At 35.7% G+C, this 144179-nt stretch overlaps 6 protein-coding genes across 22 annotated transcripts in view; 3 read left to right on the top strand and 3 right to left on the bottom strand.

Annotated features, from left to right (window-relative positions):
* Nucleotides 1-5947, bottom strand: part of LOC127852824 (staphylococcal nuclease domain-containing protein 1-like) — a 23360-nt gene extending 17413 nt beyond the window's left edge. Inside the window, exons 1-7 of the mRNA XM_052386811.1 lie at nt 5626-5947; nt 4344-4493; nt 3829-3952; nt 3301-3391; nt 2026-2195; nt 1499-1590; nt 710-868 (exon numbers count right to left, since the gene is read on the bottom strand). Of these exons, the coding sequence (XP_052242771.1) occupies nt 710-868; nt 1499-1590; nt 2026-2195; nt 3301-3391; nt 3829-3952; nt 4344-4493; nt 5626-5667 (828 nt within the window). The 5' untranslated portion in view covers nt 5668-5947. The remainder of the gene's footprint in view (nt 1-709; nt 869-1498; nt 1591-2025; nt 2196-3300; nt 3392-3828; nt 3953-4343; nt 4494-5625) is intronic.
* Nucleotides 5948-11176: 5229 nt separating this feature from the next.
* LOC127853299 (uncharacterized) lies at nt 11177-29355 on the top strand. Of its 2 annotated transcripts, XM_052387706.1 has the most exons (7): nt 11177-11338; nt 11960-12206; nt 12635-12762; nt 13172-14063; nt 14338-14411; nt 14745-16424; nt 28678-29355. In XM_052387706.1, exons 1-6 carry the CDS (start codon nt 11284-11286, stop codon nt 15014-15016), a joined length of 1668 nt encoding a protein of 555 aa, XP_052243666.1. In that variant the 5' UTR covers nt 11177-11283; the 3' UTR covers nt 15017-16424; nt 28678-29355. The 2 variants fall into 2 exon arrangements, 1 of the variants encoding a protein (XP_052243666.1); XR_008036553.1 differs by lacking the exons at nt 11960-12206; nt 12635-12762; nt 13172-14063; nt 14338-14411; nt 14745-16424 and adding exons at nt 25325-25550; nt 26590-26725 and having other exon boundaries at nt 11203-11338; nt 27007-29355.
* A 2365-nt stretch (nt 29356-31720) lies between these two features.
* LOC127853297 (allograft inflammatory factor 1-like) lies at nt 31721-55881 on the top strand. 12 transcript variants are annotated; one of them, XM_052387694.1, is made up of 8 exons: nt 41731-41764; nt 42965-43096; nt 46002-46069; nt 48692-48758; nt 49320-49361; nt 51570-51732; nt 53246-53284; nt 54389-55881. In XM_052387694.1, exons 1-8 carry the CDS (start codon nt 41746-41748, stop codon nt 54471-54473), a joined length of 615 nt encoding a protein of 204 aa, XP_052243654.1. In that variant the 5' UTR covers nt 41731-41745; the 3' UTR covers nt 54474-55881. The 12 variants fall into 12 exon arrangements, with proteins under 12 accessions (XP_052243664.1, XP_052243665.1, XP_052243654.1 ...); XM_052387696.1 differs by lacking the exon at nt 41731-41764 and adding an exon at nt 42094-42235 and having other exon boundaries at nt 42886-43096; XM_052387700.1 differs by lacking the exon at nt 41731-41764 and adding an exon at nt 42097-42235 and having other exon boundaries at nt 42914-43096.
* Nucleotides 55882-80767: 24886 nt separating this feature from the next.
* On the top strand, nt 80768-118758 carry LOC127853272 (uncharacterized). Of its 5 annotated transcripts, none has more exons than XM_052387636.1 (11): nt 80768-80904; nt 84437-84538; nt 89879-89972; nt 107556-107623; nt 109158-109276; nt 111341-111416; nt 111751-112244; nt 114638-114747; nt 115471-115614; nt 116651-116808; nt 117418-118758. In XM_052387636.1, exons 1-11 carry the CDS (start codon nt 80866-80868, stop codon nt 117427-117429), a joined length of 1416 nt encoding a protein of 471 aa, XP_052243596.1. In that variant the 5' UTR covers nt 80768-80865; the 3' UTR covers nt 117430-118758. The 5 variants fall into 5 exon arrangements, 4 of the variants coding, with proteins under 4 accessions (XP_052243596.1, XP_052243595.1, XP_052243597.1 ...); XM_052387635.1 differs by having other exon boundaries at nt 116651-116872; XM_052387637.1 differs by lacking the exon at nt 115471-115614 and having other exon boundaries at nt 116651-116872.
* A 1305-nt stretch (nt 118759-120063) lies between these two features.
* Nucleotides 120064-127405, bottom strand: LOC127852421 (uncharacterized). The gene is made up of 8 exons (XM_052386376.1): nt 127334-127405; nt 126060-126163; nt 124560-124779; nt 123760-123993; nt 122109-122332; nt 121513-121713; nt 120852-121085; nt 120064-120474 (listed from the first exon to the last, which is right to left on the bottom strand). Exons 1-8 carry the CDS (start codon nt 127403-127405, stop codon nt 120363-120365), a joined length of 1401 nt encoding a protein of 466 aa, XP_052242336.1. The 3' UTR covers nt 120064-120362.
* A 1032-nt stretch (nt 127406-128437) lies between these two features.
* LOC127852420 (uncharacterized) lies at nt 128438-143156 on the bottom strand. Its single transcript, XM_052386375.1, has 12 exons — nt 143030-143156; nt 142095-142313; nt 137812-137929; nt 136939-137069; nt 136339-136465; nt 135910-136091; nt 135356-135484; nt 134193-134372; nt 133322-133461; nt 132581-132767; nt 132189-132356; nt 128438-128607 (listed from the first exon to the last, which is right to left on the bottom strand). Exons 1-12 carry the CDS (start codon nt 143154-143156, stop codon nt 128438-128440), a joined length of 1878 nt encoding a protein of 625 aa, XP_052242335.1.
* Nucleotides 143157-144179: the final 1023 nt, after the last annotated feature.

The raw sequence follows: 144179 nt of genomic DNA, 5'->3' as shown, positions 1-144179 counted from the left end.
ACGCAAAGAAATACAATATCATGCGTATTGAAAACGCAACCAATTTGACTTTTACGCAAATTCGTCAAATTTAATGCGTACAATGCAATAGCTTTGAACAAAATGCTTTGCTCATTTTCGGTATTTTCTCTTTATGATGCGAAATAAAAATGTCTAAGAGAGGTTGAAAGACGTCCGCGATAGTCGCGCCAAAATATCAGTCGATATGTTTGACCGTTACAAAGATGTCAGTTAACATCAGTTTTTTTTTAAAGTTTAAAGTTTATATATATATATGGACAGTTTCAAGGATTAAAGATGCTATGAAACATCAGTTTATTTAAGTTAATTATATTAGTTTACAGTTTTATTGAATCAATACAAGGGTGCAGCTTCAACTGAAGTAAAGCAGCATTGATTTTAAGGTTTGCATTTTTATAACTCTTTTCACCCTATTTTGAGAATGAAATCACCCTATTTTTCAAAATCAATGGCTGAAAACCCTATTTTCCAAATAATTATCTGGGGCTACGAGTATGGCAGTTATATGCAAACTGCTAAGTATTTTATTGGGTCAAAGACTATTCTTGATTCTTAGGTCTATGAATTCGTTGGTGATACTAGCCCTTCTTAACGAGCAGACGACATACAAATGGCATGTTAAAAAATATTACACTTAGCATTTTTTACTTAGGTTTGGGCTAAAAATACTTCATGGCAGAATGCGTACTGGATGCAGGACAGATCCAAGGATATTCTGATTGGACACCCCCTCCATGACAATCTTCACTTCCCGTTGCAGCAGACGACACTCTGTAAAGAACTTGGCTTCCTCTGCAAATGGTTCTGCTTCCTGCTTACCAGCGTCGTTGGTTTTGAACATCGGGCACTGGAGTGAGAGAATATTAAAAAAACATCCAGTCGTAGAAAGGTGAAACCCTGTTTTTCTCCAAAATTATCATTCCAATTTCACTAGCAAATCTTGATGCTTAGTTTCAATTCACACATTTGCCTGTGTGGAATAACCGTAAACTTCCTGTGAACTAAACAAGAGATGTGTTTGTCAGAAACACAATGCCCCCTATTGCGCCGCTTTGAAATAACATTTAAATATATCAATTGGCAGGTTTAGAAATTATCTCCCTTTTAAAGCTTATTACTTCCCTTGGATTGTATTTTTAACTTTTGACCTTGAAGGATGACCTTGACCTTTCACCACTCAAAATGTGCAGCTTCACGAGATGCACATGCATGCCAAATATCAAGTTGCTATCTTCAATATTGCAAAAGTTATGGCCACCCCACCTGGGGCATAAAAAGGTCATAGTGGATATGGCGTCCTCATAGTGCTCTGAAGGTCACAGGTTCAATCACTACTGTGGGATGGTTTTAGATTTCCCCATAAGACACCAATGACTTGTTCTCTCCATGAAACAGACTCGAGAGAAGCCTTTAGCTTTCAATGTGATCAAGCTAAACTAAATAGTTTCAAACTAACTGTTCTATTCCATGTGCGTACCTTAATTCCAGACAACATGATGGTCACATAGTGGAAGTCAGGCAGCAGGAAAGCCCTCACCGTGCAGCCATCTCTCACATGTTCAATTACAGCTGAAAAACATACAAATGCCTACAATTTGTGGAGAAGACTAATAACATTTTTCTCTATAAAAATGTGTGGTTTTAGGATCCAAATGTCACTGATATTGGAATAATGGAACAGATTAGTGGAGGAAATACTCTTAAATATGAAAAAAATATTAAATCAAGCAAATGTGTGTATAATAAGAATTCAAAGTAAATAATTTAGGAAAGAAATAGCATGATTTAGACAATATTGTTTTTTTTTTTAAATTCTCTTTACTAAATGTTGTACTTCATGTTCAAGCCTCCAGTCAAGTATGAAACAACAAAATGCAAATATTTATTTCCCTCATAATATCTTTAAATAACATAACATATCAGTTCTATTATTTTCATCTGTCTCTGCTAGTTAAAAAATAAGTCGCTATCACATTATATAAATCTTTCGAAAACCAATCATACCATCAATTGGTTTCTGGTGGAAGGAATCAACAAACTGTCGAGGGTTTTCAATGGTCCATTTGATGTCGCGGATGATGTTCTCAGGGTTGGTGATTACCTCTGGGTTCCACTTGCCCTTCCCAGCAGCCTTGGCTGCCTCCTCCAACTGAATGAGTCGCTGGGCATTTTCACTGTAATCAGAATAATTGAGTCTCGTTCTGAGAAAACGGGGCTTAACGGGGCTGTGCAGTCCGCACAGGCTAATCAGGGACGACACTTTACGCCTTAACTGGCTTTTCGTGTAGAAGACAAACAAGAGCACCGCATAACGGGTGCCACGCTTGGCTGCGGGTGCAGTTTTGAATAAATGAAGGCTTGACAGAATTTTTTTTAGAGGTCACAGTGACCTTGACCTTTTACCTAGTGACCCAAAATTGGGTTTGGCATGTAGAACTCATCCAAGTGCAGCTACATATGAAGTTTCAAAGTTGTAGGGTGAAGAACTTTGATTTTAGAGCCAATGTTCAAAACCTTGACAAAATGTTAAGGTTTAAGCACGACGCGGACAGCGGACACGACGGCGGACATGACACGACACGCTGGCTATGACAATACCTCGGGTTTCTCCGCAATAGCCGAGCTAAAAATACCATTAAAGTGGAAAGTGTCGTACCTGATTAGCCTGTGAGGACTGCACAGGCTTATCTGGGACGACACTTGACGCACATGCATTTTGCCCAATTTTCACAGAACAAGACACAATTATGTTTCTAGAATATAGCTGTGTCTCAGGCTATCACTTGACTCGACAGCATTTTAGGAATCAGTAGTGGGATTTAAGAAGTTCCTCATGGGAGGAAAATGCCCTACCCCCCTTACAGGGTTCGCCTAAACTCTTTGTTTGTATGTAGATTAAGCTAAGTTAATAACATTTGTAAAATTAGTTTCACATAGAGAGGGAAAGAATCAGCTGAAAGGAGGCTAATCACACTTCTGGTTTTATACTATTTTTTCAAGCATATATAAATTGTGTATGTATTTGACGTTTTTTAATACTGCTGTCCATTTGTAAACAAAACCAGAAGTAATGCACTATATTTAACTTCATTTATGTATTTTTCACATTGACATTCCTTCTTGATGGTTGGAGTTTCACCATCATGGTACATATATATTCAACATAATGTCACATGTATATTCATCATCATAATACATGTATATTCACCATCATGGTACAAGTATATGCATTATCATGGTACAAGTATATGCATCATCATGGTACATGTGTATGCTTACTCTTCAGTTCGGAGACCCATCCTCCTAAGTTCCACGAGGCCTTCTGCAACCAACAGCTCTGTCATGTTCTCTTTGGTCTCTCCTGTGGGATCTGACACAGAGGAACTTTCAATTCACAACTCTCCTCTTTCCACATATTACACATTGTTATCAAAGTTATTGCACAGGAAATGATTGAGATAAACAAATGTTCAAGCTTCTGCTAAAATGAGACATGGTTGAAGGTCATCAGGCATCAAGTTTTTAGTTCAGTAGTTCTGTGTTGACCAATCCATATAGGCACATGGGGTTGGGGGAGTAGGGGGGGGGCAAAAAAAGGGATATGGTGCAACACCCTTAAAAATCCCATTTTCCCCAATTCCAAGATTATTTTTTTAGAATATAATTATATTAAAAACATGGTATTATCATAAATTGAAAATTGATGTTGGAAGTTTTATCACCAATGTATTTACCTCTGATGGAAATTCATTTCTAGTCTATAACTATACATGTACACAAGTACAAGCAGCAAACTTTAGCCCCTACCTTTTGGCAAGAAGACACAGCCATATTCTCTCGAGGCTGCGGGAGTTTTGTATTCCACTGTAAACAGCACTTCCTTTCCAATGAGTAGCTTTCGGAGGAACTCTCTTGCTTGCCAGGCACAAGCCTACACAAAGAGGCATTCAGGTTAATTCATGATCAACATGTCTTTGAAATCTGTTCTATTATTTTAGTATCGATTGCCATAAGTTTAATACAAATTTCTTGAGAAACCTTTTGTGTTCAGAGAGCTCAATAAAGCTCTGAGTAGGTATTGATTGCCGAGACATCTTAGAAGTTAGATACGAGGCAGATGACATATTAATATATAATTTATCCAACAATTTTGGATCTTTAAATAATTAACATATCATCAATCTTTGAATATGTTTTGTCGAAAATGCAACAAAGAATAATTATTAAGTAGTACTTTAAAAAAGAACCAATCCAATCTTCAGTGTTCCGAGGAACATGATATACTGGTTTGATTTTAGACAAACATGTGGAGTTCCCTTTACCTCATCTTTTGTTTCGACAGAGTTATCCACATTTGGGTTTGCCCGTCTGGCCAGTCTTGGGGCAGTCACATTTGAGAAACAAAGGGTTCTCTCTGGTGGAGGTCCACCCTTGGGCTGGCCCCTGATGACAACAGCATCACCAGAGAGGACCTATTGAGCATAGGTAAACACTGTTGTTAACCCCAGAAGCAAAGTGAAAATGGCTATGTGCAAACGTCATAAAACCAGAACAGCCTGAAAGTAACTCCCAGTCTGTTCAGGTTTTATGCTGTTTGATGTTCATCAGTATCTAAGGGCTGGAAATGAAGCCTTAAAACTACAAATGCGTGCAAATACGTATCTACGTGGTAAAGGGTTTAAATTACTGTATATGGAACTTGAAAGGATTATTACAGCATGTGCTATATTCATTTATAAATATGTTTCTTCTTGTTTAACACTATCACACTTTTATCTTCACCTCACTTTCATGCTTTGAAGTCTTCCTTTCAATGCTTTTAAACAATTTATTCTTGCACTGACACGCGCACCTGCCAATAGTACCCGCAAGGGGGTTCCGGCAGTATTAAAAGATAGATAGATAGATAAATGAGCTGCATGCAGTTTTTTTTACATGTTTTAATGTTCATGAAAATAGAACAGTGCGAGTCTGTGGCTAATTTTTTAATTAATAAAGTGGAATTATTGCATGACTGACAGATGCAAATAATGCATTCTTACTGTATTAAACCCATATTTAACTTAACAGTGTCTGATGGATCTAGAATTAGAAATCAACAATTTGTTGTATTGCATAATCAGCATTTTAACAAACTGTTCAAAAAGTGGTGTACCTTTAAATTCATAATAATAAGAACATACTACCTTTAGCTATAATGCTGACCTCAATAGCATTAGGAACTCCAACAAACAGGTTTTCAAGTTTTAAAGTACTGACCTTAAAGACTATTGATTATGTTGAACAATGCCAGAAAATATAAAAAGCAACATTTTCCAGTTATTAACTTATGGTCTGAGCTTAACTGAAAACCGAAGATCTTTGCTGAATGTTGGAATTTTACGAAATTTCGCAAAGCAATACTTGTTATACCGATTAATCATTATAAATTCTGTTATATACGCCTCCTTAGGAGATTTAACATACGGTGGTCAGAAAATGTCAACAAATGACTGAAATGTGATATTTTAGAACATGTTTTTTTCACAAATTCTACAAATGTTTCAGACAACTTGACTATAAAACACGACATTTAGCACCGATTCTGCAAAAGCACAAACTTACCGATTTTACAGTTCCTTTGTGAAAAACAGGCGTCGCACTCATTCTGTTCGTGTACACTGTTCATGTGGCAGGTTAAAAAGGAAGTTGTAGTACAATAGGTCACGTGACCTGTCAACGTGGACACGAAACGAAAGTAGAACCGGTCAGTTCTGGTAGAACAATTACACACGTCAATTAACTGTCAAACTCGATAGTATCAATGATTTAACGATCAGATAGCATGTAAAATTTTAACACGTTGCGTTAAAACTTCAAGCCTTGAGATTTATTTATAACGCGCTGATTTTTGGGAGTTGTTGCATGTATGCCTTCCGAAACCGGATACACTAGAGACTTTGTCTATTTCTCGGGTTATTCTTAATACACGGGTATTTGTGGCGCAGCGTTGGTTTGTAATTTTTGTGTTTTGTGTTGCTCTTATCCCGTCTGGGTTTCATTTAGAAATGCGCATGCCCTTCTATTATGTGTCGATTTTTAAATAAATTGCCCAAAACTGTTGTTTTAATTAAAATGCTTTATAGCAGGCAATATTTGCTCTCTTGAATTTCTTTATTCCTATCAGAGACGTAGATTACAGTTATCTACGTCTCTGTTCCTATATAATAAGTAGACGGGTAACCGCCTTGCGCAAGATATGTGTACCATGCTGTCGGGTAATAGTTATGTCCCTTTTATTATCTTAAACGATTTTATACTGAACATCTATATAATTGATATTGTATGATGTTTTCATGATATTTATGTTTACCGTCTCTCTTATTTTCACTTATATGTGTCTTGTTCTGAGAAAACTGGGAATAATTCATGTGCGTAAAGTGTCGTCCCAGATTAGCCTGTGCAATCCGCACAGGCTAATCAGGGAAGACACTTTCCGCCTTAATGGTATTTTTAGTTTGAAGGAAGTCCCTTCTTACCGAAAATCAAGTTTAAGCGGAAAGTGTCGTCCCTGATTAGCCTGTGCGGACTGCACAGGCTAATCTGGGACGGCACTTTACGCACATGCATTATGCCCAGTTTTGTCAGAACAAGACACATATAATTGCTAGTTAGTATAAATTTAAGTGTCAGCCAATCATTGACTTCCTTTTTAATTGTAGTCAATATTGTTTGTTTTATGAAAAACCTACTATAAATAAAATTTTATATCCTGTACCTTGTCAGCTTAAGAAAAAAAATGACACAGCAAAGATATTACAAAGTGTAAAATAATTATTAAAAAAACACCTTCATAAATCAGACGGCTCGTCGCACACAACACAATTGTCCCTAAATCAACTGTCTTAGGTCTAATATCGGCTTAATAAGACTGTCCTTAATCGTAAGCCAAACAAGTCAAAAAGTCATTAAAGTGAGAACGTTTTAAAAGAAAAAGACTGGTTAAATAATTAATATCAACTTTTTGCCCGATAACGTGACATATTGTAACAGGCTTACCTGTTAACCCAGGTTAAAGTACACTAGTAGTGTAATAAAACATAAAACAAATGCCATTATACTCAGTTTATTTGGAAGTACAATACTAAACACTAGAATACACACCAACAGACTAAATGTTTTAACTGACTGATTGGATAATAGAACTGAATAGATATTAAAATACACTAATATACCAGGATGGTTTAAACAGACTCTTTAGAATAATAAAAACTAAATAAATATTAGAATTTAAGCCACTAAAATAAAATAGGTCTTACTGACTTTTCTCGTTAACGTAGGCAGGAGCTGCCTTCAGTGTTGGTGAGAAAAGCAAAATAACATAACAATCACAGGCTTATATACCATTGCCCATTAGAGGCCCTGTCTCAACTTGACACATAGAGTTACAATAAATAATTGTTTTACACACTAGATTAAACATAAACAGAAGTAATTGTATTGGCCTCCCATTTATATAACTAAAAACACCATGAAATCCATGAGAAATAAATGGTCAGGAAATTAAGTAGACAAGCACAGACTGGTTACATGATGACATTACACAAGAATAAGTAAAATTTAACTGGAGACTTTATTGCAAAAATAGACTTAGTAATGTAAAATAGTCATTCCTGCTACATTATGCCAACGGCCAATATGCTGATGAATTTATTTGCGCCATTCGATCAATAACTCTCAAACTAACGTAACAAGTGTCCAAATATCAAAATGTGTCATCACATTCAGACATTAATTGATAATTCATTATATGGATGTTGTAAACAAGATAGTATAACATATCCTGACAACTTAAGAGATATGTTGTTGTTCTCGCTATATGTATCCTTCTGCGTTGCCACTAAATATAATTTGTATACGGAATGCTAACCGTTTGAGTGGCTGCTACGTAAATTTTGTCCCGTTTCCTCAATGCGTAATTATCATGTATACTTTTCCAGAACCTAAAGTGCACCTTATGAATTTGTCGTATCACAGAGTATTGTCGTAAAAGTTTAAGCCTGATTCTTTAACAGGTTGAACGTACAGTTATTATGTCCATGTACTGTTTAAAACAAACTATGTCGGTCTGTACTAGAGTTGTCGGTCTGTACAAAGTATTTTCTTTCTGTACAAAGAGTTGTCGGTCTGTATACCTATGTGTCTGTATATACACATAGTTGTTCGGTTGGTACACAAAATTGTCGGTCGGTACACAGAATTGTCGGTCTGTACACATAGTTGTTGGTCTAAATACAGAAATGTCAAAAATATACACATAGTTGTTCGATTGGTACACACAGTTGTCGGTCTGTACATAGAGTTGTAGGTGTTTACACATAGTTGTTGGTCTGTACACAGAATTGTAGGTCTTTACACAGAGTTGTTGGTCTGTACACAGAGTTGTCCGTCTGTACACAAAGTTGTTGGTCTGTACACATAGTTATCGGTCTTTACACAGAGTTGTTGGTCTTTCCACGTAGTTGTTCGTCTGTACACAGAGTTATCGGTCTGTGCACATAGTTGTTGGTTTGCACACATAGTTGTTGGTCTGTACACATAGTTGTCCGTCTGTACATATAGTTGTCGGTCTGTCATAAATATACACATAGTGGTACACAGAGTTGTCGGTCTGTACACATAGTTATCGGTCTTTACACAGAGTTGTTGGTCTTTCCACGTAGTTGTTCGTCTGTACACAGAGTTATCGGTCTGTGCACATAGTTGTTGGTTTGCACACATAGTTGTTGGTCTGTACACATAGTTGTTGGTCTGTACATATAGTTGTCGGTCTGTACACAGAGTTGTCAGAAATATACACATAGTTGTTCGGGTGGTACACAGACTTGTTGGTCTGTACACAGAGTTGTTGATCAGTACACATAGTTGTCGGTCTGTACACAATGCTGTTGGTCTGTACACAGAGTTGTCAGAAATATACACATAGTTGTTCGGGTGGTACACAGACTTGTTGGTCTGTACACAGAGTTGTTGGTCTGTACAGATAGTTGTCGGTCTGTGCACATAGTTATCGATTTGTGCACATAGTTGTTGGTGTGTACACATAGTTGTTGGTTTGAAAACGGAGTTGTTGGTCAGTACACATAGTTGGCGTTATGTTAACAGAATTGTCGGTCTGTTTACAGAGTTGTTGGTCTGTACAAATAGTTGTCCGTCTGTACATATAGATGTCGGTCTGTACACAGAGTTGTTGGTTTGCACACATAGTTGTCGGTCGGTAAACAGAGTTGTCGGTCTGTACATAGAGTTGGTCTGTACACATAGTTGTCGGTCTGTACATAGAGTTGGTCTGTAAACATAGTTGTCGGTCTGTACACGGAGTTGTCGGTCTGTACACAGAGTTGTTGGTCTGTACACAGAGTTGTCGGTCTGTACACAGAGTTGTCGGCCTGTACACATAGTTGTCGGTCTGTGCATACAGAGGTCGGACTGTAAACACTGATGTCGATCTGTTCATATATTTGTCGGTAAGTGCACATATTCGTCGATATGTACACAGAAATTTCGGTCTATACAGATATTCCGGTCAGTGCTAAGACTATACACTGAGATGTGGGTCTTTATGCATAGAAGCAGGTCTGTACACAAAATAACATTTCTGACTAAAATGTTTACACATTTGTTCGTGTGTTGATAATCATCCATCGAAATCGGGAAAATCGTTTGGCACGTGTTTCATCGAATATTTAGCAAAATCGTGTATCACCGACATATTGTTTAACTTCCAAATATAAAAGCCCTATTGGTCTAGTTAGATCGATTTTTTTTATCGTTTTTGTTATTCGAAACTAGTCCAAATTGTACAGTTTTGTTAGTAAATTAATTTAAATTCATATTTCAAGCATACGAAAATGAGTAAACATGTCCCTTTAAATGAACAAAAGAGGAAGTGATAAATGGTGTACTAGGACAAAGTCCATCGGGTATGTTCTGACTTCAACCCATATGTCAACTTATATCTAGCCTAAGGTATGTAGCGGGCTTACGAAATGAAGTCACTAACAGATTGTGACGAATGTTTATAAAAGTGGCTTTTTTTGTCACACTTATCTTTTTTAACAGCGAGGTAAATACAGCAATCGACCTTCGCACGCTTGACATAATATAGCTTTTAAAAGTTGAGAGGTTCGGTTATTATTATCTAGCATTTTTACCGTCAAAATCCCGTTTAATCCTGTAAAATTGATAAACTATTCGTATATTTGAGATAACTGAAGTCATGTGCACCGTGATATAGAACTTCCTATATCATCGCAAACAAAGACCACGTTTCAAACATAGCTGTTGTCGGGCATTACTGGCAAGGCTACATACATATTCCTTTGCCTTTGGCACATAATTATAATTTTGCTCAAGTAATATCATAAGTAGAAAGAAAACTTTATTCTAAGTTGTTTGATTTCGGTACTTAAGTTCTTATGATAATGCTATTTAAATGCAAAGATGAATAATCAATTAGTACTTCCGTAATTTCGTAATTTGCGACAAGTGATAATATCTGACCATGTTCAAGTTTTAATATCTGATCTGATTATGATGATTAATTCTTGAAAGCTGATAAAGCCACAAAAATCATGCGAAACCACAATTTTCAAAAGAAGCCATATAATATACCAAACGTAGTTTTAATAAGACCTCTAATTGAGATGAATTCTTTACCCACACTGTTGTACTTTTTAAACAAATATTAACACTAAAGTTCTAGCTAAACACGAGATATATTGAAAAAATGCTTTTAAAATGGAAACTGATGCATTGAATGCAAACGTGGAGGCCTTAGTGCATTTTTACACCTTTTTATATACCATTTTGGTCACTTTCGCATCACTATGCATGTGGTTACTGCTTCTATATTGTCAGTTTCGTATATATAACGATGCACAGGACTTGTTCTAGTTATATGAATTTAACTTTGTGTTCTGTTCTATTTATCCCTTCGCATTTTTAATTAATGTATATATCAATACCGGATGTCGTAGAGTGGTGTCCCAAACTTGTAGCAATTGCAGCAAAAAGTCCCTATCAGAGTGATTGCTATATGTATTTTAAACAGGGCATCGACCCAACTTTTATCAAAACGTCAACATGCACTGCCCACTTAAAGGTGATAATGTTCCAGCTATTGTTTGGGGGAACTTGAATCTTTTATTGAACATTTATATATATATATAGCGGCGATTAGATATGATGATCTAGTGTTGAAAATTACATGAACGCTTGAAAATGTATTCCGTGGATTTAAACTTTTGGAGTTTTGTATTGTGTATGGGTCTGTTTTGTAAGTGTCAACAAAAATCGTATACAATATAAACAATTTTTTTAAATGTTTCGCAAAATAAGTTTTTTGTATATTCTTTATTGGCGTTTACATTGTCCTTAAATTAAGGTCCGCAAGCAGAAATTTCATAATTGCTGTATTTATTAATTGCGTACAAAAATGGCTTCTCTTAATCGGTGAAATAAGGTTTACAATCTGTCAAGTCTACAAAGTATGATGCGTACAATTGGTTCAGTTGTTACCACCGGATCTTAAATTAATCAACATTTTTTTCAGAAATTTCATTATGTATATGAAATGTTCAATTATATCCATGAATTGTTTACACATAATGAAATAATCAATTAATTGGGTTTAAAATACCGTGTTAATTTTTTATCAACCTTATTTGTGCAGTCTATTTGTCATACGTATGAGTTTTTTTAAATACTGGTAATATATGTATTATGATTTTGAAGTAGTCTCAACTACATTATGAAAACGAACAAGCCATTTTATTTGTTTAGGGTAATTAATTATAGTAATAATTTATATTTAATAATTTATTTTCAATATAACCTTTGACATATTAATAACTTATTAATTGCAATTAATTGGTCGTGTATTATCATTTAATTACAGTCACTTCCATAAGATCCATTGAAGATGCGTATTTTGAAATGCAAGTGGCCGTTGACGGAGACTGCAGCGAGAAAGCTCTGAATAGTGCTACAACGGTGATTGGATTTTTCATTAATAAAACCGACTCAGAAATATGGAGATGTAGTAATACATGCTCTCAGATTTCTCAGATTACAAATTGCAAGAGTACCGTTACAAAAGCGGCATGCCTTTTCACTGTAGCTGACGCAAAAACAATCGCTAACAGGTAACAATTTGTAAAACATTCGTTTACAATACCTTCAGACAGGAAATGATGATTCTTTAAAAAAAGTACAACTAGCTGAATACAGAGGGAAAGAGGCTATCAGTCAAATAATTATATCTTAATTATATATTTAAATTAATATAGACTGATGGCATATTTGCCTTAGCGCACCATCTCAATAAACTTTAAGAATATGTTACTTTAAGTTTTAACTAAGGTCGAAATCAACATCAATTTTTGAAAACTGTGGGTTGTGATCAATGTTACGAAATTATGAAAACGTAATACGGTTAGCGCTTTGATTCTGTTAATAACACTTTAACTGTAGTATGTAGATCAATAATGTCGTACATATTCTTCATTAAAATAAAGCACCAACATGAACACTTTTCAATATTGTTTTTATAAATCGTCATTATTTTTTTCAGGGATGAAATTACACATATTCTAGCTGAAATTTATGCAAACGCTGCAGTGAACACAAAGTTTCACTTCAATAGCACGTACGCCATTTGCAGTACGTTTGAATACATAAACCGAACAACAAATCTAACAGGTAAACTTCATTTCACAAATAGATGTTTTAATTTGACGATGTTAAGATGATCATTATAAAAAGTATTCAATATGATCAACTAAAACAAAAATATCTTTAATGAAACCTCTCTATCCAAAATGATTGTATTGTTCAAATTTAACAGATTATTTTACACAACTATACGTGTATATTCGCATATAATGCATCATGTATCATACAAGCAAAAATAAAAACATCCAAGCCTTTTTTCCCATAAATCCTTCTTTGTTGATAAAAAACTGTTCTGTTTAGTTTTTTCACTCGATACTGTACGCGTAGCTTTGTTGTTTAAAACCACCCCTGATACACTTTCTCTCCCTGATTGTGTAGTTCCCAAAGTGTATATCCGATATGCGATACCATATATGATAACAATTGTTTATTACAGTGTATCAGAGATTAAAACACATGAAAGATAACAACAGGAGCAGCCACGGTACAACTAATCCAATCGGACTTACGAGTCCACCAACAATTTGGGGCGGGGGCAGCCACAGTACAACTAATCCCATCGGACTTACGAGTCCACCAACAATTTGGGGCGGGGGCAGCCACGGTACAGTTAATCCAATCGGACTTACGAGTCCACCAACAATTTGGGGCGGGGGCAGCCACGGTACAACAAATCCAATCGCACTTACGAGTCCACCAACAATTTTGGGCGGGGACAGCCACGGTACAACTAATCCAATCGGACTTACGAGTCCACCAACAATTTGGGGCGGGGGCAGCCACGGTACAACTAATCCAATCGCACTTACGAGTCCACCAACAATTTTGGGCGGGGGCAGCCACATTACAACTAATCCAATCGGACTTACGAGTCCACCAACAATTTGGAGAGGGGGCAGCCACGGTACAACTAATCCAATCGGACTTACGAGTCCACCAACAATTTTGGGCGGGGGCAGCCACGGTACAACTAATCCAATCGGACTAACGAGTCCACCAACAATTTGGGGCAGCCACGGTACAACTAATCCAATCGGACTTACGAGTCCACCAACAATTTGGGGCAGCCACGATACAACTAATCCAATCGGACTTACGAGTCCACCAACAATTTGGGGCGCGTATTTCGAAGTACACCTTTCGATTGACAATCCTTGCGACGAGGATGCTATATTGAAGGCCACGAATATTCTGAGGTCTGTTCTTCACCTGAAAGACAAGAAGATATGGCGCTGTCAGGACAATTGTACGCTAGATACAAATTGTTCGGATGGCCATCTGACTTTCTGCTTATTTTTCGAAGCGGATGAATACACCAGGACCAACAGGTATATAATTTGAATAATTGCATGCTTTATGTGGACATTTTTAAGGATATACATGTAGTTTATATGAAGAAGGATTATATGGTTTACCCTTTTTCGTCAAGTATCATCTTCTCATTTAACTTTTATTTTTGAAAAAAAAAACTACCTTGTTTTCTTTTAATTGGACAAAATAATTTAGATTCCCGCATTTGCATGCATGCTTTTCATAATTAAACACTTTTCTTGCATAAACACACGTTATCATTTAAGCGTATATTTTCATAATCAACGTTAGCGCTGAACTGAACAGCAGTCTCAGCAAAGACGTCACGTGCGGTAATGGAACACTTGTTTTAGAACCATCGCCAGGTAAGGTGGTGCCTAAAGTTTATTTTTATATGTTTTTTATGCAAAATTACGCGTTATAATGCCACGGACTGTATGCTTCCGTTGGAGGCATGGCATACTGTTGTCGTTTGTAATGCCAGGACACCACTTTCTAATATCAAATCAATATTTAATTTAATTTGCAAAGTGACACATACGCTTAAGTATAAATGTATGCATAAAGAAAACCATATATTATCTTTACTGAAACAAAAGCAAATACATGTTGTACTTCTGAACACGATGCCAATATCCTATTGATTTTAAAATGAGATTGCGGAAAACAATAATATCGATTGTTAATATATTTAACAGAATTCGAGAGATTGCATCAAATATCGACCAGTGGGACGGGCAGTAACGAACCTCAGACCGGAGAAGGTCCGGGGACTGGTGCGATCGTCGGCGGTACGGTCGGAGGTTTGGCTGGCCTTGCCGGCGCCGTAATGGCCGGTTGGAGAATCATCCGGAAGTTGAAGAAAAATCAAGTTAGCGATACAGCTTCTACCGGCGACACAACCCCCATTTCGCCGGGCGGAATTGATTTTGAGGAGGCGCCGAATTCGGTCCCGCCGGCCGGCGTTTAAGTGATAGGGAACTGATTTGAGTAACGGACTATGCGCCCATCATTTTGTCAAAGAGTGTGTAACAAGTAAATGTGTGAACGTAGTTTTGGAAAGAAAACTCTTTTATCAATGATTGTTCAAGCTCATTCCATAGCATTGTCAGGAAGAAAATGTATTAAGCTTTATAGTTCTTGAAGTATTCTGCTACACGAAAATAAAGTAGGGCAACTGCCGACGATGTAGTAAACATATGGTTATGTATAATACGTAATTCCGTTCAAAATATAAAAAAAGTGTTTCAAATAATTATGTATATGTTTGTATATACAAACTATACATTGCATTTTAGAAAAATATTAAACACTCTTGTGTTGTAAAATTTTATGATAAGATTGATTACAGACCACTGGCCAGTTTTTCTAACGGCAACAATAATCACATTTATTCAACGTATTTTCAAATAAAATAAGTAAAGTTCTTTTCTTGTAGTTCGGATATAACAGATACTGGTTTGTGTGCTTGAACACTATATATCATTTGGAACATGTGCTTAATAATAAAAAAGTAATATTTATGCCCATGCAGTTATATTACAGATTAGTGTAAAAATGCACTTTTGTAAGAAAATCAAAATAGAGACAATCAGTAACATAATTATTTTCTTTAAGTCCGCGACTAAGATTCTTTGAAACACATAGCACTAAATTGAATAATACAGATCCAACAGTCGACTTATAATTTAAAAAAAGACATGGACCCTACGAAAAATCAAACTTTAAAGAAGCACATCCATTATTGATATGGAAGATTACAGATATCTATATTTCACTTGGAATGCAAACCTTTATTCTAAGGACACATGCAAGTGTTTCGTTGTCCTTTTTTTTCTCCATACTTAATGTTTAGGAAAACAACAACAACAACGAAGCCTACCGGTACCATTGATAAAAACAGCAAGAAATGTCGAACGTATTACTTCCGACCGTTATTGTTGTTGTAATGGCATCATAGTTCGCATCATCTTTGGTATTTGTTTCTTCAGTCATTGTTACCAGGTAAACACCCAGAATGACTTCGCTTTCCACACATTTTATCAACACTTAAAAAACGTTATTTTAAAATGAACACTATTAATGACTATTTGAATGGAAACATTGACTGGAACATTTTGATAAGCAAACTTACCCCCTTCCTTTTTAGCACCAACTCGTAACCTTCCTGCACATGTAATTGCGTTTGTGTATGTAACGTAAGATGTTCTCTTTATATTCCTTGTTTTTGGAAAACTGTGTCTAATGCATGTGCTTTAAAGTTCTGTCCAGGATTAGCCAGTTCATTCTGCACAGGATAATCAGGGACGACACTTTCTGCTGCTTTTATGTCATTTTTTTAATAAAAGGATTCTCTTTTAAACCGAAATCCAGTTAAGGTAAAAATGTGTTGTCCCTGATAAGCCATTTCAGTCCACACAGGCTAATCTGATATCACATTTTTTAGTATTATCACACGTTTTTTAAGTTCAGCACTACGAATACTGCTAAACGTGTTTATGTCTGTCTGTTTTGTGAACCTCAACATGTCATGATTTTATCTTTATGTTGTATTTGACTTTACTTTTCTTTTTTAACCTTGTTATGTCAAGTGTGATCCGTCCAGTTTATGCGTTCCAAATAAACTCATTTTTTACTAAGACAATGTACGATATAACAATTTGACACAACACTTTTCGTCGCAATTGCACTAACGTAATGTCTGTAACGTGCTGTAAAAGCGAATTAAATTGCTAATACTTTATAGTAAAGGTATGAAATAAAAACACTTAGCAATAAATGTTTTTACATGTTACATGCCCCTTATTCTTAAAATGCCTTTCCATGTATATTATTTTAATGTATGCTTAAATAAATACACATTTCCTGTTTTATTTTGATAGATTATTTACGAAATTTATTTAAACGTGATTGTATTTACTGTCATTTTTACATTTTTTTTAAATTCAATAAATGACATTTATTCATGCTTTGGTTTTGTATTGTTGTTATCTGCTTGTATTTACATTTTCTGTATCCTTTATATCATTAAAACTTTAACCATACTCTTCTTTATCTGATTTGATGACATCGATTCATATTCAATGTATATTTCATTTGCGCAGGGTTATTAAAGTTAACGTAAAACCATGTTTAAATGATAATATGAATATTGGACATGATAAACGGTGCTTGTAGCAAATACTAGGTTGTTATTGTAAAAGCAACTTAAGGTGTTGAGAATGGCATCCACACCAACCTCGCGTACAGAGGTGCAATATATGGTCCTCATGGTGATAACAGGTGGTTAGCATGTGGCTATGATATTAATTAGTGAAAACATCATTTTGAATGATAAATAATAATATTATAACGAACAATCAACTTCTCTGAATTAAAAAAAATATATATAACAAAGTATTCAACTCGAAATCACCGGAAAACAGGGTGCATCGCTTTGAACAGCCATTGCTTTATCAATTTTGCAGCGATTTTCACGATCTCTGTCTTATTCAACGCATACATGAATTTCCTTTTTGGAAATGTGCATGTCTTGCAATATTTTTACAAATACTGGGTCAACTTTTAAGAAATAACACTCGCGTGATCCACTTGACACCGATCAGCCCGGATCTAAGACTGAAATATTCACGGAGTAAAGGGCAGTTTCTCTGCAAAGTTCACGGACCTCGATACCATAATTCAATAAAACGTATAAAAAAAGCATTCTTACCGTGCTTGCCGTTGCATTATGCATCAAAACTAACTGTCCAGCGCTGTTTGAAATCTTTGTTTACATACATTTCAACTAACATTTTAAACACACGAGTGATTTCATTGGTCCATTGCGAAGGTGTGTCTTTACACCTGGAGATTTCATTCATGATTCCTGTCGGATCGCTGTCAAGTAGGTCAAGCGAATTGTGTATGGTTTTATTTCTTAAAATTTGACCCAGCATGTGAAGAAATTGATGAAGTAATGGCTGTTCAAAACGATGCACCCCGTTTTCGGATGATTTCGAGTTGGATACCTTGTTATATATATTATAATTATTTTTTCAGAAAAGTTTATTTTTCGTTATAATATGATAATTTATCATTCAAAATGATGTTTTCACTAATTAATATCATAGCCACACGCTAACCACCTGTGGATTAAAGCATGTTGCAATTCATGACGCAACATATCGTTAACAAGTGCAACTGTTTTTAAGGGGTGTATAAAGTGTTGATAAGGTCAGTTTTATCCTATGTTTTGTAAATAACCTTAATTTTAAAACAAATGTGAAGAAATATAACAAGATATATACGTTTCCAGAAAGGAAATTAATTTATGCGTTGAATAAGACCGGGTTCATGAAAATCGTTGCAAAATTGATAAAGTAATGGCTGTTCAAAGCGATACACCCTGTTTCGGGTGATTTCGAGTTGAATACCTTGTTATAAATATATATTTAAATGTTTTCACATTGTTCTCTCAACAGCTTCTATAAATTAAGAGTACGAACATTTAATGTTTTCACATCCAATAGTTACTTTCATATTTACGGAAAACGCTATATGCCTGCACACATTATTTTTCTTTGTTCGTGTGCAGGATTGAAAAGATCTAAGAAACTACAAGCCCCTGTGTCAGGAAATTCTTCAATTACTAATTTTTTTCGTCAGGACTAATAATGAATCCTCCTCAGAGAGTGCAATAAGTGATAGTGCCCAGGACGTTTCCTGTGATCTTGAAAGTCCTCACCCACAAACGAAGCGATTCAAGCAGCGTGCTAGTGGGTTCGAAAGCAGTTGGAAACAAGATTTTCCATGAGTAAAGAGGTTGAAGGAGGTAAGACAATATTTACTTATCTAAACTTAAAAAAAAGAAGTTTGTAGCAAAAAGATCACAATTCTCAACTAATGTGTTGCCGACTCATTTCCAGTTGTACAAGCCTTTTGTGCAGCAGCTGATGTCCAACATAAAAGAGCGGTTTCCGGACTTGCCATTGCTGCAACTGTTTGAGGTTTACAACACAACCAAGTTCCCTACTGGCGACATGGGCAACCGTGGCGAGCATGACATCAAGGTAGTGCACTAAAACTTGAGCATGATATTTATTTTCTACCAATGAATAATCAATTAGTGTAACTTTGTATTTTTTTTAGAAACTGGCTGACAACAACCACTTTCCCGTTGAAGAAACAATTAAAAACTGGAGGTAGGTTCGGGGCAGCTTACAGAGCACAGAGAAGAAGGCTGGTGAGGCAATAGAGTGGGTGACATTCCATTTACGGAACAGCCACATCCATCTCTACAAGCTGGCATGTGTTGGCCTCATCAGCATTGAAGGGCCAGACATTAAGGCAGTGGACGTCGGGAGAATGGTGGATGCCTGGCACCATAGAAGCCCCGCAGAACTGTTTTTTGAGCTAAACAATGTATAGATATATTATGCATGCATAGTTGTGGTAAAATATGGTTTTTTTTCAATCATTGTTTGCGTTCTTATGTCTATTATTATTTTGCTTTAATATTATAATATATGACTTGAATGAAATAAATTGAGGAAATATAAATAAATCATACAAGAGAATGGTGTGTTTTAGTAGCTCCAAAGTAGTGTAGATTTTGATTTAAAACATTTATAGACATACAAAAAATCGACACGCCAAAGGGGACACGCCCCCTTCCACACCATCCCCCTTTCGCACTAACTTGCCGCTGTGACTGAACTAATTCCTGGGGAAATGCCTGTATATATATATATATATATATATATATATATATATATATATATATATATATATATATATATATATATATATATATATATATATATATATATATATATATATATATATGTTTTCTCTAATTAATATCATAGCCACACGCTAACCACCTGTGATGGTTATGCGGATAATGTTGCATGTTCATTATTTCACGCAATTTGTAGGATAAATGGGTCAAGTTTACATTTTTTTTATCCTGAAGTGTGCGAGTGTCAAATTCTAGCAATTAAAAATTCGAGAATTACATAAAGAAATTTGCAATATTTTTGCCATATGGATTTGATTCCGATTCCTCCGAATAAAACATTTAATTCTTTAACATCGGCCGTTCCGGCACATGCTTTTGCAGCTGTACGTATTACGAAAACTTAGCATTTAGTTTGTTGTCGGCGCTAACTCTAAAACATTCCTAATTAGTCCAACATTTTTGCGCAAAAATTAACAAGTTTAAGTAAATAAGTAAATTCATTTTATTTTATTCTATTGTAAAAATCGTAAATTCGCGTTTTGAAATATTGAACACAAGAAAAGTCATGTTATATAGTTTAATAGTGTAATTCAAACATGTTAAATTATTGGGTTTTTCATAAGCCAGATTTCCATAAAAATGATGCACTTTATTTAAACCTTATACATTCAAACTCGCAGGCCACCAAGATCAGTACTATGTCAGCCTAATTTGAAATCATGCATGAAAGAAACAATAAGCTACCGACATTTGCATGTTTGCTGGAAATAATACAGTCTGATTTTTTGTTTATCTTAAGTATCTTGTTTATAGTTTTCATGTATTAAACGCCATTAGTTATTATTGTGTTTGGCAAGAAACCTGCGTCTTAATAAAATGCTAACGCACGATATATTTCAGTCGTGAAAACAAAACTAATGTCAATTGCATAAAAAGCAATGTGTGGACACTTATACTATGATGTGAATTTTCTGATGTAGTATCATGTGTATAATTTATATCCACGCACATGAGTGTGCAGGATAAACGTGTAAATTTATATAATGGATTCGTATCATATTTCTTATACATGTATTCCGCAAATACCAGCACATAATATTAAAGTGGCTAAAAATGAGATTTTGACCCATTTGAAGCTGACGTCGTTTCCGAAAAAGACGACTTAACCTTGTGACAACCGTTTCGCGTACTTTGTCAACCCACTTCTTGGGATAAAACACTAGTTTAATTTAAAAGAATAACCTAAACCAAGTTTATTTAGTCAGTGTACCAATACTTTTCCATATTTGCTTTCGATCAATAAATCTCAAACTAACGTAACAAGTGTCCAAATATCAAAATGTGTCATCACATTCAGACATTAATTGATAATTATTTATATGGTTGTTATAAACAAGAGAATATAACCTATGATAATTTAAAAGGTATGTTGTTGTTCTTGTATCCTTCTGCTTTGCCACTAAATATCATTGGTATCGGCAATGCTAACCGTTTCAGTGGCTGCTATGTTACATTTGGTCCCGTTTCCACAATGCGTAATTATCATGTATACCTTTTCTAAACCGAAAGTGCACCATATGAATTTGGTCGTATCACATAGTACTTATTGTCGTGAAAGTTTAAGCCTGATTTTTTAACAGGTTGTAAGTTATTATGTTCATGTACTGTTTAAAACAAACTATGTCGGTCTGTACTAGAGTTGTCGGTCTGTACAAAGTTTTGTCTTTCTGTACAGAGAGTTGTCGGTCTGTAAACAGAGTTGTAGGTGTTTACACAGAGTTGTTGGTCTGTACACATAATTGTAGCTCTTAACACAGAGTTGTTGATCTGAACACATAGTTGTCGGTCTGTACACAAAGTTGTTGGTCTGTACACAGAGTTGTCAAAAATAAACATAGGTTGTTCGGGTGGTACACATAGCTGTCGGTCTGTACACATAGTTGTCGGTCTGTACACAGAGTTGTTGGTCCGTACACAGAGTTGTTGGTCGTCGGTCTGTACACATTGTTGTTGGTCAGTACACAGAGTTGTTCTGTAAATTAAGTTGTCGGTCTGCACACATAGTTGTTGGTCTGCACATATAGTTGTTGGTCTGTATACAGACTTGTCGGACTTTACACAGAGTTTTTGGTCTGTATGACAGTCGCGGCGACGCACGATATTTTGCGCGACAGTCGCGGCGACGTACGATATATTTAACACGATATATCGCCTTTTGGGCTATCTACACAAGGGCGATATTTCGTGGTACATTCTCGCGCGTCTCTTTGTGTATCGCGCAAAATATCGTGCGTCGCCGCGATTGTCGCGCAAAATATCGTGCGTCGCCGCGACTGTCGCGCAAAATATCGTGTATCGCTTCGTGTGTCGTGTGTCGCCCTTGATGAAAGAAGTGCGAGATTATAGATGGCACTATCCGAATTCCGTAATCGGGTATCTTCTGACTATATCTATATATAGCCTAAGGTGTGTAGCGGGCTTACAAAATGATGTTACTAACAGATTGTGACGAATGTTTATTAACGTGACTTTTTTTTGTCACACTTATTCAACGACAAACGCAAAACAGTTTAACTACGCAATTTATTATCTTAAAGGTTTGGCATAATAATGTCAAGGCTGGGATCAATTGTATTATACAGGTTCCCCCGAGAACAGCGGGACATTTAAGTACATAATGTCTATCCCCCGTGACAAGCGGGAAGTGTGTTCGAGGAAACTATGCCGATGAACACAATAATTTGGTCTTCACACAACTAAGCTCAAAACACAAATCGTTTTGCATTTGGCAAGACTTGCGATCAGTTTTTTGACAACATACATACACTAATATTACATATCGTAATATATAACAATCAAGTATAATCGTAGAAAAACATGACAGTACAACTTTAATTTGTATACATCACTTCTATTCTTTATCCTTAACTGGTGTTTTCAAGGCCAGAGTAAAAACCAGAGATAAAACTTCACTCAATGTAAAATAACTCTGGAAAAATGTACCCGAAAACAACCAATATTAAAATGTAACTGTGGACATTATGTAACTTAAACATAACTGGTCATTTTAACTAATTTATTAATGTGGTTGGAATTACAAAAAAAAGTTAACTGATCAAAGTCTAGCGTAGAGCTGATAAAATAATGAAAACCGTGCACATTCCCGCATATGTCCGCATGAGTGACCATCACTGACGTGACAACCATACGCATGTACGAACCGCACATGTACCTGTGTTGTGCGGTGGGTTATGTTTAGACATACGTTCTGTGCTGTACTCTGTAGCGCACAGAACTGAACATTCTTTAACACTGGTACAGTCAATTACGCAGGAACCTGTCGTCGGAGGCCGAACTAAGTAGACCATTGGACAGACTGACGGTGTTCCGTACGCTGTTAACTCCCAGCCATGACGATGTGGGTTTGTAATGGAGCTCGTAATTCTCGACAACACTGGAATATAACAAAAATCTGGCAAGCATCGTGTTACAATAAAAAATTAAGTGGGAGGGTGGGTGGTAAATGTAAACTTGTAAACCATAGCGCGACCTACCCTGTGATGCGACGATCTAGTAAAAGACCGACAATTTGCACGGGCAGTGGTTTTGTAGTTAGTGGACGAGTCTATGTGTTACAGTAGGATGGATTATACCATTTGGATTTGAGTTTCGGTGATCCCTTAGGAAAATAGCGTTTGCGTTGAATAAGACAGTTAATTCTTGAGCGAATAAACATTATTATCTTTTTAAACAGCGATATAAATACAGCAATCGAACTTCGTCAGTTTGACATAATATAGCTTTTAACAGTGGAGAGGTTCGGTTATTATAATCTAGCATTTTTACTTCAAAATCTTGTTTAATCCTGTAAAATTGAAAAAATATTCGTATATTTGAGATAGTTCATGTACACCGTGATATAGAACTTCCTATATCATCGCAAACAAAGACCACGTTTCAAACACAGCTTTAGTCGGGCATTACTGACAAGGCTACATACATATTCATTTGTCTTTGGCACTTAATTATAATTTTGCTCAAGTTATATCATAAGCAGAAAGAAAACATTATTCTAAGTTGTTTGATTTCGGTATTTAAGTTCATATGATAATGTTTTTCAGATGTACAGATCAATAATCAATCAGTACTTCCGTAATTTTGTAATTTGCGACAAGTGATAATATCTGACCCTGTTCAAGTTTTAATATCTGATTTGATTATGATAAATAATTCCTCAAAGCTGATGAGGCCACAAAAATCATGCGAAACCACACATTTCAAACAAAGCCAATTATATACCAAACGTAGCTTTAATAAGACCTTTAATTGAGATGAATTCTTTACCCACACTGTTGTACTTTTTTAAACAAATATTAACACTAAAGTTCTAACTAAACCCGAGATATATTGTTAAAATACTTTTAAATGAGAACTGATGCATTGAATGCAAACTTGAAGGCCTTAGTGCATTTTTACACCTTTTTGTATGCCATTTTGGTCACGTTCGAATTACTATGCATGTGGTTACTGCTTCTATATTGTCAGTTTCGTATATATAACGATGCACAGGACATGTTCTAGTTATATGAATTTAACTTTGTGTTCTGTTCTATTTATCCCTTCGTATTTTTTATTAATGTATATATCAATACCGGATGTTGTACTGTAGTGTTCCAAACTTGTAACAATTGTAGCAAAAAGTCCCTATCAGAGTGATTGCTATATGTATTTTAAACAGGGCACCGACCCAACTTTTATCAGGACGTCAACGTGCACTGCCAACTCAAAGGTAATAATGTTCCAGCTATTGATTGGGGGAACTTTAATCTTGTATTGAACATTTATATATATACAGAGGTGATAAGATATAATGATCTAGTGTTGAAAATAACATGAACGCTCGAAAATGTATTCCGTGGATTTAAACTTTTGGAGATTCGTATTGTTTATGGGTCTGTTTTGTAAGTGTAAAAATTAAACAAACATTTTAAACGTTTCATAAAATAAGTTTTTTTATTATGTATTGGCGTTTACATTGTCATTCAGTTAAGTTTCGCAAGCAGAAACTTCATTATGGCCGTTTTCAACAATTGCGTACAAAAATGGCTTCTCTTACATGGTAAAATAAGGTCGACAGTCTGTCAAGTGTACAAAGTATGATGCGTAAAATTGGTTCAGTTGTTACTAATGGATCTTAAATTAATCAACATTTTATTCAGAAATTTCATTCTGTATATGTAGTGTTAGATTTTATCCATATTTTGTTTACACATAATAAAGTGATAAACGAAATTAGTTGAAAATACCATGTTAAATTTCGATCTATCTTATTTGTGGAGTTTTCTTCTCATACATGTGAGTTCTTTTAAATAATATATTTTTATGATTTTGAAGTAGTCTCAACTAAATTATGAAAACGAAAAGGCCATGCTATTTTCGGGGGTAATTAATTATAATAATGATATGTATTTAATAATTTAGGTTCAATATAACCTTTGACGTTTTTATAACTAATAAATTGCAATTAGTGGGTTGTGTATTATCATTTAATTTTAGTCACTTCCATCAGATCCATTGAAGATGCGTATTTTAAAATGCAAGTTACCGTTGACGGAAACTGCAGCGAGGAAGTCCTCCCTAGTGCTACAAAATTGATTGGAATTGTCATTAACAAAACCGTCTCAGAAATACGGAGATGTGGCTGCACTCCGAGGACAAATGCAAACAGCCTCACAGTGGCGTGTCTTTTCACTGAAGCCGACGCAAAATCAATCGCACAAAGGTAACGATTTTTTAAAGCCTTTTTTTACTTCAACTTCAGACAGTGATAGACGTGCTTGTTACCAATTGTGAAAGAGTTTCTTACTAAGCTCTCCAATTTGCTGATCGTAGTTTGGTTGGTGGTCAACTTATCGGGCACTTTGGGGTTCCTCTAGGCACTCAGGCTAACTCTCACATGAAAATAAAAGTAAAAATGTAAATGACTTGAGATAACAACTTGGATCAAAATATTTTTTTAACTTTTGATAAATCCGCAAGTAAAATACCGATAGGCAAGGATGCCGCCCATCGGGTCATTCCATCTAGCAGTTTTGTCACTTGGGGTCTTAATGAACTTCGAATTTCAAATGTTGACACTCATCGGCACGAAGCTCACCTGACATTTAAATAAAACGAACGTCTATAGCTAAAACCGCTGAAAATTACGGTTTTCTATCAAACTATATTATATACCTCGAAGCAAAACTCCGTGTCTTTCAACTATATCAGATATAATTATAGTATCTACTCGGTGCAAGTAAAAATACAAGAATATAGGGATTAAACAGATGTGTGATATGTAAGTCATATAGCATTTATTTTGTTTTAAAGAATTAACATATTCGTTTATATTTGCGTTTTATTTGTGGTTATTAAAAACACCCATTAAGCTATAAAGAAGATGAGTACAAATGAAAAGAGGCTAGCATTCAAATTACTATATATAAAGTCTTTATTTATTTTAATAAAGGCTTAAAGGCATATTTTCCTTAACACACGCTCTCACTAACTCTCTCACTTATTAAGTATGTTTTTTAACCGTTGTTGTGCAGCACAGTTAACACCAACTTTAGAAATTTGTGGGTTGTGGTACTAATGTATTCCGAAAATTCGAAAAACTCATGAGCGTTCAACGCTTTGATTGTGTAAATATCACTGGAACTCTTTACAATATGTAGATCGACCACGTTTTAGATATTCTAGATATTCATTGAAAATAAAACATATACATGGAGGCTTTCCAAATTATTTTTTTATAAATGTTCATCTATTTATTTCAGAGATGAACTAACACATATTTTAATTAACACTTCTGCATTTGATGCCGCTAAAAAGGAGATGCCGCTATACGAGAAGATGCCAGGTTCGCCATTAACAGTACGTTTGAATACATACACCGAACATCAAATCCAACAGGTAAACTTCATTTCGAAACTAACGTATTTGTTTTCACTGTACGACGTAAAGATTAACATGACTGAACGTAAAAGTATGTGATACACTAAAACTTGAATTTCTTTAATTTTACCTCGATATCCGCAATGATTGTATTTTTCACTTATCATCACTATTATTCTCTTCACACAAACAAAAGCAAACACACTTTTGTTCTTTTGAACACGATAACAATGTTGTATGTTTTTTTTTTAAATCAGACTGTAGAGTATAATAATATTAGGTACTTGTAAATTTTACAGAATTCTGCAGATTGCAAGCAATAGCGAACAGTGGGACAGGCAATTTTACAGAATTGTGCAGATTGCAACCCATTACCAAACCTCAGACCGGAGGTGGTCCGGGAACCGGTGCGATCGTCGGCGGTACGGTCGGTGGTCTGGCCGGTCTTGCCGGCGCCATAATAGCCGGTTGGAGAATCCTCCGGAAGTTGAAGAAAAATCAGGTGGACGACACCTCATCTACCGGGGACAACACCCCCATAACGCCGGGCGGAATTGATTTTGAGGAGGCGCCGAATTCGGTCCCGCCGGCCGGCGTTTAAGTGATAGGGAACATATTTGAGGAATGGTAAATGCGACCAACTTTTTGTCAAAGAGTGTGTACCAAGTAAATGTGTGAACGTAGTTTTGGAAAGAAAACTCTTCTATCAATGATTCTTGAATGGTATTCCATAGTATTGTCGGGAAGAACATGTATTTAGCTATATAGTTCTTGAAGTATTCTGCTGCACGAAAATAACTTAGGGAAACTGCCGACGATGTAGTTAACTCGTGGTTATGTATAATACGTAATTCCGTCCAAAATATAAAAAAGTATTTCAATTATGTACATGTACGTATATACAAACTATACATTGATTTATAACAAAATATTAAACACTCGTGTGTTGTCAAATTTTATGATAAGATTGATTACAGACCACAGGCCAGTTTTGCTTACGGCAACAATAATTACATTTATTCAACGTATTTTCAAATGAAATAAATGAAGTTCTTTTCTTGTAGTTCGGATATAACAGATACTGATTTGTGTGCTTGAACACTTTATATCATTTGGAACATGTGCTTAATAATAAAAAAGTTATATTTATGCCCATGCAGTTATATTACAGATTTTTGTAAAAATGCACTTTTGTAAGAAAATCAAAATAGAGACAATCAGTAATTATTTTCTTTAAGTCCGCGACTAAGATTCTTTGAAACACATAGCTTAAATTGATTTATACAGACCCAACAGTCGACTTATAATTTAAAAAAAACATGCGCCCTACGAAAAATTCAAATTTTAAGGAAGCACATCCGTTACTGATATGGAAGATTACAGATTTTTCTATACTTAACTTCGAATGCAAACCTTTATTCTAATAACATATGCCAGTGTTTCGTTGTCCTTTTTTTCTCCATATTTAATGTTTAGGAAAACAACAACAACAACAACGAAGCCTAGCGATACCATTGATAAAAACAGTGAGAAATGTCGAACGTTTTACTGCCGACCGTTATTGTTGTTATAATGTAATCATATTTCACATCATCTTTGGTATCCGTATCTTCTTTCATTCTGTAACTAGGTAAACATCGAGAGTGACTTTGCATCTTCAGATTTTATCAACACTTAAATAAAGTTATTTTAAAATGAACACTATTGATGACCATTTGAATGGAAACATTGACTGGGACATTTCGATAAGAAAACCTATCCCCTTCCTTTTTAGCACCAACCCGTAACCTTCCTGCACATGTAAATGCGTTTGTGTATATAACATATTAAGATGTTCTCTTTATATTCCTTGTTTTGGGAAAACTGTGTCTAATGCATGTGCTTAAAGTTCTGTCCAGGATTAGCTTTCTGTTGCTTATATATCATTTTTTTTATAAAAGGATTCTCTTTTAAACCAAAATCCAGTTAAGGAAAAAATGTGTTGTCCCTGATAAGCCTGTTCAGTCCACACAGGCTAATCTGATATCACACTTTTTAGTATTATCACACGTTCTGTAATTTCAGCACTACGTATATTGCTAAACGTGTTTATGATTTTCTGTTTTGTGAACATCAGCATGTCATGATTTTATCTGTATGTTGTATTTGACTTTACTTTTCTTTTTTAAACCTTGTTATGTCAAGTGTGATCCGTCCAGTTTATGCGTTCCAAATGAACTCATTTTTTACTAAGACGTTGTACGATATCACGATTTGACACTGCAAATTTTTCGTCGCAATTGCACAAACGTAATGTCTTTAACGTGCTTTAAAAGAGAATTTAAATGCGAATACTTTAAAGTAAAGGTATGAAATAAAAACACTCAGCTATATGACTTGAAACACAACGCAATAAATGTTTTTACATTTTACATGCATTATTTTTAAAATGCCTATCCATGTATATTATTTTAATGTATGCTTAAATGAATACACATTTACTATTTTATTTTGATAAATTATTTAAGAAATTTATTTAAACGTGATTGTATCGACTGTGCTTTTTACATTTTTTTTTTATTTAATAAATGACATTTAGTTTTGTATTGTTGTTATCTGCTTGTATTTACATTTTCTGTATCCTTTATATCATTAAAACTTTAACCATACTCTTCTTTATTGTATATTAGTAGTATTTGACATGATAAACGGTGCTTGTGGCAAATATTGAGTTGTACGGTGGCATAGAGGTGACATTCACCCCTCTTTTTTCAAATTGCACTCCTCTTTTTTTTATCTCGTGGCCACGACTTACTATATCGCGGCCACGAATTAGCTAAGTTGTGTCCACGAGTTACTTATTCGAGGCCACGAGATACAAACAAATTGGAGTGCAAATCTAAATAAAAGAGGAGTGCAATTTAAAAAAGAGCGGTGCATTTAATAAAAGAAGGGTGAATTAAACAATAGAGGAGAGAATTTTAGCTATCTCGTGGCCACGAGTTAGTCAGCCAATCAGATTTTGCGTAACATGTGCAAATATTCTGTACGCATATATATAGCTGGCAACAGCGGGCTTTTACTGTGATGATTACTTCCGTTTGTATAAAGATCATCATGAACGACCATATGGAACAATATGATTGGCTGACTAACTCGTGGCCACGAGTGAGCTAAGTCGGGATCTCGAGATAGCTTAAATTCTCTCCTCTTTTGTTGATGATTACTTATCGTTGTATAAAGATCTCCATGAACGACCACGCGGAACAATTTGATTGGCTGTCTAACTCGTGGCCACGAGTTAGCTAAGTCGGGATCTCGAGATAGCTAAAATTCTCTCCTCTTTTGTTTAATGCACCCTTCCTTTATTTACTGCACCGCTCTTTTTATTTAAATTGCATTTCTCATTTATTTAATTTTTGGACTCCTCTTTTTTCAATCTCGTGACCACGACATAGCTAACTCGATGCCACGAGTAAGTAAGTCGTGGCCTCGAGCTACTAAGTCGAGGCCGCGAAATAGAAAAAAAGAGGAGTGCAATTTAACTAGAATGGAGTGAATGTCACATCTAAGGCACCGTAGAGTTGTTATTGTAAAAGCAACTAAAGATGTTGAAAATGGCATTCACATCAACCTCGCGTACAAAGGTGCACTATATGGTCCTCATGGTGATGCGGATAATGTTGCATGTCCATTATTTCACTCAATTTACAGAACGAATGGGTCATATCAAGTTGTTGTTTTTTATTCTGGTTTTTTATTCTGAAGTATACGGTTGACACATTTTAGCAATTAAAAATTCGAGATGAATATAAGGAAACATACAGAAGGAAAAGTCAAATATTTCATTTTACATCGGGCGTTTCGGCACATGCTTTTGCAGCTGTACGTATTTCGAAAATTTAGCAATTAATTTGTTATCGGCGCTCACTCTAAAACATTCCTTATTAGTCCAACATTTTGCGCAAATCGCAGTTTAAGTTAATAATGCCATGCATATTATTTGATTGTTAATCTGTACCGTTAATCTGTTTTAAATATCGTAAATTCGTGTTTTGAAATAATTAAAACAAGAAAAGTCATGTTATATTATTTTGTTTTGTAATTCAAACATTTTAAATTACATAATTATTGGGTTTTGCATAAGCCAAATTTCCATTTAAAAAAAAAAAAGCACTTTCTTTAAACCTCATTTATTCCAACTTGCAGGTCATCAGCCTATTTTGAAATCATCCCTGAAAGCAAAAATTGGCTACCGACATTTGCCCGTTTGCTGGTAATAAAACAGTCTGATTTTTTTTCTTTAAGTATCTTGGTTAAAGTTTTCATGTACAAAACGCAATAGTTATTTTTATGTGTGGCAGGATTACTGCTTAATAAAATGAAAAAACCCATCGTAACTTACATAAAAAGCAATGTGAGGACACTTATACTATGATCTTATATAGTATTATTTATATAATTTATATCCACGAACATAAGTTTGTAGGATATACGTGTAAATCTATATAATGGATTAGTCACATATTTCTCTGCAAATACCAGCACACATATATCAAAGTGGTTAGGAATGAGATTTTGACAAATTTTGCACTGACGTCGTTGCCGAGAAAAGCGACTCAACCTTGTGAAAACCGATTCGCGTACTTTGTCAACTTCTTTGGATAAAACAAAAGTTTAATGTTAAAGAATAACCTAAATCAAAGTTATAAAGTCAGTGTTAAAATAATATTCCGTAATTTCTTTTTATATGGTTTAAATTAATCTCAGCTTATTTAACATTTATACAGTAGGGCACCGTTCGACGTTGTTAATTTTCGGATAAGCTTCTTGCTTTTTTAGGCTAGCTTTTTCTTACTTTTTGAGATGTTTTGCTTAAAAAAATGCAAATGTTGTCTGTGGCGATGGAGTTGATTCGTCAGATGTAGCGCTTTCATAATATATGCTTAACGAAAAAGTCAAGTTTTGACCATATTTGGCGCCAATACATGGCGACGTTTTTCGTGACGCTATTGACGTCATTTAAAATAAGATTTTTTTTCGCCGAATGGCTCGCCGTCTTCGTGCAAGCAGTTTGTCAGGTATTTAGCCTTTAATATTTAAAATGAGCTTTTCAATGGTGGGTATCTTGTAATGTACTAGATAATTATTGTATTTTTCATCGGCCTCTTTAAACGAGGATGTTACACTACAAGTGTCTGTTATCTTATTAACATTTTAAATTAAATGACAACGTGTGATTTTTTTTGGTCTACATTTTCATATTTTTTAAACAGGATAATGAGCTGCTGTAATGTGCTGACATCACGGATGGATCAAACAAAACAAACACGAACTCACTCTTATGTTAAGATAGAGATTAAGCATTAGTTTGAACCGATTTTAACTTCCTCTATTTTGTATGTTGCCCTAAGGTATTTACATGCTTAAACAGGATTTGCTTTTATCTACGAAAAAACCCTTTATCTGTATTTAAACAAACTGCCATGTTTCAAACATCCGTATTTTAGCTTGCCACCTTTCAGCTAATCACTCTTTAATAGGCTCTTAAACGTTTAAAATATCCGGGTTTTACAATAAATGTACATTGTATAATATACATTTACATGAAAACAGTCTTAATACAATGTATATTACAACCTACGTAAGTCTTTAAGGCCATGATAATATTAAGATATTTTAGCAATCATAAATAAATGTATCTTAATATACAATTATATTTGGTTGAAATAGCAGTTATCAGTGTTCCATATATCGACGGCGTATACGGTCCTCTTGAAAATATTCGAAAAGCCAACTTAGCCGTCTTGCAAATAGCACAAGGAAAATAAATAGTTGATTTACACGCTTGTGATCTACAAATACTGACATTACCAAAGTAAACACTCATGCACACTCAAAATAAGTAACAACGACTTTCGGCATGATTCAAGAATTTCGCATATTATTAGCACACCATGTATGTACACCATGTATGTATAAGAATCTTAAATTCCTACGGTGATTTAAGTCTGTTATAAATGCGACTGTATAAACCCAACACGCGATGGCTAGACCCCCCGCATAGCAACTGCATTCTGCCAGATTCCTTTATTTCTTAGCAAGAAAGTGTCCGTTAACCTGCGTTCGATTACCCATGTCATACATTTGCGTATATAAGCAAATTATTACCGCCAATAAACACCGGTCGCAATATCAGTGCTAACACGGCTATATTGAACGATCTGTGCTATTATATTTATCGTTTTGTATTTGTCACCCCGTTTTTTTTTAATGTTTGAACTTCGATGTAAAACTTACAGGAAATATATTATTAATATTCCGCGTGATCACAATAATTCGTTATAGTGTAACAATCAGTCGCAACAATTTTAAAATGTACTTTTTCACCGAATTAACAAATATGTGTACCCGAATGCCTCAGAAACGTTAGTCATAGTATTCGAAACGTAAGTAACTTGTTATGTTACGAATAACGCCTTAAGCATTACTAACGCGTGACCATTACTGTAATAGGTACTTCTGAACAATAATAGGTGTGCGGTTAGATCAAGCGTGACACAATTATGACTTAATTATTACTGTTATAATTTACGTGGTCAAGCCTTAAAGGTCCTGAGTCAAGTTTAGTTATGTTGAAACATGAGACTAGCATGTGTATACCATGTATACGTTTAGTTAGTGAGATATATCTATAAAAACAATATAATTTTATAATTAGAGTTTTTAAACCGTACATTAATTTTGGATAATTTTTTACATCTGCGATATATTTTTTAATTATACTAATACATGTTATTTGTATAAATCATGCAAATGCACCAAATCTGCTGGCTGTACTTTACGAATTCTAAAAATAAATTACTGGTAAGTTTTTTTTAATTAGAAATGGAGAAAGTCGCAATGATATATTTTAATCTCGCTTTACGAAAACGAGGTTTAATGCTTACAGTGTCGTCCCATATTAGCATGTGAAGTCCGCACAGGCTACTCAGTGATAACACTTTCCGCCTACTCTGGTTTTACGCTTAGAAGGGCATTCCTTTTAACGAAATATTCCATAAAATAGGAAAGTGTCGTAGCTAATCTAATACGACTCTTAACGCATTAATTTGCTTTATACCCCGATTTCCCGGAGCGAAGTTCAATTATATAGTAAACCATTTCAAGATGATACAAACATTTAACTCTACCGACTATTTCACAACACCCACCCTTTAAACTATCATCGCCTTGCACTTCCTAAGTCGAGCGTCTCTGACGGGGAACGATCGATCATAGGCCATCAGTTGCTACGAAAACGCTGAACGTTTTTGGTAGAAATATTTTAGGGGAATCTATCTCATTTGTTCGGTGGTGTGATAAGTAATATATAGGTCGCAAAATTAATATTTTGCGTTTTGCGCTTAAAGATAAGCATGAGGATTGACGGCAAGACAGGTGAGAATTCAGTGATTATATCGGCAGAACTTTATTAGATTTTTATTCAGGTATGCAAATATTTGTTAGGCTTTGAAAAGTCTCAATATTGATGCATGCCATAATTGAGACAGGCTGAATTAGGGCACGGGGATTTGTTTTAAACGATGATAAGGAAATTTTTGTTTCACGTGCTTCGCGTGCATTGATTTTTGTAGTTTTAAAAAATAACCGTAATCTAATACTGCATTAAGAGATTTAATGTTTGGTTATCGTGATCGATAATATTGATAATATCGATACATGTTATATACATACAGTAACTTCCTGGGTTATATATTCAATTTCGTATTTTTCACATGTGCGTAGATTGTTGCGTCCGCGAGCAAGTTATTTTTGGTTAACAAAATGTATATCAAAATTGCGATATTCGTCGATGACTGATTGAGATATGCGATGTTAAATCGATATGAAATAAATTCAAGAATTACTATTTTTTGACTCGAAAAATATGCCGTGCTATTTCGTTTACAGGCCTTCTATTTGGGGACCTTATGCATTTTAATGCGTCGCATTGGTACATTTCACATCATGTTTAAAACATTTTGATACAAATATTTGTAAGAGAACATCCAATGATTCATCGGAGAACGTCGATATCAAATTGCCCGAAGGGTATAACTAAACGGCCGGGATAGTTTTCATATTTGTTTTCATTACATTCGCTTCGATTCGATATTATATAACATTACGAATTGCACGTATACGAAAATATTACAAATATGAGCCTTACATGGTTTTCATGTAACCGTACCACTGAACCAGAAATAAGGAAACATATAATGCCAACAAAGTAATTATCTAATTGAGTTTTTCAATGTGTTGAATTTAAATAAATGTTGCTTTTTAACATTTAGAAGAGAAACATTATTGGTATGTAACGTTAAATTCGCCGGACGTCGCAATAGGCTAAGAATACTGTTACTTATCGGTTGCCCGCGTCAACACATTTACAGTTTCCAGGCGTTGAAAGTTAACCAGGAAGAAAACAGAAGAGTAGTAAAAGATTATTTTACACTGCACTTATTTAAAATTGCTTGTCAGCAGTACTTCAGTAAATTAAAGCATGCAGCTGAGCGTGACTACACCCGTTACCCAATTATTGTGTTTAAATTACAAGTTCGAGAACCCGAAGCCTGATATAAACAAGAACAGCTGTACTCAATTACGAACCCTTTTTGTTCATGTCAACTAAAGGAGTAGTACTGGTAAACGTTCTTCGCATATCTCTTAATTAGAGATTCCCCATTCTGAGCCTTTAAGAAGCGCAAACTGGACTCTTAAGCACACAATATTGTTATGAAAGGTTCTGAGCGATCGTGAATTAACGAAAAAGAAAGAATGAAAAGTTCATCAATACAATATGCGTTGTTTTCACATTTAACTTTTTCACAGTACGTCGAATACAATGCTACATACTCCAATCAGCAAGTGAATATTTCATTTCAGTATTTTTTCAAGTCAGATTTATTAATAAATGAGAACCAATTTTTACATCTGTAGTGAGAAGAAGATAGTACTCCTTTACATCGACTCCTTCGTTAAACTGTATCTATCGGGTCACTAGCGCGCATCTGGAAAGTGTTTGCATCTCTAGCGTCTATTTTGTTTGAGGTGATCTGTTTTTAAAAGTGAGTTTAACGTTTTCCTTGTTTCTTCTTAATCTTTTTTTTAAGCTTTCAAATGAATATGTTTTATCAGACAGTAAACGGGCACATAATGAATGAGATAGCATGAGGAAATTCTTTAAGCGGTTGCTTCGCTTGGCTACCATGTAATGTATGTAAACAAGAGCTTAAGCAATACTATTCTAATGTTTAGCAATCGTAAATTGCGAAACTACATAAATGTAACACAGCCGTTAATCGCTAAATGTTTTCAAGAAGCATCAGCTGTTAATATTATTTTTAAAGAGAATAAAAGGATTTCATTCAATCCTAAAAATTCAAATACATTCTTAAGTAATATATATTTTCAACAAGAACGTTGGTTACAATATAAATACAATTGCTTCACAGTAAAAAAAACCATTTATATGGGCCATGCTCTGTGAAAGGGTTTTTTATGCATGTGCGTAAAGTATCATCCCAGATTAGCTAATCAGGGACGACACTTTCCGCCTAAACTTGATTTTTTCTCAGAATATACTTTTTTAACGGAAAAATATCATTACAGCGCGAAGTTTCGTCCCACATTAGCCTATGCGGACTGCACAGGCTAATCTGGAACGACATTTTACGCACACGCATTAAACCCCTTTTAACAGAGCACGGCGTATGTATATACATCAAATAACAAACTGGTGTCTGAAATATTTTCCGATATTAAGGCTCGTATGTGTTTGTTGCATGTTAGGTTAATACGTTTATTGTAATTCTGTTCTCATTGTCTCTTTGATTTGAATGACAAAAACGATATCAAAATAACAACATTTATTTGCTTTCATGCAATTAAGAAAATGGATAACCAGGAATTTTAATAGCATAGATTTGAAATTCAATATACGATCTCATAAAAAGGCAGAAAAAAAGTAAACACAGTCATCAATAAGTACATATATACAAGATGTCGAATGATATACAGTCGGACTGTGCTAGGAACGTGGACGAAATATGTTATGACTAAAACAATACGGGGGCAAGTATATTCACCTAACAAATCGATGTACGTTTATTTCTGACATTCAGATACATGTGTACCGGTAATGCGATCTTAGTGAAAATTTCTTGCATATTTTAGACTGGGTGTTTGCATCGCTTACACTGTCACTTCTATTATCATTTAAACTGTATATGTATATAGAACATATTGAATTACCTGGACGAATCTTTACTCGTTTTACAAAAGTACGCATTGTTTTGCAGTCTAATACCAAGCAGGAACATATTAACTTTGACTACGTACACAATTGTATACAGGTACATATATATAATTATGTGTTGCGTGACTGAAATGTAATTCGTTTATAGCGTATTCGTTTTATGGTCTTCCGACACATTATATAATACGTTTCAGATCCATTCTATAATACATCCTATAATACGTTTCAAACCCATTCTATAATACGTTTCAGACCCATTCTATAATACGTCTCAGACCCATTCTATAATACGTTTCAGACCCATTCTATAATACGTTTCAGACCCATTCTATAATACGTTTCAGACCCATTCTATAATACGTTTCAGACCCATTCTATAATACGTTTCAGACCCATTCTATAATACATTCTATAATACTTTTCAGACCCATTCTATAATACGTTTCAGACCCATTCTATAATACGTTTCAGACCCATTATGTAATACGTTTCACACCCATTCTATAATACGTTTCAGACCCATTCTATAATACGTTTCAGACCCATTCTATAATACGTTTCAGACCCATTCTATAATACATTCTATAATACGTTTCAGACCCATTCTATTATACGTTTCAGACCCATTCTATAATACTTTTCAGACCCATTCTATAATACGTTCAGACCCATTCTATTATACGTTTCATACTCATTCTATAATACGTTTCAGACCCATTCTATAATACGTTTCAGACCCATTCTATAATACAATTCAGACCCATTCTATTATACGTTTCAGACCCATTGTATAATACATTTCCAAACTAGGTAACGCTGTTTTCATCCGAGTACTGAACAATTAATTCAGAGGACTGAGCATTGCTTTATAAATATATGAGTCGTGTTCTGAGAAAACTGGGCATAATGCATGTGCGTAAAGTTTCGTCCAAGATTAGCCTGTGCAGTCCGCACAGGCTAATCAGGGACGACACTTTCCGCTTGTATGACATTTTTCGTTTAAATGAAGTCTCTTCTTAGCAAAAATCCAATTTAGGCGGAAAGTGTCGTCCCTGATTAGTCTGTGCGGACTGCACTGGCTAATCTTGGACGATACTTTACGCATATTCAGTATGCCCAGTTTTTTCAGAACACGACTCATACGCTGGATAACTGACATTTAAGCCGCGTTCCTGAAAAAACTGTGCTTCATGCATTTGAAACAAGTGTCCTCCCAGATTAGCCTCTGCAGTCTAAACTTTCCTCTTTTATGAATTCTCTTTTCAAGGACAATCCAGTTCAGTTGAGACGGAAAGTGTCGTCATTCATTACATTGTGCAGACGACACTTAATGCTTAGGCTTTTAAACCTGTTTTCCCAAGATCGAGGCTCATGTAACACACGCATGATATTCGCGTGTGGTCCACTTTAGGCGCTATACGTTATCAAATATATACCATTCATTTGCGGTTTTAACTCGTTTCAAAACAATAAAGCACTGTTTAGAAAACTATACCCATTATTAACACACTCATCAGCAATTCATTGTCTAAAACAAACTTCCACTGACACACGGGCCACGGCAATGCCTAAAACACGCTCACAGACAAGGCTCGGTTGCAAAACACTAACAAACAATGTATGAGAGACAACGTTTTATCACTTGATATAGTCTAATCGATACCTATTAATACAACATTACGTTGTTTCCAAGGAAATGTTTGGCAACGACCAGCTGCTGAGTCACGTGCTGTGTTTGCTTGCGTATATGGCATCGTTAGATAGTTTTAAAGGTTAGTGTTTGACATTCAGATATTGTTTTAAAATATGAAAATTAACCAACGCGCGAAAATTCATTTGCATTACGTTGGCAATACAACACGCTCACATATATTCACGGTTTTGTGTCCACACTATGTTTTGTTTGTAAACATAAAGCCATGTTCGCAGTTCTGTATGACTTTAAAAAGGAGACTGTGAAGCGAATGTTTACGAAAACAACTATTTCTGCATCAATGTACGTGGTACTGAAATCATTTCAGTGCATCAGGACAACGTGAATCTGAAATACATGTTCTACAAAGAAATAGTATGAGCAAAAACTTGATCGCTCATCTTATTTTAATTGAGATAGAAACGACGATACTTTGAACTAGTATACCTTTACCAGATGATATGCAAATTTGAACGAAGATCTCTTAATTTGCTTGCAAATGACTCGAATGATGTCCTCATTTGTTTCACCCGATCAATTTTTATAGGCCATGCCATGAAGAGTAATGGAAACCATAGGAATATAGTGTCTAAGGTCAGGAAAGGTTTGCTGGTTGTATTGCTTGCTCAACCGGGTATTCATACGCCAATATTTCACGGCCATTAATCACTGGATAAATTAATCTGCGCTGAATCGCACTACATTGCCCGATTGTTAAGATAATGCGAAAAATGTTGAAATAAACATATAAAACCTACTTACCCTGTATAATTATCAGTGAAATTTCAACCATCCGGCCTTTAGCACCACCTCGGAAGTAGCATTGGCTCATTTATTTATGCATTGCAAAAAAGAGGTGGCACCTGTGATTAACGGCCGTGTATTTACCCCTATTGTGACCGAGTAAACGTCTGCATCGGACAGTATTTAAGTCAGTTCGATGGACACAAGATTGAGAACTTTAACAAGGGTCACCCTCACTTTTGTCATTATTATTATTTTGTGCAACTGATACATATTCATTACCTGTGTAAATAAGCGTGTCTTGTCGTTGCTGTGATTACTACGTTTTCGGTCGGATTTTTACGTTGGTTAGTTTACGTTAACCGCATTTTTCAGTTCTTCACTTGAAGCAGTTCATGAGTGATAATTAATGCCATCTACGTAGTTAGCAAGTGATTCACTGTGTTTCCCACAATGGGATGTGTGAAACCTGCACGGAATCAAGTGCTGCATTTAATCAAGAGCACAAGTCCTCGATGTCATAATTTGTGGTCAATCATCACGCGTTCGATGAGCTGTCAGTATCATAGTACATAGCACGCGTACTACTTATATTAAACTGTCAACTAATTGACTCGCGTCGTGCGAAAATGGGTCTTATGCCATACATGGCAATCATAGCTCCAGATCTGCCTGCGAATGCGCGAAGTCTGGTAAGATGTTATGTTTACCGCTAATGAGACCACAAAACCATTCGTGTCTCTGCAGCTAATTGTGTAGCTCCTTAATCGCGCAGTCTGGTCCGGAGGTAATCTGGCTTATGACCCATATTTGCATGACGTCGATCAATTTATGTCTGAAACTTTTTCGCTCAATTGATAAAGCCTAACACCTAACGGGAACGCGTTTATGTTCGTTTTCCTTTAAAGGGAAATGTTAACATGTAATCATATTGTTCAAACAATTCGCGTTTTTTACACTAGTGAAAATCTACAATATCAATAAAGGGAGGCCACGACACTATTGATACAGAAGTATAATATTTCACGATGTCTTCAGCTTATGACTAAACCTATATATAACGAAATGGTTTCTTCGCTGTATGAAATAAAAAGCGTTTTAGCAAAGATGATTTAGCCACTGAAATTATAAATGAGCCGGGCTCTGTGAAAAAGGGGTTTAATGCATGTGCGTAAAGTGTCGTCCCACATTAGCCTGTGCAGTCAGCGAAGGCAAATCAGAGACGACACTTTCCGTTTTTATGATATTTTTCGTTTCAAGAAAGTCTCTTCTTAGCAAAAATCCAGTTTAGGCGGAAAGTGTTGTCCCTGGTTAGCCTGTGCGGACTGCACAGGCTTATCTGGGACGACACATTACTCACATGCATTAAACCCCTTTTTCACAGAGCTCGACTCAAATTCATTTAATGCACTAAATACAAAGATATGCCTCTAGAAATGGAAAATCATGGATTTTCAGGAACACGGGTTTTCGAATTTCAAATTGTTACATGTCCTTCCTTTTACTGAAGTGGCTATACTGTAAAACACAATCGAAGGAAATTTATTTGCGAAGAGGGAAAATAAACAACGGATGATGCGCACTGTTATAGAAAGAGCATATGATTGTTTTAAGGGTTTACATTGTATTCGATTTTATTTACATTAATTATTACATTGTAGTCGATTTGTTAACAACCTAAAATAATCGTAACTGTACGGGCCAGGTATTAATATAAAACAGGGCAAATGACACTAATCTATTTACTAAAAGGGACCTTTTTACATGTTTTGGCTTGAATTAGAGTTTGTGATGAAAAGCTTTAAATTGATATATGTTAATATTTGAAGTAAAAAGCTCCAGTAAAACACGAATAACATTAAACAAAGAAAAACATTAATCCTTATTTGGTCTCGAACCGCTGACGCTTAACCCATTTATGCCTAGTGGACTCTCCCATCCTTCTAAATTGGATCAATTTATTTTCAAAATTAGGGATGTCTATATCTATATTTAGAATATTTCTTACAGAAATTCCTTTAAGCAAACAGCGAAGACCCTGATGAGACGCCGCATCATGCGGCGTCTCATCTGGGTCTACGCTGTTTGCCAAGGCCTTTTTTTTATAGACGCTAGGCATAAATGGGTTAAAGTAAAAATATAGCGCCCAAACCACTCCACCATCCGTGCTCACACATGGTGATGTGTATTTGTACATAATGTATGCAATCTTTGTTATATCAAGAAATATAACGATAGCAAAATAACTCAAATTATTCAATCGTTTCGCGTTTGTAACGCTTTATAATTTAACGGTTTTTAAATCGTCAGAAGATACATCTAATGGATATTTTAGAGCATGGTAAATGTTAAGCATTACTGTTTCCTCGCAAATATCATAACTACATGTAACGAAAATTTGCAAATCTGAAACTTTTATTTTCAAATTTGGCAATTTATTAAAACGTGAAATGGTCACTATAACTATTCGGACAAACGTGCGTAATTAATCGTTACTGTACGTATATCTTACTGAGTCACTCTACATGATATACATATAATCCGTTTTAATGTTCCGTCGTCTGTATGTAAAAACGGAACACGCTAGGGATTTGTCATATTGTTAGTAATACTAATAAAGTATCACATACATAAAGATGAACATTTTAACCAGTCATTGTTTATCTACAGTAAGTGTTGTTTACCATGTTTACCACGCTGGCGTTGAAGTTTTAAGAAGTCAAGGACTTGAAACAGGAAACTAAGTGATCATGAGCTGTTCCTCATAAGAACAGTTGATACAAACGGAGATAGTCAAGTGGGCTGTGAACGTGTAAGAGCATATGCTTGTTAAAAAATAATTTGTTCTAATTTTCGTTGCGCGATTAGGCAACTTCCGTTTTTGGCGAGGTATTAATTGTTGCGGGAGTGTGTATTTCAATTATTGTAACTGGATGTTAACGTGTTCAAGTATTGGTACGCTTTAGACAATGAGCCTTGTTCTGAGAAAACTGGGCATAATGCATGTGCGTAAAGTGTCATCCCAGATTAGCCTGTGTAGTCCGCACAGGCTAATCAGGGACGACACTTTCCGCTTTTATGGTATTTTTAGTTTCAAGGGTGTCCCTTCTTACCAAAACTCAAATTTAGGCGGAAAGTGTCGTCCCTGATTAGCCTGTGCGGACTGCACAGGCTAATCTGGGATGACACTGTACGCACATGCATTATGCCCAGTTTTCTCAGAACAAGGCTAATAGTAATATAGTATATTTTTCGACTAATTATTAGTATATTTAAGAACGCAGTTTAAAAACAGTATTTATACCATTAATGAGCTGTGAAATTTCATATACGTTAAACATTTTATAAGTAAGTTCTAACCTTACTTTTTGCCAAATTTGTGCTGCACATATTTTAGTTTTAATGGGCTTTTATATGTATATATTAAAACATATTATTGAGTACAAATAGTATATTTTATAGAAATTTTGAACTTGAAAACATATCACAGAGGCAGGCGTGTAAAGAAAGCAGTCGGTGTAAATAATTTACTTCCTGTAAGGACACATACGCATTATAACAATGAGTGACAACGAGTGTTGCGTTGAACCGGAAGTTGAAATGGAACAGGTTGACGGACAAGGCGCCGATGCAGCGAATGGGTTCGAGCGCAAATATGACCTCCCCGAAAAACGTACGTCACGCGTTATTGATGTACTCTGTAAAATAAGCGCGACATTTTGTCATTTCACAGTTTTAATAGCAGTCGATAATAATAAAATTATGTTCTTTTATAACGGCTTCGGTCGCATAATATACGTGATATAAACATTTCCATTATAAAATTATTTCGAGCTCACTTGTTAAATCTAATCTAATCATTTCTGTTTGGAAATTGTGGAGAGCTTATGCGTATAATTATGTTCATCCTTTGAGAAGTGTTTTGGTTTGCTTGCGTTGTATGTATTATCACGGGGTGCTGTAATATTGCTGTCAGATGCACATTCGTTGTTTATGTGTTAACAGAAAACAGGAAGAAAATATATAAACAAGTTCGTTTTGAGCTATAAATATGGGGAATATTTTTTATCAAAAGCATAACAATACAATGTATCGGTATCAAGTCATGTGGTGTCCGATTTTTTATGCTTGCAAATATTTAACCCATTTATGCCTAGCGTCTAGAAAAAAGACATTGGCAAACAACCTAGAACCAGATGAGACACCGTATGATGCGGCGTCTCATCAGGGACTGCGCTGTTTGCTTAAAGGAATTTTTGTAAGAAATATTATAAATAAAGAAATAAATATACTAGACATCCCTAATTTTGGAAATAAATTGATCCAATTTAGAAGGATGGAAGAGTCCACTAGGCATAAATGGGTTAAATTTACGACATGTCGGTAGTTTACTCTGGTATCACATCTTTATTTTACTGTTCTGTAGTAAAGGTCTGCCACCGGTTCAACACTAGTGACATTACACTATGTTATAAAGGGATAATTTAACAGAGTTGGCAAATATGTGTCCTTCTGAGCAGGGCATTGTTTTGGCAATACGTATTTGAAACAAAGGTTAACTTAACTGAGTTTATTGATTTACTCGTCTTGGCTCTATATTGTATTGTATTGTATTGTTTTTAATCGGTCACAAACGCATCTGAATGATGGCATAGACCGGTCATACAGAACATGGTCACAGTTTGTCAAAATGGAAATACTAAAATAACTCGTTCCCATTTACAGTATACGTCTTCGAGTAGCATAGATGATATTTTCATTATTATTTCGCTTAACAAGATGGAGCCAATTTATGATACGTCCACAAAACGGACAACGTAGGATATAATGCTGGGTACAGTTTTCAAACCGTAAACCGAATAATGACCATGTGTACACTGTACACTACATGCGTCCAAATCGTATGATATCATGATTTGAAGAATTCATGGTAACAGTATTTAAAACATAAAATTATGCTTAATAATGTAATTGATACAAACGTGTCGGATGCGAGGTATGCACCGGCTTATTAAATATACATTTTCCTTCCACAAATTAAGTAAACTAATGCGCCACAACGAATATCCCATTTCAGTTGTTCGCTCGTTTCATCAAGCCTTCCCAATATCATTATTTTACACTTTCTGTTACTGTAATACTTTCGTATGTACCGTAAGGATACTTGGAATATGAAGAAAGGTAAGCAGTAGTTTTACCTTCTAGGAAAAGATTGCGAGGAAAAACTTTATACGACTATTTAACTCAAGATAAAAGCTAGAAAGCAAATATTCAAGAAAAGCAAACGTTAACTTGCATAATTACGTGTTAATATTGTTCACTTATTACATAGGTTAGTCAATAAAATTTGATGTGAACGTATTAAAAGGTTGCTATCTTTTAACGCCTAATCTTTTTCTCTCCATATTTCCGAACGCAGAAATGTTTGACTAAATTCGTGATACTAGCATTTAACCAATACCTGTTGTATGTAAACTTGTATGACCTTATTGAATGTGCATGTACTAACGGACGCAAACAAATGGACGGTAAACGTCAGTCATGTATGCTAAAAAGCTTGACCTTGTTCACAATACAAGTCAAAATCATGACTATGGAAATATTTGTTCGTCACATATCTCAACTGCTCAAAGTTAATTACCTACACATGTTGTAACCAAATATGGCTATAAAGACGTCTCGAAGAGACAGGATTGCGCTGTGATTGCCATTGATCGTTCGTCTGGATTTTGCAATGATGTAAAGTGTCAGCGCACTTGTAAACATAATGACTAATGAGCGAGAGAACATCACCTTAGGGCGGTAGTTATATATTACTTGATGTGTCTGATGGGTGAAATGTCTTATCACGAAAATACAAACACCGCACACTGAGTTATTAGAGTCTCTTAATCAATGGTCATAAATGCATGTAATACATAGGTTGTCAAGATGTACATATATTACTACATTCGTACTCGGTATATTTTTTAAAATGAAACTTTGCTTTCTTTCAAAAGACGACGAATTAAAGATCTTAAAGAGAAGTATGCTTAAAGCACACATTATCAACTTACCACATGCATGGACATATAAAGCACACGATTTTCAACGTAATTAACCTTTATCACAGCGTGTAGCCAAACGTATTGCTAAGTCTGTAACCGTTTTCGGCAGGCGCTTATTTCTGGTGGAAATTATTTTTAATGTATGCTTCCGCTTATTACCTAAACCACTGCGCTGTAATTCATTATTACTGCGTTATGTGTAGCAGTATTTCACTGATTTCCGTTTTCCCTCAGTAGTTGACCATCGAAAGCTTGCGATCAAACGCATTCAATTTACCATCGCTCTGGGAAAATGGGGCGTAATGAATGTACGTAAAGCGTCTTCACTGATTAACCTGTGCTAAGCAGGGACGACACTGTTATGGTATTTTTCGTTTAAAGGAAGTTTCTTCTTAGCGAAAATCTAGGTAAGGCGAAAGTGTCGTCCCTGATTAGCCTGTGCGGCCGACATCTGGGATGACACTTTACGAAAATGCCTACAGTCCCGTTTTCACAGAGCGCGGCTCAATTGTATTTAACTACTTTCGACAGGGCCTGACCCCCAGAAGTATGGAATCAAGGAAAATCCAGAGGAAAAGGCGCTGGATGCCATTAACCAGGTATGATGAACGATATGGTCGTCTAATTGATAATACTATGTCGCGTTATGAGAAAACGACACTTAATGCATGTGCGTATAGTGTCATCCCAGATTAGCCTGTGCAGTCCGCAAAGGCTTATCAGGGACGACACTTTCCGCCTAAATTGGATTTTTGCTAAGAAGAGACTTCATTTAAACGAAAAATGTCATAAAATCGGAAAGTGTCGTCACTAATTAGCCTGTGCGGACTACACAGGCTTATATGGGACGACATTTAACGCATTTGCATTATGCCCAGTTTTTTTCAGAACACGACTCATACTATGCTTGAAACCCTTCCATGTTTGATAACGTCCTGTGGTTTGGGTGTATGTGTAGCGTTATTCGCGACGGTGACACAATGGGTACAATTCACAATTAAGTCTTTTGTAACGTTGTTTAAAATTTAATTCTGTCTGTATCGTACAGTCAAGATAATAATACGATTTTATTGAATTGTATACACATTTTCTATTAACATAATTTTAAAGTATTGCATATTATTTATGAATTCGGCTAAAAGTCAAATTGTCTCAACAAAAGCTACAGAAGAACAAGGGCTGTTTGTAAAACATGCATGCCCCCCATATGGGCTCTCAGTTGTAGTGACAGCCATTTTGTAAATATGTTTTTTGTCACTGTGACCTTGACCTTTGACCTAGTGACCTGAAAATCAATAGGGGTCATCTGCGAGTCATGATCAATGTACCTATGAAGTGTCATGATCCTAGCCATAAGCTTTCTTGAGTTATCATCGGGAAACCATTTTACTATTTCGGGTCACTGTGACCTTAACCTTTGACCTAGTGACCTCAAAATCAATAGGGGTCATCTGCCAGTCATGATCAATGTACCTATCAAGTTTCATGATCCTAGGCATAAGCGTTCTTGAGTAATCATCCGGAAACCATTTTACTATTTCGGGTAACCGTGACCTTGACCTTTGACCGAGTGTACTCAAAATCAATAGATGTCATCTGCGAGTCATGATCAATCTACCTATCAAGTTTCATGATCCTAGGCATAAGCATTCTTGAGTTATCATCAAGAAACCATTTTACAATTTCGGGTCACCGTGACCTTTGACCTACTGACCTGAAAATCAATAGGAGTCATCTGCCAGTCATGATCAAACTACCTATCAAGTTTCATGATCCTAGGCATAAGCGTTCTTGAGTTATCATCCGGAAACCATTTTACTATTTCGGGTCACCGTGACCTTGACCTTGTGACCTGAAAATCAATAGGGGTCATCTGCGAGTCATGGTCAATCTACCTATCAAGTTTCATGATCCTAAGCATAAGCGTTCTTGAGTTATCATCCGGAAACAATTTTACTATTTTGGGTCACCATGACCTTGACCTTTGACCTAGTGACCTGAAAATCAATAGGGGTCATCTGCGAGTCATGATCAATCTACCTATCAAGTTTCATGATCCTAGGCATAAGCGTTCTTGAGTTATCATCCGGAAACCATTTTACTATTTCGGGTCACAGTGACCTTGACCTTTGACCCAGTGACCTCAAAATCAATAGATGTCATGTGCGAATTATGATCAATGTACCTATCAAGTTTCATAATCCTAGGCATAAGCGTTCTTGAGTAATCATCCGGAAACCATTTTACTATTTCGGGTCACTGTGACCTTGACCTTTAACCTAGTGACCTGAAAATCAATAGAGGTCATCTGCGAGTCATGATCAATCTACCTAGCAAGTTTCATGATCCTAGGCATAAGCGTTCTTGAATTATCATCCGGAAACCATTTTACTATTTCGGGTCACAGTGACCTTGACCTTTGACCTAGTGACCTCAAAATCAATAGGGGTCATCTGCGAGTCATGATCAATGTACCTATGAAGTTTCATGATCCTAGGCCTAAGCATTCTTGAGTTATCATCCGGAAACCACCTGATGGATAGACCGACCGACCGACAAACCGACAGACCGGCCGACCGACCGACATGTGCAATGCAATATACCACCTCTTCTTCGAAGGGGGGCATAACAAGAAAAAACAGCGATCAAGGTTGCATTTCGATCCAATGACATGAATATATCTTCATCGAAAACTAAACAAGGAAAATAATTATTTAAATACAACATATGCAAAACAGGTTTAAATGCGAAGCAGGTAATCCATAATGACAGGTAATGTGCCTCGGACTTAAGCCCTCGTGAAATTACTGAGTCAGGAGTTGCATGATGGACTATAACAACAGCGCCGTGTATTAACGTCCAGATTCAGTGCTTATATGTTATAGGCATTGGGCAATAACTTTTCATCTAACTTACATGTAATATATTTGAGCCGTGCTTTGTGAAAAAGGGGTTAAGTGCATGTGCGTAAAATGTCGTCCCAAATTAGCCATCGCAGTCCGCACAGACTCATCAGGAACGACACTTTCCGCATAAACTTGATTTTTTTGCTAAGAAGAGACTTTCTTTAAACAGAATATATCATAAAAGCGGAAAGTGTCGTCGCTGATTAGCCTGTGCGGACTGCACAGCCTTATCTGGAACGACACTTTACGCTCATGCATTAAACCCCTTTTTCACAGAGCACGACCCATATATGTTTGTTTTGTGTCATTACGTAGGAGATAATGGAGGATGAGCGTTACAAAGATGTGGAAAATCTCACCTGGCAGTTGGAGGTATTCAAAGGTAGAACCGATTTACTGAACCTTTTGGTGTTTTATATGAACATCTATATTTTCAAATATATTAGAGGATTTATTCACATACGGTAATGTTTGTAAAAATACAAAAAAATGCACAGTTTCTGAAAAGCTTTCAACGAACATGTGGTTTTAAAAGTGCAAAAGCGGCGATCAGCAATTTCTTGGTATAATGTTAGCATTTAATATGTCTAACCGTCAACGGCTACAACAGCATGCTTGTATTCAGATTATGAGTTTTAACGCACAATGGGGCATTTAGCTTAATATCGATATCCAAAATAAAAAAATATTTCCGGAATCCAAACTATGTTTTGGCGTTTGTTTGTTTCGAAACGTACTGAAACGCAGCGTATCTGAATTCAGACAATAAGTCCGTACCTCTTTTATTAAAAATCCGCAACAAAAACAACGATTTTGTCGAAATTTGTGTTCCGTTTCCAAATCAGAATTCTCGATTTGCAAATTTTTCCAATTACATATGTACAGCCAAACGCTGCAAATAAACGTAACGCAGTTTTAACGCATTCAAACATTCTTTTTTCAGGCAAGTTCCTCGAATTCGAAAAAGATAAGCAAGGAAATATCGGTATGTTTGACTATTTGTATTTAAAATATATAGAAGATATTAGTTGGTTTCGATTGATATTCGATTTTAATGCACGAGTGATCAGAGATCTTAATATTTTCACGAGAGGCAAATTATAATCGTTATTATATCACTGATTACCTTTTGTCCGTCTTCCGTCATCCGTCGTCAACATTTTTCCTTGTTAACACTCTAGAGGCCACATTTATTTTCTGATCAACATTAAACTTAATCAAAAGATTTGTCCAGCTGATATCTTGGTCAAGTTCGAACCATGATCACGTGAGGTCAAAAACTAGGTCACTAGGTCAAATGAAAGAAAAAGCTTATTATCACTCTAGAAGTCATATTTATTGTCCGATCTTCATGAAACTTTGTCAGTACATTTGTGACAATAATATCTCAACCCACGTCGAAAATGGTTCCGGTGAGTTGAAAAACATGGCCGCCAGGTGGCGGAGCAGTTTTCCCTATATGGCTATAGCAAAGCCTTGTTAACTCTCTAGAAGTTTTATTTTTAGTCCAAGCGTCATGAAACTTGGTCAGAACATTTGCCCCAATAATATCTTTGCACTAAGAGTTCTTAAATGGTTCCCGTTCGTTGAAAAACATTTCTTTATACCACATTTATATAGCGCCCTTTTAATACTCGAGATGTGCGTTCAAAGGCGCTTTACATTTTTTCCTGTTCACTGGGTCATAAGTCGTCCGTTAACATCTTGGCGCAGTATGTATCCACGGCAAATTGGCTTAATTCCCGCACAGGTACCCATTTATACACCTTGGTGAAGAGGAGCAGATGTGGGATAAATTTCTTGCTCAATGAATCAATTAAATTCCAGTGGTCAGGGCGGGATTAAAACCCGGGACCTCTCGATCTCTAAGCCAGCGTCCTACCATTAGACAACTGCTCACAAGAAAAAACATGGCCGCCATGGGTCGGGACAGTTTTGCTTATGTGGCTATAGTGAAAGCTTGTTTACACTTTAGAAGTCACATTTACAGTCCAATCTTCATAAAACTTCGTAATAACATTTGCTTCAATGATAGCTCGATTGCGTTTGAAAATGGTTCCGGTCCGTTAAAAAATATGGCCGCCAGTGGGCGGGGAAGTTTTCCATATATGGCTATGGTAAAACCTTGCTAACACACTAGGAGTCACATGTATAGTCCAATGTTTAAGGTTTTACAATAGCCATTACAGGAAAACCGCCACACCCCCTGGCGGCCACGTTTTTCAACGGACCGAAACCATTTTCAAACTCATCCTAGCTATCATAAGAACAAAAGTTTTGACCAAGTTTTATGAATATTGGACTTTAAATATGACTCTTAGAGTGTAAACAAGGATTTACTATAGCCATATCAAATAAACTGCCCCGCCCCCAGGCAGTCATGATTTTCAACGAACCGGGACCATTTTAGAACTCAGCTGAGATATCATTAGAACAAATGTTCTGACAAAGTTTCAAGACTTCTAGAGTGTTTACAAAGTTTTACTATAGTCATTAAAGGAAAACTTCCCCGCCCCCCTGGCGGCCATGTTTTTCAACTGACCGGAACCATTTTCGAATCCAGCAAAGATAGTTTTTGGACCAATGTTCTAACAAAGTTACATGAAGATTGGACAATAAATGTGACTTCTATAGCTTTTACTTTAATTTGGCCTAGTGACCTAGTGTTTGACCTCACGTGACCCAGTTTCGAACTCGACAAAGATATAATTGGGACAAATTTTCTGACCAAGTTTCATGAAGATCAGACAATCAATGTGGCCTCTAGAGTGTAAACAAGGAAAGATGTTAACGACGGACGACGCACGAGGCACTACGCACGACGGCCAAAATGTTATCACAAAAGCTCACCATGAGCACGTTGTGCTCAGGTGAGCTAAACACATGAATTCTTAAGATGCAGTCTGATATTACGTATTTATGATGAGAAGATTTACTTTTAGAACATGTAGCCTTCATTAATTTATATCATTAATTATAATATACTCATTTGATTTTCGGCCTAGATTTAAATTTGATCAGGTTTGTATTGGCTTATACATTTTGTACAAATAAAAAGCACATAAGGTACATTTAGCATATAGGCACATAGTGTACGCATTATTCTTCGCACATTTTGGTAAGAATTTTTCTGATTGAAACAATACTCCCAAGTCTCGTACTTTCTAAACATACCTTACCCGTTTTCGGACAGACCTGTTTGGACTGAAACGCATGATGGAGAAGCTCGGTCAGGCGAAGACACACCTGGAGATAAAGAAGATGATCAGTGAGATTGACAGCACCAACTCGGGCACCATCTGCTACCGGGACTTTGTGATGATGATGATTGGTCCCAAAAGCTCAATTCTTAAGTTGTAAGTATATTGAAGTCGAGTAGTCGATATCGTGCCCACATTGCAACCAGGACGCAGGAGGTCAAGGGTTCTCTCGCCTCTATGAGAGTGTTCTTTCGATCTCCACCAAAGACACTAAGTACTGGTCCTACCCAAGAAACGGACTCGAGAGAATCTCAATAAGCATTCGGCTTTCGATGCAATCGAGCTGAAATAAACATGTGTTAACTAGACCAAGTAGTAAGTATTTACGTCGTTGCATGAATGCTTAAAACCGAGGATAACGGCTTGTCCCAACGTTTCAGTTCTTAACCCATTTATGCCTAGCGTCTATAAAAAAGGCCTTGGCAAACAGCGTAGACCCAGATGAGACGCCGCATGTTTGCTTAAGGGAAATATAATTTCTGTAAGAAATATGCTAAATATAGAAATAAATATACTAGACATCCCTAATTTTGGAAACAAATTGATCCAATTTAAAAGGATGGGAGAGTCCACGAGGCATAAATGGGTTAAGTGTTAATTATCGTTCGGGTAAGTGAGTGCTTTGTTACGAGAATAAAGACTAGTCCCAAAAGCTCGTTGTTAAGTAGTAAGTATTTGCCTGACACTTGGCATATTATGAAAACAATAGAAGATTATGTACGCCGTAAGTATATTGTTAAAGTACTTGTCTAGCCTTAAGCGTAACTTATTTAAATGTTTGTGTTTTAAAATGGTCCTCACAGTATCTCAATATTTCCGTATATCCGACAGACGGACAGACCGTAAGACAGACATACGGATCGATATACGGATACAAGGAGTGACGGACAGACAGGGAGACAGACGGACAGACGCACGGACGGGCGGGCAGGCAGACAGACAAACAAACAGACGGACATATAGACGGACGGACAGACAGACATATACGATTTAAACCCACATAATTTCAATGAAACAGCCGTTATATCAATAGTCAACAGAAGACAGACGAGACGTTCCATAGTTCCTGGCTTACAAATTATTTGCGCTTCTGTTTTGAAAAAAAATCCAAACGTGTGTTTCTCAACAAATTCGATTAGGCTGTTGGATCAATCAGGGACCTTTACAAACAATGCATTGACATGTAACGTTTCTAAGAATACCAACATGAATAGTATAGAGTTGTAATTGACCAAGCCTTTTGAAAAAAGCCACGACATATGTTTATCGAATAATGGAAGTGTAAACAATGATACTCATGATTTGGTGAAACTACCCACCGTTGTTTTTATTAGTAAATACAAAGCATAGTCGAAAACAAATAAAACAATAAGATGTCTCAAATTCAACAAACCTTTGCAAAAAATACTTCTTTGTTGGCAACACTTGGCTAATTTGTAATCTGAATCTGACTTGATCGCTTTGTCAAGGTCTCTCTGTCAAAATGGCGGCTTTGAAAATTTGCCTCGTCGCGCGAAGTCTCGTTGGGTCGGAAGTCTCGTTTCCGTTTTGCGTAACAACGCGTTAGCTTGTTCTTCGATTTGAGTATCGCATCCCTTTGTTTGTATAGGTACTGGGGTCAATACAAAAAAGAAATGTTTAAAACGATGTAAGCACAGTTCGATTGTTCCTTTGCGTTAATCCTGAATGTTCAATTCTCAAAAGTTATTTGTTTTGAAGCGATTTTGCTGTTTAATTCAGTTAAGTTTTATTTAACAGTTCATGAGTTGTATTGTTTAATTAGTTCTCGCGTGTTGTGTTCAAAGCGCACGTTTATGATGTACTATACTGTATTACTCTTACGATAATGATCAATTTGAACAGTTATAGTACCTATTTTAGCCATGTTTTGGGAAAACTGTGCTTAATGCATGTGCATAAAGTGCCGTCCCAGATTAGACTAGACAAGGATCTTATTTAACATTTGAATCTCCTATGACGCCATGCATTGGCTGCGTATGGAATGGTTGTTTGACTGTTTGTTTGTTAATAAGAATATCCGTAAAACAAGTCGAAACTTTGTGGATTTTCGTTATACTTTTGGGATTGAATATAGGCTTATGAACACATGTTTTAATGTTTCCTAAATTTAAAAATCTGGGAGTTTTGGGCTTGTGTGCATGTACATGTATTGACTAAGAGCAGAGGGGAAAACCATCGGGGATATCAAGAGTGAAGAATGGTTGCCTATATAAATAACTTGATACTTTCTGGTCATTAAAGGGTTTACGATAAATGTAGATTAAAAAAATGTTTTGACTGTTTCTATAAAAGAGTGAGAATATCCCTAACACGTATTTACTACTTGCTGAACAATAAAATTATGCACACATGTCCATGACTGGTTTTAAATTTAATATACTGCTCTTTTTGCGGCATCAAAATATAGGCCATTGTTTGTTGCCATTCACACTAAACCTTATCACAACTCGCTTTCAGATGAATAATTATAGTAATACACAGTATTTTTTTCCTTTAAACAAAAAATACCATTAAAGCGGAAAGTGTCGTCCCTGATAAGCCTGTGCGGACTGCACACGCTAATCTGTGACGACACTTTACGCACATGCATTAAGCCCCGTTTTCTCAGAACAAGTCTCAATTATTTAGCGTACAAATCGCGTGGAACGATGTCCACAACTTCCATTTCAGTTCAAAGTCGCCGCGCGTGTTATAGAATGTGCATCGTATTTTGAGCACGTATATATTTCAGGATCCTCATGTTCGAACAGAAGGGGAAGGAGAAAGAGAAACCAACAGGAGTTGCTCCAAAACGTAACCTTGCTGATCTCCCCTGAGCGCCAAATTTGAGCGTTTTAGGCTTTTCATCTTGTAACAATCGAGCCTCGTATTGAGAAAACTATCCCGTTTGTTTTTCTACATTAGGAAATCTTAATGAATATTGTTTCCCGACACAAGAAATACAAATAAAAAAAGATGTGCCGGAAATAATTATCATCATTTTACCAGCAGCAATACTTTATTTACTTTGTATTTGTTATTAATATTTTGTACCGACTGTGTTCTTTATATATATTTTTGTATTTTCGTATATGCATTGTTGTTTATGATAATCTATTAAAGCGTTACTTTAAACATTCTCTTTCATACAAGTCTTTCCGACTATAAAACAAAGGTATTCATTGACAATTCAACTGTATCGTTAATCTTTAAAAAAATTTTTTTGGTCAAACTGATTCTATATGAATGTGCTCTCCTTAATGTGTATGGCGCTCCTGTATATTTTTATTTCTCGACGCAGGATGATATTATATGTTTGCATTAACCCTTGTATGGATGTCCTGTTGTCATCAAAGGGACGTTCGTTATTCGGCAACCACGTGGATTTGAACTGCTAGGAATAATTAAAAAAGAGATACTGCTTATATATCGCACATATATGAGAGAAATAATTGCAAGCTATAATGATGTGTAATTCCTATAAACAAAATAAATTTGCTGTTGGAAAACATGTATATAAGCATGTTGGTAAATATATATGTTCTCAAAGCAGCTATACGTGCTCTGTGTGGAATCGCCCTATCAGCATTGTATTATTATATTACTATTATATTTTAGCAATTAAATTGTTTAGTGCTTGAACGCATGTATGAACATATTCAGGGTATGCTTTTTGGGACCAAATAGAGGTTTAGTGGTAAAAAATGACTTCTATCGCATGCTAGAGTTCAACATTATTTGTCTAAAAAGTTCTGGTTAAAAGCACATTAATACTTAAAATCCACGAAATTTTCGTACAGTTTTTCGAAAATAAAATAAAATTAAAACATAAAAAATAAATGTTCCTTAAAGCAATAGCCAAAATTTAAACTTTAGATTTGGTATGGTATTACTTTAATGATTATGTTTATGCCAACGTCTTCGAGCACAATAATTACTAGTATATCTGTTTTCTGAGTGTTTTTTTATATCGAGTAACGGTATAAGATTGAATGCTTATATTAGTATATGTTACTTTAAATCAAATGCCGGGAATAACATGAACTGTGTCGATATTATGATGGAACGATTGCCGTCAGCCTATTCAATACAATAGCTTGTGTTCATTTGTTGTAGTTGTTATTTTTATTGAAAATTTGCAAAGCGAATATTTGTAGTTTAAATTATATTTCTGATATTCGTGTGAGTAAGCAAATGTGGTGATTGTGATCTTTTGTGTATGTTTTGAATAAAATTCTTTCTTTTCTTAAGTGTTCAAATTGTTGTATCAAAACTTGCATGAAATAGATTTATCTGAAAATTACATGTCAACTATCAATAAAAATTCGAATGAACGAATATTTAACGTTTTTATGAAAATCTAAATGTAGTGTTTAATATTTTTTAGGGAAAAATACAACGAAAGATGTTTTCATTAATAACACATACATAATATACACGTGGTCGTTACTTCTATTCACAAATGGCAATTCATTAATGTCAACTTTGAGCACTCAAATTCACAAATACAAAGATACGCACATGAGTCAACAAAACTATAGTTCATGTATAACGAGGCAAATAAAACGACACTTATTTGAAACACACTTTGGCGAGAAAGAATAACTAAACAGTTTAAGACCTTACATTTATTTATCTTCTTATCTTATGTGAGAGATGTAAAACAGAAGAGCAGAACCAGCATCCGTTTTTAGTTGGTCGCTTAGCGACCAGCTAATGTTGTTGCTCAAAATTCAAGTTATTTCGCCTTATCTACGGAGAGCCTTCTAACGCCACACACGCCGTATCCGCGCGAGAAAGAGTTGTATAATTTATGCAACAGGTTTGAGTTCTCCAACTATATTCATTCACAAATGGAAACATTATATGAATATCGAGTTAAATGTAATAGTTTCGAACGGAGCTTATATAGAAAAGAATCAATAAACAATGATTGTATTATACGTGTCGCGGAAGAGATTGTTTATGAATGATTAAAATAGTCCACTTTCTGCTGCGTCTTCGTGACGTAGTATTTTTGCTCAGCTCATTCATAAATCTGAGGCTATTAATAGATGTGGCTGCCGATAAACAAGGGAGAGTACAATCTCCACGCAGAGTTGTCGTTCCTTGCTCTCACATACACCTCAATGACGTAGTACAGGTCATTCATAATCTTAGGCTATTAATAGATTCGGGAAAACAACGCAAATAGTTACGCTTGTTTATATTCACAATTTATAAAACGTTGAACATGAGTTCAACAATAACTTCAGCGATACGATAGACAACAACAAAAATGCTTCATAATCGCTAAAACTGAATATAACAAACAATTAATTTAAATAATAATACTAATGGTCTGTTTCGTAACCTCGTTCATGCTTCTACAGCGTGGATTTCTGGGAAACGTTCTTTTGTTCTCAACAGATATCGGCGCTCATTTGTATTTAAGGATGCTAGCAACGCATTAGTAGAAGGTTAGTAGAAGGTTAAGCTTGTTTTTATTCACAGTTCTCAATTTATAAACCTTTGGACATCAGTTCTCCAATTACTTCAGGCATACTTTAGTCAACCTCAAAAATGCTTTATAATCGCTAAAACCGAAAACAACTAAATATAACAAGAAATATCTTTTAAATATGTAGTCGGCGTATACGCAGACTTAGAAAAAAGTTTACAATTTACTTTTCTTAATAAATAAATATATAAAATGAAAACAAAAGTTTAACTATTGCGTATTATTTTTTCACTTGTAAGTTGCATATGCAACGCATGAAATGTGTGTAAGCATTGTCAAAGCACACATTAGTGTAAGCAAATACCTATATAATATAATGTAATCTATAGGTCTTTGGTGTAAGTAGATACAAAATATACTACGGGAGTGCACATCATATGTGTCCTCACATGCCTTATTATGAGTATATTTGTTCACTATCGAAAAAAAGTATGTTAATATTTGATTTAAACGCAGTTTTTCGACACATTTAAATCACAACTTCATAGTCGCATCATTCGAAAATGGGTCGTATGCGTTTCGGCCAGCGTTTGTTAAACCCAACATGTGCATTTGCGCAGTCAGGTCAGAGGCGATGCTGTTCGCTATAAAATCACTCAATATGTTATGATATCATTATGTATCTCCTGACCTGACTGAGAGATGCGCAGGCTGAGTGGGCTATATATATAATATGCGCATATGGAATAAGACCCATTTTCGCATGACGAGGGTCATTAAAAATCTCATTGCATATTCTAAATGGCACATTTGAGCACAATGCTTTTTGATACAAAATTGAATTCAAAATGGAAATTTTGTTAATAATGGCAGCCTATCCAGACGTTCAGGAACGATTTCAAGACGTGCTGACCAAGAACGGCAAACATTGTGGTTGGATAATTAAACGATTTCCTCTTATCGTGACAATGCTATTTCGGTAATGATTGTTTTCTTGTCTTGAAAGCAAAACTGAAATTCTGCGCGATGGATTTTAACGCGTAATTGTACATCATTTGTACTGAGCACAGATACAGTGATGCAGCCAACGTTCAGAGGTTGTATCTCGAATCAGTCTATGAACAATTCGAAAATATTCATGCGTGTCTGTTGGCGTTATGTAAAGTCAGTAATATGAAAAGCTGAGTAAAACAGGTACGCCGAAAAAGCGCATTAGTGCTCTATACCTATGTTTAGGTCAGAGTTGTTGCCAATGTGTGAACTGCTCGGGTAAAAGTAATGCATTAACAACAATGTACGGGTCAACATGGCTGTCTTTATGACTACCTAATTCGTGAGTAAAAAGTATTGCTCGCAGATTTATTTGTTATTTATTTTCATCAATTATCTTATTGTTTATTTTGAATTTGTATATGGTGTCCAAAATCAAAAGTTTTGGACAGGGAATTTAATCATGAAATTATATTCTTAGTGAGATAGGTATGCGACATTCAAACAATATTCATTTAATATGATGGTGATTGCAAATTGTCTTTATATTCAGTTCTATTTTTTCATCATACTTTATATGCTTTCAGAACGTCCAAAAAGAGCCATGTTGTTGTTATTTTGCCTAGGTTATCTCTATGAAATAAATAGGATGACAAAAAATGCACACAAAGCTCGACCCATGCGTTATGGCACACTCTTGATAAATTTGAATGGCGTGTGTTCATTGCAAACTTTCGATTAATTTTGAAAAAAATGAATTGCGTCTAAAATTTTGCAATAGCGAACAACTTCAGTGCCTTCAGCGCTTTGATTTTTAGTAGTCTGGTAGGTTTCTTCCTTGACATTTGTGTCATTAATTTTGATGCTGATTTAACCCATTTATGCCTAGTAGACTCTCCCATCCTTCTTAATTGGATCAATTTATTTCCAAAATAAGGGATGTCAAGTTTACCTATTTCTTTCTATTTTTAGAATATTTCTTACAGAAATTCCTTGAAGCCAACAGCGCAGACCCTGATGCGACGCCACGTCATGCGGCGTCTCATCTGGGTCTACGTTGTTTGCCAAGGCCTTTTTTTTCTAGACGCTAGGCATAAATGGGTTAAGCAAACCACAAAAAAAGAAAACAACAACAATACAAATTGTGACGACTAAATAAGACTTATGATGCAAAGAGCATCGTTTATTGGAAATTAAAACGAATCTTTATAGGACGATTTCTCATAACAAATCTAATGTCAGGGTCAAATCCACAGCTAGTTCTCTTTTCAACGAAGGTCTCACGCAATTTCGAAACGTGGTTGAAAAATATTGGTTTATTATGGTAAGATATACAAGCTAATCCTAGTGAAAATGAATGTTCCTCTCTTGATTGACTCGGTCTTTACTGCTTGCAAGAAAGAGGCTGGATCAATAAAAAGATATACGAGGGGCACTATCTCTAATGCTGTCTTATAATAACAATAACACCATTGTATGTATAATCATTCCCCATTTCACTTCTTTACGAGCAAATGAGTAAACCAAGCAATATATCTGATCATGTTGTCATAAGTAGAGTTTATTTTACTATTAAATTTATTCACTATAAGAATTAAAGTACTAAATTGCATTACAGTCATTATTTGCCTTTGAATATCTCAGCTTAAACAACACGTGGCCCTGTAACAGTCCGTGCCATTGTGGTTCACACTAGTTCTCCCTGTTGTGCAGGCGGATGAAGTGCCGAATTAAGCAACGTCGAGGCCCATAGGCAGTGAAATGTTTGGGGCCCACGTCCCCAGTCAATGCATTAGGTTAAGTAAGTAAAAAAGAATTTGGTCACAGACTCATGAGGCCCTTAAAAGTCGCGAGGCCCATAGGCAGTTGCCTACTCTGCCTAATTGGTAATCCGGGACTGGGCGAATGGCTACATGTACACGCTCCCTTATTGAGTTATCCTTTTCGCTTATGAGACAAAGAAACCTTGTGTGACTTGATGGCGGACAAGATAGCCTCTGACAAGACTGCGCGGACGCGTAGGATGGGTCTCGAGAGCTCTACGCTGCCCGCGTATGACATAAAAAGACCATTTTTACATGACGCAGCTCCAATATGTTGTAAGTTTTAACCAAACAAATGACCCTGACAGTTTTAAGAATTCTGATGACAAATGTGATCTTTATTAGCACAGATAAGCTTGAAATAGCACGTCAAAACCAGCAGACACGCATGAATATTGAATCGGCTTATTCGAGATAAAACCTCTGAACTTTAGCTACATCACTGTGTCAGCGCAAAGGATGTAGCATTGTTCAGTGTAAGGAATTCCGGACTACTCTCTGTATGTTCAAACGACACAAATTGTGGCCCAGTTACAACTACGCGTTAAAATCCATCTCGAAGAATTTCAGGGTCAGTACTCGTTCACTAAATCGTCCGGCGAGTATATAATTGACCATCGATAAACAGTTTTTCTTTCAAGATGAGAAAACAAAAATTACCGAAATTGTATAGTGTCACAATTGGAGGAAAATCGTTTAATTATCCAACCACAATTTTTGCCGTACTCGGTCAGCACGTCTGGAAATCGCTCCTGAACGCCCGAGTAGGTTGCCCTTATTTACAAGTTTGCTATTTTGAATTCAATTTTGTATCAAAAAGCATTGTGCTAAAATGTGCCATTTACAATTCGCATTGAGATGTTTAATGACCCTCGTCATGCGGAAATGGGTCTTATTCCACATGCGCCCATCATATAGCCCACTCAGCCTGCGCATCTCCCATCTGGTCATAAGATACATAATCTGACCATAACACATTGAGTAATTGTATAGCGAACAGCATCGCCTCTGACCAGACTGTGCAAATGCACTTGTTGAGCTTAACATACGCTGGCCGAAACGCATGAGACCCATTTTCGCATGACGCGGCTATGAAGGTGTGATTTAAATGTGTCGAAAGAAAACTGCGTGTAAATCAAATATTAACATGCGATATATTTCGATGGTGAAGAAATATTTAGAGGATAATACACGGCTGAGCCCGGACCGGGCAGTGATAATCGGCCCGCAGGGAGCATAACGGCCCGACGGCCGTTTGCGACTTCACTTCCCGGCCCGGGCTCAGCCGTGCATTATCCTCTTAATATATATCTTACTTTGTTTTGTTTATCTTTGTTTTGTTCTTTCTCTAAAATTTATTACAAACCAGCTTTTCGTATTTTTATTTTAATTGATTACGCACTGTATGATGTAGGTATTTCTGTGACGAAAAACACCAGTATTAGCTATTCGGAACTGAAAGGTTTATTTCAATATTTTTGAAGCATCAAACGAAAACAAAAACGTATTTCCACGCTGGTAATACGGATACTTCGATTAAAGATGGCATTTCGATAACAGAAAACAACAAAAGCCAAGCGCTAGAGATAAGTTATTCTGTTTTTTTTTCAAAAGTTATATATGTCCTACAGATTAGTTTTTGGGACAATGCACGTGGTAGAGTTGATAAATTGTGTATCCCTTTATATTGGGAAGAAAAAAAAATCACGGTAAAATGGTTGATTTGATCCCCAAAAATAGAAAGTTCGGTCGAAAATAGCATAAACGGGATGAACAGTAAACATTTCAACACAATAAAACTACTTAGAAATATTGCAAGAAATTGTTTGCTATTCCAGCATGGGGAGTATTCAATGTGCTTCAAATACTGAAATAATGATAATAGATCTATTTAGTGAAATATAAACGAAGATAGAGCAACTTTAATAGGTGGTATTCATGAAGTTGCGGATACTTTGATTCCAGATATAGGACACTTCGGATAACAGAGACTTTCAACAAATTGGGCAATCTGATAACCGAGTTTTATCTTCTACCTGAAATGCATTTATGTATTTTATATTATGGCTATTCTTACCAAAACAGTTTGAAATACGAATCAATTTGAATTGTCAAGCGCTAAACATTGGGAATCTATGCATAACGTAATTACATACACATTTGAAATACAATGTATAACCAATGGCGTTGTTTTTTTTTCTCAAAAATTTTATTACTATCAATTTACACTATTAATATTACAAGTGCAATTTTTAAATAAGATTCAAATGCTTATTTCTGAAGTAATATATTTCAAGTGACAACCGGAAATAATTGTCTACATACTGAACATGTTTTTGGTGGTAACTTGAGATTCAGAGGGATGAAAATGCAACGGATTATGTGGATTAACACGATCGTGTTTAATTTTAATTATAGCAGGCCTCTAGATAACGGGAGCAAAGGGATCCTCAAGCGGTAAATACACATTGCTCTCCATAAAATCTGTGTAAAGTAACACTATACTTGGTGAATAAGATGTCAATACAAAACTGTCGCTACTTGCATAAAAACTGCGCATTAATTAATAAAGTAGACTAACAAGTATATACTGGTAAAACTGATGAGAAAAGTACGGAAGCGTATATGGTACACCGCAATAATATGGTCATGCCCAATCAATTTATATCGACTTACTGTGAAATAACATGGTATGTCGACATAGTTTTGTAGTTTTTTTCCACTTAATTTTACTCGCCATAACGACATTATGTTAAAGTCTCGACGTCAATTTTTCCGGCTTTTCCGGAAACATATTTGGTCGACATGATCTAAGTCTTGTGAAAATGACTTGCAATCATACTTTTAGTCGACACAATGAGTTATTTGTTTACGCCATGACATCTTTTTCATATCATGTCGTCATAGAATATGGTACATCTATGGAAACGTATATGGTACACCCTGATACTGTGATGATGTCAACATTCTATGACGACATTATATGAAAAAGTTGTCATGTCGTCAAAAATAACTCATCGTGTCGACTAAAACTACGATGGCAAGTCATTTACAAAAGATCATGACGCCTAAAATTATGTTGATTTGTCGACATAAGATAAGTTGTCAAGACTTAAACAACCCGCATGTTGGCATAAGAGCCTAAATCTCTGACGATATTTTATCATTTAGCCGTCTTGTAAATTTAACTATTGCTGTGTTGTTTACAGTATGACGGCATATATCTTGATGACTTGCAAGTAACATAATGTTGACATGGCGATATAACTGAAGGAGTCGATATAATTTATGTGGACAAAGGGCGTTGTTTAAAAATTATGATAGCGTATATGGTACCCAAATAATATGGTCATGCCGGATTTGTTTATATCAACTTACTGTGAAATAACATGGTATGTCGTCATAGTTTTGTAGGTTTTCCCTTTTACTTTTACTCGCCATAACGACATTAAGTTAAAGTCTCGACGTAAATTTTTTGACGGACCAGAACCAGTTTTAAACAAAACTATACATATAGAGAAAACTGCCCCACCCCCTGAAAGCCATATTTTTCAACCGATCTTGACCATTTTCGAACTCGTCCATGATATCAATAAAACCAATATTCTGACAAAGTTTGCCCTTTGATGACAGGCACTATAAGGTTTAACCTTTTTGGTTTCTGCACTCAGCAGCCACTAATTAAATTTGTATTAAAAAAATATAGAAGTACCAAGATGCGCATAAGGTCACATGTGTATGTACGTACATACATACATACATACATACATGCATGCATGCATGCATGCACGCACGCACGCACGCACGCACGCACGCACGCACGCACGCACGCACGCACGCACGCACGCACGCACACACGCACGCACGCACGCACGCACGCACGCACACACACACACACACACACACACACACACTGACACACACACACACACCCACGCACGCACGCACGCACGCACGCACGCACGCACGTACACACACACACACACACACACACACACACACACACGCACGCACGCACGTACGTACGTACGTACGTATGTATGTACGTACGTGACGGAAAAGTAGAGCGCTTCGTCCTTCAACAGCTTTTGGTCCTTTCAATGCCTATGTCAACAAATTGGCTGCCCAGTGTTTCGCTCACATAAGCACTTTAGTCCTCATGGTGAAATGTGATAGACCTGTGTCCGTCGTGAACCTTTGCCTTGTGAACGCATTTCTTGTCCGATCTTCATGAAACTTGGTCAGGACATTTGTCCAATTTCATACCTCAACTGATTTCTAAACTGGTCATGTGGGGTCGAAAAAAAGGTCACTTGGTCAAAACAAGAAAGACCTTGTGAATACGCTAGAAGTCACATTTACTTTGCCAAAATGTTTGTGTAAATGATATGTCGCTTCTTGAGTTCAAAACTAGTTCTGGTCGGTTGAAAAACATGGCCGCCAGGGGGCGTGGCAGTATTCCGGCCATGGCTATAAAGTTACCTTGAAAGGCACATTGTTTCCCAATCATGAAACTTGGTCTGAATATTGGTTTTATTGATATCATGAACGAGTTCGAAAATGGTCAAGATCGGTTGGAAAATATGGCTTTCAGGGAGTGGGGCAGTTTTCTCTATATGTATAATTTTGTTTGTAACTGGTCCTAATCCGTCAAAAAACATGGCCACCATGGGGTCATTTTCCATATATTTTATGTAGTAAAAGAAGCTTGTGAACACCCTTAAAGTCACTTTTTTGGCAAATCATTATGAAACTTAGTCAGAAAATTGGTATTATTGATTTTTCAGACGAGTTCGATATTTGTACTGATAGGTGGGGAAAAAAATTGGCCGCCAGGGGGTGGGGTAGTTTTTTCTTTTTGTTTATAATGTAAACATGTGAAATCTATAGAAGTTGCATTTGTAGCCCAAACTTCATGAACTTTGGTCAGAACTTTTGTTTCATTGACACTTTTGAGTTTGAAAATAGTTCTGGTCGATCAGTATTAAAAACCATGGCTACCAGGGGGTCGGGTAATTTTCTATATATGCTTATATTAAATACTTTGGAAGACCTTAACCTTGACTTGAAGTCAGCCTTTGTCATATAACTGTTCTGAATTATTTGCACACGAGTTTAACTCGTCTTTCTTTTCATCTCATTCACTCAAGTGAGCGACCCAGGGCCTCTTAGCCTTCTTGTTTGTGTTACTTGTTTTTATTGTTTATGGACATATCACTTTCTGAAATAGTCAAAAGTGGTTGAAGTAATGTGAAATAATAATTCCTTATATTAGCATTATATATTAAGTTTGGAACAATATGCAGAACTAATACAGCATATTTTTCAGTGATACATGAACCAGTTCTAATAAAATCTTTCAAAAAGAGTATATAATCACATGTTTTCACCTTATAAACCACTTTCTTCTTGGGCGTTGTAAGTCCTTATTTTCTTGCTTTGTTCATAAATCCATTGACACCAGCTGGAACCTACACTACTGTAGATGATAATTTTAGAGTATGATTAATATAACACAAGAAACACTAAAAAATGGATCCTTTTTTGTAAGAAAAAATGTAAGCAACTGGAGTCTAAAAATACTTGGAAAAAGTATGGTTGACCAGGATGACAAATATAAATTTGATTGAAACTTTTGGAAACAGTGTAAAATATCACTTTAACAAAAACATTGATATATCATTATCTTTATAGTATTAACATACGCTATAAAATTAAAGGGATTTTATTAACATGTTTTCAATATTTATGTATCTTTCATATTATTATTTTTTTTAATTATCATTTCTGGCCCACCATACTTTTTCAAGTGTACTATTTTTTTACTCAAGTTGTTTACATTTTTTTCTTGCACAAAAGTATCCTTTTTTCAGTGTTTCTAGTGTGTTATATTTAATAATACTCTAACATTATCTACTACAGTAGTGTAGGTTCCAGCTGGTGTCAATGGATTTATGAACAAAACAAGAAAAAGAAAATGAGGACTTCCAACGCCCAAGAAGAAAGTGGTTTATAAGGTGAAAACATGTTATTATTTACTCTTTTTGAAAGATTTTATTAGAACTGGTTCATGTATCACTGAAGTATATGTTATTATAATTGTGCACATTGTTCCAAACTTCATATATAATGCTAATGTTAATATAATGAATTATTGTTTTACATTACCCCACCCACTTCTGACCATTTCAGAAAGTGATATGCCCTTAACTTTGTTTTCATTTGTCTTACTTTTTCTGAATAAATACTGAAGAACAGTTTGACACTCATAAGCTGTTATGTTGTTTTATAAATCATCTTTTTAAATTTGATATTTAGAATTAGAGATTTATAATTTAAATTATCAGCTTCTATGCGAAGATTTGAAGCTCCACTTTTGTTAAATCTTAATAAAGTTTTTATTGAATCGGATTTAAATGCTCACCATTATAATATCTGATTGATACTTCACTGAAACTATACAAGTGTTATCTTGAACGCGCTTTCCGGTCTTTTAAATGTAAGATGTTTAGTTGTCTCTAGTTGAACATGTGCATGTTTTTTTGTGAGGAACTAATTTGCATAAAGCCGAATTAAATACCAAAACTAACCTACTTACATCGATGAAGCGAAGAAAAGAGCGTTTCAATTCTTATACATGTTATTGCAATTATCATTCTGCATGTGCATATGTTTTCAATGGTTTGGCTAAAAGACAATTTAATTTGGGATTTATTCGTGCATGAATTTAGTAAGCGCCTCCTTTTCCAATACGCAGTTTCGACTGTTTACATGTCGCACATGGCATAATTTATCCAAGTAGTCCCACGCTCGATTTCCTCGGTGCGCCTCGTGGAGGCAACTCGCTTCATTGAATATTTAAGCCCAGTCAAATGATATACTATACATGCCGTCAATCAGAATAATGTACATTAGTGAAACATAGTTCAATTGTAATTATGTAATCAACTGCAAGAAAAATAAAATGCCATTAAAGTCAAGCATTACTTATATATTCGCCGTGCATTTTTGTCGTTTTACAATGATGACTGCATGTATAATTGGCGACTAAGTGCATAATTCGCTTTCAATAACACATTAATAATCCGGTTGAGTATATATATATATATATATAGGGTCAGACCATAGACCGATCTAGTCAAAGGGTACGTGTATCACAACTAATATAAAACTATACCGGTTCGTAAACGAATATTTCAAATTTTTGAAAATATTTTGATAAATAATGTGCGATGTGGACATAATATGGAAATAAAATCAAACTACAACCTTACTAGCTTTGAAGACTGTTCATGTTTTGGTATTATTGACACAGCTGAGTAGGTGATTTCGCTTTAGTGAAAAAAATTTGACGGACGACGAAGAAAGACCGATCACATTAACTAGCCCTAAAATTGATCTACAAATAACCCAATTTTGTGTCACATTTAAATAATTTTCCATTTCCTCAAAAACGAATTATTTGACCATTCAAAAAAAATAATAAATAAACATTTATTTCAAACATGTACTGTATACACTGGAGTTTCAGGAACAGAAAATCAAGTAATAAAACACAAAATAAACATATTATATATTTGCGCCCGTGTTAATTTTAAATATAAGATTTACAATAGTCGTTTCGTTTAATATATTGAAGTATGAAATGAAATGTTAATAAATCTTTTGAAAGAACCATATTTTGAAAGGAATATTCCACAATTTACGAGGATTTCATAACTAAATGACCGCCATGTTTTCAAACAATTAGTGACGTTTAATTCATTCTTTTGCAATCTAACAATGGAATGAAGAACATGATTAATCTGTTTTTGCCAAGTTTGCAATGTCTGTAATTGTGTACAACAATATGAGTGAATTTATTTTAGCAAAGAAACAAAACAACGTTTAACTACTTCATGATCAATTCCAATAACAAGAATATCAATTTTTGTTGTTTATCGACACATTGTAAATAAAACTCGAAACGAAAATAAATTGAACTAAACTAACTTAACGATTAAATTTGCAAAATATAAACACTTTTTTAAGCATATATTTTTGCATATGTAATTAGTAACCATCCAATATTTCAGTCAAGGCCAAGAACAAAGAAGTCGCACTTTTAATCGATTCAGGAATTGGCAGTTGCTCCCGCTGCATTTCACACACATGTTCTAGGACGGGTATGAAGTCATCTTTACACCCAAACTGCGGTTTCTTTACAAAGTATCTCTCTTGAATACGATCATTGGTTTCCAATTCACAAGGAAGCCGAAATGAAAAATCTCGGGTACCATACGCCTCAGGCTGGTAGTACATTACCATCGGTATCCTATTTGGTGCTTCCACATGTCTTTGCTGCCGAATCCGATGAGAATTCCATAGATGGGTGAAAGAGTTCAGATCACGTTGTATTAATGGTATGAAACAGAATCTCAAGCATTCTAAATGCACAGGATCATCAATCCGTAGCAAGCCGCTGTCTACCATATCCTTAAAATAGTTCCTCCAAAACACAGTAAAACTGACTCTTAAATTTACCCAGAAACGTTCTATTCTTTGATTGCCAGTGGATCTCCCAGTCATGTAACTGTTCATTCCAGACACGTTATCTCTGTCATTAAATCTAAACACTATCTGCATAGCCCGTACCCAAACGTTTTCTGTCGATGCATCGCCACGAACCAGAGGTGGAACGCGACCAATCCGTCTCACAAAGTTAACAAAGAAGCCCGCGATAATTCGAGAGTCATTATTCGAATAACATGCCTCCAGCCATAATATGCATCTGGAAAATCCATCAGCCGCCCCGTGTATAGCAATTCCAAAAGGCTTTAGCTTATCATACCCATCAATGTGTAAAGTTAAATTAGGACCTTTATTGGTATACACTCTGCGTCGCAGACGATGTGCAGACCTGAGAGCAACACCCTCAGGATCAATTACCTTCAATACACACCTTGTTGTTTCTTGGGTTACTTTGATATTTGTGGTTGTGTTGACCAGTTTCCATATAGTTTTATAACCACATACAGCCATCCCTCTTTTATATACTAAACGAATCGCTCGTATAAGGCCTGGAAGAGGAGACGACGCGTTGCGTCTTTTGAGCCCTAACCTTCGCAGTATCCGTTTCAGTTGGCTCAAAGTAAGAGCAGTGTTGTGTAGGAAAAGCAAGAATCAACATATATCCAGACGCGTATAGCCCTGTTTGTGATAACGCGAAATCCGAAAATCCCTTTCTTGATTTGAAAGTGCAGCTAACGATGAGTCAACATATATCAGTGCAACTAAGACACAAATCTGCAATAAAAAAAGTTGTGAGTCGTTAAACACACGTTTTGCATGTATTAGTTAAAGAGAAATATCTAAATGAATCAATCGAGATTTAAGCTCTCTAAATGCTCATAAAACCCAACGAACACATTAATATTAATAGTTTGTAAACAGTGTATGTTATTTTTACATTTATACCAAGCATTTCTGCTGTAAAAATGGACTGTCTGAGGTCTTGCGTGTATCGAAAGAATATACCAGAAACTAAAAATCTGTTCGACGCCGGAAGTCATGAACCAATGTTACAATAATGTGATGATGTCAAAATTCAATGACGACATGATATGAAAAAGGTGTCATGGCGTAAAAAATAACTCATCGTGTCGACTAAAACTATGATGGCAAGTCATTTTCACAAGAGCATGACGCCAAAAATTATGTAGATTTGTCGACTTAGATCATGTTGACCAAATATATTTTCGGGAAAAGCCGGAAACATTTACGTCGAGTCTTCAACTTAATGTCGTTATGACGAGTAAAATTAAGGTGGGAATAGCTACAAAACTATGTCGACATACCATGTTATTTCACAATAAGTCGATATAAATTATTCCGGCATGACCACATTATTGGGGTGTACCATATACGTTTCCGTATACATCCCAATAATATGGTCATGCCGGATTAGTTTATATCGACTTACTGTGAAATGACATGGCATGTCGTCATAGTTTTGTAGGTTTTCCCTCTTAATTTTACTCGCCATAACGACATTAAGTTAAAGACTCGACGTAAATGTTTCCGGCTTTTCCCGAAAAAAATAATCTAGTCGACATGATCTAAGTCAACAAATCAACATAATGTTTGGCGTCTTACTCTTGTAAAAATGGGTTGCCATCATAGTTTTAGTCGACCCGATGAGTTATTTTTTACGCCATGACACCTTTTTCATAACATGCCGTCATAGAATGTTGACATCATCAAAGCATCAGGGTGTACCATATACGCTTCCATAGACAAGCGATTGAGAGTAATGCGGTATACATGTGTCTTCATGATTGTCATATCTTGTTTTGAAAATTAAAAAAAACATGGGAAAAAGCAGAAACAGAACAAACAAGCATGCTAATTACATTTAAATCTTATCTCAGTAAATTCATATTGAGCTGACTAAATGAAACACGTTTTGGTAAATTGACAACATTTAAAAAAATGTTTCAGAATCGCAAATTTTCGTCGTAGTTATGATATTTTTTAGGAAACAGTAATACTGAACAGTTACCATGTGCTAAAATATCCATTATATGCATCTTTTGACGATTAAAAAATCCTTAAAATTATAAAGCGTTGCAACGCGAAACGATTGAATAATTTGGAGAGATCTCTTGCTGTCGTTATATTTTGTGATACTACGAGGATTGCCTATCTAAAGTATACAATACATCACTTTTCTTGTATAAGCACGGATGGCAGAGTGGTCTAAGCGATAGACTTTTGCTTCAGGGGTCAGTGGTTCGAGCCTAGTCGAGGGTTACTTTTTTTTTCTTTCTTTAATTTTATTTATTTATTTTTAACTGAAATTTACGATCTGATGTTTACATTTATCAATATAAAGCAGTTAATTGCAAACTTCAATACATGGCAAAATCTGTTAAAAGGCCCCCGTAACGAAAATATAAAAAAAAACAGTGACATTTTGTAATGACATGTGAGCTTATTCATCAGAGAATTACACAAATATCAAACAAACGGTAGTATATACGATAAATCATTACACATATATCATTATTTATAATGACCCAGCAATGGTGTTAATGGCATATAAAACTGTACAAATGTGTTACTATATATAGTAAGGTATGTATTATACTCATAATAAGGCATGTGATGACACATATGATGTGCACTCCCGTAGTATAATTTTTATCTACTTACACTAATGTGTAGTTTGACAATGATAACACACATTTCATTTCTATGAATATGCGACTTACAAGTGAACAAACCCACAATAGTTAATCTTTTGTTTTCAATTTAATTATTTATAAACGTACATTTCAAACTTTATTTCAAAGTCAGCATTTACACCGACTACCTTTAAAAAAAATATTGCTTGTTATATTTAGTTTTTTTATATATTCGGTTTTAGCGATTATAAAGCATTTTTGTGGTTGTGAATATAAACAAGCGTAACCTTCTACTATTGCGTTGTTAGCACCCGTAAATACAAAAGATCGCCGCTATCTGTTGAGAACAAAAGAACGTTTCCCAGAAATATCAAATTTAACCCCGCTGTAGTACATGTAGCTTGCACTATGAACTAGGTTACGAAACATCCCACTATACTTGTTTATCAGCAGATTTTCCCGCATCTATTAATAGCTTTAGATCCTTAGATGCGGAAGATGCGGTGGTTATCGTTTATAGCGTAGTTTAGAGCAGACCGACTTGCAACATGTAGTACTAACCTTAGTTGTTCGCAAGCGAACAACTAAAAACGAAAACATTATTTAAAAATAACGATAATTTATTTCCGATAAGTAAAATGAAAATATGCGAACATTACCCTTTTTGCGCTCATAGTATTTTCCTAATTAAGGTCAAAATCGTATTTGATGTCGGATTATGGTAATACTAATATGTTTGTGTGTTTGGTTCTTCAGTATATAAAGAAGTGAAACTCCAGCTGCTGGGGCAGTATTGAATTCTCATTATACACAATTAGTTTGTCCTTTCTTTAAGGCAAGTGACCAATTGCCAAAACAGCACAAAACAGCACAAAACAGCACAACATACAAAACACATAAATGAATAAAGCTGGTCACTCAAGTCACTGTCGAAGGTTTTAGAACTAAAACTTAACTGTGTCATATGAAATCGCTCCCTGAAATCCGCACAGGCTTATCAGGGACGACAGTTTCCATTTTCTTTCGTTTAAAGGAAGTCTTTTTCAAACGAAAATACAAATGAGCGGGAAGTGTCGTCCCTGATTAGCCTCTGTGGACTGGATAGGCTCATGCGGGACGACCCTTGACGCACATGCATTTAGCCCAGTTTTCCCTAAACGAGGCTCAATTATTTTACCTGCTGCCGGTGCAAATTTTATCGACTCTTCCAATCTTAGTGTTAGTTCAAACAGTAAGTTGTATACATTGTATTTTTTTAATGAATTGTTCTCGTTGGTTATAAACATTATCGCGGGCAAATCAAATATGTTCCGACGCACTGTCGTTTGTAAAAGAATCACACATGGAACGCTTACTTGAGGTAACGTACAAAAGTACATGGACTGTCTCCTCAAATTATGGATTATGTCCATGGTGGCAGGTGTTAAATTGATTAAATGTGTTAATACGGGAAAAAGCCCGCCGCGCATTTATCGCTTTTAAGTACCAATTTTTGACATAATTATAGACATACCTGTGCAACTCGAAATTTATTGTCATGCGTCATCTATTTTCGCGATGCTGTCCAGAAACTTTTAAAGATAATAAAAAATTCGATATTCGACAAATGCTATATCACACGTATATCCACATCAAGAAAAAAAAAATAAACAACGACATTATTTTGTGGCAAATTCTACTAAATATTCTAGCCTTATGTTTTTCTCCTCAAGCTTAAAATACGTGTTTATGACTTAATTTTTGTTATGCTCTGTGTTTCTGTTTCCCGACCTTAGTGGGTTTACGGTATAAGGCAGCGATTTTTTCCCTTCTTCATAAAGTACCCGTAAAATGTACTTTCCCAATTGAAAAAAAACTACAAAATTCCCAATGCTCTCTCTTAAAATTTCCCAAAAGGAAGGCAAATTTCGTCAATTTTGTTCCAAAAGTGCATTATCTGCAAGTTAACAAATAAAATGAGCACTTTAAATGAAAATTTCAAGCCAAAATGAATGTAAATCAATATTTGAGTTGATTTTTGCTTTTGATAACAAGCAATTAAAAAACCCTATAATTCCCAATTTGAAGATTTCACGACGCGAATTCTCCCATTTTCAGTTTTTTTCGAGCTATATTTTCCCCAATTGGTATGGTACAGATACTTTTCCCAATTGGGGAAGAAAAATCACTGTAAGGCATTAAAATAAACTGTTTCACTACTAATTGTGATAACTTTTCCAAACACAATACTTAAAACAATATCCCCTCTACAATTTATTGCTTCTGTTCTTGGTATATTTATATTTTTTTAATTTGTTTATTTATGATCCTTTATTTAGAACTAAAAATACAAAACAAAAATAAACATGAATTGTTACCAGTATAAAACGCATTGAACATTTACTTATGAACCAATATTTGCTTTATTCAAAATAGTCAAAAACTTCATGTATTTATGTTATATATATTTAAACATTTAATTTGATTTCATTAAATTAAGTTGTACATCATTCAGTATTTCTGAAAGACGAATTCACATGTATTATATCATTAACAAATAAGAATTGGCTGTGGTATTTCCAACATTGTATTGATTAAAATAACAAAAAACTCAAAATCAACGAACAATTCGCAAAATATTTTGTTAAATAAAGTTTAACCATAAATAATAATCAGTGTTCCTTATAGCATAGCCGACATTTCAACGCTAATCGTTGTATGATAACATAGACTTAACGAAATACCAAATGCTCGTTTTTATTTTTATGCGAATATATTCCATGTTAATTTCCCGCCACCCGAACATTTACGAGCATCTGCGAGACTGGCTTCGGGTCTCGTCGGAAGAACGACGTGCTCCCGATGCTGCACGAAGCCAATGTCAAAGCTCTGTCAAGTCAAAATTACATAAATTTAAATTAAAGCTATTTTACAGCACAGAAGCTCAAGATCGGATTATTCACATCAATTTTAAGTGAAAGTAATTACTTGTTTGTGTTTACATATCCGGAGAAAGTTAATCACACAGTCAGCAAATGTTCAGGTTTTAATAATACATATCTATACATGTTCACCAATTGGCCGGATCTTTATAAAGTAATATTCCGGTGAATGAATCCTTTGTGATTATACGTTGATATTAAACTGTGCAAGGCACAAATATCTTACTCGGTTCGCCAGAATGAACGCGAGTAATGTGAAAATTTAATGATGAGGACTTAAGAAACTTCCTCTTACAGACAAAGCACTCATATTAGCACTCGTATTTCAACTCATTGTGGCTCCGTAAATGTGTATCCAGATTTCCTTTTTGGCTGAATTTCATCCCACAGATGGCACATTGGAAAGGTTTTTTTCTCCGGTGTGGCACCTCATGTGCACCTTCAGGTTTGATTTAGTTGAAAAGCTTTGTCACATACGCTGCATCTGTGCGGCTGCTCACCGTTATGAACCATCATGTGCATATTGAGTAAGGATCTGGTGACAAAGTCCTTACCACACTCGCTGCAACTGTGTGGCCGCTCTCCTGTGTGAATCCTCATATGCCTAGTGAGACTGGAACTGGTGGTAAAGCCTTTTCCACAAACGCTGCAACTGTGTGGCCTGTCGTCCTTGTGAGTCCTCATATGCTCAGTGAGATGGCTAGTTCGGACAAATCTCTTTCCACAAAGATTGCAACTGTGTGGTCGCTCTCCTGTGTGAATCCTCATATGATAAGTGAGATAGGTATTTTGGGCGAATTTCTTTCCACAAACATTGCAACTGTGTGGCCGCTTCCCAATTTGAATCGTTATATGCTTAGCAAGATTGGAACTGTTTGCAAAATTTTCTCCACACACGCTGCAACTATGTGGCCGCTCTCCTGTGTGAATCCTCATATGCGTCATGGGTTCGGAGCATACAGAACACGTGTATTGATGTCCCAGTAGACTGGTGGGAGTCAATAGAATCTCAAAAAAATATATGATTAAAAGAGAGTTATCTCTATGACAGTAAAATATTAATGGGAATAAAATACTGCTTTCTGTATTAAATTTGGTAACGGTATGAAAGATTATGAACATGTCCACATAGTTGGTGTATTTCCATAACATATTTCTGAAGCGGACAGTTTTACCCACAATGCCAGACACTTTAATTTCTAAGGTAGATTCTTATGGTACCGCGCTGAAATTATTGACGCACAACTTGATTTGTCATTGTAAAAATAATTAATAATGCTTGATATAATATGGCCAAAATTCCATTTTAAAACATTGAAACAAAAATTTGAACATTTTCACTTATAACATAAGTCAAGTGACATTAATTTTAGCAAACTTTAGAAATTACACCGGAAATATACTGCATATGGATGACATTGTAGCATAATCTTGACTGAAATGTTTTCTTGTTTGTGTTTTAACTAAAAGAAATCTAATTTTGCTAACAATGTTGTTCCTTCTTATCTGGCAACTTGCCTACTAACAATAGTCATCAAAGAAAAAATAACAAGAGTACTAAGTGACCCTAATTTCGAAAGGGGTCAATCAACTGTCCAATGCCAATGCACATGTGAAGTATAAGCCAATCGGTCAATTCGTTGTCGAATTTTTGATCGGAGACGATTTTTACACTTATTGTGACAGTAACCTTGACCTTTGACCTAGTGACCCCAATTTTAATATGGGTCATCTGCTGTCCAAGTCCAATGCACATGTGAAGTATCAAGCCAATCGGTCAATTCATTGACAAGTTATTAATCGGATTCACATTTATTGTTACATTGACCTTTACCTAGTGACCCCAATGTCATAAGGGGTCATCTTCTGTCCAAGGCCAATGCACATGTGGAGTTTCAAGTCAATTGGTAAATTCGTTGACGAGTAATTGATCGGAAACGATTTTCATACTTATTATGACAGTGACCTTGACCTTTGATCTAGTGACCCCAATTTCAATAAGGATCATCAACTGTACAAGGCCAATGCAAATGTGAAGTATCAAGCAAATCGGTCGATGCGTTGACCAGTTATTGATCGGAAACGAGCTGGTCTACATACAGACCGACCGACATCCAGCAAAACAATATTATATACCCCCTCTTCTTTGGTGGGGGGGGGGCATGATCATTTAAATGTCATGTTAGCATAACGATCACGCACTCAATTATCTCACATAATGATCCAAACGTTAAAACAATGAAATATCACTTTCGTAAATGGACTGTTTTTGCAAAAATACAGTTGATAAATCCGAAATATACGAAAACTAGGAATATAGGAATCAGTTGACAGCCTACAGATGTTATAAGTGCAAACAATCTGTGACCAGAGGTTAAGCATACCTGGCATTATGTCCCCTAGTTGTGTCTTGTCATCTCTGTCAAATATAGTTTCCTGGTTACTCAACAGGTCTGCATGGGAAGTGTGGCTGACATGGGAGTCATTTGTGTTTGCGATGGAATCACCATTGTGCTCCGAAACATTCTGTGTTAAGCTACCCAGGTCCGCCAGATCACGCCCGCAGGTGTCACACCAGAACTGCCCCTCATCTTTGCTATACAAATTGTCATGTGGTGTAAGACTGCATGTGGTTACAACTTATGTCGATCAATACATAGAGTTGCATGTGATGTCAACTTCTTTCTATGTTATGAATACTTCTCCAGATTAACACAAGGCTTAGACTTTGATATCCAAATGTCAGGGTCAAGCCATTAGCTGGGATGTGGTGTCAACATGACTTGGTCACTATATTTGCGGATATGTCATGTGAACATCTTGATAATGGGTTTGCAGATGCCTCAAAACATCAGGATCACTTCATAGATGGCAGCTGATGACGTTATAAAGTCTTGACTCTAACATTTGCTTTTGTACATCAGTTTCAAAGTTTTCATTCTAGATAGATTGCATTGGAGACCACGCGCTCTTTAATACCAAGGCAAACCTGTACAAAAGTGTCAAATAAAGTATTATATTTTATTTTTGTCAATAACTTCTTACGCAATTATGTACACAGAAGATTGCATAATGGACTAGATACATGTTTGTCACAGACACTAAAACCCCATGACACATATTTGGACACAGACAAATCCGCAGTCACTATTCAGTTCCTTACACAAAAGATCGTTTTTTTTTGTAACTCTGTTCGTCTTTTTGAAAATTACCAATAAATTATGGTGATTTAACTGCGAAAGTTTTAGCCCATTCCACGAAACAGTTAAAGAGCACTTTGTACCGTAATTGAATGTCACACATTAACTGCTTTATTTATTATAAACAAGACAAAAAGTATCTGAATAATTTCTCAATATTTATTTTATTTTTCTATTTAAATTCTTTATAACACCAATTCTAATGATATTTATACATCTCAATATTTCATTCAAATCTAGCCACAGAATGCCGTTTCTTCACAAAACATCTCATTTTATATCGACATACACATAAACATAAAATAATAATACATCTTATTAAATAGTTGATTGGTCAACGTGTTTTTCCTGAATACTTGTTAATTGCTGATCGGCTGACCGCTAATTTATTCTTCCAATGACACTCCCCGGAAATGGTGTGATCAAATTATTCACGCTTTAACCCATTTACCGGATGTTAATGATGGAGACATCTGATTAGACTCGCGTGACAATTTCCGTGGATGTTTTTGATTGCTAACCCAGATTGCACTTCTGGTGATAATAAGATAATATTCTAATAATTGCACTCGCACATTACAAACAATGTAATAGATGATTTAACAATATTATAATTCCCGCGGCAGTACTTTTGACCATTTTATCAGCTTAGACATGTTGTTAAATACACATCTTTGAATAACATATTCATTCGTCCAGAGTATCTCATCTTCGACTTTTCTAATTATTGATCTAGTCTACTTTAACAATAAATGTAAAAGTTCGCCTGTTTTTTGCGAGAAATCTTAATTAAAATTCTTTTATTTTATGTATACTCTGACTCTAGTCACCCCCGGATGACATGGAGCCGATTGAAGTCACCCGGTTAGACATGAATCCGATTCTTGTCACACGGGGGTTACTTCAAGCCGATTCTAGTCGACAATGACCCATTGAGGTCAAATAAATGGCGTTCCTTTTTTAGAGAGCATAAAATTTTATGTGGTTTTCATGATCATTTTGAAGCTCTTGGGCAACAGGCTGCCAATGAACTTTTCGACAATGTATATGATGAAATCGTCAATATTGAATACGAACTGACTGTGAATATGAACCGCAATCAATACGTCCAACCTGTAACTAAAATTGAACTTGAAAAAGCAGTTAAAAGTCTGAATACTGGTAAAGCGCCTGATGTTTACAACATGTCAGTCGAACATTTATTGAACTGTGAAGACAGCACCTTTGAGTATCTTTTAAAGGTTGTATCCCATGTATTTGCTAGTGGACTGTTTCCTGCGGCTTTGAAGAGAGGTGTGGTGACTCCCATTTTCAAAAACAAAGGTGAACCCAATGTTTCAGGGAACTATAGAGGCATAACAATTCTACCGGTGATTGGCAAGGTCATTGAAGCAATACTGCGCGATAGGATAGCACCAAACATAAAGAGCAGCCAGAATATATTCCAACGGGGCTTTACTAAGAACTCTTCACCACTAAATTCAGCTTTTATAGTAGAAGAACTGTATCGTGAATGTCATGACAATAGATCCGAAATGCACTTGATCTTTCTGGACGCGAGATCTGCGTTTGATGTAGTAGACCACAAACACCTTATGCGACGACTGGGTCACATTAGAGTATACGACAAACATTGGTCCCTAATCGATAGCTTCCATAGGGACTCCACTAGTGCAGTTAAGTGGAAGGGGCGTGTCTCGGCTGAGTTCAGTGTTCAGCAGGGCGTTAGGCAGGGTGGAGTACTGAGCACCGACCTATACAAGGTCTACGTTAACCCGCTGCTTGATCGCCTACAAGAAGCCAGGGTGGGATCCACTATTGGTGACGTCAACTGTTCGGCCAGTGCTTGTGCGGACGATATATGCTTATGTGCCGAAACGGCCAATGAAGCGCAGGAACTGTTAAACATTTCAGCAGAATTCGCCAATATGGAGCGATACCTGTTACAGCCTACCAAGAGCGTGCATATCCATGTTAGTCACCAACGTAAAAAGGGCGTGTCTACTCCCCTCTTCATGAACAATGACGAAATTCCATCTGTGCAAAGAGCTATACATCTCGGTATTATACGAACTGACTCTATGCTGAACAACCAAAAAGCTAATGTGGATGAAAATTTAAAAAAAGCAAGAAGGAAAGCATATAGTATATTCGGTAGTGGTTACAAAGGGCAAGCGGGACTAAATGTACTGTCCATTATTCATCTTTACAAATCTTATGTTCTTCCCGTGCTTTTATATGGATTGGAACTGTTATTACCTCCTGAACGCATTATAAACTGTCTCGAAGCATTCCAAAGAAAGTTTGTTAAAGAAATTCTTAGACTACCAGACAACACAGCCAATGCGGCAGTATATCTTCTATCCGGACTTTTACCGATCGAAGCACAAATTCACATACAGGCACTGACCTTCTTACATACTATATGCTCGCAAGATAGAAACAGTATTGAGTGGGCGCTACTTGAACGTCAGATTAGCTTTAAATCAATTGACAGCTCATCCTGGTTCATACAAGTTCAGCATATAGTGTGGAAGTACGAGTTGGGGACTGTTGCTGACTTAGCTGACAACACACCCAAGAAGGGAAAATGGAAGACACGTGTACTCAAGGCGGTTCATAGCTACTGGAGTGATCAAATAGACAGTTTAACACCCTTATATTCTACATTGTTTTTCCTGAGACAAGATAAGTATGTGCCTGGTAAGATTCTCCCTTTGCTCTCATTGGAATATACGACCAGAGAGTCAGAACGGTTAAAAACAAAGGTACGGTTACTCACAGGGACTTACATGCTCCAAACAAAACGTAAGAACTTTAACCAGTATGACATAAACCCAACATGTCAGATGTGTGGTGAAGAGAACGAAACCGCAGAACATTTTGTGCTCAAGTGTAGTGCCCTACATAGTGTTAGACAGTCAATTATGGTAGACATAGAACGACAGTGGGGGGCGATAACAGAGACTTCATTTAATACTTTACCCGTAGACGAACAGCTCTACATACTCATCAACAGTTGGCCAACTTTAAAGACTTTCCTGAAAACCCATTTGTCTTCAGAATTTCACGAGTTTGAGAAGCATTGTGGACGGTTGTTGTACGGTCTGGACAGGACACGCCAGTTGCTCTTGGTGACCAATGCAAGCCAGCGACCACCCCGTACCAAACACACACAAAAAACAAACTAAAGAAGGGCATAATTCTTAATTAAACTGGCAATAGTGTTTATTGGGTATTTTTATTCAAGGCAATACAATTCTAATGTATGTACAGAAGCACTCTCCGGCCTTCCGTAAATTCATTTAATGATTTATTTTTATTTTTATCTCATTTAATATTTTAACAACTAATGAAAAATCGCGCGTACAGTTCTAAGTCGCATATATTCGCGATTAGTGGATAGACTTATATTCTAGTGAAAGGTGTGTGATTTAAGGAGTGAATAGTGTGAACGTGTAATATAGTGTTTATATTCGGTGGAGGATTATTCACTGTCTACAAACGATTGTTTGGTTCCTCTACAAAGGGGGTTCAAGAAGAACACAGAACAGAACATAGCAAAAAAGATTTAGTATATTGTAACCTATAGTGAAACTCTTCATTAAGAGGAAATGCGGGGGTGAAATGCGGAAAATTTAAATGACATTATATTTTTGTATTGCTTAATCTTGCGTTTCATCGCTAGGAATGTCTTCGAGCGAATCACATTCAGTTAAATTTGGTCAGGTAAATACATATAACAATGACATATAATGCAATTTAACTGCCTAAACATCGACTTCCTTCACAATGAGCAATTTTCGGATATAAATGTTTGGATGTCGTTTCAAGAGAATGTTATTCGTATTACTGTAATACAACCCATGTCATGTTGTACATACTAGTAATTTGAATGCTATGTGTTATTGTTTATTAATATGTATGAAAGACATTTATCTAATAAAAATCAATTATTCCATATGAATAAAATGTTAATGACTTAAGGAGAGACTTTGTACAATCGGAAATCAGTTAGTCAACTAAGTGGTAGGAGACTATGTAGCATTGTATGGTGGACAAACCAGTTATCGAACACCTTAGAAATTAAGTTAAATTTCCTTAAAATCGAAACACTTAAAATGACAAAACATTTTGTTTTAACAAATGACTAATAGTTCAATCATTGAATGATTTATCTGTAAAGTTTTCCAGCAAAATACCTTCAAGAATTTATAACAATGATTCCCTGGTTATTGTCACCTCTAGCAGACAAAACAAAATGATAGCCAATGTAAACATGACCAATTACCCGACACTTCATAGATACTACTCCAGTATATACAAAGTCACATGACTATCACGTGACCCGGACTCGGCGAAAAAATCTGCGTCTGCTGCAATCAAAATTGCAAACGGACATATGCTTTTTGGTGTGTAAATGCACGTTTTTGATAAATGCATTCAAAAAGTAATAGCAAAAACACATAAAACGGTGTAAATAACAATAAATGCATCCCTTTAACCTGTTTTTGGCGCATTTCTTTCAAGCTAAGTAGGCAAGTAGCTCATGGACTTCATGGGCAACCATTTGTTTATCAATGTGACGTGATGCGCACTTTGGGCATGTGCATACAGAACTAAAACAAAACGTCCGATAACAGGTGCTGTTCGATAACAGGTACTTTCACGATACTGCACATTTTCAGGGGCGTAGGTAATGGGGAGGCAGGGGAGGCGGACACCTCCCCAATATATCAGCTAGTCGTCGTTATATAAATAAAACGTAAAATCCCCCAAAATCGCCGCCCCAAAACCAGTATTTTTGTAATCACACGCCGTGAGTGCAGAAGTCATGTGTCCCCTCTCCGTCTGCTCCGAGGTTGTCAATGGTGATGTGTTAATATCCCTTTTAAGATGTCATAAACCAGGGGCCCGGGTAAATGTCATTGCTTAAATTGTTTTTAATTGTTCTTTTCGGTGATTGCACTGTCGGTGTTTTGATTAAGCTAGTACAGGCTATTCTTTTAATTTTAATTGATTGCTTTAATTCAAAGGTAACTGCCACTTACAACAATTTTGAGTAAATACACACGTGAAAAACATTAATTTGATTGAACATATTCTTGTATTGTTGCTTAATAATGTTTTTTTATTATTATCATTAATATTTAACACATTTATTATATTAACAATGTTATTCTTTTCAGAGCCAGGACCTTGCGTTCATTTTTAACATAACTCGAACAGTGCATGATAAATTCTGTCTTCAATCAACAAATAATTTGGCGTGGATTTAGTTCTAGGGACTTTAAAAATGAATTATGCCTTAATTTTTGTTTATTTAACTTAATTTAATCATACAATGTATTTATTCATCCTGGTTCAGTATTTTAATAGTGCTCGAAATGTGGATATATTCTTTACTAATCGTGTCATATTGTATTGGATGTTGTGTATTTTCATGTGGTTATTTATTACAGTCTTCCCATTTCAGGTGTTAAACATGTATATCAGTAATAAAATAATAGTGTTGTGAATGTAATGTTAATGTTATTATTTCTCATATCACTAGTTAAACTTCGTCATGCAATACATAAACATTTACTTTATTTTATGTTTTAATTAGCACGAGATTTTGGAAAGAAAAAAATAACTGTTGAGATTTTTGGGTTGTCGTCTGCAGCATTGGAAACACAGATTTCATGACAAACTGAGAGTGAGACAAAAATTGAGCATTTATATTAACATGAAAGTTCCCCCAAAACGCACCATATTAATTGTAATTGTAAATTTTCGGAACCACAAGAGAGGACAACCCTCTCAAACGAACCCCTTTATGTTCCTAGTACAGAAACTGGACCGCCTCCCCAATGTTTGGAGGTTATCTATGCCCCTGATTTTGTACCACATATGGATTTATTAACTATATCCTAACTGGTACATATTTATTGTGGCACAAAGTTGAATTGTTACCTAGTCTCCAAAACTGGAACGTCGCTGTAATGGAACAAAGTTGTAGTGTAAAAAACAATCAATGTTAATATTATCTTCAAGTTCAAATATCAATATAGAGTCCATCTGTAGATCAAATTCTACTGTTATAAGACGATCAGCCAGAATTCTCATCCTGGAAAAACAAATATTTTCAAACACATGTACATGTGTATCCTCCCTACAATTGTCAGGACTAAAGAACTAGTTGAATAAAGTGCCCTTTAATGCTACAGTCAAATCTCCACATCTGGCTGGCAAATATCTTTTGATATGTATTGCTGCAGCGATTTTTTGCATTTTTTTTTTATAAAGTACTGGAAAACTGAACTTTCCCAATGGGGAAAAAACTAAAAATTCCCAATTACTGTCCAAAAAAAATCACTATTAAAGGCTTCCAAAAGAATTTTTTTTTTAAATAAAATACAACATTTAGTAAGTTTCCCTATGCAGCTCTATGACTTGAACCTAAGTTAATATAATATTGACAACTTTACAACACTAAGTAATTGTATTCAAAAAGTCAACATATTAAATCGACAAAACCCCCAATTTCCCAATCTGAAGACTTCACAACGCAAATGTTCACAATTTCAGGGTTTTTTAACACGTATTTTTTCCAATTGGGCTGGTACCAGTACTTGTCCCTATCTGCAAAAAAATCGCTGTACCATTTATTTTTACTTCATAGAGAATGGCCATTTTTCAAAATGTTTAGAAGTTATCAACTCCAATTTTCATTATTTTGAACAATTATTCAAAATTGTGTAAAATTCGCAATTAATTTTTACACAAAATGAGAAGGCCAAGGCAGCTTCACAAAGACCAGAAAAAAATCCTGATTATATGTTCAATATAAAATACATAGTGCATTTTACTTTTGTGGTACATATAATGTTTGTCATAGTGATTAAAATAAAAGTTGGTTAGAAGTTCAAAATATATGCGGGGAAATTGAATCTGTTCATTATTTTACCAAAACAATTTATCGTGCATAATATGAGCCTTGTTCTGAGAAAACTGGGCTTAATGCATGTGCGTAAAGTGTGGTCCCAGATAGCCTGTGCAGTCCGCACAGGGACTAATCAGGGACGACACTTTCCTCCTAAACTTGATTTCTGTAAGGAGGGACTTCCTTGAAACTAAAAATACCATAAAAGCGGAAAGTGTCGTCCCTGATTAGCCTGTTCGGACTGCACAGGCTAATCTGGGACGACACTTTAAGCACATGCTTTAAGCCCAGTATTCTCAGAACGCGGCTCATATATGAGGGTGAGGCTGTTTGCAGATTGAGTTCACAGCAGAGGAGCATGCAAGCATACAGACAGCCCTGAGACAAAAACTAGGACCAGAGTTCATCAGCCAGAGGGCTGGAGCTGGGGGCCAGAAGGTAACACTGGGCACAATGGGATTGATATAGGCTACAGTTTCAATAGAGAAAGACCTAGAATGAAATTGATATAGGCTACAGTTTCAAGGGAAAAAAACTAGAATTAAATCGATATAGGCTACAGTTTCAATAGAAAAAATACATAGAATGAAATTTATATAGGCTTCAGTTTCAATAGAGAAAGACGTAGAATGAAAAAGGAGTTTGCTTTGTCCTGCTCTGCTTGCTTCCACGTTACTGCCTGTCTGGACTGATCAATACTTAAGTCTCAAAATTTTTTGAAATTTAAATCCTTATTTTCTAATCATCATTATTATCAAATCATTAAAATTGTTAATTTTTATTGGAAAATGAAAAAGTGTATTTCTTACCGGACTTTGTTACAAGTGCTTGACCTAGAAATTCTTTTAATTTAAAGTTGTTTGTTTTCGTTCGAATTTGGGGCAATTATAATACCCTATTCCCAAGGGAAAATGTATCTATTTTTTCCCAAATGGAACCTTAAAATTTCCAATTGAAGGTTTCCATATTTTTTATGCTCCCCAAAATTTTTTGGGGGGGAGCAGGGGGAGCATATAGTCGCCGCTTCGTCTGTCCGTGTGTGTGTCCGTCCGTCCGTGCACAATTTTTGTCCGGGCTATTTCTCAGCAATTAATGACCGGAATTCAATTATACTTTATGGGAAGCTTCACTACCAAGAGGAGATGTGCATATTATCAGCCGGTTCTGGTCGGATGATTTTTCACAGAGTTATGGCCCTTTGAAATTTTCCATTTACTGTACATATAGTGCAATTCTTGTCCGGGCTATTTCTCAGCAATTAATGACCGGAATCGAATGAAACTTTATGGGAAGCTTCACTACCAAGAGGACATGTGCATATTATCAGCGGGTGCTAGTCAGATGATTTTTCACAGAGTTATGGCCCTTTGAAATTTTCTATAAACTGTACATAAAGTGCAATTCTTGTCCGGGCTCTTTCTCCCCAACTGACTGGAATACAATGAAGCTTTATGAGGAGCTTAACTACCTTGAGGAGATGCGCATGTTATTTGTGGGTTCTGGTTAGATGGTTTATTTAGAGAGTTATGGCCCTTTAAAAAATTTAAGTTGCTAAACCATCCATCGTATTATTTTGTCCAAAGTTATGCCCCTCAAGACGTTTCCTTTTATCTGAATATATAGTGCAATATTGTGACAAAAAAAACCTTTGGGGAGCATCACCCGTCTCCGACGGTTTCTTGTTTTTTCTAGATCTCAACATTTCGTTTACCTCCCATCCAGCCCTATAAGCTGAACCTTAGCAACTATAATATTGTAAACACGTGTTCTTAATTTTGAAGCATTTTTAGCAAATAACAACAATACAAATTGCACAATTTTAGTCAAAAGGCTGCATTTTTTACCAAACCAAAAGGACATGACCCCATTACCAAAATGGTGAGAAAAAAACCTGATTTAGTCTTTATGAGATAATGTTTCCACACTACTTTTATCCCTGCAGGGTACCCCTATTTTGCAACAATCCTCTACCTTTTGTGAGCCTAGATCTTTTTGAAAATTATTTTTTGATAGAATTTGCTTTACCCGTTTATGCGTTGTGGACTCTCCCATCCTTTTGAATTGGATCAATTTATTTCCAAAATTAGGGATGTCTATTATATTTATTTCTATATTAAGAATATTTCTTACAGAAATTCCTTTAAGCAAACAGCGCAGACCCTGATGAGACGCCGCATCATGCGGCGTCTCATCTGGGTCTACGTTGTTTGCCAAGGGCTTTTTTCTAGACGCTAAGGCATAAATGGGTAAATACAAACTGTAATAAAGTCTTTTGGCGGTTATGGTTGTGTTTGATTATTTGATAATTTTGATAATGATTATTATTTACATAATGTATGTAATTTATGTTTATTTAAAAAACTATATAGTGGAGAACAAAACAATTGTATTACCTTGAGAAAAATTAAGAAGATACACTGACTGCACACTAATCCTTTGTAATGTTGTCAGCATGAATTTTTTTTTTATTTATCCTGTTTTTTTATGCCCCCCTTCAAAGAAGAGGGGTATATTGTTTTGCTGGATGTCGGTCTGTCTGCTGGTCGGTCGGTTTGTCGGTAGACCATTTTGTTTCTGATCAATAAATCGTCAACAAATTGACCGATTGGCTTCATACTTACTATGTGCATTGGCCTTAGACATTAGATGACCCCTAAAAGGCTATTGAAGTTGGGGTCACTAGGTCAAAGGTCACTGTCACAATAAGTGTGAAAATCATTTCGGATAAATAATTTATCAATGAATTGACTGATTGGATTGATACTTCACAAGTGCACTGGCCTTGGACAGTAGATGACCCCTATTGAACTTGGGGTCACTATGTCAAGGTCACTGTCACAATAAGTGCGAAAAACATTTCCGATCAATAACTTGTCAACGAATTGACCTATTGGCTTGATATTTCCCATGGGCATTTGCCTTGGAATGTAGATGACTTTTTAGCTCACCTGATTGCTCAGGTGAGCTTTTGTGACCGGTCTTTGTCCATCGTATGTCCGTCCGTCCATTAACATTTGCTCGTAAACACTCTAGAGGCCACATTTCTTGTCCCATCTTCATGAAACTTGGTCAGAAGCTTTGTCCCAATGAAATCTTGGCCGAGTTCGAAACTGGTTTGTGCCAGGTTAAAAACTAGGTCACTAGGTAAAAAAAACACAACAACATGTAAACACTGTAGAAGTCACATTTCATGCCCAATCTTCATGTAACTTTGTCAAAATGTTTTTCTTAATAATATTTTGTTTGAGTTCAAAGGTGGTTCCGATCCGTTAAAAAACATGGCTGCCAGTGGGCGGGGCAGTTTTCCTTATTTGGCTTTAGAGAAACCTTGTAAACACTCTAGAAGTCACAATTTTTGCCCAATCATCTTGAAAGTTGGTCAAAACATTGGTTCAATTGATGTCTTGGACGAGTTTGAAAATGGTCAAGATCGGTGAAAAAACATGGCCGCCAGTTGGCGGGGCATTTTTCTCTATATGTATATATAGTGGCAGTTTTCTCTATTTGGCTATAGAGAAACCTTATAAACACTCTAGAAGGCACAATTTTTGCCCAATCATCATGAAAGTTGGTCAAAACATTGGTTTTAGTTATATCTCGGACGAGTATGAAAATGGTCGGGATAGGTGAAAAAACATGGCCGCCAGTGGGCGGGGCATTTTTCTCTATATGTATATAGTGAAAACATGTGAATACAGTAGAAGTCACATTTTTGGCCCAATTTTCATGAAACTTGCTCAGAACATTTGTTGCCTTGATACGAGAGTTGAGTTCAAAAATGGTTCCGGTCAGTTGAATAACATGGCTGCTGGGAGGGTGGCAGTTTTCTCATTATGCCACCCCCCCCTTTTCGAAGAAGAGGGGGTATATTGTTTTGCTCATGTCGGACCGTCCGTCCACCAGATGGTTTCCGGATGATAACTCATGAGCGCTTATGCCAAGGATCATGAAACTTCATAGGTACATTGATCATGACTCGCAGATGACTCCTATTGATTTTCAGGTCACTAGGTCAAAGGTCAAGGTCACGATGACCCGAAATAGTAAAATGGTTTCTGGATGATAACTCAAGATCACTTATGCCTAGGATCATGAAACTTCATAGATACATTGATCATGACTCGCAGATGACCCCTATTGATTTTCAGGTCACTAGGTCAAAGGTAAAGGTCACGGTGACCCAAAGCAGTAAAATGGTTTCCGGATGATAACTCAAGAACGCTTATGCCTAGGATCATGAAACTTCATAGATACATTGATCATGACTCGCAGATAACCCCTATTGATTTTCAGGTCACTAGGTCAAAGGTCAAGGTCACGATGACCCGAAATAGTAAAATGGTTTCCAGATGATACTCAAGAACGCTTAGGCCTAGGATCATGATACTTCATAGTTACATTGATCATAACTTGTAGATGACCCCTATTGATGTTCAAGTCACTAGGTCAAAGGTCATGGTCACGATGACCTGAAATAGTAAAATGGTTTCCAGATGCTAACTCAAGAACGCTTAGGCCTAGGATCATGAAACTTCATAGGTACATTGATCATGACACGTAGATGACCCCTATTGATTTTCAGGTCACTAGGTCAAAGGTCAAGGTCACAGTGACCCAAAATAGTAAAATGGTTTCCAGATGATAACTCAAGAACGCTTATGCCTAGGATCATGAAATTTCATAGGTTCATTGATCATGACTCGAAGATGACCCCTATTGATTTTAAGGTCACTAGGTCAAGGTCTCGGTGACCTGAAATAGTAAAATGGTTTCTGGATGATAACTCAAGAACGCTTATGCCTAGGATCATGAAACTTCATAGGTACAATGATCATGACTCGCAGATGACCCCTATTGATTTTCAGGTCCCTAGGTCAAAGGTCAAGCTCATGGTGACCTGAAATAGTAAAATGGTTTCTGGATGATAACTCAAGAACGCTTATGCCTAGGTTCATGAAACTTTATAGGTATATTGATCATGACTCGCAGATGACCCCTATTGATTATCAGGTCACTAGGTCAAAGGTCAAGGTCACAGTGCCAAAAAACGTATTAACACAATGGCTGTCAAGGTCACAGTGACTTAGAAAAATGGTTTCCAGATGATAGCTCAAGAATGCTTACGCCTAGGATCATGAAACTTCATAGGTACATTGATCATGACTCGCAGATGAAATAATGATGAAACTTGACCAGGATGTTTGTCTGGACAATATCTAGGTCAAGTTTGACATTTGGTAAAGATTGAATGGACCGACTCCTCTCAGGTGAGCGAACTAGGGCCATCTTGGCCATCTTGTTTTGAAATTGGGGTCACTAGGTAAAAGGTCAAGATCAATATTGCAATCATTGTGAAAAAAGTTTCCGATCAATAACTCCTTAATGAATTGACTGATTGGCTTGATACTTCCATGTGCGTTGGCCTTGAACAGTTGATGACCCCTATTGAAATTGGGGTCACTAGTTCAAAGGTCAAGGTCACTGTGACATTAATTGTTTAATTGGTTTTATCGAAGGATTGAGTGATGGGTGTCAAGGCCCTGTTTGGGGGGGCATCTGTCTCTGACCATTGAGTTCTTGTTTTATTGATTCTTTCTCTATACGTTTGTCAGCTATGAGAAAAAAAAATTCTGATAGAAAAATATAAATTAAGGACTTATTAGTTTGATATAGATATTTTGACATTAAGATTGCAATATTTACTGACTTCATGGAAAATAAATTAAGTTATTCAACTTATTGCAAGCAAACATTCACCCATTAAAACGAAACTTTCAGCTTGCATACATAGAAGGATGGCGCTTGGTGAATCTGGCCAATGAAATGTTTGGCTTCAATGGCTGGTCACATTCAGTAACACACCAGACCATAGGTAAGTCTTCAATGGCTGGTCACATTCAGTAACACACCAGACCATAGGTAAGTCTTCAATGGCTGGTCACATTCAGTAACACACCAGACCATAATTTTCTGTAATATATTGAATCTCGCTCTGAAAAAATGGGGCTTAATGCATGTGAGTAAAGTGTCGTTCAAGATTAGCCTGTGCTCTCCACACAGGCTAATCAAGGTTGCCACTTTTCACTTTTATTGAATTTTTCATTTTACGGAGGTCTATTTTAAACAAAAAGCATGTGTGGGCAGAATGTATCATATCTGATAAGCCAGTGCAGACTAAACACATTTGTCAGCCGGTAGCACAGCAAAGAGAGTGGTTTTTCACAGATTGTTCACTCCTTAACTCACTAGACTCACAAAAGTTGCAGCTATTTGTTTCATTATTGCTGCAATCTCTAGCTTTTTATGCCCCCAGATCGAATTATCGGGGGTATATTGTTTTTGGCCTGTCTGTCATTCTCTCATCTGTCATTCTGTCAAAAAACTTTAACCAATTGGTCATAACTTTTGCATTATTGAAGATAGCAACTTGATATTTGGCATGCATGTGTATCTCATGGAGCTGCACATTTTCAGTGGTGAAAGGTCAAGGTCATCCTTCAAGGTCAAATATATGGCTTCAAAGCGGCGCATTAGGGGGCATTGTGTTTCTGACAAACACATCTCTTTTGTTTCATAGCTATAGTGCTTTAGACATAAAATAGAATCATCTTGAAGTCAAGTTTCTTGAAGCAAGTTTGAGGTAAGCATTTATCCAACATTGTTAATACTTTTTTGTCTAAACAGATGCACATTAACTTTCCATGGTAAGTTTCCAAGACTTGCCGTGCCAACCAAGTAAGTCCGTGGTCGTATGTTATAAAACTAACATATATCGTGTATTTCACCTTTTTATGCCCCCCTTCGAAGAAGAGGGGGTATATTGCTTTGCTCATGTCGGTCGGTCTGTTGGTCGGTCGGTCCGTCCACCAGGTGGTTTCCGGATGATAACTCAAGAACGCTTGGGCCTAGGATCATGAAACTTCATAGGAACATTGATCATGACTGGCAGATGACCCCTATTGATTTTCAGGTCACTAGGTCAAAGGTCAAGGTCACAGTGACTCGAAACAGTAAAATGGTTTCAGGATGATAACTCAAGAATGCTTACGCCTAGGAACATGAAACTTCATAGGTACATTGATCATGACTGGCAGATGACCCCTATTGATTTTCAGGTCACTAGGTCAAAGGTCAAGGTCATGGTGACCCGAAATAATAAAATGGTTTCCGGATGATAACTCAAGAACGCTTATGCCTAGAATCATGAAACTGCATAGGTAGATTGATAATGACTGGCAGATGACCCCTTTTGATTTTCAGGTCACTAGGTCAAAGGTCAAGGTCACGGTGACCCAAAATAGTAAAATGGTTTCCGGATGATAACTCAAGAACGCTTATGCCTAGAATCATCAAACTTCATAGGTAGATTGATAATGACTGGCAGATGACCCCTAATGATTTTCAGGTCACTAGGTCAAAGGTCAAGGTCACGGTGACCCGAAATAGTAAAATGGTTTCCGGATGATCACTCAAGAACGCTTATGCCTAGGATCATTAAACTTGATAGGTAGATTGATAATGACTCGCAGATGACCCCTAATGATTTTCAGGTCACTAGGTCAAAGGTAAAGGTCACGGTGACCCGAAATAGTAAAATGGTTTCCAGATGATGACTCAATAACGCTAATGCCTTGGATCATGAAACTTGATAGGTAGATTGATCATGACTCGCAGTTGACCCCTATTGATTTTCAGGTCACTATATCAAAGGTCAAGGTCACAGTGACCCGAAATAGTAAAATAGTTTCCGGATGATAACTCAAGAACGCTTATAGCTACGACCAGGAAACTTCATAGGTACATTGATCATGACTCGCAGATGACCCCAATTGATTTTCAGGTCACTAGGTCAAAGGTCAAGGTCATGGTGACCCGAAATAGTAAAATGGTTTCCAGATGATAACTCAAGAACGCTTATGCCAAGGATCATGAAACTTCATATGTACATTGATCATGACTCGCAGATGACCCTTATTGATTTTGAGGTCACTAGGTCAAAGGTCAAGGTCATGGTGACCCGAAATAGTAAAATGGTTTCCGGATGATAACTCAAGAACGCTTATGCCTAGGATCATGAAACTTCATAGGTACATTGATCATGACTCGCAGATGACCCCTATTGATTTTCAGGTCACTAGGTCAAAGGTCAAGGTCACGGTGAACCGAAATAGTAACATGGTTTCCGGATGATAACTGAAGAACGCTTATGCCTAGGATCATGAAACTTGATAGATAGATTGATCAGGACTCGCAGATGACCCCTATTGATTTTCAGGTCACTAGGTAAAAGTTCAAGGTCAAGGTCAAAGTGAAAAAAAACATATTCACACAATGGCTGTCACTACAACGTAGAGCCCATATGGGGGGCATGCATGTTTTACAAACAGCCCTTGTTGTTTAAGTATTCATTAAAAAAATTTATTAAGCAAAAATATCAAACACTCACATTTTAATATAGTGTGGGCAATTATTTGTTGTTATTATGCCCTACAAAATGTTTGGGGGAGCATATAGTCGCCGCTTGGTCTGTCCATGCGTGTGTCCGTCTGTGCCCATTTTTTGTCCGGGCTATTTCTCAGCAATTAATGACCGGAATTCAATTAAACTTTATGGGAAGCTTCACTACCAAGAGGAGATGTGCATATTATCAGCCGGTTCTGGTCAAATGATTTTTCACAGAGTTATGGCCCTTTGAAATTTTCCATTAACTGTACATATAGTGCAATTCTTGTCCAGGCTATTTCTCAGCAACTAATGACCGGAATTCAATGAAACTTTATGGGAAGCTTAACTACCAAGAGGACATATGCATATTATCAGCGGGTTCTATTCAGATGATTTTTCAAAGAGTTATGACCCTTTGAAGTTTTCCATTAACTTTACATATAGTGCAATTCTTGTCCGGGCTATTTCTCTGCAACTAATGACCGGAATTCAATGAAACTTTATGGGAAGCTTCACTTCCAAAAGGAGATGTGCATATTATCAGCCGGTTCTGGTCGGATGATTTTTCACAGAGTTATGGCCCTTTGAAATTTTCTATTAACTGTACATATAGTGCAATTCTTGTCCGGGCTATTTCTCCCCGACTACTGACTGGAATTCAATGAAGCTTTATGGGAAGCTTAACTACCTTGAGGAGATGCGCATGTTATTTGTGGGTTCTGGTTAGATGATATATTTAGAGAGTTATAGCCCTTTGAAATTTTTAAGTTGCTAAACCATCCATCGTATTATTTTGTCCAAAGTTATGCCACTCAAGACGTTTCCTTTTATCTGAATATATATTGCAATATTGTGAAAAAAAATAACTTTGGGGAGCATCACCCGTCTCCGACGTTTTTTTTTTTTTTTTGTAAGCTTCTATAACAACCCTATGGCCCAGCTGGACGACACAAGAGTTGAAATTTAATGTCCCTGTTCAACCAGATTGGTTTAACCTGGAAGTAAATTTGTTAAGATACTGTAATTCAGTACATCTCTTAGTCTTAGTCATGCAAAAAAGCAAAGAATTTAGATTTTTTTTACAGGACTTATTCTTTGGAACCAAATATTGCCCTTTAAAAAATCAGCTCTATATTGGTGGAGCATCAAACAGTTGGTTTATCCAATAATACAAACCCAATGAAGATATTGTTTAATCAAATTTAATATAAAAATAGTGTACATGTGCATTTAGCTAAAATGACATACCATTTTCATATTACTGAGTACTCCTCAGAGCAAAATTTGTCAAGGAATGTAGCAGCACAAATGAAAATAAAAAACACACTTGATAACATGTACTTTCTTTTGATACAAATGCATTCTTACTAGTAAGTTTAACAGACATGTGATATTCGCACTGATCCAAGAATTAAAATTTGAACACGCACAAAATATTATGAGTAAACTTAGAAAAAAAACAGTTGCTATTTTTTCTTTTAGTTTTTCCTTTAGATCTTTGAGTTAATAACTGTTGCACGAAGTGACTTCATTAGTCTTTAAAGTATTTTGAAATTAACTAATTTAAATTATTAATGCAGCATTTTGCGAACTATGTTTAAAATTTTAAAGAAAGGAGTCCATGCAATGTAAAAGCAATACTATTGAAGAACACAGCTTGTTTTTGGTATAAATACATGTATGTAATATTCTTTTAAGTCTAAGAATACATTTACAAAGGGTATTTAAGTTACTATTAATTTTGTTATGAAATTTTGGTTTCTAATAACAAATTGATCAGCCTCTGTCCACTATTGTTTATTGGAAAATCCAGACAGAATGTAAGAACCCCTAGAATGAAACTCAAAGCATGTAATCAACATTTAACCTGAATAGACTACATTAGTATTGTTAAACTAGGTTGTGAGAGTATTACATAAAAAATAATAATAATAAATAAACCAATAAATATTTTTTTTAAACAACAACAACTACATATACACATAGCCATTAATTTCTTAGTTCTTTACAAAATTAATATCACTCTCAGTCTTTCAATCTAGGTAAGTGACCCGGTAACACTATCATGTTTGACAGTTATTATTTACTTTAGTAAATACACACTTTTTTTCTTTAAATCTATAATTACTTTGGTTGGTAAAGCAGATGCTTGATTTTCCAGCACTGAGCAGGATTTCTTAATATAGGTCTCACAAGACTAGTACAAAAACAAAAAGAAAAGAACAAAAGATACATGTAATATGTTTATTACTTTAAATAACAATAATAAAAAATAAATGCTCCATAGAAAAATTCATATATTAAACTAAAATTTAAAATTTAACAAACATAATTTATTTGAATTATAATGCTATTCAAGCCTTACAACACTGTGTATGTACATTTATGGACAATGTAGCCATTTCTCATGTACATTTATGGACAATGTAGCCATTTCTCATGTACATTTATGGACAATGTAGCCATTTCTCATGTACATTTATGGACAATGTAGCCATTTCTCATGTACATTTATGGACAATGTAGCCATTTCTCATGTACATTTATGGACAATGTAGCCATTTCTCATGTACATTTATGGACAATGTAGCCATTTCTCATGTACATTTATGAACAATGTAGCCATTTCTCATGTACATTTATGGACAATGTAGCCATTTCTCATTTGAGTAAACAAACATCCTATGTAAAATTAAATGCAAGAGAAAAGTATTTATGAAATTCATTATTGTATTTACATGTATACAGTACAATAAGCTGTTGTTATGTGGAAAACCATATTCAACATTGTATTGTTATAAAGTAAATAAAGTATGTATGGGGATCTTTAATGAATAGATTAAGTGTTTTCATGTGGTTTAACATTTCTATAATTTTTGGTGTAAGTATATTTTATTGACAAGACTACAGCAAATTGAATTGCTCAAAACACCAGATTTGGGCCTAGATCAAAGAACAAAATAAGTTGTAATTGTCAATAAAGGGTTATAGATTCTAAACTATTTCCATGCTATAATTACTATTATTGTTATTAAGTTTATTGTTCTTTTTAATAATTATAATATTCAAGCAAATAGATGTACGTGTAATCTAACTATAGGTATTATAATTATTATTTAAAGACTGTTATTAACCATTTCAAAGACTGATATCATTTATTTATATATTACTATCATATCTAAGTATAATAAAAATAACAAGAAATGGCGCGGCAGTGGCCAAGGCGTATCCCCTCGCGGCATGTTTGACACAGGGGCGCCCCAGGGTTGGTAATGGGGCCATGCATAGTTGAGATAACCGTATTTTCATAAGAGATGTTCAGTATCAATTAGAAGTAAATTGGTGTAGAAATGAAGAAGTTTATGTAAAATAACATAAAACAAGAGAGGTGTTTGTCAGAAACACAATGCCGCCTACTGCGCCGCTTTAATTTATAAAAAAAATAAATATCATTTGGCAGGTTCGTGAATTGCCTTCATTTAAAGCTTATTACTTTCCCTGGATTTGTGTTTTTTTACCTTTGACCTTGAAGGATGACCTTGACCTTTCACCACTCAAAATGTGCAGCTCCATGAGATACAGATGCATTCCAGATATCAAGTTGCAATCTTTAATATTGCAAAAGTTATGGCCAAGGTTTAAGTACATACAATAAAAAATGAGTGAAAATTTCTGACCTGGCCCCACCCCAACCCCTTTACTTTTGACCCAGGGTCAGATCGAAATTCCAAATATGCTCATAGCTACCATGTGTGTAAGTTTCAAGGTTCTAGTGCTTATTCAGTAGTGTAGGACGGTGGAGAAACCACAATATCCAGACGCTTTTCAAAAAGCGTGGGAATAAAAGTAATCATTGAATCGATGTTCTTTCGGAAATATTACAGCACTCAACATAAAACCGAGTTTCACTTTCAGTTTCGCCTATTTGTAAACACAGCATAGTAATTTTGCATTTATAAGAATAATTCTAAAATTTGTTGCTTTCAAGCACAGTGATGTTCTATGATAGTTCAATATATTCATTCCAATACAATTTATTACCCTAGTTTTACAATTATTTCGGATAAAGCTACTTCAGTCCGCTTCGTGAATAGCCTTTTAACGCAGGCGGATCACGCGTTGGGTGTATCAAAGCCAAGATGGTGGGCATTAGGTATGAGTCCACTTTTTACGGAGACTCCGGAGATGGACGAAGTGTTAAGGTTGGACCATGCATGTCAACTAACAAACCTATGGGTCCTGCGATTTCAGAGATGATTTTTAAAGTTTTCAATATACACATATTATATTAAGACTCTAGAGGCATAATTTCAACAAACTTGGTCAAGAACCCCCATAGTATGATATCATGCTAAACACCAAATATCAAACACCTGACCCAAATGTTTTGGTAGATTTTAAGTTATTTTCTACCTGGTAAATGAATGTATATATGGTAGAAACAAAAAAAAAGAACGCTATAACAACATCCAAAAAATTCAATTTTGGTAACCTCAACGTAAAAGACACCATTTACTTTGTGCCCTATAGAGAAATAAGGAAAATACTATGATAAAATTAATTTCCAATGAAAAACCTTAAATAAAGCAAACTTTAAACAAAGCAAATATATTTAAAACTCCAATTAAAAAGGGAACCTGATAGACTATCAATAATATATTCAATTTACTGATTTAATATGTATTTATTCATGTTTTGTTAACTTCCATCATTACAATTATATGTCTTTACACATTATGTATTTACTTAATGTGGCGAAAAGCATTGTATCTTTCTGTTATGATCACAAATGTTGTAGTTGTTGACTTCTTACATTTTGATATGGTAACTCACTAGTGGAAATTTTATCTTCAATTTAGCTAATTTTTGCAGATTTGATGATTCAGTTCTGAACATAAATGTGAGTTGGTAAAAATGCAAATATTTTAAACATAGACTAATCAATAAAGGTACAAAAGACTAATTGTGAAATACCACATTTTGTAACAACCAATGACAGAATCATAATTGTATAAGAGAAGTGTTCATAGTTTAGCAAAATGACTTCTTTACCCGAAATTGTCATTGGTTAAAATAATAATGGATTAATTTTATTCACACAAGCAAAATAACAACCATGCCTTACAAAAATGGATCATTTATGGATAATTATCAAGTGATTCAGTAACATTAAAGGGTTTTTAACACCTTTATTGAATGTGTGGAAAATGTGTATATAACTAACCCACTGTTTGAATTTTGGAGTAAAGTATTAAAGGCTTAGTGGTGTTGTTGAAGCATGTGAGATTTTGCTTCCTTAATCCTTGACCACTTAAATAAGTATTTTTACGCATTTGTAGTCCATCAGAAAGTTATATTTAATTAAAAAACCTTTCTAACTAGATTAAACTTTTAAAGACTTCATTTCCAATGCTTAGATACTGATGAGCAGCAAACAGCATAAAACCCGAACATGCTGCGAGTTACTCGCAGGCTGATCTGGTTTTATGCTGTTTGCACATAGCCATTTTCATTTTGCTTCTGAGTGGGTAGGGGTTAAACTTGGGCAAGGCAATATTTTGTATTCACCTTTTCTTCTTGCATTTATAATAAGTTAAAGCTATTCCTGACATTGTATTCTTAATATTAGACAATTGTTAAAATTTTCATTAAACAACTTTTTTTCAATATAAAAATCTGCAAACAAGTCCCTTTAACTGAATACATGTAGCAAGTTTAAACCATTTTCAGAAAATGATTTATACCACTGTTATCTGCAAAATGTTGAATGTTATCTGTGAACAAGATCGTTTTGTAACTTGACTATTCAATGTGCTCAAGTGTGTATATAAAGTGGGTTGTTAGCTTTAACAGCCAATATTAGGCAGCCTTTACAAGCTTAAGTTTCAGTACATTGTGTATAATACTGAAAACTGTGCCTGTCGATTTGCAAAACATTCTGGATTTGATATCACAAATTGTATTTCATAAAAGTAGTCAAAATTATAGCAAAAACACTACTATTTAATAGAAGACAGTTCTCAACGCCTTTTGAACATGGCAACTTTTGTAGATTCAGTTCATAAAACTTCAGATTCAGTGAAGGACTATTTGTGTGGTTCTTGCGAAAGTAAAAATTTAGAAGCAAGTGCTGCAATTTTTTGTGAAACATGTTTGAAGTGTTTTTGTGAAGAATGCCTTCATTATCATGATCATATATTTGTAAACCATTTGAAATATGGAAGAGGAGAAACAAACAAATGGCCTTTAACAAAAACAATGGAGGATTTGCTGATGAAATGTTACAATCACAACAACAAGAAACTGAAAATGTTCTGCCAGGACCACAGTCAGCTGTGCTGCTCTGATTGTGTTTTACAGAATCACAGGTAAGTGATACTCGGAACTATAGTTATCGTAATTACTCTAAGAGTTTGGACACTCTAAATTTTCAGACAACCCCTTTTATAGCAAAACTAATAATTTTTCCTGATTCTAAATTTGTGGACATTTGGGTTTTCCTCCATAATTAATGAATTTAAATTTTAGGGCATTCAGCGCTATTTTACCAGATTTGTGCCCTTTTTTTCTTATATCTGGTGACCCTTCCTTCATGAATTCTTACAGCCAGATTAAGGTGATAAAACCTGGCATATGAATGCCTTAGCGCAATGGACAATTATATTTGTGTTTTTGGGTAAATTACCATGTACACCTGAGTAATAAACAATTGTTTCACCCAAACAGCATTTAAAATGATATCATATTTAGGAAGCAGTCAGTTTTAACTTTTGTAATACCATTTAAGGTAAGAGATTGCAAATATTTTAACTTTATTCTTTTATTTCAAAGCAGAGAAAGAGGTGCACAACACAATACAATTATTATTGCACATTCATTTATTCCTTTTATTTCAATATAATTATTGACAAACAAACATAACAGACCCGTCTCAAAATTTTTGGACACCTGTAATTTTTATAAATATTTTGTGTATCTGAATTTTTAGGCACGAAGAAAACTAATTGCTTTTAAGAGTCCGAAAACTAAGAGTAAATATGGTAAATGTATTTGAAAGAGAACTCATTTATATAAGGTAGGCTTTTATAACTTACATCAATCAAATATCTTAATTAGATAACAGTTTTAAAGCTCACTTGTTGAAAGAATTTCAAGAGTTGTTCTAAAAATTATGAAAGTATGTTGCAAGTATAATATTTGTGGACATTTTTTCTATACATCTATATTAAAAAATGGGTCATTCATTGTTTATAATTCACATTCTGTAATTGATAAGGGTTTTCACTAATAAGGGACTTACTAGACTAAATTAGATTTAAAATGTTTGTAAATATGAACACACCTTCCTTCCAAGGATTGTCAATTTTTGACCATTATTATTAATATGATCTATTTCACCAAGATTGTGTCAACTTGATACTTGATAACTAACATTCATGTTGCTATTTCAGACAGTGTACCAATTTGGCTCCAATTTCTGAATCAGTAAAAATGATGTCAGTGGATATGAAGCAGTTGTCAAACAAAATTCAAACAATTCTTGATGAAATAAATAAATTAAAGAGAACACAAGAGGACAGCATACAGTCCGTGGAGGGATCATACCGTGAAAAACTGCAAGAAATCAGAGACCTGCGGAAGACATTAAATGCTGCTTTGGATGAACTAGAAAAAACTACTTTGACAGAATTGGGTGAAATTAGGACAACATTGCAAATCTCTCTTAAGAAAGATGTTGACAACTGCAGCAGACTGAAGGATGAACTCCAACAACTCAGTGAAGCTGTACAGGACCTTTGTGATAAGAGCAAGAAAGAAATGGATTTCATTGCCAGCAGGAAATGTCTGGACAAAATACATGAGTCTGAGACATATCTAAGAAAAAACCCTGTAAAGGTTAAGAGTTCACTGATATTCCAGGCAAACACTGACATTGGGCTGTACCTGTCTAAACAGTCTAGTCTAGGGAGGATTTTAGACAGTATGCAGTCTCTCACAGTCAAGATGAGTCCAGATCAGGTGATGACTGTGAAGAGGAAGATCAAGTATAATGTGAAAATATCATGTGATAAACATCAGACTTGCTCTATAATGGGCATTTGCAGCCTTCCTAGTGGTCATGTCATTGTTACAGATTACAAAAATATGAAGGTGAAACTGTTGGACAAAAGTTACACTGTGTCCAGTCACTGTGATGTGTCTGGTTATCCATGTGGCATTTACCCAATCACATCCAGTGAGGTGGCTGTGGCTCTTTTTTATGGAGGTGTGCAGTTTATCTCTGTGAGCAATGGACAGCTGGTGAATGGAAGGAAATTACAGTTTCCACATGAAGCTCATGGCATATCCCATCATCAGGGAGCATTGTATATCACCTCTGGCACTGCTCTCTATCACTATGCACTTACTGGGACTCTTGTGAAAAAGATTTATGAGCATACAGGAGTTGCAAATACAGGTAAATGTATTGTAAATATATTTGAATAGGTATTGAAGAAATTGAACATTTTATACACATTTACATATCATTATTTTAACACAAAATGTTATTGCTGCTGAACTGTGGATAATGCAAACACTAATTAACTTTCATGAGGTTATATTTAGATTTTTTTTAAAGTGCTTGTCATTATTTCTTACCTGTTATTATCAAACATGTTTTATGTATTGTAGTGTTCAAATGTGCACCGAGTCCTGATGGTGAACGGATCTTTGTCACTAACTGCACAAACAACAAGCTCCTCACACTGGCCAAAGATGGAACCATATTGTCGGCCTTTACTGACTCTGATCTACAGCAGCCACATGGTCTACATGTAACACCTGCAGGACAGGTCCTTATCTGTGCTAACGGCTCCAATACTGTGATACAGGTGGATCATGAGGGAAGAAAGAAGCTGGCGACTCTTGCTTCATATAAAGATGGAGTGAGAGGACCAAGGTCCGTCTGCTACAATACCAACACGCACCAGATCATTGTGGGAGAAGAGGATAACAATCAAATAAGTGTTATGGAATTGCAATAGCTCTTCAAGTGGAAAAGAAAACATTGATTTAAACACTGTTAAAAAGTAATATTTCCATTTTTTGGTGAACTGTTCATTAAGTCATGTCAGTTTAAATCAAGGTTAGAAGAATAGCATATTCATAGGGTTTGTCTTCGATAATTAACAATTTAATTAACTGTTTTTGAAAATAAGATATTTTAATGTAGCTACATGTATGGTTATAAGCACGATTTAATAAACAAGCACGTATGACATCTATCTCATTAATGCTGATCAGTAATTTTGTCTGGCTTCATTTTAGGTGTTGTTTGTCACAAAACAATTGCTATAATTACTGTAACATATTACCTGTTTCATGATCATTAATAATTGAGAATCAGATGTATTAATATTTGAGTATTTGTGCCATTTTCCTATGTGCGTCAATCATAGTCTATAAAAGTCATTATACTACAAGGCTAATGTTTTAGAGATAGCCTATTGAAGTCATTATACTACAAGACTAATGTTTTAGAACAATACTCTGGTATTCAAATGTTACAATTAGTTGGACACATTTCTTGACAATTAAAAAACTTCAGGTTTACATTTTTTATGTACTAGTGAATCAAAGTATTGGGGTTTATATTATGCCTTTACTTGGGTTTAACAACAAAATAAAGAAGCAACATTAACAGAAAACAATTGTACATAACTAAGTATTACTAAAGGCCCTTTTTCTGTTAATGTTGCTTCTTTATTTTGTTGTTAAACCCAAGACAAGCTTAATATTAATTGTGGCGTTAAAGTTGTGCTCATTGTTTTGTAAAAGATATATTAATGGCTGATATAATTATTAAATTGATCACAATGAGTACAAAAATATACATTGAAAACTAGAAATATCGCATATAACTAAAAAAGCAATGGTAAATGGTTGTTGGGGTACTGAATTAAAAAAATGGTTGTAGCAAAAAAAATTGGTTGATCATTTACTTTCGCTACCTATATATAAGCAGATATGGTCTTTATTGTTGTAATAAAATTCCAAGCACTTTTGTTTAGAACAAACAGAATCACAAAAATACCTTTATTGGATGGTTTAAGAAGAGGAAAGAACCCTTAATATCTATTCTGTGTGTTTATTTTTGCCGTTAGGTTTGTTCAATATAAAAAAAGTATTTGCTTGTTTATTCTTTTAAATATTAGGTGCATTGAAATTTTTTCAAATTTATATAGTTAACATTTTTTTTTTACCACAACCCAGTATCAGGCATTTCCAAAATGGTGTTTTGTAAAAATAAGTATGGTAACAATAAAACTGGTTATCTTAAAATAAATCACCACGACTTTTGTTTTTTCCCCCCCCATTTTAAACAGATATATAGACATGTCAATAAGCATTCAGCAACAATCAAATCTGGATATTTTGAAAATAATGTCTAAAACAATCATACATTCATAAATGATATTAACCATCTTGTTCATCAATCTTTTTGCAGAAATATACACTTATTGCAGCAATTTGCTGTAAAAATCATTCTGAAACATATATAAAGATAATGAAGATGGAAATATTTGAATAAAAGTGCCATATGGAATGTGAAAAGCAATCCTTTTAATCACTGGTCACACAATGGTATAGCCATTTCTATTTCTTACAAGCTTATTATCTCACTTTTAAACATATAAGCTTATGTCTCAGTCACTGTCATGTGTTCTAACTAACAATGTACTCCATGGATTTTAATAACACTTTGCAGGGAGGTCACTTCAATTGTCATTTTATACATTGATTTAAATCATCAAAGTATGTGGTCAATTTTGATTGAAAGGTGTTCACCCAAGGATCATTCCTTTGAAGTTTCATTAATATCTGCCCAGTGGTTCAAGAGGAGAAGTTCTTAGAAGACAAAAGTTAAAGAACGGACCAACGTACTGTCGGATGACAGCCAACACAATATCCTCTAATATCCTCTATGCTTCCCATGAACACTATATATAATATATATGGGCCTTGCTCTGTGAAAAGGTTTAATGCATGTGTGTAGAGCATCATCCCAGATAAGCCTGTGCAGTGTGCACAGGCTTATCACAGGCTAATCAGATACAACACTTTCTGCATTTATGATATTTTTCGTTTAAAGAAAGTCTCTTCTTTATAGCAAAAATTAAGTTGAGGCGGAAAGTCTCGTATCTGACTCTTTAGGTCACCTGAGCACAATGTTCCTATAGTTAGCTTTTATGATCTCTTTTTGTCCATCCTCTGTCGTGCAACGTTAACATTTGCCTGGTTAGCACTAGAGAACACATTTATTGTCCAAGACCACATTTATTGTCTAATCTTCATGAAACTTGGTCGGTTTGAAAACATGGCTGCGGGGGGGGGGGGGGGGGGGGGGGGGGGGGGGCATTTTTCCTTATGTGGTTTAGTAAAACCTTGTTCACACTCTCACACTCTAGAGGTCACACTTATTGTCCAATCTTCATAAAACTTGGTCAGAACATTTGTTCTAATGATAGCTAAGTTGAGTTTAAAAATGGTTCCAGTCTGTTGAAAAACATGGTCGCCATGTGGCAGGGCATTTTTTCTTATATGGCCATAGTAAAACCTTTTTAACACTCTAAAAGTCACATGCTTGGTCCAATCTTCATGAAACTTGGTCAGAACATTTGTTTAAATGATGTCTTGAATGAGGTAAAAAATGGGTCCAGTCTGTTGAAAAATATGGCTGCCAGATGGCGGGGCAGTTTTCCTAATATGGCTATAGCAAATCCTTGTTAACTATCTAGAAGTCCCATTGATGGTCCAATTTTTATGAAACTTGGTCAGAACATCCGCTAAGTTCAAAAATGGTTCCCGTCGGTTAAAACTATGGCTGAAATTGGCAGGTCATTTTTGCTTATATCCTTATAAGGCTACAGTAAAAGCTTGTTAACTCTCTAGAAGTCACATTTATGGTTCGATGTTTATGAAATTTGGAAAGGACATTTTAAATTTTGTTCTCATGATAGCTCGCCTGAGTTAGAAAATGGTTATGGTTCGTCGAAAAATATGTGCGCCAGGTGATGGGGCTTTTTTCATTGTATGGCTATAGTAATACCTTGTTAACAACCCAAAACAGGCTGTCAAGAGGTCATACTTTTTCCTACTTTTTCATCAGGATCCTACTTTTTTCTTCTTTTTTACCAAATCTTCCTACTATTCCTACTTTTTCATTTTCAATGAAGAAACAAATATTTCGTTTAAGAGTTTATTTAGTAAACTTGCAGGATGAATGAATCTATGGCATGACTGTATCCCTGTTACGGTGCATTCATTTGGATGAGACCTGACAACCCATGCTGACTGTCTGCTAGCACCTCTTCAGGTAAGCATAGATATTTATTTCTTATGTAACTTTTGAAATTATTGACAAAAGTTATTTTTTAAGTAACAATAGTGCCTTGTACTTCCTTAGCATTTGTACACCGCAGACTTCACTACCTTACACAGTTCCCAGTGATGCAAGAGCTGGGGGAACCAATTGTTTATTCCAGTTTTATTTTGTTTCCATTGACAACAATTTGACCAAACCTTATGCATGTTTACATGATATTGCTATTTGGAATGTAGAGATATAGAGATACAGTTATTGTATTGAGTGGTTATGTAATATGGAATTTATTACACAAGTTATTTGAAAAAGATAAAACTGATGCTTTGTCGCTTTTTTTATCATTTACAAATAATGAATGTAATAAATTCCGTATTACATGACAACGGATATGATGTTCTTTTGATATCATAGGAACATCATGTCGAGAAATTAAAGATAAATGCACAGAGCCTAAATGCCCCGATACATTTTCTGATGATGCCATAGCTAGTGAGGTGACTTCAAGGTGTTACAGCATAGTATTAAAAATATTAAACGGCATTATTACACTCCCGCGACGTCATCAATGATGTAAAAACCATTATTTGAAACTGGAATAAACAATGTAGTGCAACTGTTTCATTGACCAATCAATGATGTAATAAAAGATGTTAGGTGATAAGGTCCTATCTCCAGTTGCATAATCTGCTCTGCGATGACCAGTCATTTTGAATGTATAACTTAAGTCATTATAACTGCACCCTATTGTCAATTTAAAGGTTTCAAAATGTAGCTGTAGCAGAGCATTGACACTGCTTTATATACTAGTATTAATCTTGTATAACAAGTTGGTGTATCACTAAATAAATTTGGTCTTCTGCTTAAGGATATAACATGCACAATATATTACCATTTTTATATCCATACATAGAAGACCTCTAACCACTTATTTGATGATACACCAAAATGAGTCAGCAGTGTTCAAAAGCATGGCAACTTTATATCCTTTATCTACTTTTGGAGAATTGTGATTTTCTGTTGGAACCTCAATCTTGTCATGATTGTTTTTTAACTTGAGTAAATTGTCATAATATAATACTAAATTTTGTTTGTATCTGTGTCTTTAATCAATAAAAAAAACATTTTAGGTTGCCAGTGACAGTTAGATATGGGTGTTGGGCCTCAACCAGATGCAGTACACGATGTCATGTACAGTGAGTACAGAAATACTGTGTTATCATGACTCTGGTAAGACTTATGTATTCCTACTTTTGAGGGAAAAGTTCCTACTTTTTCCTACTTTTTACTACTTTTTTTGCAAAAGTGGTTCCTATTTTTCATACTTTTTGAAAAAAGGTCACTTGACAGCCTGCAAAAATCACATGTTTAGTCAAATCTTCATGAAACTTGGTCAGAAAATTTATTCTAATGATATCCAGGCTGAGTTAGAAAATGATTCCCGTCCATTGAAAAACATTGCATACAGTGGGCTGAGCATTCATCCTTATATGGCTATAGTAAAACCTTGTTAACTCTCTAGTTGATATTTTTTAGTCTCCTACCGGGAACTATATGGTTTGTGCTCTTTGCGTCAGTCTGTCACACTTTTCTGAATCCTGCAATAACTTTAAAAGTTCTTCATATTTTTTCATGAAACTTTAAACATGGACAGATGGCAATATGGAGATTATGCACGTCATTTAATTTTGTTCCTATGCCAAGAATTCTGGTTGCTATGGCAACAAATAGACTATAAATATTGCTGAAAATGGTGGATCCTGTGATAACTTTAAAAGTTCTTCATACTTTTTTCATGAAACTTGAAACATGGGCAGATGGCAATATGGAGAGGTAGGGGACTTATTGCTTGGCAATAGTCTTGTTGAAAATGGTTTCAAAAATATCTTAAAAGTTACTGAAAGCAGTTCATTTCCCTGAAGTCTCTGGTGAGCGACTGTGGGTCTCTGGCCATGTTTTGAGTTAAAAAGGGTCATTTAACATCACAAATGCAGAACTTCATGTAATATAAAAAATACCCGCAAGTTTGAACAATTAATGTTGAAAAGTGTAAAAGAACTTCATCTGACAGACCAACGAACGGATAGACGTACATGATGAATCCGATTATCCACCCCTTTTCTTTATAGTTGGGGGTATAATGACTTGTACAATGGAAACATTACCTGAAGATAGAACTGTTCATTGTATATTAATTATTTGTATGCCCCTGGTAAGAGTGGCATATAGCAATCGCACTGTCCGTCAGTCTGTCAGATTTTTGGTATGTGAGTCTACCTACATGACCAAAAGATGAAATGTGAAATAAGTTCCAGTCGATTGATTTTTGGCAAAGTTATGGGCCATAGACTTCTCTTAAATAGCTGTTGTGTGGCTTCAAAGAGCAGTAGGAGGGCATTTGTGTTTCACAAATGCAGGTCTTGTTATAATTTTTTCTAAGGTAAAGCAATTTTTCGGGGATTAGAGGGGGAGGGCAGAGTACCCAGAGGAAGCCTAATTGTTGACACAATGGAGGTTGAAGGAGTTTAATATTGACTGAAATCTTAAATTGTCATCTTAGTGTTTTAATTATGTCCTTGAGTTAAAAATTCTCAGGTCTGGATGTTGTTTAGCATACATCTAGTGGTAGCTTTGTTGTATTTTCAGATTTTGTTGACCACTTCAATGGTAAATATTACGTTGGTGTCAGTGCCTTTGTGAAAGTAGTCTTAAAGGTATGTGATAATTTAATACTGAAATAAGAAAGACAAAAGAAAAAAAACAGCAAACATTGAACATGCATGTTATAATACAATATGTGGATTATGCTGATCCTAATTTGTTTCTTCCTTTCATAGAATAAAATGACATCTAATAAACCAACATTGTATAACTGTTTAAATTTCTTTTTGTTAAAATTCATGCACATCAATTTTTCGAAGCTTCTTTCTAAATAATTATGTCCCCCTTTGAAAAAGGAGAAGGAATTACTGCTTTTTGCATGTTGGTCGATCATATGATGTTTACTTCGTACAAACAAATAGTTGCCTTTTGATTTTAGGTCAAAGGTCAAACTCACAGTAACGTGTACCAGTAACATGAAATTCAATTTTGCGAAATATTTAGAGAAAACTTTGACCTACAATCATCTGAATTGCTAATTACTGGTAACCGTGGGTGTCCATTTTTTACTTCCACATGTTGAAGGCAGCATTTTTTTTGCCAGTTTGGGAAAAGTACCGTTACCGTACCAATTGGGGAAGAATAATCGTGAAAAACCCTGTAATTAGTAAAATTCGTGTTGTGAAATATTCCGATTGGGAATTATAGGTCTGTAAAATTTCTTGGTATAAATTGCACAAACCAAACTCAAATATTCATTAACATGCATTTTGGCTTGAAATGTTCAGCTTTACTCAGTAATCATTTCATTAGTTCACTTGCAAAAAATTGCTCTTTTCAGTTTTGTAACGAAATTGAAGACATTTTCCTTCATTTTGGATTTTTTTTAAAGAAGGAATTGGGAATTTTGTAGTTTTTTCTTAAATTGGGAAATAACCTTTTAAAAGGTACTTTATACAGAAGGGAAAAAATGGCTGTGATGATAAAATTATGTTGCGTACACATAAAAGGTTGAAGTCACAGAGGCTTCAAACATGCAAACTGTTTTCTCTTTATACCACTTGGTTTTATGCAGGATATGACCGATATGACATATGATTATCCAAATAAGTATGCTGTTATTTTAATCAAGGTTAAATCATGAATGGGCAATCATAAAAACCTTGTCCCTTGTCCATGCAGTATCGAGAGAAAGCTTAGGTTTACATGTATTAGTATGCTGGGTATTCTTTAGTGAAAGATGACCGCAATAGATTTAAAAGTCAAGACCATAGGGGCATGCAATATGAAGAAAACCCGAAGGTTGAAATAATAATATAAAAGTGACTGTTCCTATAAACCTGTGGGGCATTATAATTCTATTGAACTATAATTTAACCCTTCCCAGCTCAAAAGCATAGTGAAAATGGCTAAATGCAACCAGCATTAAAATAAAACCAGAACAGCCTGCAGTCTGTTCAGGTTTTATGCTGTTTGCTGCTTATCAGTATCCTATGGTTGGATATGAAGCCTTTAAAACTTAAACTTGATTTAAAACTTGAATCGAGAAAGAATCTGTAATTAATACAGTTTTCAAAGGGACTACAAACACTTCAAAATGCGTATCTTTAAGTGTAAAGGGTTAATTGCTTGTTCGCCCTTATCCAGGACGGTATCCACCATGAGGACATTGGCTATGGGGTCAGTGAAGGTATGAAGTCAAAGGCACTCTCCCTGGAGAAGGCAAGGAAGGAGGCGGTCACAGACGGGTTGAAACGGGCTCTCAAGTGAGATGGCTGCTTTAATGAGCTGCATTCTTGCAAATCTTGACGTAATGCAGGTGTATGAAGTGTCATCCCTGATTACCCTTTGCAGTCGGCACAGGCTAATTTAGGACAACCATTTTCCACTGTTGAAAAAATTATGTTTAAAAGAGGTCTCTTGTAAACAGTTAAGGCGGAATGTTTTGTCCATGATAACCATATGCAGATTGCGCAGGCTAAGTTTGGACTACTTTACGCACATGAATTAAGCCTTGTTTTCACAGAACCAGACTCACTGTATCTGCTTTATTCTTTCTAGTTGGCGGTAGTTTTTAGCTCGGCGTTTTCGGAGAAAACCCGAGGTATTGTCATAGCAAGCTCGTCGTCCGACGTCCGCCGTAGGCGTCGTGCTTAAACCTTAACATTGACTCTAAAATCAAAGTGCTTCCACCTACAACTTTGAAACTTCATATGCACCTTGATGAGTTCTACACGCCACACCCATTTTTGGGTCACAAGGTCAAAGGTCAAGGTCACTGTGACCTCTAATATTAAACTTCAACATAGGCTCTAAAATCAAAGTGCTTCCACCTACAACTTTGAAACTTCATATGTAGATGCACCTTGATGAGTTCTACACGCCACACACATTTTGGGTCACTAGGTCAAAGGTCAAGGTCACTGTGACCTTTAATATAAAACTTTAACATAAACCTTAACATTCGCTCTAAAATCAAAGTGCTTCCACCTACAACTTTGAAACTTCATATGTAGATGCACCTTGACAAGTTCTACATGTCACACCCATTTTTGGGTCACTAGGTCAAAGGTCAAGGTCACTGTGACCTCTAACAAAAAAATAACAAACAAAAAAATTCTGACAAGCTTTCATTTATTCAAAACTGCACCGGTAGCCGAGCGTGGCACCCGTTATGCAGTGCTCTTGTTATTTTTGTATTATGTCCCCCAGTCTATACTGGGGGACATATTGTTTTTGCCCTGTCTGTTTATTTGTTGGTTTGTTTGTTGGTTTGTTTGCGTCAAACTTTAACATGATTGGCCATAACTTTTGCACTATTGAAGATATTAACTTGATATTTGGCATGCATGTGTATCTCATGGAGCTGCACATTTTGAGTGGTGAAAGGTCAAGGCTATCCTTCAAGGTCAAAGGTCAAATATATGCAAGGCGACATAGTGTTTCACAAACACATCTGTTTTACAACAAGTATTCGCAAACCCTAACAAGTGCATTGGTTAAAATGTTATAAATGAGGCAGTAAATGACGGGTTGAACTTGAAGTAAGAACTAAAGTCAGATGGTTTCTTAATTTCACCTGTTTTAATATTTCTTGTTGTTGATTCTTTTTCTTATCTTGTTAAAACATTACAAAAAAAATTTGCACTTGTTTAAATGTTAAAAAATGGGATAGTGATTGAAGAGTAAAAGCAGGAAACTAGTTTATATCCTTTTCCTTTTGTATTTGTTGTTTAAAACATAAGATTAGTTTTTTAAAGGTGATTAGTTTATCTAGACACACTTTCTGGGCAAAAAGTACTAAGTGCTGATACGCATCTGTGCAAACCACTGACAACAGTCCTACTTGAATCTGAGATTCATAAAATGTCTGAAAAGATTGATAGTATTCAATATTCAATAACCAATTCCCACATTGGTTGTCATGACTCCACAGTAACAGAAGTCGGAACAAGCAAGTGATAGGTCAGGACAAGTCAAAAAGTAATTTGCTCGTCCTACAAGCCAAGTAAAAAATTCAAGATCTTTTTCTCTAATAAATAAAAAAAATCAAGTTCTTTGGCTGGAATTTAGTTGCAAAAGTTGATTTTGACATTTAGACAATAAAGGTACGTTTACACTGTACGGTACTGATAAAAAGGCAATAAAATCGCATGTTTTTGCTCACAACACTGTTTGGACAATTAACATTTTGGTCAGGACAAGTGAAAATTTAAGGCACTTGTTCAACAGAACAAAGGTAGTAATAAGTTTATGAGGATCCCTGTTAATGTAGCCAGTGAAATCATTGGCTTGCATTTGCTTTTTTTCACCATTTCTCGCTATTTCAGGAGTTTTGGAAATGCCATGGGGAACTGCCTGGGGGACAAGGATTATCTCAAATGCATCAACAGAGCTCCCAAACCTGTATGTATGGTGTCACATCCATGACTTCTTGTTTTGTTAACCAAAGTCAGATTTTAATGATAATTTCTATTAAATTCTTTTTTCGATGTCATCTAATTCCTGTGAAGTGTTCGAACATGTATATTAATTTTGTGATTAAGAATTGAAATTCTTAAAAGTTAATGAAATGTATTGGCAATTATCCAAAAGCAATTCCAAAGATACAGCTTAAAACTTAAGGTTCAAGTTTTAAACTGGCTTTACAAATGTCTTATTAACAATCATGACTTTAATGTTTATTAAAAATTATTATTTTGAAATTTGAGAATTGATCTGAAATTATGTTTCTTTTCAGTCTGCAGAACAATACAACCTTCAGGAAATGATGCATTCTGAGATTGATGTCAACATACAGGAAGCTCGCAGGACCAGCCTGGTGGCAGCAGACGTGAGGAGAAATCGCAACAACCAGTCAGAGGCCATGACACACATTGTTAATGTCCAGCAGCAGAACTGTGTGCCCAAAGTGGAACCTAACCTCACTGGCTACAATGAAAATTACCCCAAAGTGACTGACGAGGCCAAAGAAAGAATTCAGCCACAATCAGAAAATGACAGCAAAGAAAATTGTGGTCATTTTGGTGTGCCAAATATGGAGCTTAGAAGGTCTAATATGGACATCAAGCCCATGAAATTGCCTGGGACCTCTGTACGACACATGCAAAGAAGGTCACAAAGTATGGTTGAGATGGATGATGTTGGGGATGATAAAAGACAAGCAGAGTGTGCTGATATGAAGACCAACCCTACAGTTGGAAACCAGGGAGAAACTAACAGCCCTACACCAGGGTAACAGCCATTTATATTCCCCCGAAGGGTGGCATATAGTTTAACTGTTTTTGAACTGTCCCTCCGTCTGTCTGTCCGTCAGTCAGTCTGTTCGTCTGTCCGAAAACTTTAACTTTTGCAATATTGAAGATAGCAACTTGATATTTGGCATGCATGTGTATCTCATGGAGCTGCACATTTTGAGTGGTGAAAGGTCAAGGTCATCCTTCAAGGTCAAAGGTCAAATATATGACTTCAAAGCAGCGCAGAAGGGGGCATTGTGTTTCTGACAAACAAATCTCTTATTAATTAAACTTCTGTGCAACTTAATGCTAAAATTGGCTTTTTGCTTAATCTTAAATGGTGAATTTTATATACTTTAAACCTTTAATTAGTTTTTTAACCAGGTTTTCCGAAGGAAAAAACTGGTTATTAGATTGGCGAATGCGGGCGGGCTGGCTGGCTGGCTGGCTGGCTGGCTGGCGGGCTGGCGGGCGGGCGGAACAAACTTGTCCGGGCCATAACTATGTCGTTCATTGTCAGATTTTAAAATCATTTGGCACATTTGTTCACCATCATTGGACGGTGTGTCGCGCGAAATAATTACGTCGATATCTCCAAGGTCAAGGTCACACTTTGAGTTCAGAGGTCAAAAATGGCCATAAATGAGCTTGTCCTGGCCATAACTATGTCATTCATTGTGAGACTTTAAAATCATTTGGCACATTTGTTCACCATCATGGGACGGTGTGTCGCACAAAAGAATCACGTCAATATCTCCAATGTCAAGGTCGCCACGACTAAAAATAGATTTAAAAAAAAAAAAAACTTACAAAGGGGGTTAATTTTGTTTGTTCATTTCAAAAGTTCAGTTTGAGTTTTCTTCCTTTATCAGATTTTTTTTCCACAATGAAAACCTGGTTTTGTGACAATTTTGTCCCTTGTTTCAATTAAACTCAAATTAAATAGATTCCAATAATGTGTTCTGTCTTTGCAAAAGTCACAAATGCATCACTGGCTCTAAAGGGACTTGTTAACAGATTGGGGCATTTTATGAAGTGTGTCAGATAATACCCAAACTTGCTCAGATTTATAGAGCTCCATTATTTTGGCAACATAAGCATGCATGAAAAACAACAGAATGAAAGAAATTGTTCATTGTGGGCTTCAACAAGTGTTTTTTTAATTAAAAGGCTAATGCCTAGATCACCATCTTGACTGTTCCAAAATTGCAATTGTTTTATACTTGATATAATTATACCCCCACAAACGAAGTTTAGGGGAGTATATATGAGTGAGCTTGTCTGTCTGTCGGTCGGTCAGTCCATATTAAGTGTCCGCTCTCTTATTCAAGTTGTTTTAATCCGATCTTCACCAAACTTGGTCAGATGCTGTATCTAGATGATGGCTAGGTCAAGTTCAAATATGGGTCAGGCCGGGTAAAAAACTAGGTCATGGGGTTACTTAGTGCATTTTAAACATAAAGCATGGTGTCCGCTCTCTAATTCAAGTAGTTTTCATCCGAGCTTCACCAAACTTGGTCAGAAGTTGTACCTAGATGATGTCTAGGCCAAGTTTGAAGATTTGCCATGCCAGGTCAAAAACTAGGTCAAGGGGTCACTTAGTACGGTTTACACATTCAGCATGGTGTCCGCTCTCTAATTCAAGTAGTTTTGATCCGATCTTCACCACACTTTGTCAGAAGTTGTATCCAGATGATGTGTAGGTCAAGTTCGAACATGGGCTATGCCGGGTCAAAAACTAGGTCACGGGTTCACTTAGTGTGTTTTAAACATTAAGCATGTTGTCCGCTGTTTTTTGTCAAGACAACATGCAAAATATTCTGTGTCAATGTGGCATGTGGGGGTATTTGTCACGTCTGTGACAAAGCTCTAGTTGATTCAGATGTTGTACCACAAATTTACAAAAACAACATAATCATTCTAAATTATTTTATCCTTTTTGTGTGTAATGCTTTGTAATTTTATCACTTTTGAATGATGATAATTCAAAAACAAATCTCTTTATGGGCTGCGCTCTGTGAAAAGGAGTTTTAATGAATGTGTGTAAAGTGTCGTCCCAGATTAGCCTGTGCATTCTGTGCAGACCTTTGCTCTTGGAAAACAGGGCTTAATGCCTGCAGGTAAAGTGTCATAACAGATTAGCCAGTTCAGTCTGCACAGGCTGATCAGGGATAACACTTTCCGCCTTAAGTAGAGTTTTTTTCTGAGAAGAGACTTCCCTTCAACAAAAAATACTAAAAAAGCATAAAGTGTTGTCTCTGATCCAGACTGCCTGGACTGCACAGGCTACTCTGGGACAACACTCAACACACATGAATGAAGTCCTATTTTCCCAGAGTGAGGGTTAAATAATTTAATGCAATGGTTATAATGCAGTGTTTCTAATCCCAGGAACACAACGGACATGTCGAAACAAGAGAGGATGATGCTGAAACAGATGAAGCAACTAGAGTTCCAGAGAAATCTTGAAAAACAGAAAAACTCCAGCCCTGAGGATTTGGGTGAGACTGTGTTCTAAAAGCTGCTGTTCAAAATATTTTATTTTTACAGGCAGTGAGGGGACATCAATTTATGAGGGTTTTACTATCCCCCCCCCCTCATTGAAATTGCAGGTACATGTATGCCCTATTTTGAAGAAGCAGGGGATATATTGCTTTTAACATGTCTGTTGGTGGATAGTTCAGTTGGTGGGTTCGCAAAGTAGTTCTTTGTGCTTATTATCTGGTGAACAATTTGACCTACAGAGGCACACATACATTTAATGAATCGTTAGTAAGAGAGGAAGTAAGGGATAGATCTAGATTGAAATTAGAGGGTGCTGCGACCTGCTTATTCGGGTTTCCTCCTAATGCCCCCATAGGTTGGTCAACACAAACAATGTGAAAATCTTTTGAAAATTAATATATGTGTGCAAATTTCAATTGTTCATTAATACAAATCTTTTTAACACATTATTTGCTAGTGTTGGACAATCAAAATCCATAGATTAATGTTATTATTAGATAATGTCCCCAGACTGCTCAGGCCTTCCTTCTACCCCCTTTAAGGAGCTTTATGTAAATTGATTGATCCCATGTCTTTCTATTGATGACATCTATCATTTTTTAGGAGACGCATATTAAGTTTGATTTTATCATACTTTTGGGATTAATATGGTGATGTGGGAGATGACTTGCCTTCAGGAAGTCTTTATGGAAAACCATGCTTGAAATGTTTGTTTGAAGGTGCACCCATAGCAACGTCCACACCAGCCTTCAACCCATTGTTGACCTCTAGTCCACACCCTGAAGGTCAACAGGCAAGGTCAAACCCATCCACACCACTGGCAGATATGCAGGTTGACGGGCTAGTGGCAGAAGATAATTTTGGTAAAATGATGATCAACATGACCTCTCTAAGCAAGACAAATAATATGCCAATATTTATGACCATGAGGTGATACCTATGTTGATAGCCCAAAGGGTAAGGTCATGATAAGAAGTCAGACCTTAAAATATGGCCATATAAAAACTTTTCTAAACATCATCATTTAGCAGGCTATTGGCGATGGCATGCAGCAAGGATGTCTCTGACTGAAAGTTGAAACTCACACATTCTGGTCAAAGGTCAAATATGGGGAAAACTACTTGCCTGGAATGCAATTTCATCACCTTTCAAGCAATGTGTACGAAACTTTCCTCAGATGATCACCTTTGTGGAAATGTGTCAGTAGGTCAACTTTCAAGGTCACACAGGGCAAATGCCTTATTTAGGCATAATAAAGCTGGTTATTATCCCCGCCAAATTTTTTTTCGGAGGGGATATAGTAATAGTCTTCGTCCGTCCGTCTGTGCGTCCGTCTTTCCATCCAAAACTTTGTCCAGAGCATAACTCCAAATCTATTGAATGGATTTACTTTAAACTTAGAATATAAACAGATGGCAGCTACATGTAGGAGAATATTTTAATTTGAACACTGAAGTATTCACTGTAAAATGAATAGATGAGTTTAAGGAAAAATACAGTGATCAAGAACTGTAACTGTTTGTAGTCTTCTTTTTTAATTACCTCCCTTTCTTTCATTTCCGTATATTTTATTCTCTTCAGCATAACTCCAACACTATATAACTAATTTATCCTTGAAATATAAATAGATGACACAGGTGCCATGTTTTACAAATATTATTCTTCTCTCTAAAACAAATGCCATACAAGCAAACACATTTGGGCTGGGATTTGGCACTACTGTGACAAGCTCTTGTTAATTTTAAATGCATAATATAAAAAAATCCTGTTGACGAGATTAACAGTTGGTTATATACTCTTTGTCTTCGTTGAAGCAAGCAATGTGGGTCTTTGCTAGTCTGTTACGTACCTAAAATATCGTGTCAAATCAGTTATACATAAACATTTGATCCTTTACAGAAGAGACATCATTCTGGAGCCAGTCCATAGAGCTCGATGCAGATCAAATAGCAAACCCTCCAGTTCAGCAAACAACATCAGTGGCCAGCAGACGACATCCAGAATCCATCATTCCTACCTCCAACAAGGGAGCTTACCAGCAGCAGACGTCTTCAACAGGAAGTGGACCTCTACGAAGACCAGATCCTTCAAAACCGTTTGCTATTCCTAGGACAGTTTCAGGTTGTATTATATATTCTTTCGCCATTTACAGTATATTAAGCCATTTGGTGGTTCAAATTGGGTCTTTTTGCAGAATAAAAAAATATTATAATTTTTCCCTTTTTAAAATAAAAATCAAGCTCAGTAATGAGCTTTCTCTTATTTTATTTTTACAAGAATCAGTCAAAATTATATGTGTGCGTACAATGTTATATATGTTTACAAAAACCTAGAGGAATGCATGTTATACATGTTGTATTATGCCTAGCAGTATGCATGTTTATATCGCAAAAAAATGAATATCCAAGCTTGTGCTCTTTATATAGTGCAACGACATCAAGTTTCAAGTTTATGATAGAAAATATCATGGGTTCACCACATAATGGCCCCTTAAATTTGGGGTTTGTTTTTATTTTCTTTAGGAAGCATATATATTATGTCCTTTGTAAAAATAACCGCAACACAAAATCAGGTTTGGACACCATAGCCAAAGTTCCCAAACTAAGTTTTTAACTTCATTAATTTATTTGTTGATTAATTTTGGTTAAATGTGTTCTTTTTTCCAGATTCATCCATAGCAGCAAAAGGAGAAGAACTGATGCGTCCTGACATATAGATGTGTTATGGATTTTGCTATGGACAGAAATTGCTATTTAAGAGTAATAGTGGTGATATTTGTAGGATGATGGGAGTCACATGCATTTTAACCCATTTATGCCTAGTGGACTCTCCCATCACTCTAAATTGGATCAATTTATTTCTAAAATTAGGGATGTCTAGTATATTTATTTCTATATTTAGACTATTTCTTACAGAAATTCCTTTAAGCAAAAAAGCGCAGACCCAGATGAGAGGCCGCATCATGCGGCGTCTCATCTCGGTCTACGCTGTTTGCCAAGGCCTTTTTTCTAGACACTAGGCATGATGGATTAAATATCATAAAAGAAACAAGGGACTGCAGGAAGTTTTTGTTACTCAAGAAGTTGCTTAAAAATGAAATTTTCAAACTGTCATTAATATTATTACATGTAGAACTTTTTGTCTGTTATTATGTTTTGTTCCAAAACTTATTTTTTAAGTTTTATACAGCTTTTTGATATTAAAACAATATAGGGTTCATATATTAGAAGTTATTTCGTTAAATGGTAACAGAGATCAGCCAGTTCCCATATTATCAAAGCTTTCTTGGAACAACTTGTATTAATTCCTCGATTTTTTTAATTTATAAAATTCTTTAAGTCTCAGGCTTTTGAGTGTTTTTGCCATTTTATATTTAAAATTTCTTACATGTAAAACAGGAAATATTGCAAAAAGATTAATATTCTGTCATTTTGTAAGCCAAAAACAATAGATTTTAACAAGAACTTTTATCAAAATGTTTGTCCCAAGTACAACTTAAAAGTAACCTTTTTCCATGGTTAAAAGCAGGACCAAATCTTGACTTTGAATAATCAATGTGCTTTGTCAAACCTAAAATTATGGGCAAAATGTTCTTAAAAACAATTCTGAAAGTTAGCAATAATGTTCCATAGCTAAAATCTATGAAACTTAATTTTTTAAATATTGGAAAAGTGTTTGCTCTCAATATCTCGAAAACAAATTTAGCATATATAGTGAAAATTGATACAAAGATCCTCATATCCTGGGATAGGACATTGGATGGGTGTGCATCTTGATAGCTAAAATAACTTATCTTATATAAACAGTTACAGTTTTTTGTGTAAAATGTACCACAAACTCTTACAAGAATAAAACAACTTGCGCATGCGATCCCTTTAAAACTCTTGAGATTTTAACTGAGTCTAAATATTGTAAGTTAATTAAATAACATGGTAATTGTACATAACATTTGAGTTATAATTTCATATGTAAACCATTGATGTAAAAGATAAAGTTTTAAATCAATATTGTGTTTTTCTTGCACTTACTTATGACTGTTTCAAGGACTTAACAATATGTATTAATGTTATAATTTTATTTAACCCATTAATGCCTAGCGTCTAGAAAAAAGGCCTTGGCAAACAGTGTAGACCCAGATGAGATGCCGCATGATGCGAATTATATGATTCGTGTTCGGAGAAAACTGGGTCCGCACAGGCTAATCAGGGACGACACTTTCCGCTTTTATGACATTTTTCGTTTTGATGAAATCTCTTCTTAGCATAAATCCAATTAAGGCGGAAAGTGTCGTCCCTGATTAGCCTATGCGGACTGCACAGGCATGCTGGGACGACACTTTACGCACATGCATTATGCCCAGTTTTCTCAGAACACGACTCATATGAAGACCCGGAGTATGTCCGAGCATTCTTTACATAATTTGCTTTCTAGACTCACGAAAGTTGAGACTAATTTTGAATTATAGCTGCAATTTCCAGCTATTTAGTTGTTACAGAAAGATGTTAAATTTAGGCCTTGTATTGTGTGTGAGATTTTCGAGTGCCCGGAGGAAACCTCACCCTCCGGTATAGTTGCCACCAACCAAACTCGCATGCTTGTGGAAACGGGGATTGAACCCGGGTTTCATTGTTGAGAAGCACATGTTATAATCACTTCTCTGACCGGACAGCCACACCCAATCAGATACATGTATTTAGCACGCTTTCTACAGAAAACACTCAAAGGTATAGATTTATTTATTTTCATGACGTCATTTTATGTGTTAGTGTTTTGTTTAGTTATTTTCTTTTGTTAACGTTGAGAATGAAAACACAAAGAAACAAGATCATTATTGACCACAGATAAGTGTATTCGTTCGGCACAAATACCCCAGCTACTCGTTAAGTTTAGTGGCTTAGGTTTTTACAAACCATTTAATACTGATATTTTGTTTACTCTGCATACACTTAATTTCATAGAAACTTTACCCAACTCGTGTCATGTCTGGAAAATCGAAGGCTACGTTGGTTTGTAATAGCCGTTGAGAACTTGCCAATGTCATTGCGGTCATTTTTTGCGATGAGCATACACACAGATTTAATTTTACCAATAGTTTAATTTGTTGAAAAACATTTTATGATAAGAAATTAAATGAAGTACTCGAAAATCGAGGAATACTTTTACTGAGGTTTTGTCATAAAAGTAATAAACAATTATTAAGCAAACATGTACGTTTACAAGTGTTTAATTAAATTTGCAAACTTGATGATTACATTTTACGAGACATGTATTGAAATTTATTATATCTTTCAAAGGTCATGCAAGATCATTTTCAATAAACTACCGATAGTCTACATTTTCAAGCATTGTCAAACCCATCCAGGCGTTACGAAAGTTACAAGATAAAAGCACACTTTTAGCTCAAGGGTCACTAGTAATATTATTTAGACAATGAACTTAAAAGGCAGATAAATCTGCATCACACGTGCATTTTTTTATTTTACTAATAAAACACTGTAAAAACAGTATGCACTATATAACAAAGCAAAGACCTATAGAATACATGTATTCTATAGGTCTTTGAACAAAGTCACATCGGTACACACATATTTGCGGTGTTTTACTGTCACTATTATGTCTCATAGCCCTCCCTTCCCGCGTAAATTCCTCCAGGCAAAGCTCCCGATGACGTCACATTCTTTATAGGCAGACCAAACGCCAGCTTCGACCTCGAATCGCCGCCACTGGAAAAAAAACTGTCAATTATTGTTGCAAAATGAAGTCGTAATTATGAAATGAAGTCTCGTCAGTAAACAACTATTTGGAGAAATCTGCGTGTTTTTTTTTTCGTTTTTTCCCCCGCAGTTTTAAGGTATCTGATAACAATTTGTATATGACAGTCATTGAAGTTGTATTTTATTATTTTAAAAACGTGCTGTGAAATGTTTGCCAGTACGCTAGCTTATTACTTGCTTTCAAGCAAAGACCAGCACTCGTGTTTCAGTTTTCTCCAACGACGACTCTTTAAAACCTAATCATCTTTACTTTTTTTTGAAGAATCCGGATAAGGTTCTCTCTAAACTATTAAATACATCTTGATAAAATAAACGCATTAACTTACCTTGATTTTTTACGTCCAAGGACCCGGGAAATAATTATAGACTCTTCTTTGCGAACCTTCCTTCTCTCACGCACAATTTGCGCCAACGTCCGGCCGATGCCTTCCGGTTCTGTTTCCCCGGTAACATCTTGGCTATATATCGGGCGGGGCAGTCCTGTACTCGTGCTTGGTCCCCAATCCATGCCAGTTGTGTACCGTTTAGCGTGAAACTTATGTCGGGCAACATGGTCAGCTCTGCAAATATTTATTGAAATTTATTTTAAAAAGTTTACTTTGTATTTTACTCTCCTTGTTTTGCTAATAGCCATTCCATAATGCATGTGAATGTGTCTAATACTAGAACATAGATGAAAAAAATTGAATTCGATATGAAATATATAGTTAAGTGACCATATTTGATTGAAGACGTAAGTGCTTTGCGGAATTAATCAAACGAAATGGCGATTAAAAATACCTTAGCTTGGCAATCAATTACATTGACGCCACAACTTTTCTAGAACGAAACGAAAAATCTGTATATTGACGTATAAACTATTCTAGAACGAAACGAAAAATCTTTATATTGAAGCAATAATTTTTGTAGAAAGAAACGAAAAATCTGAGCGTAATAACGAAATTTGTCTCGTTATAGTTTATATCAGCAAACCTCGCTGTACTGTACCTCCTGCTCCCCGACACCTCCTCCTCGCCCTCTGAAGACGAGGAACTGCTAGAAGGGATCGCTGAATCTGGCTTCGATCGGCTGCCACCAGCATTGAGTCCCTGGTTGCGGGGTTTAAAACGTGTTTTGGCCGGATTCGAAGTTATTTTCCAACGTCCCTTGTAGATTTTCTTGCCGGCCTTTGAGAACAGCTTCTTTAGCCTGGTTCAATTTACACATTTGTTTAAGGATTACATTTTCGAGATTTTCGCCAAACAATAGTAACAAATACAACATACCGGTAAATATATATCTATTTTTTCATGGGCGAATTTTCTTATTGTCATTGAACAACCTTCAAACATTTACCAATAAAATGTTAGATGCAAGCAATACCGGAAGCAAACAAAATGATGATCATCATTCAATAAATGGACTTTATTGTTCAATCAAAAGTTTTACATTTCAGAGGTAAATAATAGGCAAATTATTTTACAATGCACATGATTTACCCCGTATCACTGAACGCCCAAGCGGAGCAATTAATGCGCTTACATTTGGGTAAATAAATAGTCGCCAGAAAAATCTCAGAACTTCAACATAATTACCGGTATTACCTGTTGTTCGATTTACAAATGATTCCCATGGCGACCAGACCGTGTACAAAGAGCCCAGCAATTATGAGACACTCGACGACGAGCATGCCAATCAGGCTTCTTCCGGTGTGTGAGCACGTGACGCATTTGTTAATGTCCGCCTCCTTAGGAACATGCGCGTCGGCTGTGTAGTTCACCGACATAGGAATGGCCGATATTAACGGTGGTGTGCCGCCATCGCTTACCTGTAGAAGACAAGGAAACACAAATGATGCGTGCGGTTGAAACTGCGTCTGTGCAAAGCTAAAACTTTTAATTAAGCCACTAACCTATTTAGAAGCAAAATAAACTCCAGTATGTTATAAACTTTTTCTACAATAATCATATTTAGCCTGGGCAAGTTTATACGGTTTTTTTAGTGTCCATATGTCATATGTTCGTATGTCAGCATTAGTATTTCTGTTATCATATTGAATAGTAAACCTGCCAACTTAACATTTTCCCACTTTGAAGCAAAGTGAAAATGGCTATGTGCAAACAGCATTAAACCAGAACAGCCTGCGAGTAACTGGCAGTCTGTTCAGATTTTTGGCTGTTTGCTGCTCATCAGTATCTAAGGTTTGGAGATGAAGCCTTGAAAACTTCAATCTAGTAAGAAAGCTTTTAATTAAATTTAACTTTCTAAGGGACTACAAATGGGTGAAAATACGTATCCAAGTGGTAAAGGGTTAAAGGTGCCTTTTCACAGATTTTGGCATTTTTTAACTTATTCATTAAATGCTTTATATCGATAAATGTAAACATTGGATCGTAAAAGCTCCAGTAAAAAATCAAGAATAAAATTAAAAAAAGGAAAAGAACATTGCCCGGACTAGGTTTCGAACCAGTGACCCCTGGAGTCCTGCCAGAGTCCTGAAGTAAAAACGCTCTAGCCTACTGAGCTATTCCGCCGAGTACACTTAGTTGATGTATTTTATACCTTAAATAAGCAATCTTCGTAGTTTCACAAAATTTAACGACAAAAACAGAACTCTCCAAATTATTCAATCGTTTCGCGTTGCAACGCTTTATAATTTATAGGTTTTAAAATCGTCAAAAGATGCATATAATGGCTATATTAGACCATGGTAAATGTTCAGTATTACTGTTTCCTCACAAATATCATAACTAAAACGAAAATTTGCGAATCTGAAACTACTTTTTTCAATTTTGTCAATTTACCAAAGCGTGAAAAGATCCCTTTAACATTCGACCTCCGCACAGATATATCCCTGCTTCAGAGCTAGATCCCTGCCGCCATTACGCATTGTATTACTAGTCAAATCTAATATTATTTAAGAAGAACTATATAAGACATTGTCTTTCGTTCCCATCCTATCCAAACATGTTAACTGTATAAATGTTGTATGTAATTCGATGTATAACAATATGTATTGTTTGAAATAAATATGTTTTAAACTAATACTATTAATGATAAAAATCTATGCTTTGTTGCCCTCCTTTTTTACTTTAAAACCCATACTACATATAATACGATGGACAACGCCCCGACGCACACAATTTTTGATAGATTAAAAACAAAACGGTTCTAACTAGACGCCCCAATCTGCAAGGTATTCTACCAATAACCCCAACGGAGAGATAAATTCCGAGGAGCAACATGCACACTTACCTTTATGTTGAAGGAGAATGACTTATGGTAATTAAGCTTCATTGGTTGCCGCAATTTCAATTGTGCCTGAACCGTATCCGTGGATCTCTTCCTAGGGTATACTCGTTCCATGCGAAAGTATTTGCGTCCAAGACCGTTGCCGATGATTCCGAAGGAAAATATATCTCGCTCATTAGCGTTCAAATGGACCGTGACAGTAAGCAGTACCAGTGCCAATGGTGTGCTGGAGTTGATCTGAAAAAAAAAACAACACAAACAACACAAAACCTTTTAGGTATAGTTGTACATATATCTGCTTTTATCATCATGGTTAATCCAAAAATAAAAAAACAAACTTTGTTTGCTTCGCATGCTTGTCTAAAGCTAATTAGCGACTTTACAAAACATGCTATAAACGGCAGTGCTTTGCGTGTTTTGTGATGAGAACGTTTTAGCAGTTTTAACACGATCGTTATCTACGTCTCTGGTTTTAGATAACATGAAACGATAGATTTATTATGAGAAGAGATTGCTGGGATTGTTCTCTGTACATTACACAACGGCTTACTTCACACTTGGTGGGTCAAATACGTGTATGCTAACTTTATTAAGACACATAAATCTCCAGTTATAACGTATAATTAGATACACAAGTTTAGAAATGTCAATCGTTTGAATTCTATATAATAATTGTGTTTTTTTTTCACACAACGTTTGTAATTTGGTTCTCACGATTAACTGTTTATATAGTCAACGAGTTATCACTGAAAGAGCACAAGAAACGCACACATTAATGCTGACACCAAGTTTCATAGTCTTACCTGTAAAATCAATGTAGATTCACCACTAGGCAACGCGTACGATATATCCGGTCTCTGTTCTCGAACGTCTTCAATGACAAACTCGAGGTACTCAATGGCTGTGTGGTTGGCACTGTCTTCACACTGGACCGTAATCATCGTGGAGGAGGGCAGTCTAGTCACTGGGTCTTCCAAATCCCACACCTTCTCCAAGTAAATCTTCCTGTCCGAATTGTTCAAACTGCCAAACATAGATAATACGCTTTAAGTAGTATGGAACATACTCCTTCGAAATGCAAATTTCCCTACTTGTAAAGATTACATTGCCAAACATGTATAATATAAACGCTATATGTAATAAGGAACAAGCTACAATTCTTCCTCAGGTAAATCTTTCTTTAGTGTTGTTTAAACTTCAAACATACATGAAACTTTGAATTCTATATTATGTGTAAGAATAACCAAGTTCCATTCCTTCGGGTTAATTTTGCTGTAAGTGTTGTTACAAAAAGTTAATGTTAATTAATTAGGCCGACCTTTTGTAAAATGTCTAAACTGTCTAATTCGCTAACCGACGGACATTAAATTTGTCAAATCGAATTGGGTTAGATCATGTTTTGTAGAAAGTTTGCACGGATGTCTTAATTGGAACATGCATTATGGTATAATTGAATATTTGGAATTGTTATCTTAACCGCAGAGACCTTAACACACACACACACACATATATATATATATATATATATATATATATATATATATATATATATATATATATATATATATATATATATATATATTTATATATATATATATATATATATATATATATATATATTTATATGTATATATATATGGCATGTACTGTTGTATGTGTACTCTTAAGGATTTCTGACGCGAAGAATTCGGAAGTAAACATTAAACTGTACCTTGCTGTAAATGCAACGTATGGCCCGACCCTGTACACACGTAACATTGAGTACGCGATGATAGACTGCTAGTGCCAAAACTTGAACACATGCTTCTGTCTATATGTACTAAGGCATATCCTATTCTAGATCAACTGTTTTATCAAATAACGTTTATAGACATTTTTTAAGCCTTATTGAATATATGTTATTTAATAACTTAACGTCATGTTCATAATATATTTTGCACAAATGACCACATATGGGTAGCGTGTGGCTATGCTATTCATTAGTAAAACCATCATTTTGAACTAAAAATAATCAAATTATAACGAAAAATCAACTTCTCTGAAAAAAACATCTCTATCATGTTTTTATTAATTAAGTTATATCATAGCCATACGCTAATCACCTGTGCAAATGACCTATGACGTCATAGCCTTTAAACACTGGCAAAACAACTAAACGGTCACTTAAACTGAGACATCGCCAAAAAGGTACCTTGAAGGACATTTACCCAACCGAGTTGGGACATGAATTACGCAGCTGACGTGAAATTACCGAAAAGAACGCTGTGCTAGTATGACATCTTGTAAACAAGCAGTCGCAATACCTGAAATAATCCTTGTAAGTCCCACTGACTATTGTCAAGGTCTGTTGGTCGTAAAAATCCTCGTCAGAGCATTCGAGTCCAAATTCGAACTTGGTTCCCCTTTTCTGAAACAAAGAATGACCAACACAATTTGATCAACAATTCTGTGCACGAAACTGAAAAATAAAAAAAAGTACATTTGTACACTGAGTACATTAATTACAATATTCAAATTTCGTTTGCAGTGACTAGCAAATAGATTGACAAATTGACTGTCTTGCAACATTCTGACACAACATGGAAATGCCAAAACAACGGTGTACAAAAGGTAGCCATAAAATCTATGACAAAGGAATTCGACTGAAAAACATTTTCGTTTATCACTTATCATCATTTTGAATCGAAAAAAGGTATACACAATTTATAGTGTTGTTTTAATTTATATTCTTATTTTTATGTATATATCTTTATGGTCTGTTAAACTATTACACGTTGAATTGTCGAAACATCTGTCACCAAGAGTGCAATCCGTATACAAAATCTTGTTTTATACTACTTCAGGAACATAACATACACATTGAATAATAAGCAAAACATATAACCTTTGTCTCCTTAAAGGTCTTAGTTGTGAACTTGGCACTGATTTTATTCGGCTCGTTAACATCAGTGACGTTAATAACGAGCACCTTGGAACTTTGACTGCGCAGGTACGTATCGTGCACCCTCATCAGTACGGAATATTTCTGCAGTGACTCGTAGTCCAATTTCTTCGAGAGTATTACGCTTCCCGCTGAAATTACACTACTGTGTTTTGTACTAAACGATTTCAAACCATAACAAAATAGAGGAACAGATCAAACTACATGCTAACACGTTTGACAAATCGTATTTTCAAGATCGAATACTTTTGGACCATCTACACATTTCAAACGCGATCATGGAAGTTTAACATTTGCAATTAAATACAATTAACGAAGACTCAAACAATGCTCCTAACCTCAATTCTCAGTAGACACACACAAAACTTAACTGGTACGTTAAGATTAAATATTTACCTCTCAGATACACACTTTGACGCTGTTGAAGTTGCTTAGAAAATCACATTAAATGAACGCCTTTCTTCTTACAAGATTCAAGTTTGAAGGGTTTCATTTCCAACCTTAAGGTACTGATGAGCAGCAATCATCATTAAACCTGAACAGTCGGCATGCAACTCGCAGGCTGTTTTGGTTTTATGCTGGTTGCAAATAGCCTTTTTCACTCTGTTTCTGAGTGGGAAAATGGTATATCCCCACCTGGGGCGTTATGCACGTACTTGATTTATCGAGTGAGAAGTACCCAGACGCCGAGGCCGGTAACACGGTCATGTCGAATGTCTTTGGTTCCACAGGAAGGTCAATATCCTCTACTTCCGGTGTGAACAGAACGGTCCCTATGACACTGTCTTCCGGTACATGTTTAACGAATGGGAGATTGATGATGGACGGGTAGGAATTGGAGGCTGAAATAAAGATGCATAAAATGAAGTATGCTTTTGTAGTCCAATTGGTCGTCTTAAACGTTTGATCTTTTCGCTTGGGTCGACCTTGACTTGACCGAGTTAACAAAAAAGGCCAAAAGTAATTTTTGTACTGACCGTTGTCACTAGAATAATTCGTGGTGTTATTAATTAATTTAAATCAAGGGAAAATAACGAAATAACTAAAAAGACCGATAAATAACGTACCATCAATGACTCTTTTTATTGAATGGCTATGGTTGTAATATAAGACAATGTAAGTAAATGATTTAGCAAACAAACTATTGAAAAGAACACAGTCATAACATGAATCTTCGAAGACAAAATATCAATCAATACTTCAAAACTCGGGTGGTTTAAACATCATTTAAATGTAAGAGCTTCATTGTCGATGGTCTACCTTAGCAAATTTTTACCGATGAAGTAGATTGAGACTCTCTAAGGTTATTAATGTTTTACGCTTTGAGCCGATTCGATGTTTAAAATAAAATGAAGGCATTACAAGAAAACTTACAGTTGAACGTTACTTCCAGTCTTCCGCAGTCGTGATTTGGATGTTTTGGGTCGCCGACGCAAACGTCAATAGCGAAAACCTTTCCTCGTTCCGTTGTGATGCTTACATTCCTTCGAAGTTTGATTAAAATAAATGATTCGTCTGAAACAATAGTTTTAATTGTTTTCATTTTCGAAACATCATTATACCTATGTCAAAAAACTCTAAGAATGTCGTGCAAAGTAGTGTATAATCCAATATGATATTTTCTTAATAAAAACACAACTCATATACTGAACAAACAATATTATGTATCCTTTAAATTCGAATTATTTACTAAAATTTTGATAAAATCGCGTCTCTAGCATTTCATGACGATAAGTTAAATCAGTAAAAATTATCGAAGCACGTACCGACAAAGCATGTGAGCGGATTGTTGCTATTGTCAACTGTGCACGTGTAGTTGAGAGAATCTCCTTCAGCGTCCATCGCCCTCTCGGTTATCAATGTCATCCCCATAAACACCGTTGACTGATCAACGTCTCTTTTCAACGTGCCTGTGATAAAACGTACACTAAACAGACCTATCAAAAGAATTACGCCTTCTGATATTGATGAAAGTTACAATAAACAGCCTCATACGCGTGTTTGGGCATCATTCCTGCGATAAACGGTACACTAAACAGTCCGCTCAACGTGTTTGTGCATCGTGTAGGGTATGAAAAGTTCAATAGACAACCTGGTACACGTGTTTGGGCATCATTCCTGCGATCAACGGTACACTAAACAGTTCGCTCAATGTGTTTGTGCATCGTGTAGGGTATGAAAGGTTCAATTGACAACCTGGTACACGTGATTGGGCATCATTCCTGCGATAAACGGTACACTAAACTGTCCGCTCAACGTGTTTGTGCATCGTGTAGGGTATGAAAGGTTCAATAGACAACCTGGTACACATGATTGGGCATCATTCCTGCGATAAACGGTACACTAAACAGTCTGTTCAACGTGTTTGTGCATCGTGTAGGGTATGAAAGGTTCAATAGACAACCTGGTACACGTGATTGGGCATCATTCCTGCGATAAACGGTACACTAAACAGTCTGTTCAACGTGTTTGTGCCTCGTGTAGGGTATGAAAGGTTCAATTGACAACCTGGTACACGTGATTGGGCATCATTCCTGCGATAAACGGTACACTAAACAGTCTGTTCAACGTGTTTGTGCATAGTGCCGGGTATGAAAGGTTCAATAGACAACCTTGTACGTGTGGTGTTTGTGCAATCGATCCAGGTATTTACGGTTCAATAAACAACCTGGCACTCGAGTTTGTGCAATCAATCCAGGTTCAATATTGCATTTGTGCATCGTGACTTGGATGAAATGTACAATAAACAGCCTGAGCCAATTGTTTATAAATTGGTCCCTGGAGGAATGGTAATATAAACTAATTCAAACCGGTTTAATCTCCCCATGTGTTTTTTGCCTTGTTTTCCCGATAAGGTGACCTCATATTTATTCAGTTTCCGTATTTGGTTTGTTTTAAAGTTCTCCGTGTTATAAGTTTGTAAGTTGTGTCATTTTATAATAGAATAGCTCTGGGTCTGGTTTAATGAAAAACTACAAAACCTGACTGTAGTCGTTTGACTGTGTGGTCGACCGACGCTCGTCGGCCGCCAACTGACAACTCGCCGCGTTCAAGAAGCAAGTTGCCGCGACTGCTGTCGCACGACGGTGTGGTCAGTCGACTGCGGTCGTGGTAGTTGCTATTTTTAGGAAAATTACCACTTCCGCCATTAAAATCCGACGGCGAAATCACAAGCGAAAAATGGAAGGCGAAGACAGCAACACTGCTGGAGGAAAAGCACGGGCCATTGGTGACCGAGGTTAATTAGCGGAAAAAGTGGCAGGAGACTGTGGCAGCCATAACGCGTGTTGCGTGGTGTTGAGGACAGCAGACACATGTAAAAAAGCTACGTGACATAAAGAGGAATGCACTAGACTGCGACGGTGCCAAGACTGGGTACATACGCTAGAAGTCCATACAGTCTGCGACGGTGCCAGACAGTCTCTCAGACAGGCAGGGCACATGCAGGAGACTCCCAGACAGTCTGCGACGGTGCCAAGACAGTCTCCCAGACCGGCAAGGCACCTGCAAGAGACTCCTAGACAGTTTTCGGCGGTGCCAAGACCATTTGGGCTTCTGCAGGAGACCCCGACACAGTCTACGACGGTGCCTGAAAGTCTTCAAGACAGGCGATGCACCTACATGAGACTCCTAGACTATCTGCGACTGTGCCAAAACCGTCTGGACACCTGCAGGAGACTCCCAGACATTCTGCAACGATATCATGACCGTCTGGACACCTGGAGGAAACTCCCAGACAGTCTGCGACGTTGCCAGCCAGTCTTTTTAATCGGCGGGGCAGATGCAGGAGACTCCGAGACAGTGTGCGACGGCGGCAATATTGTCTGTGAACCGGTAGGAGACTCCCAGACAGTCTGTTACGGTGCTAATGCCGTCTAGGCACCTGCAGGAGACTCACAGACAGTCTGCGACGCTGCCAGAAATCTACCAGACCGGCGAGGCACCCGAAGGAGACTCCTAGATGGTCTTCGACGGTGCCAGGACCGTCTGATCAGCCGCAGGAGACTCACAGGCAGTGCTAATAGTCTCCGAGACCGTCAGGGCACCTTCGGGAGAATCCCAGACAGTCTGTGACGGTGCGAGTAGCGTCTTGGCACCAGCAGGATACTTAAAGATGGTCTGCTACGGTGCCAATAGCGTCTCGGCACTTGCAGGAGACTTTCAGACAGTCTTTGCCGGTGCACGACAGTCTCTCAGACCGGCGGGGAACCTTTAGGAGACTTCCGGAGAGTTTGCGACGGTGTCAAGACCGTAAGAACACATACAGGAGATTCCCAGACTGTCTGCAAATGTGCCAGACAGTTTTCCAGACCGGCGGGGCACATGCAAGAGACTCCCATACATTCTACGACGTGCCAAAATCGTCTGGGGAACTTCAGGAGACTCCCAGACAGTCTCTAACAGTGTCCGACAGTCTCTCACTCCGTCGAAAACAGTGTGGGAATGTCCTGCAGGTGCCCAAACGGTCTTTGCACCGTCGCAGACTGTCTGGGAGTCTCCTACAGGTGCCCCTACGGTTTGGGAGACTGTCTTACACCGTCTGGGAGTCTCCTGCAGGTGTCCTGACGGTCTTGGCACCGTCACAGACTGTCTTGGAGTCTCCGGAAGGTGCCCAGCTGGTCTGGGAGACCTTCTGAAACCGTCACAGACTGTCTGAGATTGTCCTACAGGTGCCAAGACGATATTGGTACCGTCGCAGATTGTCTGGGAGTCGCCTGGCACGGGTTTTGGGTGCCGACAAAGCGTCAAGCGACGAGCAGTCGTGGTGTGAGGGGTGGACTGCGGTCACTCGACAGTATGTCGAACAACGCGCGGTCGACTGACGATCTTCGCTCTCTATTAATCCCGGTTATAGTCGCACGACGATTATTCGCTGGTACATTCATAGTCGCCGTACCATGGTCGCTATCATTAAACCGGACCCTGGGCTAAGTGTGATGTTTTGACCTCCATAAAACCGATTTATAATCCCAGCACTTTTGCATAGACCGATAGAAGGCGATGACCTCAGTTATTTTTCATTTTGTGCGCTTGTTATGTACGTGTGTGTCATGTCCGGTGTGTTTGTGTTTGTTTGTCACCTTGTTTTGGCATTTGGTTCATTTCCATGAATGTAAGACCGCATTGCGTTTTAAGGGTTTTGAAGTTTAACTTAAAGTATATATTATATAGGTTTTACTAAAATTAATAATCATAATTTAAATACACAGTTAACAAAAATGAAATTAAATATATCCACGTAGTTACAGTTAACAAAAATAAAATTAAATATATCCACGTACTAGTTAACATATTTTTACACAAATAACATGATCCGAAATCGGGAAAACGGCTTTGTATTGCAATCGGTTATCAATGGCTTATAAACACCACGCACAAGCCTTCCAAACAGATACGGTTTTGAGCATTTTTATGGTTTTAATACAGCCGATCGTCGATAATCAATAACTTTGGCGTAAATCTTGTTTTGTAGACTGATCATAATATAAACCTGTTAATGTGGTCAAGGTCGGCCCAGTGTTTGGGATGACATCGATGGAAAGGTTTCCAGTATCGCCGTCCCCCAGGCTGTCGACGCACCTTATCGTGATGGTGTATGAAGGCTCTACCAGCTGCCGTTCTGTGTTGGTTCCTGCGACATGGTTCTTGATGACGTATACTGCAAGATAAGTTATTATGTTGTTTTTTGTGTGTTTTTTTTGTATTGCGCTGCTTTGTTAACATGTAGGTTTTTGTAAGTTTTACTGAGCTTTTATATAATCAACTTAATATAAGCAAATGTGCAATATATTAATAATATGTGCTGGGATTTAATATGACAGATGCGGCAAAGCTTTTACAATATACTAGTATATGTTTATAAAAAATTTCCTTTTCACTTACTTCCAGAGCCTTTGAAAGTTTCATCAATGTAAAATGGTTTGTTTTCATCTGGATTTGATACAGAGCAAAGCACGTCGTCGTCAGGATTTCGGTCATATGTTTCTATGGTGTACAACAACATGTTGGTGTCTTCATCCTCCAGTATTTTCACTGGGCTCGCGTTTGGTAGATTGGTAATATTCAAAGGCTGTAACATGCAGGACACCATTATTAGTAGTCATTAATTTTAAATGCACTATTTCTTATATTTCGAACTCAAATTAATTGTTTATATGATGGTCACTAGAATACGAACGCAATGTAACACGAAAGCTACACTGGCAAATGTAAGGGCCAGTAGAAAGCTATCCGCATAGTCATAGAATAGGCGGAACGTTCGTTTATTGACTTGCAAGACCTTTCTTTGTCAACTATTTATTTTTTTGCAGGTAGAACAATTAAATACAATGTAACTATTGTCGCATTTGTAAGCATACTCGAACAGTATTTATAAGTATGTTGTTGTGTGATTATGCAAAGATTCAAACAGTTATTACACAACCGTTTAAGACATAAGACAAGATTAGATGAAGTCTCGGCTTTATCCTATAGTTCGTTATTTATTCAAACAAGAAGATACTATTACGATCAATTTTTTTAACCGGACTACATTTTTTAATTAATTGCTGAACCCCGTCTGAGTTTTGTTATAATTATGGCCATAACCACAGTTTATGTATGCATTTAAATATATAAACTTACGTAATTGACGTATGTAACGTGGAGAAACAAAGGACAGACGGAATAGGTGCCACAGGAATCCACATCTGTCACAAACGCGTTCAGGACATAGGTGGTAGACGGGTACTTAGCGGGTATCTTAGAGGTGGTCCTTATTAGACCTACGTGCAGCACCAAAAATACGTGGATTCAATAACAATACTATTATTATTATAATAATTATTATTATAATTAGTATAGTTATAATTATTATTATTATTATTATTATTATTATTAATAATAATAATAATAATAATAATATTAATAATAATAATAATATTATTATTATTATTATTATTATTATTATTACTATTATTATTATTATTATTAGTATTATTATAGTATATATAAGTATTATTACAAGTCTATATGTCTTTTTATTATTTGCACTATTATCATCTTCTTCATTAATATCATATTATTATCAGAATAATAAAAATACCGTGGATTCATTTAATTTCGTTGAGATTTATAAATTCCATGGAATCAAATAATCTGATATATTCGTTGATTTTTTTTATAATTTCTTATATACACACTGGGATATAAATGTCAATTATAATAAAATTAAAATAAATAAACAATAATATTTTGTTATATTATGTTATAAGACCGTGTATTTTTTATGAACACAACATTTTTGAAATATATTTCTCATCACACATAAAACACATAAACATACATGCTTGCTTATATTTAGTACTTGAGAATGCTGTCGTCAATATTGTTACATTAGAAGAAGCAGTTGCAGTACACCATCATAATATATATTAGTAATCAAATTAAATAAAACAGCATATAGTTGTAAAATCAATGTTTTAATAAATAACAGTTATACATGTAGACAGCATACCCGTAGTTGAGTTAATTTCGAACAGGTCCGGGTGTTTCGTTGTCAATGAATACTCCAATGCCTGGAAGGAGTTGGGATTTGTAACCAAATTCTGGACATTGAAAATCACGCTGCTTACAGCCAGCTCGGTGTCATTGGTCACAGAATCTGATGAACATTCTGGGGTTGTACCGCAGTATTCTGTCAAATATACAGATAGTGATACAGATCCCTTTGAACTAATTTAACAAATCGATCGGATGTGGGTATTAAAAACTGTGGTTAAAGCAAATAATGTTTATCACAAATTTGCCTTTCCAATATCCGACACTCATGCAGGTTAACAATGAAACATTATATAAGGCTTGGTTCTTAACTGGAGTTTTTTTATTGAGCAAGTAACACATTTTTTCACTTAATAATAAATATCTTTATTAGAGTCTCCTCGTGGTTTCACATACATACAACAATTATTTTTTACAAACAAGGTTAACAATGCCATTCATATTTGAATTATAAGAGACTATAAAGTAAGCATTAAAATACATACAATAAAACTTATTATTAAAACAAGCATATGCAGTGCCTTTACACTGTACGTGTCCCTGTCTAAGACTAAAACATCCTGTTAAAGCACATAAAATAGTTTAGTTAAATATAAAACCATCATATATTTATACTAAGATAAAATAATATAAGACAAGCTAAAATGTGCCATGCAAAGAAATGTTATATACAACAAACGATGAAATTTGTATGTACATCAATATTAAAACTATCTATACAGCTTTCCATTTCTACTTTTTAAAATTAGGAAGCAGGTTTTGGCAACATCTCGAACAATTGCATTGGTGGAGAATAAAAATCAAAATTTATCACAGTCAGACAGTTGACTAAAGTTGCTATTATATGCATTGGCCTTCATTAATAGAAAGTTTCGTTCACTTATATATTCTGGACAGTGTATGATAACATGTGCTTCGTTTTTTATAACATTGACACAAAACGGGCATGACCTTTCCTCCACTAGCTGGCGGATATATCTACCAGTTTCTATTTTAAGTGGAGCAACTCCAAATCTAAATTTAGCACTTATGTTCTTTGTGATTCAACGTTCAAACATGTCAAATGCAAATCTTGACATTTATTGTAGTACTTAAGTATTAAAAGCTATGGGATTATACCTTTTAATTCCACGGTCAGGTAGTCGCATATTTCGTTTCGACGATCATGACCACATATTTGTATCTTGTATGTCTTGTTTTTCGGCGTATCATACAAATATGTTGTCAATGATATGTTACCGAGCTGATCTGAAAACAAAATTACAAATAAAAAATACACATATATAAAAATATTTGTTTAAATAAACATGTCCATGTTATATCTGAAAAGCCGAATATGGAAAACACGGTCTAGTTGAACGTAAGATTGGGCGAAATGGTCGGCTAGGAAACGGTCATTTAAACACCAGGGTACGTACCAAAGACTTGTATGAATCAGTGTTTTTGCAAGTAGAAATGGTACAATATACTAACTTAATCCAAACAAAAGGACAAGAACAGACAGAATTGTCATATACATGTATTTGTTTTGAATAACAGCAAAAACGCTCAAAATACGTTCTTAGTGACAAATCTAAGCTAATGTTTGCATATTTGCATTTGAAAACTAGTGACTCAATACACCCATTTGATATACCCATTTGATTATGGGAAAATTATCAAACATATTTTACTGTAATAGTTTCCGCTGGGGTCGCCTTTAAAGTAGGTCACAGGTAGTCCGGTTTCCTCTTGAATGAAAGTGTACTCGTAAGTGAGATTCTCGTTCTCCTCGTCACTGTACATTGTTGAGAAGATGATGTCATGTTCGCTGCCTTCTCGGAGATTGATTGCGATCTTCTCTGCAAAATCAAAGCTTTTGCATTTATAAACTTCTATATGTTTCGATGCAACATTCCATTTTATTGAAAGTAGAATATTGTAATTAAACTCAACTCTAGCACTAGAAATAGGATGTGCTTTTTGTATGTATATACAAATATATATTGGAACACACTTGGTAAATTCCTAAACGTGGGAGCCACGTTATGCACGGGATAGAACGAGAAGTTTCGGTTATCCTCGGCCCCATATCGTCCCTGCATCGTATTGACACTTGGTACCACTGGGTCACGTTGTATGTCATGCAGCCCGTGTGTTTCGGACAGGTGTAGTTTTCCCGCTTGAATCCACAGGGCGGGTTGTACAGGGAGTTTGGGACGATACACTGTCTCTTGTACAGCGTGTAGGCTGGTTTTGTTAAAAAGCAAATTTACAGAGAAATTTTACACTGTCTCTTGTACAGCGTGTAGGCCGGTTTGGTTAAATAGCAAATTTACAGAGACAATTTACACTGTCTCTTGTACAGCGTGTAGGCTGGTTTGGTTAAAAAGCAAATTAACAGAGACATTTTTATGTGCATTTGGATTAAAGCGTATTGTTTGCATAGACATTTGGATTTGTAAAGAAACTAGTAAAGAAATCTCTTATTGAAACAAATGGACATTATTCTGGAAACAGAGACAATCTTATTTCAAATAGACATTAGACGAACGGAAGTCTCATGACTGGTATATGTTAAGTGTTTTAAACAACTTATTAAAACGAGACTGCTAACGTCGGTAATAAGAAAGCATATACATAAAAGGAGTATCACATATCACGTATGTTATTTATTTACCGTTTTCAATATGAGTTTGTAGACAATGTAGTGCCATACTCACAGTTCCATCTTTTCGGATTGTTAGGATCCTCTTCCAGTTCAAACAGCTCCATGTCGTTCTCTCCCCACTGATCGAACACGTGTTCAATCCAGCACGTGGAGTTGTCCTCAAGCTCGTGGCCGTCCGAGGGTCTAAAGTTATGACGGGTTACGTTTTTGATTGTTTTTTATTTCATGTTGTACACAACGGAAGGCTGATATGACATATATATGTCATATACTAATATAGGTAATAGTAAAAAAATGTCATATTATGTTTTGTATTTCGATGTGAATCCATAGTAAATAAGAAAATTGCAAGTGGTTTATTTGTTGCATTTTTCGCAAATGTTCACATCGGCTAGAGAAAGCATTAACATAGATATGGTTAACACAACATATGTTTAAGACGTAAACAAGATTTTTGATTTCGTGTTTGATAATTTACAAGTATTTTTTGCACATTTGTTGTACCGAATACTCTTTGCTTACCATGTACCAGAAATTGTGTAGCTTATTTCTGTCTTTAAATAGTACCAATTAAATTGCACTATAATTTTTCAATATTTATGTGAAAAGAATCACATATAGTCTTAAATAGACACCTTTTTATTTCGCACGTTACTTTGTTCATAGTATTATTATTTAATATAATTTAAATTATTTAAAACATTTTTCTATTAATATAGACACGAAAATAGTCGCGAAACATTACACAGTAATGCAAATAATTATTTAAAATTATTTGTTGCACATAAAGGCCTACATATCCATTCAAAATGACCATAGATGAAACAAATATTGGAAGAAATAGTACACGATAAGAAGCTTAATTGTGGCACACGATACAGGTGGTTATACTTAAACTGTTTATATATATATATATAATTGATACCTATCATTATTGTAGTCATACACTTCCAGATGGTGCAGAAGCGTCTCCTCGTCAGTGTCTTCGTGTAACGTCATTTCCGCTGGCAGACTACTGATACGAGGCACCTGAAACGTTAGTTCTGTCAATCACCAATTACGCTGATAGTAAGTACTCAGGGCGAGTTAAAAAAATAATAACATATATTTGGTTTCTTCAGTATGCCAATGGCCTCGACATCGAATGTATAATTTATCATTGTTCAAGTTTACAAAGCATACCAAAAAGCGAGTGTGATAATGACCTTGTAGTGCGTTTTTAAAACACTTTTGTTTGCTAATTAAATGTGCACATTTATAAAACTCTTCTAGATTTGAGTTTTCAGATAAATATGATATAACAAAGCCTTCAACTCACACAAATGCCAACTTTGTGTTTAGAATAGATGTATGCCCCTTTTAACACTTTTCGATATGCGTACAAGTACTCTTCAATGTATGTTCTTGCCCATTTACGTTCGCATATAGCAACGTTAATTTCAACAAGGTCGTACAGTAGAAATGCAAACTTCAGATACTACAATAATTAATACACATACCCAGTTCGTATACCATATTTTGACGTCAATTTGACACGTGGTGGTGTAGCACGATTCGGAGTTGCCAACAGTCACCGTCATGATGTAGGTCTTGCTTGGCCACGCGGGCCAGATACTGATGTTCCGTGTCAAATATATTTCTCCTTGATTAACAAAATATAATATGTATTTATTTATCGTAAAGTATATATGGCATAAAGTGGAGCTGTTAACTCACGTATGCAAAATATTTATTTCAAAACCACCTGTTAATTGTACACATTTATTGCAATTGTTTTTATGTGAATACGGCGATATCTTATTAAAAATAATTGAGAATTATGTTTTGTAATAGTATATTACGTTAGCCAGTATCTTAAAAACTTTTCAATTAATTATATTAATTAGTATATAAAACAACGTTTTACCGGTTAATGGATCTATGGTAGCTTCCTCAAAACCACCATTTTCTAGCGCCCATGTTAGTTGCGACCACGTATTTCTTTCGAAAAAGAAATCCAACTGATACTATTTCAAGTTTGCAAACAAATTCATAAACAATATAAAAATAACACATCAAATTATGCAATAAGAGATGAACAAGCATATGCAACACATCTAAGTTATCTATATAATAGAATTCAATTACATCCAAAGGATATATGCTAGTAAAGCGTAACTATCTTTACTACACACATGTTGTTTAATTGAAATATTCAACAAAGGCATTTTCATATGAAGTTTCCTGTATATATAAAGCTCGTAAGGGTGAACATATTATTTGTGTCAATATATAACTGAGTTACAAGAAAGAGTATCTTTGTTTGGGATAACATAACTTAACAGTTAAAAAGAGATGCTTAATGTTAATAGAACTTTAAAGTTTACATACGTAGTGTCAAATGAAATTAAAGCTTCACGTTTAATCTACAGAAATGGTTACATTAATGAATAAGGTAAACACTTTAAGTATAACATAATTACATGTAATTTTGTGATGGAAAAATATTTGAGAAATATAAAAAAGAAAAACAATCCAGAGTGTAAAAACAAACAAGGTGTAAACATCGTATTAACAGACGAAAAGCGTATGGGGAAACAATACTATTTGCATATAATTTTATTTTATGACACATAAATCAAGCAAATAATTTTATTCTTGGAACGAAACGCTATCAATTGAATTTTTTCTCAAATTATCAAATATATCTTGTGTATTCCTGGGTTCTTGTTATGCTTGGAATGCATCTATTAATTTTACAATTTTATAAGCATAGCTAAATAAACAAAATATGTATGGCTCAAGCAGACTTTGTTATATATCCAATTCCCTGAATAAATGTTCTTAATTGTCCTATCTTTGTTTGCGAAATAAACAGAACTGATAATCAGTAAATTTCTTTATTTTATTTAAAAGACTATTTGATTTAAGTATCCTGCAATTAATCTGTATTGGAACCCCTGAACCCTAACATACTTGTTTCTACAAAAGAGTAGCTGAAATATGCAATTCCATACCTTTTATCATTAAATATGGCATTGAGTTTTGTAAACCATTTCTCTTTTACTGATGTGATGTGTTTTCATTATTAATATTAAGATTGCGTGAAGTCTTTTTGTACAGGATTCTTTTTTCAGCATAAGTTATAATAAGGGGGCAAAAAGGGTTTGATATTTGCTGAGGAGGGCAAGATATACAACATTTTTTCACAAATATATCTATTGCAAGACTCTAACTATACCTGAAATTCAGGAAGAGGTTTTTAATGTTAAATAATATTTAATTTGTATATGTATTATATTATAAAAATGGTTTTTTTTATACATGTCATAACATGCTATATTATATTCACCTAAAGTCAGGAAAGTGGTAGATGGGTTGTGGGTAGATCATCTTGAACAGGGAGTTGTTGGAGCTGTGTCCTAGAATGCCGTGGGTGTCCCAGAGATCCAGGATCTCCTGATCCGTGCAGTTCGGAGTCTGGTAACATGCCCCTATTTGTCGACGATATCAACATTTTTTTCATGGAACACTAATACCAAGGAATGACTTTACAACGTTGCTTTAAAAATCAAAATATGTATCCTTATTTATAGCAGAATGTGTTTTTTTCTATCTGTGCACTCATTATCAAATGCAATAAACGAACACAATATTCACTATTTCTGATCGGTTTCATGTAAACAGCATGCCTGATACAATTTAGGTAAAAGGTGAAGTATGCACTGCCATCATTGTTTAAAGTGATTGATTTATAATTGAAATATCACTAGCTTTGCGTTAATAATCTTATCATTATCTAATACATACAGTCAGCCTTATGCACACATAATAACTTACAGAGGGTGATATCGAAGTTTTCACAATGTTCAAAACCACGACGATTGATCACACAGTTGGTCATGTTAAAGGAATAAGAAAATTGGTCTGTCAATGGTTCAGCCACCTTTATATATCCGTTACCTATACAAAAGATGATACTTCATATATTCACGGCACTATTTGATCCTTTGTTATCAGTTATAAACCATATACTATTGCTAGTTTCGTTGAATAATACATCAATAAAGAAGTCATCTTAAAAAAAGGTCCAACCTCACTTAAGCAAACTAAGCATTTCTGGTAATCAATTATCATAAACAATTAGTTATGTTCCAGAAAGATTAGTCCGAAACCAACTCGTATATAAAATGTTCCAAACGATGTTCTACAGTAGGTACCATGCTATGTCATATTTCAGAATACTGGAGTTGGATATACATTTTCGTTTCCTCCAATCGTTTTTCAAAAGGAGATTTGTGTATATACACACACACACCACGGTTCATAACCAAAACGCGCAATCTCAAAGCGACACATTTTTAAGACAAGCTTAAATTTACAAAAAAAGAATTATACTTGTGTCTAGTGTGAATAGTTGTTTGTTGTGGATCCAAGATGGTCTTGGTTCAATTGTTGTGTAATATGTAATGTTGTCATTGTCATCTTCTTCCTCAATTGGATTTGATATCATCTTGTTGATCACTGTTCCCACGAAGGAATTGTTTTTGAACACGTTTACGTGTGTTCCTTCTATAAACACATAACATGAGATATGTTCTGTTGAAAAAAGTACTGAATGAATCGCTCATATGTATTACTACATTATAAGAGTGTGTAACTAAATAACAAAGGAGATTGTTTCTGACATTTCAATTTGATGCGCACATACTTGGTTTTATTATGCTGTATATTGTATTCGTACTTTTACGATTGCTAGAAGTGTACAAACAAGAATTAGTAACTTTTTTGTACACAACCTATTGATATTATTTATACCAACACATTGGGTTGATGTAAACACGCTTATAATTCATAACTATAAAACTTTCTATTTACATTTAAGTTTGAATAGACAAACTATCGTATAGATGTGTATTTGTTATCTAGTATAATGCTTTTTTAAATTTACAGTTAAATACGCCAGGGCCCTTAGCTTTAGCACACCATTTAGCTGAAAATTAAGAGATAGACCTAGACTCAAGAAAAATACTACAGAGTTTAAATATGGACCGACTTCATTCAAAATTGTTCAAAATGAAGAGCACTTACAATTACAATTTTAAAATTAACGTCTTAAATAGTTTGTATTATTAACCCAAAAACTCTAATATATACTGGGTTTGCATCACACGTATCTTAGTCGCGGAAAAAGGAGAACGTCATAATGTTCATTTTGAAGTTCCTTACCAGCGTAATAGAGTTCCGGTACAACGTCCTTGTAAAATGAAAGAGAGGATGTATTTATACCATGACCACTTGTGAAGTTGCCGAAATTGTTGTAGTTAGTCTTCACACAATCCACGGTGTAATGGTAACTCTCATTCTCGTTAGCACAGAAGTCCGCTATATAACATGTCTTACACAGCGGAACCTTGCATTGTTTCTTGTAAACCTCATGCTCGGGCTCTGAAAGATAATTTGACGTGTAAATAACTTGTAAACATATTGTTAGGTGTACTATGCCATACTTTACATCTTACATCCAAACATTGGACGTATGCTTCATACTTTGTTGTTCGACATGGTTTTACCGATACAAATATTTAAGATAAAACGCAAAATAAGTGAACAAACTGACGTTTGGAACATGTATTAGGTTTTTTTTAGTTCCCATATCAGGATTGTCAGAAATTAAGGTAAATGAATTATGTTTTGAATAAAGAAAAGTATGATTGGTAAAATGACTGACAAGTGACAGGATCAAACTTTGTGACAACTATCTGCTTATGTTAAGAAAATTGAAAGTAGCGAGCTTCAGCGTTTTGTTGTGTTTTTCTGTATCTCTTTGGCGCAAGTAAATACATTTCTTATAGGCTAAACACTTTCCTCTTTCTGTAGACAGGAGATACGACGGCGAATAACGAAATAAAAAAAAAATGAAAATAAGCATGGTAATGTTGATAAATATACAATTCACACCAACCGAATTATAGGATAAAATAATAACACATGTGTATGAAACTGTAATTATAATATACGCAAAAAACTAATAATCATAAGTGTTAGTTATCCTTTTAAAACTGCGCATGTACATAAAAGCGGATCACACTCGTGACTTAATTCTACACATAGGTCCTGATTTGACTTAAGCCCAAACGTAAAATCTTTAATTTGAAACTCACCAGCAATGCGAAAGAAATTGTAATCGTCTGTGACACGGCAAGAGTCGCAGTCGTGTGTTTCCGAACAGGTATAAATTCCATGACACGTGTACGTGATGTCACACGTGCCAGTGACTCGCCACAGCATCTTCACTCTGTCGGTATTTTCATGAAGCTCTACTATGTCCGGACTATTTTTGATCGACGTATGATCTACATGTGACATAGCATGACACATAATTGTACAAGGAATTACACGTTTTACAAATTGACTGCAGTCAGTAATTCAGAACGCATATCCACAGGTATGAATATTACACATTTTTGATCGGTTGTATTAAGGAAATAACGTGAATGAGCTCTTGAACGTGGTTAACTTAACATTTACCATTAAGCTAACTGACAATATATTTTTTTTAAATACACACGTAAAACTTTTTATAAAGCGATAGACGTCTCAAAATTATAGTAAATTATTATATTCTTTGAAAAATAAAAACACGACTATCCAATATGTGTTGCTTACATATTGTTATGGTAAGAGTTTTGCATGTTTTATGATGTCGACGATTTTCCACACATATTTCTGTGCTCAGCAAATCAGCAATTTCTGAGGTCATCTTTTGGGTCACTTGCACTTCCCCTGTTTCTTCAGAACACAACACAACAACATCAATGTATAATAAAACAATAAGTACAATGCCGAGTTAAATAATATGTATAACATTTACAGAACAGCCACCTTTTTATCATTTGTCATACAAAAAACAATAACAACATAACAACAAGACGCTTCCGTGAGTCAATTAATTCACTTGAATAAATGGAATGTACAATTCCCCATAGATCTGCTTAACGCAATGAGAAGAGGCAGCAAAGTTAAGATGCACATGTACTGTTATCAACTTTGTACACATGAATTTTTCTACAGTACAAATTTACATAAACTTTGTTTATTGTTAATATATAATGATAAGTGTTATTTCAAATTCTTTTTACGCATTACCTCTTACAACAGCTAACCAATCTGGTTTGTCTACTGACTCTATATAAAATTTGACATAATCATTGTCATCCGATGTCTCATTCGGAGAAGAAAACACCTTGTTCACCGTTTGATTCGTTCCATCGATGCTTTTGCCGATGAAAATATTGTTCCCCACTGACAAAT

This window comes from Dreissena polymorpha, chromosome 12 (genome assembly GCF_020536995.1).
Source record: "Dreissena polymorpha isolate Duluth1 chromosome 12, UMN_Dpol_1.0, whole genome shotgun sequence".
Taxonomy (NCBI): Eukaryota; Metazoa; Mollusca; class Bivalvia; order Myida; family Dreissenidae; genus Dreissena; species Dreissena polymorpha.
The sequence above is the reverse complement of the archived record's forward strand: the minus strand, read 5'-3'. Positions and strand labels throughout refer to the sequence as shown.

Excerpts from the sequence above, each read along its gene's own strand:
- LOC127852421 (XM_052386376.1), bottom strand. The coding sequence starts at position 127,405 with ATGACCGTGTTACCGGCCTCGGCGTCTGGGTACTTCTCACTCGATAAA. Across the intron at positions 121,086-121,512 it reads GAGGTGTCGGGGAGCAGGAG|AGCTGACCATGTTGCCCGAC; the intron begins GTACAGTACAGC and ends AAATATTTGCAG. Across the intron at positions 120,475-120,851 it reads CTTGGACGTAAAAAATCAAG|TGGCGGCGATTCGAGGTCGA; the intron begins GTAAGTTAATGC and ends TTTTTTTTCCAG.
- LOC127853272 (XM_052387635.1), top strand. The coding sequence starts at position 80,866 with ATGTCTTCGAGCGAATCACATTCAGTTAAATTTGGTCAG. Across the intron at positions 112,245-114,637 it reads ACTAACAGCCCTACACCAGG|GAACACAACGGACATGTCGA; the intron begins GTAACAGCCATT and ends TTCTAATCCCAG. Across the intron at positions 116,873-117,417 it reads TATTCCTAGGACAGTTTCAG|ATTCATCCATAGCAGCAAAA; the intron begins GTTGTATTATAT and ends TCTTTTTTCCAG.
- LOC127852420 (XM_052386375.1), bottom strand. The coding sequence starts at position 143,156 with ATGCTGTGGCGAGTCACTGGCACGTGTGACATCACGTACACGTGTCAT. Across the intron at positions 142,314-143,029 it reads CAATTTCTTTCGCATTGCTG|AGCCCGAGCATGAGGTTTAC; the intron begins GTGAGTTTCAAA and ends ATTATCTTTCAG. Across the intron at positions 135,485-135,909 it reads CCCCAGCGGAAACTATTACA|ATCAGCTCGGTAACATATCA; the intron begins GTAAAATATGTT and ends TTTTGTTTTCAG.
- LOC127853299 (XM_052387706.1), top strand. The coding sequence starts at position 11,284 with ATGTATTCCGTGGATTTAAACTTTTGGAGTTTTGTATTGTGTATGGGT. Across the intron at positions 12,207-12,634 it reads GCAAAAACAATCGCTAACAG|GGATGAAATTACACATATTC; the intron begins GTAACAATTTGT and ends TATTTTTTTCAG. Across the intron at positions 14,064-14,337 it reads GAATACACCAGGACCAACAG|CGCTGAACTGAACAGCAGTC; the intron begins GTATATAATTTG and ends AATCAACGTTAG.
- LOC127853297 (XM_052387694.1), top strand. Across the intron at positions 43,097-46,001 it reads ATATGACCTCCCCGAAAAAC|GGCCTGACCCCCAGAAGTAT; the intron begins GTACGTCACGCG and ends TACTTTCGACAG. Across the intron at positions 51,733-53,245 it reads AAAAGCTCAATTCTTAAGTT|GTACTGGGGTCAATACAAAA; the intron begins GTAAGTATATTG and ends TTGTTTGTATAG.